Source organism: Zonotrichia leucophrys, chromosome 7 (assembly GCF_028769735.1).
Source record: "Zonotrichia leucophrys gambelii isolate GWCS_2022_RI chromosome 7, RI_Zleu_2.0, whole genome shotgun sequence".
NCBI lineage: Eukaryota > Metazoa > Chordata > Aves > Passeriformes > Passerellidae > Zonotrichia > Zonotrichia leucophrys.
In genome coordinates this window covers 30,945,111-31,077,351 of record NC_088177.1, presented here as the reverse complement: position 1 = coordinate 31,077,351, position 132,241 = coordinate 30,945,111, and the positions used below count along the sequence as shown (strand labels likewise).

Sequence of the window (132,241 nt, the reverse complement as noted above, 5' to 3'; positions counted from 1 at the left end):
AGGATGTGAGACGATCTTTTTGACCTGGATTGTGTGGTCCTACCTGCATCCTGTGGGATGGGCTGTGCTCGCAGATCCCCTGGGCTTCTTGTGTCGTGGTACCCCGGCGTGCTCCTCGGCAGAGTCGTTCTGTGTGGGTGAATCTTCGAGGCTGCCAGTGCCATTTCCCCGAAGTGAGGCGGGCGGGAGGAGGGAGGGATGCGCTGGCAATGCTGCGAGCGGCCAGCGGGCGCCACTGCCGCTCTGCTGCGCGGCCGCTGCATCCCCGGCCCCGCTGCATCCCCGGCCCCGCTGCATCCCCCGGCCCCGCTGCATCCCCCGGCTCCGCTGCATCCCCGGCTCCGCCGCCTCCCCTGGCTCCACTGCATCCCGCCCGGCAGTGGCTTCGCGCACCTGGGCTCCGGCCACAGCTGCAAAGCTCAGAGGCCAAAACACACCATGGCACTCTTTTCGATTGTCTGTGACAAAAGGCATCGGGAGGTTAAAATAGGAAAGGGCAGGTTGGACATGAGGATTTTGTAGTCATTTGTCACCTCTAGCAAAGCTGAATTTGTGTCAGTGCTTGTCACAGACATGTTTTATAAAAAATCCTTTCCTTAGGATTTTTCCTCCTGAGAAGCTGAGAGGCCTCAGGAACAAAATGTAAACAATGGTTATCTGCTGCTGTGGAATGCAACAGGTGGATCTGTGATTAGTCTCATGTGGTTGGTTGTAATTAATGGCCAATCACAGTCAGCTGGCTTGGACATAGAGCCTGAGCCACAAGCCTTTGTTATCATTCTTGACTATTCTGTTCTTAGCTAGCCTTCTGATGAACCCTTTTCTTCTATTATTTTAGTATAGTTTTAATGTAATATATATAATAAAATAATAAATCAAGCGTTCTAAAACATGGAGTCAGATCCTCATCTCTTCCCTCATCCAAGAACCCCTGTGAACACCATCACAAGTTCTCAATCCAAATGCTGTGTATATACTAGGAGAAAATTATATTGACAACTATGTGATTCAGCCCAGTGACCCTCCAAATTTAGTGTTCCCTCTGGGAATCTAGGGTGAAACCAGGAATTCTAAACAATATTGCTTACTGCTTTCAGTACATTCGCTGTTAAACCTTAGCCAGGAACTTGGGTAGAGTTGTCTTAGATGCTGTAACAGCAGAGAGCTGATACCTGTCCTGGAAGGTGTGAGCTTATGGCAATGCCAGACCCATCTGGATTACAACAGCTCTGGGAACTGGAGAAGGGTTTGATGGAAACTGAGACTTTCAGTCTGGCTGAATGTTCTGTAGATGTGGCTGTGCAGGTTAGTTTATCTTGGTTACTTTTGAAGAGCAAGTGAGAAGGGGACCTCTTTCTCAGAGCAATCTATCAGTCCCATGGGATTTTTCTTTCAGGATCAAGGATATAACCTAAGGGGATGGTAGCTGTAATCAGCATGGCATTTCAGGTACCAAAAGGTGTTTAGGAGCCCAAAGGAACTTGGAAATAAAAAAACTGAACAAGCTCGGGGCAGCTTTCCTCATTCTGATTTCTGTTAAGTATTTCTTTGTTTCCAAAACAAAATAATTGCTTTGGTTTTTCCCCTTTTGTGCTTCCTGCCCCCTCTTGGTGACCAACACCCTGTTTGGTCTGTAGGGGATCACAATGCTAAGCCTTGGGGGCACCACTGGAGTTGTGCCCCATATTAAAGACTGGGAGTTTAGGGCTTACAGCATGAGAAACCACAGCCACAGAGGTTGGTTGGTCAGCCCTTTCTGCTTGTCCTGGCGTAAGGGTGGTGTGAACTCAGCCTCTGTGCAGGTGCTCCCTCGTGGCTTGGTGTCTTAGGAATCTGACTGTAACACAGCCTGGCAGTTATAAGCAATGGGCACCAAGTTTTAAGGAGCGTATTCCAATGTGATTTCTAACTTTCATGGCCACCAAATGTTTTGTTGTATGGCCAGCTGCTTTCCTCCTTGAGCACAACCAAGGGTTGCTCATGGCCTTCCTAAGCTCCTTCCTCCATGCTGCATCCCTTGGAGATTTCAATGGCACTTCAGAAACAAGAGTGACTGATGCAGGTAAGTCACCTTCCTAGTGCAGACTAACCCTGTTTTGGGACTATCTTCCAGGTCTCTCCCTAGAAAGAAAGGAGATTTAGTGAGGAATTTTATTGCTGGCTTTGCATGCAGCTCAGAACGCTGGACAACAAGAGAAGCAGCCAATTTTAGAGAATGATGTGAGCGCCACTTTACTGGGCTGCAAGTCACCATCTGATTTTATGTATTATCCTAGCTTCCACATGCTGCTCATCCTACCTGGATTTTCAGCAGCTCCACTTGGGGGACGATTGCATCACAGAGCTGGCCCAGCTCCTATGGATGAAGCAGGCGGGTGACATCTCTCTGCTACCCCGTTATGCAGCAGGGCTCCCAGCTTTCCTTGGAAAAATGGCTCCTTAAAGGATGCTACAAAATGATTTGCAGTGGCATGAGATTGTGTATTTCCAACGGCTTGAGGTGCCTGCTTGAAGCTGGCCCCAGTTGCTCTGGAAATGGGCAGTTGCCACCGGTAACACATCCTTGCTCCGAGTATTTGATCTCAGCGGATGTCTTTTGAGCCATGGAGTGTGGCAGAGTTGTGGATATGCCTCAGGTGCCCTTATTAGATGCCTGGAAGCATTTTGAAAATGGCTGCTTAGAAAATGTCTAATTGCTATTCCACATATTCAAAAAGGTTTTTTTTTTTCTCTTGTCAAGGCTTTGGCATGCCTTGGATTGCTAAATATACTTTCCTCTTGCAAATTCTTGGCAGGAATCTGTGTAAGGAATCATGCCAAGCAGTCTCTTCAAATGTTAACAAGCTCATCGGTGTGGCTTTCCCAGTGCAGGGTTTGTGCTCTTTTTTTTTTCCACCTTCCTTCCCAAAAAACCCCAACCCTTCTTTTTGTACACTGTTGCTCTAAGCACATGAACTATGGCAGCTCTGCAAGAAAGGATTTTTCTAACCAGAGCCAAAAAAAAGTGCTTGATTCGTGTTCAACAGTTTGGTGTCACAGCCCTGCTCAACCTCCCGGGCTCCTGTTGAGTAGGAAGCATGGATTTCGGGGTGCTTGTAGAAAACCTAATCCATTTCCTCTCCTCCTTTGCCATTCTTGCTTTTCCTCTGTTCTTAGCAAGCTGGACTGTGTCCTTGCATGGTAATTGTAGATTTGATGTCTTTCTTCCAGTAGCCTATTAGCAAGTGAATGAGGCTGTCATGCTCCCCTTTTGTTCCCTCCCCAGCGCTTATCCGGGTGCAGCAGCAGCCCTGGAGGTGGTGCCTGCAGCCGGGCAGGACCCGAGATTAGAGCTTCAGACCGGGCTGCTCCTCTCCCTCTGCCCCAGGCAAAGAGCAGTGCTGCTCTGGCATCCGGAATTTACAAAGCAAAGAAAGCAGTGAGAAGCCAGAGCAGCACCTCTGGAAACCTCAATGTCTCCCTGAAGGACGCCTTACGCTAGGACAGTCTGCATTCATCAATCAGTATGAGGTTACACACCTCTCTTTGGCTTCACTGCAGACAATCCTGCCTGAGCATTTGGAGAGCTTTGCCCCTGACTTGCTCTCCTGGCCTTCAGTCATCTGATGGACACACCTTGGGAGCAAGCCTTTGTGTTCAGGTTGGGGCGTTGGATTCCACTCCCTGTACTCAGTCCTACCTCCTCTTCATGGAGAGGATGCTCCGTGTGGGATGCAGGGAAGGTGATCCAGAGGAATTTAGTTATGGGGCCAGAGCCTGAGTGCATCACACTGCAGCCTGGAATGAGCAGTGGGTGTTATTGAAGGGACCTCTGCTCACACTGAGGAATATTTATTTATAACTCATGAGTTTAATTTCAGGAATTTGCTCTGTGACCCTTCTCCACTTCTTTGATTAAACCTCCTATTGTAAGAGGAGAGTTTTATTTTGCAGTCCTTCCCCACCCTGAGACAAATGTCCTGCAAGTCACAGCTTTGCTCTGCCCTTCAGGCAATTCTGGAACAGCTTCAGCTCTCTGCAAGTGTGCAGAGAGGACCTGATTCCTTCAAGTAAATATACTTGATGCTAAGTGATGGGCCAAGAGGGCACTTGCCTTTTTCACTGAATATACTTCTTCCAAGTTGCCACCCGCTACTGGGCCTCACCTTTGAAGGAAGAAGTTCTGATGCAAAGAAGGTGACTCTAATATCCCAGCTGTGAGGGCAAGTTGATTGCTTGAAGATAGGATCTTGGGCTCTATCAGTCATGTCTTCTTCCATTCAAGTGGTTGCATTTGAAACTGTCCCTACTATTACTATGATGGATTAGATTTGAGATTAAAAGGCAAATCTGTAAAGGGAACATTAAAAAAATCCTTAAATGAAAACTAGACCCAAGTCATGCAAGGAAAGAAGAGGAACAAATAAATAATCTAGGCATTAAACAATTAATTTTTAACCTTAGTCAGCTGAAGATGTATTTTTCTTTTTGCATGAGGAATATGAAACAAAGAACTGTGAGTTCCTGTAGCAAGCAGGAGATGCTGGCTCCAAAGTAGGTCCACCTCTGACAAAAATGCTGTCTGTGTTTGCTGTGGTGCTCCTTGGGGTCCTCAGGTGAAGACTGTGCTGGTACCGGTCAAAACAAAGAACAAAACACTCCAAGGAAAAGATAGAAGGTGATAAAACAATCAAACAGATATGGAAGATTCACAGCCCTAAAAACAGGCTTTTTATCTGAGCCCATCAGCAGCCTGGCCATCACTTTGGTTTGGACTATTATTACTGCACCAGTGCTTAGTGGGGGAAGACAGTGATGGTTTTACAATAATACTTTAATCACTGATAAGTCATTTCACATTGCTCTTTTGGAGAATCTGAGGCATAAGAAATGGTGATAGAGCTGCTGGTGGTGTTACTTTTTTGCTCTCAGAGGGCAGAGGGTGATTGTACATGGTAATCAAGCTGCTTTGTTTGGTCAATGTACTTTCCAGCCCTTTCCCACTTCTTCCCTTCCTTCTTTGGTGTGTTCTCACCTTACATGGACCCTTCCCATGTTGTGAGGCCCTTAAAGCATGGAATATCCTCTTGTTTTGCCCACTGGGGCAAGCTGAGCACAGAGGCTCCTGCATGCTGCCTGTTACCTCTGCTCATCTGGAGCATGGAGTTCACCCAAGCCTTTGAGAACACATTTCAGGAGCACTCCCTGCCATCACAGCAGGAACTGGTACCTTTGTCAAAGGGAAAACTTGCCATCACTTGAAGAAAAAGGGGTTGCAGAGAAATGAGACAGACTCTGACTTGTGGTTTTGTTCTAAATCAGCTGCATTTTTAACATTCAGAAGCCAACAAAGATGAAAGACTCCTGGTCAACTTCTCTACTCCCTTGGGGAAAAAAGTAAAAAGAGTTGATAAATATTTTGCATTAATAAATTCCATTTGTCTTATAAAACAAAGTTTGCCAGCTACCAAAGCAGGAAAAATATTTTACATAACTCTGAGTGCAACGTCTAAAAGGTTGCTATGAGCCTGGTTTGAGCAACTCTTTCCAAATCCCAGAATGTGCAGGAATGCTAATCTTCACCCAAGCTAGGACCAAGCTTGCTGCATGTGTCTGTGTGGTGGTCCAGCTCTGGCTGGCTGCCAGGTGCCCACCAAAGCTGCTTGACTTGACTTGGGGAAATTAATTTAATTTATTGCCAATCAAATCAATGTGGGGTAATGAAAAAATGAAAACCAAACTCTTAAAACACCTTCCTCCCACCCCTTGCTTCTTTCCCAGGCACAATTTCACTCCTGATTTTCTCTCCCTCCTCTATGGCCTCAGGGGCACCACTGCCTCACCATGTTCTTCCCCATGTGCTGCAGGGGAATCTCAGCTCCAGCACCTGGAGCACCTCCTGCCCTTCCTTCTTCACTGAGCTGGGTGTCTGTTCCTCTCATTCCTCCCTCTGGCAGCAGCTGCTGTTGTGCAGTAACTTCTTTCCTTTCCCTTCCTAAATCCCTTATCCCAGAGGTGCTGCCACCACTGGGATGGGCTCAGCCTTGGCCAGCCGTGTGTCCATCTTGGAGCCAGCGACATTGGCTCTGCTGGACACAGGGGAAGCTTCTGGAAGCTCATCACAGAAGCCACCTCTGCTATCAAAACCTTGCCATGCCAATCCATGTACTTTTCTGCCAGACAGATTTATTGCAGGCTGGTCCAGCGGGTGAGAGGTAAGCCATGGAAAAAGAGATAAAGATGTGTAAATGTCCCAGAAGCTGTTTGTGAACCCAAAACAATGTCCCTCATTGTGCTGTGGGAACGTTACTATAAAAGGCAGGAAAAGCACAGCTGCCTACTATTATTATTTTGTTATTAATTTTTAAGTGCAATGTTGATTAATCAGTGGAGCAGATTCCCCTGGGATGTTTCTTGGTCTGGACTACCAAGTTTCTGATTCTCAGGGCAAGAATTAAGCACTGGCTGTTCCTGCTGATCCTGACAGGGTCTATGTGATGGTTTGCATCACCCTGCTGTGGTTTCATGTCAGGCTGTGGAGTGTCAGACATCAGCCACAGCATCTTGGGGAGCTGCAGAAGGCTTTGCAAGCCCGCACCCTCAGTCTTGGTTAGCACTTCCTGACACACAGAAATACAAATTGTTATGAGTGGTAGAAGAAGGAGACATCCAAGCCTGAGTCAAGCAGGGTGCAGCTGAGATCTGCCTTCAAATAACAGTCTCAAGACCACTTCAGGTTTGGCACTCGGAGCATTCCAAGCCAAGGGTGCTTTTTTGGCGTTGCAGGATGCAGATAATCACAGCTGACCAACCTCCCTCCATCCTTCCCATCAGTTTTCCCTAGGTATCAGCTTGGCTTGCAGGAGCTGAGGGTGTTTCTCTACTCAGTTTAGTCCATCTCTACTCAGTTTCTCTACTCAGTTTTAGGTCACCCCTGCCTGCCTCCTTGAAGATGAACTGGCTGCAGCTTTTTATATGCTTACACTTCCCTTTGAGCCTCCCTTTGCCTTGGGCCATCTGCCACCAGATGATCTTTTGGAGGGAGGAGGTGACCAAAGGCTCAGAAGTCTCCGTCAATGTCAAGGCCAGGAAATTCTGTGAGTTGAAACACAAAGAAAATGAGGGATGCAGCAGCTCTGGGGGTACAAGAATTGTTTGGAGATTGTCTCTACAAGCATTAAAGCCCCCCAGCCCCACTGCCAGAGATGTGCATGCCAGGAAGATATGCCATGGTGAGCCACTGGGATATGACCATTCTCTCTTGGGAATGTATTCGAAATGGTTGACTAAAGATTTATCCTGATTTGGGGTGAAAATTTATTTGTAAATCCCAAACAATGTCTCTTGTGGAGCTGTGGGAATGTTGCTATAAAAGTCACGAAAGGCCCAGCTGTCTACGATTATTGTTTTGTTGTTAATTTTTAACAATAAGGGCAATTACCCACTGGAGCAGATCCCCCCTGGGATGTTTGTTGGTCTTCAGTATTTAAACTATGAGGTTCTGTGAGCAGAGACGTGTCTAGGGCAAAGTGTATGTACAGCACCAAAAACCTCAGTGCCTTCAGCCACAGCTTGTGCAAACCCACTCTCAGTTGTGTTGCAGCAGTTCAGGAGGGCACATGTGGCCAGACATGCTGTCTCAGCAGAGGGGTGTCTGCTCTCTTACTGGGGTGGCAATACGTCTTAGGAAAACTCAGAGACCTGAGTAGCCCTGAGCACCTGAAGTCGTTCCCAGTTTTATCAGATTGATATTTCACAGCAGAATGGCCTGTTCAGGCTATAAATAGCCAGCCCCTAGCTGAGAACAATTCGTATTTGTTGTAACAGAAACTGAGGCTCTTTGGAAAGAGTTTCAACAGCTAAAGGATCAGTCCTTGGTCACCAAGGGCGGGGTGTTGTTTTGGTTTTATCCTCCCCCTCTCCCCCTCAGCAGACCGTGCAAGTGCCTCCTCTTTTAGGAATCAGTTCTGGAACAAATGGAGACTCACCACTAAATTATATCTCTGGGCAGAAAAGCAGTGCCAAGGCAGTCGGTTGGTTTTGTAATGTAGGACAGAGCCCCCCTTGCCCTGCGTGCAGTCATGTACAGACTCCTTGGCAGCTAATTAATAATTTGCAGTTTAGCAGCGGCTGCTCCCTTGCATCATTTCAACGCGGTTGCTAAGTGGAAAATTGAAAAGCAAGAGAGAGCCAGAGAGAGGATGACAATGACACAACAACAACAACAGCAACAACAACAAAGGTTTAAAGTTCTAGGAAATTTCACTATGTGAGGTCAAAATTCCTTGTGTGTTTAGGGGCTGGGCTGTTGGCTGGCAGGCACCTCTAGTTAACATGGTAAGGCCCTTTCTTTTCAAAGTCCTGTTGTCCTCAAGCACCTCCTGTTTCAGAGGAATTTCTTGGCCCTAAAATGCACATGTTTGGGGAGGGGGAGGATGTGGGGACTACACAGGGCAGGTTGAAGAGAAATCCAGTGAGGGTTTTTCTCATGGTTGGGAAAGTAACAAGTGCTCTGGGGGATAGGGACAGGCAAGGAGGGATGGTGAAGCACACCTCCCAGGACAGGACTGGGAAGAGGATGGGGGTGATGCCACAAAGGAATTTGCAGAGCAGGGGATACCCAAGCATGGGCTTACAGCCAAAGGAAACCTGGTCCTAGTTTTTGTGGATCCTGAGGAGCACATCTTGCCAGGAGTGTCTCTCCTCCCACTTTGCTGGTCGGCAGTTGGTCTCTGTTCGGCCTGTTCATGACACTAAAGGGCTCTCCTCTGGGTGGAGGGTTTTTTAGCATGGTCCAGTTAGATAACAGTAACAGTATGGTCTCATGAAGTTAGGTTTTCCACTCTTTTATGATGTTAGCCCTGGGGAAAAGCTGGAACATGAAACATTGGCACAGCGAGAAGCACAACAGCTGAACTGAGCACGTGGAGTTTTCACACATCTTCATGCTTGAGGTTGTCAGAGATGTGAGGAGAAGGGAGCCAAGGGAAGACTGGTATTCAGAGCATCTGATGAGCTGTTTCTGCTTTGCCAGCCTTTCTTCTGTTTCTCCTCTCCATGGAGGAAGCCATGGAGGCATCTGATGCTTCCCAGCTACAGTCACAGTAGTCTTCATGAGGTTGGCAGCTCCAGGATCTGTGTGGCTGGAGATTGGCAATTATTTGTGGGAAGTAGCATAAAGGATCATCAGTCCAAACACATGACCTATGAGGAAAGGCCAAAGAATCTAAAGAAGGAGAGCCTTTTTGAAAACATTTGGTTTTAAATACACAAGATATTTTGCTGTAAGGTGAAATGGCCTCATTGGTTCTCTGTATTCACTGCAGACCTGACAAGAAATGACTGAAACTCCAGCAGCGGGTTGAGTGTTGGTTGGACATCTTCTGGCCATGTAGATCTGATTGGCCTTGCTTTGAGTTAGGGTTGAAACAGAGACTTCCAGAGGTCCTTTCCAGCAATAAAATTCTAAAATTCTGTGATAGGAACAATTTCCCTGCAATAAGGATGGCCACACCGTGATGAAGTGAGGTCATAGTAATGTCACGTCTGGGAAGTTCCAAGTTGGAGATTAGGCAAGCATTTGTCAGAAGTGGCTTGGGGAGAGCTGTCAGTGTTCAAAGGAGGGAAAGCAGAATGTCCTTCTGATGTCTCTTCTGTTTTTGACTTTAAAAACCATCAGCTCTTCACTCTCAAGCACTGACATCTGAGGGTATCAGGCTATGCATACTCCACTTGTGCTTGGAGGATATTGAGGCTCACAGATAACTGGCATGAGAAAGGATGGGGGAATCTGGGAGGCCAACTGGTTCCATTCAGAAAACTGTTGTTCTCCCATGTTCACCCTCTTGGTTTGGGGGCTTTCTGGAGAGGGAAGGAACCAATGGTGTAGATGAGATGACTCATGGCCCTTTTCTAAGAAGCTCAGTAAGGCTGTGTTGAATCACTGAGCAAACAGGCAGAGCTGCAAATACCCAGAAGTCTTGGACTCCTTCTGCTGCTCACATTTCATGATTTCATTACTAAATCTGAACCTGGGGCTCACAGTTCCTTCTAGGGAGGTGTGTTTAACAGCACACACATATCATCAGCCACATCTCTTCCTCTTTGCCCTGAGCCTTTGTACACAAAGCAGTGATGGGGGGCTTGTAGCTTCTTGCAGTTTCTTGCTTCTGTGGGATTCCTGTGGGCTGAGCATGACTGAATGGCTGTGGTCCTGTGGATGAGAAATGCCTCACACCCTGCTGGCACCGAGGAGGGATTACTGTTCCCTGGTTAATGTGCTTGTTTAATGCCCATTCCGTGAGGCTGTTTCTCAGGCTGTTTTCCTTGCAGGATATGTCTCTGTGTGTGCAATTAGCTAAGAGACATTAGCTTAATGACTTGTGCGTGTCTGAGTTAGGCCTGGCCCAGTCTCGGATGGCTGCCTTTCTCCTGTCTGGAGACTTAATTCTCTGCAGCACAAACTGCTCTGTCATGCTCATCCCAGGGGCTGGATGCAGACAGTGTCTCTTGCTGGTGCCCAGCCAAAGGAACCCTGCTATCACACATAATTACCTCCTTGACTCATCGTGACTTTTATTGCTCCCACCCCCCCCTTTTTTGTTTTGTTTTATAAGTTTGATTTGTTCTTTCGAGCTATTGTTTCCATCCTTGTATTCCCAGTGGCTCCAGAGGACTGCAGTGTATTCATGCAGGAATTACTGGGGCGGGCTCTGTGGTCTGTTTTGTGTAAGAGTTCAGACTGAGTGATTGTTCTAGTCTCTTCTGGCTGGTTTCTGAGCTTATGGGTTAGGCAGAGCGAGAGCAATACCTGGACAATGCAAGCTGCATTGCTCAGGAGCCTGGTGCTGAATCAGAGTCCCTCACCAAAATGTAGATGACCATTTCTTTTTAATGGACTGATTGTCTTGGTCATCTCAAGTGGTCCACTGCAGCTGGCTGAGCAGTGGCTCAGGTAAGATGAAGGGGACACTGGTGATCCAGTCTTCTGAACAGTTCCAGAGCCAGAATTTTTCAGGACTGTAAGAGCAGATCTCATAAGGAATCTCTTCTCCCCCTCCATCTTTTGTCCTCAGTCATTTTCTTTCCCATGTACTTCAGCCTCAGCTTCAAAACTCAGCCCAACAAATGTGTCTGGTGAAAGACAGGTTCATCTTTCTTTGTTCCTGGCTGCACTGAAACTTCTGCTGGCTCAACTGGATGACTTCTCTAGGCAAAAACAGATTAAGTTTCCAGAGCCACCACTGTGAAACTATTTGCTGTGATGGGACCTGAACAACAACATTTATGGGAAGAAAGGCAAGCAGATAGGGGTATCCTGTGAGCTTGCTGATAGGTAAAGGCATGGTCAGATAGTTTTTTTTAACCAGACATTGTCTGCCTAGTGCTACCTCTGGTCCTTTCCTGAAAAGTGAGGGCAGGAGTGCTGTACATTTTGGATAGCAGTAAGTCAGTTTATCTGCCCCTCTGGCCTTGTGAGAGGTTTCATTGGGCCTCCAGGCACCTCCATGTCCTTTCCAGTTCCTCCCTCCTTGTGCTACTACCCATGGGTAAGGTCCTTGAAGCCATCACCTGCAGCTCACTCTCAGGAGAGCCCTGTACTTGTTCCTTGGTGGAAGCTGAGAAAAAATGAGTGCTTGGGTGGACCATGTTGGAAGACTTCCTTCAAGGATTTCTCTGTGGGTAGGATGTGTGTGCCACAGAGGCAGCTGTTTTGGAGTAGGTGGTTTGAAATACTGTCTGGAGCAACAGGAAAACAAGTGACAAGTTCATATCTCTCATTGCTTTTCCTCACCAATTTGCACTTCTATAGTAGATTTGGCAAGGCATCAGCTTCAGACTTGGCACTGGAAGGAACAATCTGAATTAATTTACCTTATCTCTGCTTTAAAAACTCCAAGATCTATCAGTTTATTGTCATCCTGGAAAGGACTGTGACATTCCTCTTATTGCTGAATACATTGTTCATGTTAGAAAGTGTCACTCATGTTGTTTCTTGACGTAGATGGATATAATCTGCATTAAATCAAATACATTCCTTTCATTGATGTAATTAATGAGCAGAAGGCATGGGGCAATTGTTAAACTGTTGAATACTGCAAATGAAGGCCTTCAAGAACAACAACGAATCCGTGCCTGTAATGGAAAGAGCAAAGACATGTCAATCTTGTTTAGTTACCTGGTTATAGGATTCAAGATCCTTTACTGACAGTTTCAGAAAGAGTGCGACAGGGTAAGAATATAAGAATACCAGATCCAGTAGCTCCTATTGAGCCAAACCCATATGAACTCTCTCATTAGATATGTTTCTTATTTTCTTACATAAATTGTTTTCCTATTATGAAAACCAGTCCTTTTTGTGAAACTAAGTATTTCAACAGGATACATCTCTCTCTGAGGACTTTTCCCATAGATTTTTCATGGGAAACTGACCAAATAACCCAACTCTGAGGTTATTTTCTTTTAAATCATATTTATGGGCCTTTGCTGTAAACCTTGTAGGTTTTATTTCTTCATGTTAAACCTGAGAAACATTTTAAAAAGAGGTCAAGGATAATGACATTTTTTAGCAGCAAAAAGCAACATTTTAACAACCTTTCTTTCTGAACAGCTTTGCTAATTGTTCATTAAAACACTGTTAAAAGCCTTGAAGAGGAACAAAACCTCCATGCATCATCTCCATCTGTCCTGAGAGATGGGCAAGGAAACCACCAGGAGCTCATGGAACAGGGACTGTACTGGACAGGGAGCAGGTTCTTGGCTGCTCTGTGCATCTTCCACAGAAGGCACTGAAGGTCATCATCATGCCCATTCCTCAGGGCTTGGTTTTCATTAATTGCATGGGTTTGGGTTTACTATCTCTGGCTCCACACACAGGCTCTTCCTGAGTGGACCTCCTGGGCCAAGATATTTCTGCAAAGAAAAGTCCAGAAGAATATTGTGAAAAGGACTTTCCCTTTTAGATGTTGAAGACAAAGCTCCATTTGGGCCTATGGCCATCTTTAAATAGAGTTGTGTCAAAAGATGAGTCTGTCCCTTCATTTATCAAACAAAACAATTTATCTCTCTTTTATTCATGTGTTGCACTAAAGCTCTACAAGTATTGGATAAGGCTGGCTGAGCCACGTTCTGCCTGGCCTCACTGCTACCATGATGTTTTGAGGTTATCCATGAAGAAGTGAGAACATTGGATACAGATGGATGTGCACAGGTAATTCCCGCTCCTGCTTCCACCACAATTCCTCCAGTGGGCTCAGAAGAATGGAAAGGGTAAAAGGCTGCAGCAAGCCAGGCATGGAAGCCAGCTGTCCCATGCACAGGTCTCCAGGGCCTTAACCTCCAGACCACAGCGCTCAGCTTCTTCTGAAAAAGGGCAAGGCTGTACAGCAGAACTGTGGAACTGGAAGGCTTGTGGGCTGAAATGAGTCCAAAAGACATATTAACAGGCATGAGAGGCCTGTGATGAAATAGCTAAGGTATTAATGCAGCCAGAGGCTGGTAATGAATATAAAAAATGCCCACATTTACCCAAGAGGTCCCAAAGGTCTTTTGTCCAGAACATTGTGATCCTTAGAGAAATCTCTTAAGAAAGTTAAACCACAGGGTTAGGGCTCCAGGACAAAATCTGGGCTAGTGTGGTCTCTAAGCTGTTCTGAGAGACCTGTGACCTGATGAGACCTTATTTGCAGTGTTGTTAAAGAACATGGATATCATCCTCTGGGACTTGTGCCCTGTCAGGTGAGGGTGCCCTCCTGCCCCTACGGATGGTGTGAGTCTCCCACTGGGCCCTGTGACTGTGCTGCAGGTAGCAAGGTTAGGTCACATATTTGCAGATGAGATTCTGTCCCCTGGTGACAGGGGAAATCCTGAATGCTCAGGTACTACCAAGGATATACAAAATGCTCTTCTGATACTTAGCTCTCCATCTCTCAGCTGCTGAAGAAAACCTCTGAGGTGCAGGGCACAGGATAAAGTGCCACCATCACAATCTGACCTTCACCACTTCTTGTTTCCTCAGCCCGTTCATTTTTTAATGCATGGAGAACCTTGGTCCTTGGTGCTTGAACCATGGGCTCTTGGTGCTGAGCAGAACTTGGTTGCAAGGAGAAAATGGGCCCTGGAGGCTGATGAAAGCAGAGAGTTGGATGGCTGAACATCCATGGTGCTGGATAAAGTGCAAACATCACAGAAATAAGGAAACAAAAGCAGGTTTGATGGATCTTCCTCTAAAGTAAATTCTAAACCAACGCCCATCTCACCTGCTTTTTGGAGTGGATGAACCCACTTTTTAGGACTCATGTACTGCAGTCAGGCACCTTTTGGACGCGCCCAAAGGTGTGGCAGGCCCTGACTGTCCTCAAGGCTGTATCCACACTGCTCACCCTATGTCTGTGTGTCCTTTAGCCTCTCCATCCTTCAGAATTTTTTCTTTTGTACATATGATTTCCCATTCAGAGTGCCCCAATGAGGAAGGGCTGCTGAGTGGAGGCATTGCTGTATGGCACTGGCATGTCCCTTGGCACGAAAATACCAGCAATGCTGTGATTATTTTATGCACCTGATGTGAGAGTCCGTACAGCCATTCTTTGCTTTGACCATTAACAAGGCCTGATTTTAGTCCAAAACAAGCTTTCTTGAAACCAAATAGTCATTTTCCAGTCTTCCTGTGGAAGCCAAAAGTATTTTAAGTTGGACTGGGCTGGCCTAAACACAGGGTGGGGAAGGAGTCGGTAGGTTTGGGACATTTTAATAATGAAGAGAAGAATGTGAAAGGAAGGATTAAACATGGTGTTTTATGTGTATTTATTGAGTCAATTTATAAGGTGCCTTTTGCAAAATATCTTGAGCACTGCATGGAAAACCACAATGCAAAATATTTGAAAAATCTGAACACAAAGCCAGCGTGTCCCAGCATACAGCCAGGAAACAAAGGAGAAGCTGGCACTGGGAACAGTTCTCTAATCACCAGGCCCCAGCAAAAGGAGATCTGTGTCTGCAGGACTAGGTGAGCCATCATGGGAAGGATCTGTTCCCTGTGCTCTAGACAGCCCCAGGTAGGTCTCTGTGGGCAGCCTGGAAGACAAATGGCTCAGCCCATCGGATCTCCTCCAGGAGAGACCTGGGCTGACAGACCTCAGTGGAGATAGGGTGACCCTGGCTGAGCTAGGAGGCCTGAAGGTGGCCCAGCGCAAGCCCAACTGGTGAACACATAGGAGCAGGACTGCCTGGATGGGAACACTTTGAGGAACACAACCACTGCTCCATCTGTACTGCACAATCCCTAGGACTGTGCCCCTGGACCGTTTTCAGGGAGAGGCCAATTAGAACCCCATTTCACCTGGCCAAGGCAAGAGCACAGATGTTTATGGCACTGTTTCTGCTATGGGATTTTCTTGCTTGGAACTGAAGCATGAATTTTTGGCACACTGCTGTGCTGATGGCTTTTTCCTGTGAGATGGCCAGAGCTGCCCCTCCAGCTGTGCGGCTCTGCTTAACCCTGCAGAGGGGCTGCCAAGTGCTCCCCAAAATCCTTGTGAAGTCCATGGGACACCTGTGTGGTGAGGAACACTATAAAGGATGCACTTCACAAGAGTGCTTTGAAGTCATGGGTACTGCAAAAATGTTCTGTGGAGGATTTAACTGAATTAAAGAAGAGGTAAAGACCTCAAGGCAAAATTGCCACACCTCTATTATACAACTTCAATCATTTTCAAGGGTGGCAAGGAAGTGAAAATGGGTAGAGTAGAAAAATGACCATACTGATTGCTTTGAGCCATACAAGGTGTATTTTTTAGCATCTGTAGAACACTTAATTTCCTTATACATATATTATTTTTCCTAAAAATAATTTGCTATAATAAAAATGAAGGAATACCATGCCCATGGGACAGAGATTAATCTGCAGTACACAAGGACATATCTTCAGGGGAGGAATCATACCTACAAGAGGAGGTTTAATTGCAGGAAATACTGCTCATCAAATTGCTGAGCTGTCAGCATATTTGAAGAGATAATTTTGTTTTGCAAATCTAACCTGTGCAGTTTCTGCTGTGGCGGAGGCTGGGAGAGATGAGCGAGATCAACAAATGTTGTGAGTGGGGTGGCCCTCATCACTTTCTTCCCTTACAGTCAACCACTTGCCTCTTCCAATGAGAAGAGTTAAATACTTTAAAAAACCCGAAACAAAACAAGAAAACCAGCTCATAAAACTTCATCTGTTGGCAGTGAGGCCCAAGACAGGACTTCAGTCTGGTTTTAGCTCATCTGACTGAAGGTCAACCCACAAACTAGCCCTTTGGTTGGCTGGGACATTTACTACATATATTAAGGCTTTGGGCAATCTGTGTTGGGAAAGGGGTTTTGGACAGGTGTCCTTGAGAGTGGTCCAGGGTCTTTCAGTTATGAACTGCTTGTCCACCTGCCTGTCCCAGTTTTGGAAGAGAGGTGAGAACAAGAACTATGAGGGCCAAAGCTTCCATTTAGATCCTGAATGAGAAGCATGGACTGATGCATCTGCATCACCTGGCTTTCTGTCACATGGCTTTCAGGTATTATCTGGACATTGCCCTTACCTGGAGGACTTTATCAGCTAGGAGCAGAACTGATTTACAGCCTGATATTTTTCAGAAAAAAGAGTGTGCCTAAAGCAGAGAGGTGCTTGTATGGATGATGTTAGAATAGGGGTTGATACTTGGGAGTGCTGCAAAGCATTTCTGGAGGAGCTGGTTTGCATGTAGTAGAATTTGACCCTGAATTTTCTCCTGCAGTTCAGGCCAACATCCTCTACCCCCTAGGCCTGAAAAATGTTCCTCCCCCTTTCTTTAAAAATATATTTGTTATGTCTAATTTTTCTGGCCAGAGCACTGGTACAGACTCGTACCCACATTGCTATGTGGGTCAGGGGTGGGACGTGATGTGACATGTGAGTGACTTTAGCTGAGCTTACTGGAGTCCCCAGTGCAGTTACACCAGCACAACTGTTCTCTTCTGGGGACAGTTCACTGTCATTCCAGGGGTGGTGGCTTTATTATCTCAGTGAGAAGTACAGCTCTGTGAGTCTTCCTGGACTGACACTTGGCTGTGGCAGCCACAAGCTTGCTGTGACATCCATGCTGTCAGTTCCAGAGTGGGTTTGAAAGCAGACATAAGCTCTGACCTGCTCAAGGGACCTGCCAAGGGATTCTGGGTGTCTTAAAGCAGTGTCTCTGATGATCAAGAGCATGTGAGCTTGGATCTTGGCTGTGGATCTCCAGACCTTATGTGGGACATGTGTGGGTGTGCGAGTAATGTGACTAGCAGAAGAGTCCCATTGTGGGGACAAGCTCAGGTAGAAGAGTCATGTCCCCTGTGATCCCATGGGCTAGGCACAGAACAGGACATGGACTGGAGCAGGGATGGAACAGGTTTGTGTGCTCCAGCCATGGAGCTGCAGCCAGGCTGCCTGGTGCCCAGCCAGAGCACTGCAGCACCCAGGCCCAGCTCCAGAGTGGTTCTCCTTGGGATCACACACACAGCTTCCTCCAGCCCAGCTGCTGGGCAGAGTGGAGGCCACTGCCATGCTGCCAGGTGCGTGTGTGAGTCACAGAGCACAAAACCCCCACCCCCAAGTCAGTCTAGACACAGTGAAGTCCAGCTGCCTGCAAACACCCCATCCCATCAGCTTCCCAGCCAGGGCTCTCCTGGCTGGCTCGGGTAATTTGGAAGGACTCCAGCAGAGGATTTGGCAGGCTGATCTCTCACAGTTCTTCCCAGTTCAGACCAATGTGGTGAACTGGTTTACCAAACACTTCATACTGTTCACTGTGCTTTTGCCCTTCTTTGAGTAATGACTGTGTTTATTGGCACAGTGTCAACATTCATGAAGTGACACCCCTTGCCTTCATGTGAGAGGTTACTGTCATGCTAGAGTGGAAGCATCTACTTGCTTTTGTGGGAGAAAAGTGGGTATAGAGGGCAATGTGGTAATTTTACAAGCAGCAGTGTTGAGTATAGGAAGCCACATGGTTAAGTCCTGTCTGCCACACCAGAGAGCGATTCCAGTGAATTCCCAGCAGTGGGGGATCTTCAAGACTCCACCTGACTGGGAAGATGCAGGCAATATCTCAGTGAGAGCTAGCCCTCAAACCTCTCCAGGTGCTTATCACTGGCATTGATTTTTTGGACATAAATAGTTTGTGTAGAGAGGCTGACATTTTCCCACAGACCATGACTTAAACCTTGTGGGAGCTCATGTGCAGGCTGCTGGTGGTGTGGGTATACAGGAATCCTGGCTGGCTTCCATGCAGCTACCTGCCCTGACCTGTTCCATGAAATCAAGAGATGCAAAAGCTATTTCCTAGGAGATCTTTTGTGTTTATGCTCTGCTGGGTCAGGCTGGCCCACAAAAGCCATTGGGCTGGGGCTGTTTCTGTATTGGCTCAGTGGCTGGAGGAGTTTGAAAGCTGGACACCTTTTTATAACACCATGTGCCCCCATCTCCTCTCCATGGGGCAGGGCAGTCCTGCTTGGACAGAAGGCTGGCAGTATCCTCCTGAAAACCTCTTCCAGGCATATTGATGCAGCACTAGAAAGCAGTGGCAATGTCCTTCAGGGAGACAGCTGCACAAATCTTGAGAACCTAAGCTAGAAAAATCTTGTTTCATTGAGACATTGACCAATTAAAAAAAAAAAAAAAAACACAAGTGGCAAGAGATATTCTTCTGTCATTTTTAATTTTTTTAGCTTGCCTTCCATCATTTTCTGTATCCACTGCAGTTTCTAGCTCTCTCTTCAGCTTTTTCCTGCCCACTCCCATTGCATTCCCAGTGCATGCAGCCCTGCAGAAAGGCAGCACTGGACCGTAAAGAGCTGACTCTACCCAGGAGCTCCTGGTATCCGGCAGAGGGCAAGCGAGCAAAGACAGCGATCCCGTCCCTGCAATGCTCCCTGCTCAGGGAAGATCGTTGGGGATTGATCTGGGCTCTCAGCAGACAAAATCACAATATCAAACCCCTTTTTTCCCCTCTTCACCTGCGTGCATCTTTCCATTTCTCCTGGCCAGTAATACCAGATTTTATTTCTTTCTACACTGGTGTCCTGATAGGTAGTGGCATGATCTTCTAGTCAAAACTTTTAGCTATTTTTCAGTCTGACTGGATACAGGAAGTATTTTTTAATGCTTTTTTTGTTTCCTGAGTTTATTTCCTGCAGTTTCGGAAGATATCTTCCTCTTTTTTGGGTCCATTTTGGATCACAGGCCCTGGGGTCTTGAAAGCTGATTCCCCAGAGAAGCTGTTGTTTCACCAGCCTGCTAAAAGCAAGAAGCAGTTCTGTCCAACGTGTGCACAAACATGACTCAAAAGGCTCTTGCTGCTCCTTTACAGCTACAGTACATCCAGACATTCACGTTGTTACCTGTTACTGTTCCAGCTGGCAGCTTCACAGTCCCATGTGCTGCAGGACACAGTCTTTCTAATCAAGTCCTCTCCTTTCTGGGAATGTGCACTGTTCACCCTTACACCTGGCTGAGGGTAAGATTTAAGATTTAATCAGCAAATTAAAAAAATAAACAAAGCAAGTTTGAAGAGAAGCAGATATTCCTGTCCTTTATTTTGGGATGCTCTCTCTTTGTTCTCAGCACAAGTTAGTGTGTGTGCATCATCAAAGGGAATTAAAATGTGGTTCAACTCTCAAAAGACACTGCGGGAAACCAACACCAGTTGCTGTGAATTTGCTTCCTGTGAAAGGTCAGCACTGGGCTGTACTTGCTGTGAGAGTTAAAAATGCTGAAGGAAATCATATACTCATTTCTCTTTGAATGCTTGTAGTGCAAAGGCTCCTTGTTCTCTTAGGTTCTTCTGGAAAATCCCAGTAACGAAGGTAAGTAGGCTTTACTCCAGCTCACAGCTGTTCTGGTAGGTAAAAGAGTGAGTAACTGGTTTATTGCCTTAGACAAGGCTGTGTTTGCTCCTGACTGTGCCCTGTTCCTCCCTGCAGCCTCACCAGCAGTGCCCACTGGGACAGAGTGACAGGAGAGAGAGCTGGATGCTGTAGAAGGATGGATACAGCATGGATCCAGAAAATGGATTAGGTTCTGGCTGGGTGGATATCCCAAAAGCCAGGGTACTGCACAGGGCTTGGGGGGAGGTAGATTTGGACCCTCTGTTTTAGAGCTTGTGGGTGAGGGAGGAGAACCTGTGCTTGCAGAAAGCTCAATAGAAAACAGCTCTCTCTGATGGAGTGGGTTTCATCTGGAATCTGTGAGAGACAATAAACAGGATGTCCCACAATGACATTTTTATAGAGTTGCTTTGCAGAGTGGGGCTGTGTTTAAAACCCAAATTTAGTTTATTTGAGTGGGAGCGTCCTCAGCTTTAATGTCTGCTTGCTTTCAAAGCAACATGATAGAGCTTGGCTCATGCAGCTCAGATGTCCGGGCAAACCCGTGATCTGGATACCTCCTGCTATTTTCCTAAAAGCCCCCTGGCCTTCCATTGAGCTACACTGGTGCTCATGTGTTGAGATTTTACCTGTAATGATTTTGTGTGAAGGGTTAATTAGCAAGCTTTGCTCTGCAGCAGAGATTATTTCATTTTAAGGTTTAAGCATCTTTGTACATCAGGCCAGTAAAATATTCTTGGAACTAGACACAGAGCTATAAACCTAAAATCATGCTCTACTGCTGAATGAGATACAAGAATCTTTAATAAAAGGTCTGGTTAATTACTAGCATGTGATGGCAAGTGATGAAGAGAGGCTGTGGGCTGTGTTTGTTCAACATGGAGAAGAAAGGGCAAGAGCCAATTGCTGTATATGACTCTCCAAAGGGAGGGTTCAGATAGAATGGAGCAGGTCTCTTCCTCAGAGAGGCACCACAAATGGACAAGAAACAACAGGGGCAAGCTGCTGCGAGGGAAGTTCTGTCTCAATAAAAAGAAAATAATTTCAGAGGGAGAGTGGTTTAGCCCAGAGCGGCTGGAGATACTCAAAACTGGATCAGAACAGATGCTGAGGCAACCTTTTGCAGCTCTGAAAGGAAACTCTGTATGTCTCTAGCTGAACAACTTGCTCTGCACAGCATCTGTTTGCTTTAGGTGGGGGATTCCTGGAGGTATAGGTTTGTGGGGTTACTAGGGGACTTTTTCTTGGGATGGAAGGAATATACAGCCTTGGGCAGTGGTGGCCCAACTTTCTTACTTCAGTCATGCCTTTTCTTTGGCAGCGTGTCCACATCAGCAAGAAAGTGAAGAGTTTGTTAGTGCAGCTCCTCCTCTGTCACAGCGAGGGTTCGGAGAAGCAAGCCAGAAACCAGCAGTGATGCTTGGAGAGAATGGTGCAGAAGGGGTCTTGCTTGTGGGCTGCACGTCAGTGCTTGTGTTCTTAGGCTGGTACATATAAACATACTGAAGAAATGGAAAGACTCACTGCTGTAGGAGTGTCTCAGGCTGCCTGGCTGTCTCAGCAGGGCTGCACCAGTGCAGGAGGGCTCATTGTGCTACCCTGGGATGAGATCACCCAGATCATCCCCTCCCACACCTGTCTTGACAGGTAGTGTGCTTTAAAGCACATGATTAAATACTGTAAGTTGAGGCCCTGTGCTTTTCTGCTGGCCCCTGGACACTTTTCTACAGGGCTGGTTCCTCAGTCTTTCTCCTATGCTGTTGCTGAAGAGGGCAAGGAGTTCTGTCTGGAGGCAGAAGGGCAGAGTTGGTGTCGCCCCAAGGTCCTCTACAAGTGTTTCTGATACTGAGCAGGGTCAAAGGTGGGATAGAGTTTATCTAGGTCCTGGTGAGCTGTAGGATGAGGGCCTGTTCCTGCAAGATGCTCTGTCCCTTCTGTTCTTGGCTCCATCTTCTTCTGCCTTGGCCACATATCCAGAAGTGAGTCAGGAGAAGTGTAGATCCAGGGCCAGGGAAATGGGATGGGAGAAATTCTTGTTTAAGAAGTTGGTAGGGGGTTAAAGGCCCTGCAGTCCTGTGTGTTCCCTAGTCCTGGAGTAGCTCCTGTTCTTCAACAGCCAGAGGACTTTTAGTGCTGGGGTTTCCTTTGTGCTAGACATAAATGTCAGCATACCTTCAAACACTTCTCTTGCCCTAGGAGAGCTCTGTGCTCTGAGTCAAGATCTGAATGGCCTGTCTTGCCCCAGCCAAAACACGACTGTTCCCTGTGTTTCTTCCAGTACTTATTTTATTTGTCCCATGAGACGAATAAAGTTACTTCCCTGAGGAGGCTTTGACATAGGCAGCTAGAGACCAGCAGCTGGAGTCCTTTCTTAATATGTAGTCACACTACACTTTCCTTTCCTTCATCCTGTTCCATCCAAGCACTTTCTGTGGACTCATGTAAGCAATCCCTGCTCTCCCTGGGGCTGCAGCCCCTTTCCACTCCATTCCTGCATGCAATGTTGTTACTCAAAGCAGTATCCCAGCATGGTGCCTAGAAAAGAGCTGTTTTCTCTCCTGAGTAGGTTCTCCAAAGCTGTTATTACTTTTCCAACAGCAAATACAAAGCAAGTGGAAATGTTGGCTGATGCTGCTAACAAAATTCTTAAGCATCTATGTGTGCTTTGAAATGCTTTCATCCCGCTGCCCTGTTCAAGGGGTACTAGGCACTGATGGGAAATTTGTCAATGCAAATGTCAAAAGGATCTTTGGGTTCTTATATCTGTCAGGGGAATATTGTCCATTCGCTATTCCAGGGGCTGGGAGGCTGTCCCAGCCCTCTCTGAGAAGCTGGACCCTTTAGCATCTGGACTCACTGAAAGAAAGGGATTTTTAATCTAACTTTTATCTTGGGACCTAAATCCCCATGGAAACCATGGATCATTGGAAGACTCGGTGGGTGTATGGATTGTGGTGGCTCTTACACCCAGGCACGTGAGTCTTTGGAATCATTCCTCCTGCTACTGAAGGGAAATCATGGTGGAGTGGTCCAGAGAGGAAAGGTCTCTGAGGCCAAAAGAACAGGTCCTTAGGTAAGGGCTGTTAGTCACCAAATATGAACAGTACTAGTCCCCATTCCCTCTAAGTTACAGCTGGAATTTTGTGATTTCTGTAAAGCCACTGAGAATCTAGATCTTTGTAAACAAGTCACCTTCTGCTGATATCCTGAGAACTGCCACTGGGAAACTGTAATAAAGAAGCTGTGTACAGTACTAGGTCCTTTAGCCACCCAAGGCCCACTTCAAACAGATTTGTTTAATGTAGGAATATCTCTGCAAAGATGCACTGCTACCTTGGCTCTTCCTTGCCCTTCCTCAGCTATGTCTCCTTGCCAGGTCCTCTTCCAAGAGCAATTAGCCTGGTATCTGCAGAAATCAAGGACAGTTTCCACATAAATCCTCTCTGCTTTTTTTTATCATCCCTATAAGCCAAGTCACTGTGCCTGATCTGCCTGGGTCAATATTGAAACTTTTTTCCTTACCTCCTCCTGGTCAGCTGCTTGGTTTCAGTGTGTTTTAGACACCTGCAACTAATGAAGCCATCTTTGAGGGAAGCTTAGGGATGAGTGAGGAGTGACTATGGGGTGTCCAAGCCTCTGCTCTGTATGGCAACTGCAGACCAGACAAACTTGTGACACGCTGCCCCTCTGCCCTGCAGCCCTGCAGGAGAGCAGTGGTGCCTGGGACATGGGTAAGTACTGAGCACCTGGCCCCTTAGCATGAGACACCCATTGCTTTATGCCTGCCAGCTAATGGGTGGTTTCAGCTCTGCTAATCTCTAATCAGTGCTGGAGAAACCTAAACAAACTAGCCTGGACCATTCCTAAGCATTCATAATTACTGGATCAGACTCAAAGATAATGCATTTAGGGCTGCTCTAAAAACATTTCAGATAGGGTGAATGTAAATAAAGTGGCCTATAATTGACCCTTCTGCTGACATCTGAACCCTGGCTGTGCTGATGCACCTGGAGAAAACAATATAAGGATGGAGAGGGGTGCCTGGGGCATCAGGCAGGCCCAGACCTACCTCTGAGTGTGACCTGTGGAGCAGCAGAGCTATGGGTGTGGATCAGAGCTGCAGGAGCTTGTGGGGCACCTGAAACCCTTGCACGGGAGCCAAGCAGCCCCAGAGAACAAGTGCTGATGGAAGTGTGAAACATGCTGATGAGTTTTGGGGGAGAAGATGTGACACTGGGAACTCATTTCTGGGTCATTCCTTTTTTCCTTGAAAGCTTGTTGTTTACTGTGTGATTGCCTCGGGCAGCAGCTGTGGGCAGGATGGAACAAGAGGGTCTTGCCAGTGCCTCCCTCCTCCCTGCAGGGCTCTGCTGAGCTCACTGGCACCACCCCAATGCAAGGAGCAAAGCTACTGAACTGGGGTGGCTGAAGGCAGAACAAGACAGCATGGGGCTGGCATTGGGACCTACAGTCCTGGGGAGTGTGGAGAGAGGGACAGAGGGCCAATTCCATGGCTGGATCCAGCAGCCTGGATTAGTGCTCCTTTTGAGGGGGAGTAAAGGTCCCCCCTGCAGGGGCAGAGGGCAGGGCAGAGCTCCTTCTGCCCCTGCTACCGACTCAGGCCTTGGTCATGTTCCTCTGGCACCCCCTGGGAAGGAATGGGGATGAGGGAATGGGGATGTTGTTCCACTCTGATGTGTTTCACTGTGAGACAAAGGCAATTCCTACCTCCCAGTACCTTTTACTCATGGCCGAGCTTCACTGAATCTCCAGGGAGAAGGCAACATTCTTTTATGGCTCTGTCCTTTGTCAAGGATGAACTAGGAAAAATAAACTCACAAACAGAAAGTGGAGGTGCAAATATATCAATCCCAACCTTTCTCCTCACAGCCTCCCCTTTGTCATCACCTGCCCCTCACCATGCCAGCTCTGGCACTCAGGAGACTTTCTCCAGCACCTACCATAAAGCACTTTGTGTCAGTCTACTGAAATAGAGGACTTTAAAAATAATTAAAACACTGTTTTAATCTTCTTGACTTTTTTTTTCTTTCCCCCTCCCCCGTGCCCCATTACCCATGAAGAAAAAATGAGGGAAAGAAAAAGGCAGAAGGGCACTTTGTTTTCTCCCCCCACGCACTCAGAGCTGTAAATTACTTCTTAATCATTGGTAGCAAGAGGATCTCCGTGCTGGGCCTCCACTTTTTGTTTGTGAGTTTATTTTTCCTAATTCATCCCTGACAAAGGACAGAGCCATAAAAGAATCAACCAGCACGTCTGTGGGAAAAAACTGCCCTGAAAAGGGTCGGAGGAATACTGTAGCATTTCCAAACAATTCCAAGGGCTAAAGCCTGTGTGAGATGCAGCTTCAGCTATAACTTGCCTTTCTAGGAACAAGCCTACATCTGTTTGGCAATGCCATATTTTGTAGGGTAAAATAAACCCTTGAGAACAAACAGGCCAGCTTATCCAGAGGGGTAAATGCTTGGGAACAGAGCTCACTTGTTAATCCTAAAACTGTCAGCAAAGACCCACTGGAGAAATTATAGCTGGCCACGGGCACTCAAGCTGTTTCCCTCTGCCTCCCCGCCTCCCCCATCCCCATAACAGCTGTAAAATCTTCTTTATTGTTCTGCTAGAGTTGGAGAGCAGCACAGAGAGGTCTCCCAGCCCAGGGCTGCAGCAGCAGGGGCAGGAGGAACATCTGATCCATTGTATCTGCACCGGTGTTATTGCTTTAGTGGCAGACAAAGAAAATGACGGTGATAAAAGGAGAACAGCCCGAGCACCTACTAAAGAGGCATATGAACAGGAAATCCTGGCTCGTTCCCACATCTGAACTAAGTACGGTTTCTTTCCCTACAGGATCATTATGTTTAATGTCCTTCTGCAATTCAGGCAGCTGAGCCAGCCGAGCCCCTTCCCTCCCCCTCCTTTCCACCTTCCCTTCTCTCATCAGATTTCGAGCCCTCCCTGTGGAAAAATGATTTGTGCACAAGCAGCCTACACAACGGCGCTTAGAAGGAATTTGCCCCTGCCAGGAGTTATTAATGGCACCCCAGTAAATGCCCCCAGCAAAATGGGCCGCTGCAAGCATCAAGTGCGTGTTGAAAAATCGGGTTTAAATCGTCCCTTGGGCAATGACCTATTGGCCACCTAAAAAACACAGGATTGGTTTGCTGTATAATTAAGTTCAGGCCAATTCTTGTGCTTACACATGCAGAAACCCAGATGTCAGCTTGGTGCGAGTCAAAGTTCTGGGCTCTTTTAAAGCACCAGAAGACAGACTGTGAGGGCATAACATTTACCACTGGAAGAAAACCTACTTTGAATACTTGGAATATTTAACTGACTGCAACAGATAATTAGCCAAACCCTCTTACGCCTCCAAATATAGATTCATTAGTCATATGAAAATATCTCATTGGAACCAAATGTGAGTCATTAGTGAAGTCAACAGCAGAACATAAAAAAGGTACCGAGAGCCTCCTTCCCGCTATCCCCGAGAAGTTGTAAGTGTGCAGTGAAAATAATTTGCTCCATTTTCTATTGAACATCTGCTGGGAAATCTGTTTAAAAGGGAGGCTTTTGAAGGGCTGCTGGTATGCTGGGCTGTGCATCCCATTTTCCCACTTCGAGATTTGTGGGAGTAACAATTGCAAATCCTCTGCTGGGCATTTTCACGGCATTTATTTTTCTTTTTGTCTTCTGGAAGGGACATTCTCAAGTCACCCAGGCTAAAATTTGGGTTCTGTAATATAAAATGATATTTTGTAACATAAAGTAGAATAAAAATCTCTCCATTATTTGCTTGTAATTTCAGGGGAATATGTTGGTTGGCTTGGAATTTCAGAGTCCCCTGCACTCAGAGCAATAAGTGCTGCTGCCACAGGGACCCCAAAACCAACTGGATACTTTCCAAAGGGAAATGGAGCTGGTTAACATCATTGTCCAGCTTAAGCAAGGTGCAAACAAGCAACGGTGTGCTTTAAAAACTAAAGCAAGTGCATAGCTCTTCTATGGCAAGCTATCTGCAGCAGGATGGGCAGACAGAGAAATTGACCATGCTTGATTAAACTCTTGTAAAACCTGAGTTATTGTTTGGGAAGACGCAGGGACTGGGTTGAGACTGCATACTCAGTTCCAGGACATATCACAGATTTCACAGAGCATGCTGAACGCTGCAGTCCATCAACCAACCCTGCAGTCATCAATCTCACAAACAAACATGTTGTTGTATAACTCCAGAGCCGCGAGTAATCCTGTGCCAAAAGTTGTGTTGTGCGAGTTGTCAACAGCAGCATTCTGTATTTTTCTTAATTTGAAAAAAAAAAATAAAACCAGAACAACAAGAAATTATACCACCAAATTTTAAATGCTCCAAAGCTGTCATTTTTCCCGTGGCTGAGGGAACTCAGGCTGCCTCAGTGCCTGACTTTAACCATATACCCCACAAAGATATTAACAGAGTTTTCCAGTTTCATTAGCTCAGTTGCATTCCCTTGACTTTGTTGTTACTGTTTTTTTTATTACAGAAAAAAATGTCACCTCTGTGTAACACCCCTTGTAGTTAAAATCTTCTGTGTAGCTTGTGGCAGTTGGGCAGCAGGAAAAAGAGTGTGATAGGGTTTAAAATGGACATTTCATACCAAAACGCCCAAACCTCTGTTTTTGTGCCTCTGGTTGTACCCCACTTTTGGTTACCCTTGTGAGGCAGTTCCACATGGAAGTGCTGAGTCAGCTGTAATTTGATCAGGAGGCAAAATACCCTGTGGGCAGCCAGGCTGAAGACTTGGGGCATCCCTATGGGCATGGAGCACTGGGTGTCCAAGAGGTCTCCCAACTGCAGGGTCCTGTTTCTGTGGAGGCATGGTGGCTCCCAGGACCAACATTTGGTGAGCAACTGGGTGTTGGGACTGTCCCTGAGTCCAGGTGTTGGCCTGCATGCCCATGGGGGCACCTGGACTGAAATGAGGCCGCTTGTGCCAGGCCTGGCCCTTTTGTGGCAGCAGGGTGAGAGCGGGCCCTTGCTTAACCCCCCAGCTCCCCTCGCTGTTGGGGGTGTGGAGATCACCAGTTCCCCCTCTCGGAGCACTGGGTGTTGCTGTGAGGAACGTCCCCAGCCCTCTGGTGGAGTTGGAACTCCATCCCTCCCTTTTCCAAGTGTCTCTGTGAAGCGGGTCTTGGTTCCCTTCGTGTTTAGCCCCCCCGTATTCAGCGGGCAGACCCCCATCCCCAGAGGGATGTGTCTCCCACTACAGTAGGCCCTCGCCCCGTGTCGGTCAGATTCCCCAGTCCCTCTCTGGGTCATCCCCAATCCCGTGTGCGGCTGGCCCCAGCCCACTCTGGATCTGATCGCCGCTCCCCACCGGGAGGGACAGCCCCGACCCCCGCAGGGGAACGGGGGCGGGCGCGGGGGCGGCTCTAGGACCCAGCGGCGGCGCGGCGCGCTCGGCCCCGCTCAGCTCCGCTCAGCTCCTCTCAGCCCGACACCGCGCCGAGCCGATCCGAGCTGAGCCGTGCCCTGCCGTGCTGTGCTGTACCGTGCCGTGCCTCGCCGAGCCGTGCCTCGCCGGGCCGTGCCACGCCGCCTGGTTCCGCTCCGCTCCTCTCCTCTCCGCCCCGCGCCGCCCCGCCGGGGGGCCGAGCGGCGCGTCCACCTGCCGGCCCCGCCGCCCGTCAGTCCCGCCATGGCGCTCGGCGGGGTCGGGCGCGGCGCGGCGCGGGCCGCCTGGCCGCGGCTGCTGCTGGCGGCGGCGGCGGCGGCGCTGGCGCTGGCGGGGCCGGCGCTGCCCGAGGTGCTGTTCCGCTGCCCGCCCTGCACGGCGGAGCGCCTGGCCGCCTGCCCCCCGGCCGCCCGCCCGCCCTGCCCCGAGCTGGTGCGGGAGCCGGGCTGCGGCTGCTGCCCGGTGTGCGCCCGCCTGGAGGCCGAGGCGTGCGGTGTCTACACGCCGCGCTGCGCCGCCGGCTTGCGCTGCTACCCCGACCCCGGCGCCGAGCTGCCCCTGCAAGCCCTGGTGCAGGGACAGGGCACCTGCGCCCGCCGCCGCGACACGGCCGAGTACGGCGCCAGCGCCGAGCGCCCCGCAGGTGAGCAGCGCCCGGCCCCGGCCTCCGTGGGTCCGGCACGGCGCGCCGGGAGCCGCGCACCGGGGACGGGGCACCGAGCGCTCTGCGCGGCGCGCCAGGCACCGGGCACTGCGCCCCGGGGACCTGGGACTGGGCACCGCCGTCTGGGCTTCGGGCACTGGGGACAGTGCACCGTGCATCGCTCACCGGGTACCGGGCGCTGGGGACAGGTGGGCGCTGGACACCGCGCACTCGGGAACGTGTGCCGGGCCAGCACCGGGGTGGCGGAACGTCCAGGGGACAAAGGAATCCTAAAGGGGAATCAAGGGGTTCCTCCCGGGGCAGAGCGACCCCGCGGGAGGGCAGACATGAGGGATCCCAGCGGGAGAGGAGCGAGAGTAAGTCCAGGGAAGCACAAAGAGGGAGGGAATGAAAGAGGCTGGAGGGGGGAAAAAGCATGAGAGCATCCCTGAGGTGGGCATAATGGGTGTTTGGGGGTGCAGTTACTTCGGGCTTAGAGAGGTTTGCTTGGTATGGGGCAAGAACGCCAGGGGTGGAAGGTAACGACGGGGGCGAGGGGGAATGCAGGGACTGCTTCAGGGGGCAGTATGGAGGTTGGGGTCTTTTTGGGGAAAAAAACCCACCATGGGAGCAGATACGGGTGAACTTTGTGGAGATGCAGCTGAGAGATAGGGAGGGTCCTTTGGGGAGCAGAGAGAAGTGAGCGTTCAGATTTGTGTTTGGTGGAAGAATAAAACCACCCTGAAGGGTGGCGGATGCCCCATAGATAAGGAGAGAGGTGGTCTTGGAGGACCATGTGCTGCCTGGTGGGAAGGGGAAGCTGAGGGACTGCTATATGAGGAACCTGTTTCCTATGGCCACCCTTCCAGCAGAGTCTACCTTGGAGATGAGGTGACCTCTGCCAGCTCCCGTGGGGGTCCTGGCCCCCTGAGGCTCCCCTGCTGCGGGAACTGAGTGCAGGGACAAGAGGAATGCCTCCCGGGGACACAGCCCCGGGCACAGGGACACCAACAGGCTCCTGACCTGTTGCTGTGATTGCCGTGGGAGGGAGCGCTCTTCGGGTTGCCGGTACAGCAGTGCTGGGATTTATTAATGCCTCCTCTCCCGTGCAATCGACTGAATTGATAAATCAGCTCTGGAAATTAACACTAGCACTTTCTCCTTTGTAATCACTCCTCCTTGACTTCTGCCTCCTTGCTGGTTTTGCTCCTCTAGCTGTAACTTGGGTTCTTGACCCTGTTTGCATAACTAGTTCAGCAGCACGACTTTGAACTCCCTCCCTTCCCTCTTTAGGCTTGATTTAAAAGCGCTCTGGACCGGGCTGTACCTCTTGGCTTTCCTCTCTGTGAGGATGGGAATGCAGCCAGGTACCTGTGCATGCTCCTCAGGGTACCTGTGCATGCTGCTCCGCTCGAGGAGGAGAGATGGAGAGAGCGGAGTAAAGGAAAAAGAGCAGCACGGAGAACTTTGCACGTTTCAAGCTGCTGCTTCGCACAGCCAGGCTGTGTCTGCTGCTGTCCCCACTCCTGTCCCCTCTCCTGTCCTTGCCCCCTTGCCCAGCTGTGAAGGGCTGTGGAGAGCCAGGACTCTGGAGAACAACGTTAATGCAAAATCTTCCTTGACTACAGAATATAAGTAGTAAAGTATAAGTAAAATTCATTCAAGGGAATGAATTTTAGACTCTCCAGAAGAAGCGAAGGGCATTTAGATTTAAGGAATTTGGCACTGACTTCCAGGCTTATGCCTTTACAAAAAGCTGGGGTGGGTGGAGGGCATTGCAGTGATGGGCTGAGAGGTGATTTTCTGAGTTAGTGCTTCTTTTTTGTTCTTTTACAGACTTTAATTCAGAATTATGTTAACTTCACTCAGCATTTTGTTTGATTGGAATATCTTTATTCCTTTACAATGAGTGTGATTTGTTTGATTGTATCTCTGTGGATAATACACACACACACAAATAGCACACTGTAAGAACCCTATAATGTATGTGGTGTTCTGCAATATCCATAGGGGGTGAATAATCAAAATACTGGCACATCCTTAACCAGCGTGATGTGAAACATGCAGCTGTAATATTCACAGTTGAGCATGTCTTGGCAGAGGAGCTTGGACGTCCAGAAAAGGGTTTGTGCTCTTCTGATTACAAAACTTTTAACAGGTTATTGTAGCCGTGAGGAAAAAAATCTCAACCAAAACTACAACAAAAACAAAATCCGAATCTGCCAGCTTCACTTGGTACTGTTCCCTTTAGACTGTCATCTTTGATCCCATCTGCACTTGCTTGCTAAACATATATGAGGGAGCTGAGTTTGCTTTTAGTTTTAAGCAGTGAGAGGGAAAGCACTCTGGCACCCAAAAGAGCAGGGACTGGAATTTGCTTTCAAATGCTGATGTTAAGCCAGTTTCAAGAGTGCCCCAAGAGCAAGTTTTTGCCTGCAAAAAGCAGGTGTTGAGGGCTTTTTGGTGTGGTTGGTTTTGTGGTGCCTTTTTTTTTTCCTTTTAAAATGTGCTTAAAGGTATTTACCCTTTTTCCCCTTTCCAGCTTGAAAAGGCTCCTTTGGCTGATTCAGGACTGGAATGCAGAGCTCGTGCTATTCCTAAATTAAGAGGTTGGCAAGTTTTTTTGTCCCTGATGAGAGGCAGAAGGATTGCCGAAATGAAACAAGGAATAAAACTCTGCAAATTCTCCTGCTATGGCTCCAGCATTGTTTAGTCTTCCACTAAGGTCTGTAAAGCCAATCCTGAAATGGTTGTAGGCGGAAAGTAACATAAACCACCATGTAGCTAAGGAGCAAGGGATGTTGCTCATTGCACAAGAGGCTTTGGGTATTTTGGAGATGTTGGGAATGTTGGAACAAAACAGCAGCAGTCTGTGGAAATCAGTCTGAGAACTTCTCCCCTCCCAGGGGAGGCGAGTGCATCAACCCCCATCAGTGGTGGGAGTGTGGTGGAGACTCAGCATCTACAGGGATCAGGCCCTTTTAGGTAGTTCTGGTGCCTCTGGACCTCGTTCTGTTGCTGTTTGTTTTGGGTCATGCTGTAACAAATTCCTGTACTTCTGACTGGAACCGCCTGACTTGGGGACAGAATTGTTACTGTGTGTGCAGAGCTGGTCTTGAGTGTGCTTATTCTCTCAGCACCTCAGCAAGATTATCACAGTGTTTTGCAGATGGGTCTTTCAAACCCTCCAATCTCAGCCAGAGGGTGGGGATCCTGCCTTCTGTTTTAGCCATGATGAACTGGAATCAGGGGCTTGTGTGATGTTGTCCAACTCTCAGCTCCCATGTCCCTTACCCTTTCTTCTGCTTGTTCAGCTCTCACCTTATGTCAGAGCAGGCTGGTTCAGGAGATAGTCCTGGTGCAAGGTAGCCCTAAAAAACAAGTGTCAGGTCAATGACCTGAACTGGCTTAAGGTGCAGCAGGGTGCCCAGCAGGATGCCAAGTGCTGTTTCCAGGTGGGAACTTATGCTAAGAGGTGGAGCAGGGCAGATCTCAATGATGTCAGCAAATGCCCTAGATTGTTTTACCCAAGCTATGAGAATAGTTGAAGAACATATTTTCTCCTAATGGAGACAAGATCCTTGGAATAAAACTTGTTCCACTCTTAAAAAATGTTTCTTGAGCCACTGTTCAAAGCTGACCAGTTGAAAGAATTTTTTTTCCCTTTGCCAATTCAGTTCAATTGTGTTTGTAGCATTACTTTGTTGTTGGGATACTTGTACTAATTTAGTGGGATATGTCTCAGAGCCCACTGCTAGCTAATGAGTCCTGCTTTGGAATCTCACTTACTTATTAAAACTAATGTGTTTTTTCAGTCCATGCCAGTGCAAAGTAACCTTTCCAAAGGGAAAGAGGGCTGTGAAAAGAATGTGGCTGCAAGCAAACTTGAACTTAAAGGTCTGGAGTTGCCTCACTCACCTGACCAGAGTCTCCACTTTGAACTCCCATGACACGAAAACAGTGTCAAAATAGTTAACTGTTAAAAATACAGCTTGTTTTAGCATCCAGCTAAAATCCTTATTTGGGTAGCTCCAAATGCCACACATCCTTCCTTACAGGTCAGATGTCAAAACCTTCATTTCCCCTTGGCAGGCAGCTGCTAAAAGACAGTTTAATGTATTGCTGGAAAACACAGAAGACTCTGAGGTTGGAGGTAGCATAATGTAACTGGAATTTTAACAGCAACTTGAAAACCATGCCAGTAATGCTATGAATGCATTTTTCATTTCTACTGAATTGCCAGGAAGACTTCTGCTTTTCTCTTGCTTTTATAAGGAAATGAAGCATCCGTCATGATCTGCATGTGCATGTGTGTATCTGTCCTTCCGCCCCCACAACTTCTGACCCTGTCAGTCAAGCTGGTGGGTCCAGTGCAGCAGTGGATGTCCTAAAAGTACTGCATTGCTAAAACATGGGTGAGGAGCAGAGGAGAGCCAGGCTGTGAGTGCCCCCTCATCCTGTGCTGGAAGCACACGAGCAAGAGGGAAGTTAGTTATAGGCACAGCAATCAGGCTTTCAGCCTGATTTGTGCAAGCTTGGGCATTACCACACACCAGGGAAGCTGACTACCAGACCCAGATCCACAGGGGTGTGTTAGTATGTCTATAGCCACTGCAGCGGCTCTGCCCAGGATTAGCTTAACATCTGCACAGCTCCTTGCCTTGGAAGAAATTATTAAAAGTCAAATGCAATTAGGAACAGCTGTAGGGATTATAGGTGAATGAGAAAACCACACAGTTCATCTGTCCTCATTGCCTCTGGGGCTTTGCCAGTAGGTGGACCAGGGCTTCACGCTCATCTGTGGCAGCTGTGTCTGGTCAAGAGCTAACCTGGTCATCTTTTAAGTATTAAGACAATAAATAACACCTTTTTGAAGCAGCTTATTGAAAATAATGCTACCCCCTTCCACAGTCCCACTGGAGTCTGCCATGGTGAGAGTGCTGCTGGTGTGAAAATGGTGGTTTGGAGGGAGAGGGAAGCCTGGGAAGATTTCAAGGCTCTGACCCAAAGCAGAAATGTGTTTTCATGCTGTCCCTTGGCAAATGATCTGTTTCCTTCTTGCCCTTTGCAGTTGTTTCCTTTCCTCTGGATTTCAGGCTTATACTCACTGAGTATGGTATTTGTCAAGGGAACAGCAAGAAGCCCCGTCTGTGAGAAAGTCCATGTCGTTTGTTTTATCCACATCCAGGAATTGAGCTGAGATAAACAATTCAGGAGGCAAAACAGTGAAAACTGGAATGTGAGAGGTGTCTTTGTGTATGGCTCTGTACTAGACCTGGCTGCAGTATCATCTGGGTCTAATTTATCTGCCCAATGGGCAGCTGTCGCTGTTATCCACAAACACAGCTGGATTTGTGAAGGCAGGATTTCATCCCAGCAGCTAGCAGCATTCCTGTACCTGCTTTTCCTGGTCATGTGTTCTGAGCTATGGAGCTAGGAGAAACAGTAGTTTCCTTGATGGATTTTTTAAATTTCTATTTGGATTAGACAATTCTAAGCTTTCTGAACATGGTGACATCTGCCTTTCCTGCTGGGACTCCTTCAGGGAGGATCTTTTGCTCTAAGCAGACAGAATAAGAGGAAGGCCAAGGTAGAATGTAAAGATGCTGTATAAAGCATATCTGTTACAGGAGGAAGGCTGAGTTTGGTGGTGTATTGCATTTTCAGGCGTAAGAATTCCTGTTTTCTTTCCTTAAATTGGGGTGAGATATGTAACTGTGATTAAGTGTCTGCTTAGCAGACCCTTTCTGTACTAGAGAGATGCAAATCCATTGCCATTGCTTGCACTTCCACTATCACTTCCACCCATCTTCATCCTGGCTCTCCCCTGGGGAGGTGCTGCTGGAATCACTGTCCCTATGGAATCAGTGTCCCTGTGAGGGTGGCCTTTAGCAGCACATATTGAACATGTTGTGCTTTCCAGTTTGTTCTCTCTGACTGTTTCTGCCTGCCAGGAGGGGCAGGTTAGTCCTGAGGCCTGCATTAGTGTCTTCCCGTGGGAGGGAGCTGTAGTACATGTGTGCAACAACGTGGTGCCTCAGGGGTGCTGAGTGTGCTGTGGGACTGAGGGGCTGACCATGCTGCATGGCCCTGCTGTGGACTTGGGAGAGAAGGAAAAATCCTTGCTAGCGGATTCTATTGTGCAGATCATTCTGCTGAGCTGATGTCGTGGCAGCCTTGTGCCACTTTATTCTCCGTGCACATTTCTCGTGCTCTGTCATACAGGTCTTGGTTTTTGTTTGGATCCGCAGAGCCATGATAAGAAATTTACCCAACCAAATCTTCACTTTTCTGGAAGGATGAGTTTTCTGCCAATTTATCAGATTTCAAATCTAGTCTTATTATTCTTTCTACAAAGACAAATTACCTTCAGTAGACCAAATCTGACTGAAACATCTCTGCCTACTTTCAGAAGTCACTGCCAGCAAGCTGGAAGGTGTTTCTCATTCACAAACTGGCCAAGCGTGACCTCATTAAAGGTTGAGTTGACACCCAATTACAAGAACACGTGATGTGATGGCTATCCTAGGTAAAGGCTGAGGAAAAAAGGGTTAGTGAACAGTTATCAGAGCTTTGCTGCAGCCCAGCATTTGACTGCTCTTTGTAATTGCATTATTGATTGATTTTTGCTCAGTGCTTTGCCAGACATGTCATTTAGTGAGAAAGATGAAGTCTCTTGTTGCATCAGCTTATGGTAGAAATAAATTGTTTAAGAAAGGAAAGGATCAGGAATTACATGCTTTTGTTATGGACTGAAATTCTGGGAGACATCAGGTCACTTTTATAAGCCTTGAACTGTCCTCTGACATTGCAGCTTTTATTCTGAAGAAAGCTGCACTGTGCCTCTTGGCTGGTGAGGGAACAAGTTCACTGCCTGGTGCTCTCTGTAGTCAAAGATCCCATTAATTCTGCCGGCTGCAAGGAATGATTTCTTGGTATTTCATTCTGGACTGTAATTGAGAGTGACACAAAGCACTGGTGGGAATTGGACTGTGTTGAAATCCCTGCTTTTTCTGTTTTCTGCAGATAAACCAGCTCAGGTGGGATGAGGGTATTTCCAATGCTCTGCCCTTGAAATTTATAATATTTTCAAGACCTTACTGGCTGGAGGCTATTTTACAGAGGTGTCTTTGAGCCTCCTTGCAGCTTGTCCTTCTGCTGCAGGATGTCTACAACATTGACACACAGTGCACTGCACTCACTTGCATAACAACATGTGTGGGATTACATGTCCTGTAATATAATGAAAATTCATAAAGCTTTGCCCAGTATTTTTGCTCCAGACTACAGCGAGATTTCCCGGTATGATGTTGCTGGTCAGGCTTCAGCCAGAAGTCTGCTCTCAGCTCTCCTGGCTCGTTGTAGAAGGCTTAGTCTGAGCTGATGAATTTCTCTTGGCTTGGTGAGGAGATTGAAGCCTTCCTTCCCTTGTTTTCTCCTTGCTGTTTTCTAACTAGAAAAGGGTGAGCATCTGACATCTGTTTCTTCAAGAGTGCTTGCTGCTCAGTCTGAGGTGACTGGTGAGTTGTTGACTGGTAGGGTTCCTCTTTTTTTGGCCATAGTGAACAGGACTGCTTCTATGGCTTCTGCAGGGGTGGTTTGGGTAGGATTTTGTTTAGGCAGAAATCCAGGTTGTGTTAGACTATTACAGAGATCATTGGAGCAGAAGATCTGGTTTTCTAGTGGTGTTTAGGGAATATTGCCATTCCTGGGACAGGATGCTGGGTCAGCAGTACAGGTACTAATTAGAGGCTAACCCACCAATTTATCACTGAATTTAAAGAGCAGTCTGGGACTGGGAGAGAAAAGTGAGACTAGAGCAAAATGTTGCCTTCTTACAGGCCAGCTCACTGTGGGAATTCTGAATCATTTTGTTATTGTTGATTTTGGTAACTAAAATCAGTGTATTCTCTCCTTTTTTTCCTTGCCAGACTCCACACACCCTGTCACCCCAAGCTTTCAGATTCCATTAATTCTTGTGCACCAAGGGATTTTGGTTGATTAGATTCTTTCTCTGCAGAGGAGCCCAGCTTTCCACTGCCTGCAGATGGGACCTGTGAAGCTCAGCTGCCTCACACACCCAGCTGGGTGGTGGGAATACAGCTTCAGATGTCTTCAGGACAAACTTGGTGCCCTGTTCCTTTCAGAGCACCTGTTGCTGAGAGCATGGCCAAGACCGGGCAGGTGGAAAGCAACTGGTCTACTGAGCTTTGAATAAAGCCAAAATGCCTGGTTTGGGCTAGGAAGGTCTAGATCTCTCTGTACATAACTGAGGCATGGTTGGTCTGTGGGCATGGGGAGGAATTTGGCATGAAGCCCTCTGAAGCAACTGTCTTGTCTAGTAAAACTCGGGCTGTGGGAGTCGGTGTGAGGAAATCACAACATCCACTTTGGTTTCTGCAGGCTCTGTCCCGGGGGCTGGTTGGGTGTTGCAGGAGGCCACAGGAATCCTGCTTGTGACCACAGCCAGATTAATGGCCACTTGGGCAACTTTTCAGAAGTGAGGAATTTGTCCACTTTCACAATAGTGGCTAGAAATTCCACATGAATTAATTAGTCTTATTACAGGACTTGTCCTTCCTGCTCCTCCAGGGCTGCCTGAAACACTGAACTCATTACATGAAGAAATGGAAATAGTACTAAAAATAAGCACTGGTATTCCAAACCTTTGTGAGGAAACACACCGAGTATACTGACATCCTCCACCACATTTGCTTCCCAAGCTGTGGCTTTTGGCCAGATGAGATCTAAACCCGAGTTTTAGATCAATTGCAGCCACTTAAACACCCCTGCCTGCTCCACCACTCGGTCTTCTCTCATCCTCTCATTCCCTGCTCAGTTTAGAGCTGTTCATCTAGGCTTTGTAATTACTCACACAATTTCAGTTTGATGCTGTGTTCAGATCTGACCCTTGGATGTTGCACAGTGAAGGCTGTGCATTTCAGCCTCCTCTCCCCATTAGAATGGGTTTCCTACCTTGCAAGGACACTGTTGGCTTTTATGGCAGTGAAGTGCTTGGAAAAGTACCCTTGTGAAAGGGTGCTCTGCACTTGAGTTGTGGTGGCATGGGACTTTGGAAATATTTGATTGAGTGTAGTCAGAGTAATGTTAGACTGAGTAAATATTTTGGGAACCCAGAGCCAATAATTTTCCCTTGCTTAGGTTTGTGGGGGGTCAGCCTGCAGAAATTTACCACCTCTCACATGGTTTTTAAACAAACGTTGTGCGTGGACTCAGTGTGCTTTTATTTTAATCTCTTTTCAGAAGTGCTGATGTTGTCTTGAGATTTGCCCTGCTGGTAAGGGCATGTGTACTGCTTGCTGGTCATTCCAGTGTTTGCTTTATGAACATTGCTTGAGATACTGTGGTTGGACAGACTCATTTTGAGTCTGACCCCTCCTTTCTGCTCAGCCCCACCTTTGTGACCCAGGCTTGGCTTGTGCATTTTGGATGAAGGGAGTTCAACATGAGAAGGCTGACCAGTGAGGTGGTAAAGTTCCTGCAGGTCCCACGGCACAGAGTGGTATGGTTTCTGATCAGCCCTCTTGAGAATTGTGACCCTCATCCTGGACTATTGCCAAATGAGCTAACAAGGACTGAAACACAGAATTTCCAGCATTAACAAAATGTGCCTGTACAAAGAGTAAAAAATGCAGATGCAGACATAGTTTCTTCTAATCTCAGATGAGTGGAAAGCTTCTGTTGTTCTAATAATGTTTGTTGTAGATTTCAGTCACTGCTTTCCTTCATTTTTCTGCTTATTCTGTTTATCACGCTGGTTTCAAGGATTTCTTACCTTACTTACCTTACTCTTAGTCTGCTCCTGCACATCTGAAACTGACCTTTGCCAATTCAGACTGCACTGAAGGTATGACAGGGCAGTAGGTGTTCCTGGCTGAATGTCTGTCACATTAGTAACCTGGCTTTGGGTGACAGCCAGTGATGCACAAATTGGGGATTCACAAAAAGAGTTTGGAGTGAGCCTTGAGAGGTGGGAACAGTGCTATGGAAACCCATCATGCTGCTGATACTGCTCAGCCCACGATTTCAGGGATTTCCGAAGCACAGCCTGGTCTGCTGGCTGCTCACAGAGGTGTCTTCATTATTTGGTGAGCTGCCCTGACTTCCAGCAGGGCAGACAAACCCACAGTGATGTCTGTGTACATCAGTCCTGTGTCTTGAGGCTTCAGCTGTGGTGAGAAGGGAGGTCCCATCTCTTGGGCTGTGCCCAGTGGAAGAACAGCCCTGCCCAGATCTGTTTTTATCCTTAGCTACAGGGTGTGCTAAGAGGGTTGAGCCTCTGGCTTGTCGTTGTCAGCAGTATCCTGTCCCCTGGAGCTGATCTGCCCTAGCAGAACTAAAATGTCTCAGCTGACCTAAAAAACTGCTTGTAATTGAAATGCAGTGGCCCCCATAAATATTTTACTGTGTGTTTTGCTGTGCATTTTTTTTCCAGTTCTTCTCTTTTGCTTTTCCCTGCCTGTGTGTGGATAATCAACTGAATGCACATTCCCTCCATGGCAGCCTGTGATGAAATGGCATTTTTGGCAGTTAAGTGATGCATCTTGCTTGTCTTCCATCATCATCATGTTTAAGATGGATATCAAGCTCAGTGTTGAGTGTATGAATGCTCCTGTGGGAATGTTTACACTCCACTACAGGCTGCCCACTGCCATGCAAACCACATCCTGACAACCAGTGTGCAGCCTACATTATGATTTTGCAACTCTGCTGTTGAAGCAGTGGACTCCCATCAGATGAGGGAAGTTAACAAAGTTTTGCCCAAGAAATAGCTGTGGATGGATTGGACTTCAGGTTGTGAGGCAGAAGGAGCCTGCAATGCAAGGCTGGAATTAGTGCAGTCAGACAGTAACAAAGGTATCTCTGTGAGCAGCCAGCACACTGGGCTGAGCTTTGGAAATCCCTGAAATCGTGACCTGAGCTGGGCTGACTGCCTGACACCAGTACCTTGTGCAAGGTGTGTGGCCTGCCCTGTAGTGGAGTCACCCCAGCTGGGATGCTCTCCTTTCTCCAGCTGTGGAAGCATGCCCTATGCCTGAAGGACATGTAGCCAGAGCCTGGCAGGGACTAGGACAGTGCAGATCAGACTGCTCCTGTGGTGGAGTTAGGCTGGGTGTGCTGCAAAGCCTTTGGAAAGGGTCACCCATAATCACAGCTTAACCCGGAGCAAATGTGATTTCCCATTGTGACAGAATTAACGGCTGCATTTCAGAGCTGGAGTGGAGAGGTGTTGGTTCCCCTCTGATCTGAGCCCCGTGCAGATGCAAGGGCAGTGCTGCCATCCTGTCCTGGCTGACATGTCCTGGAGAGAGTGGAGCTGTGCTGTTCTCAGCTGAGGTCAGACCCTGGGCCAGAATTGCAGGTTTGCCCTTTTCCCAGACAGACACATGCATCTGTTTAAGCCAGCCAAGGCACAGGGAGAGTGAGACTGAATCTCCCCAAAACCGCCCCTATATCCCAAGGACCTGACGTGGGGGGCCACAGGAGTGGGATTAGACACCAGAATTTGAGGACACACATGTTGCAATGCTGCCTGGAGGGTGCTTCTGTCCAGGGGCTTTTCTGTGGAGAGACATAGCCAGGGAAGCAGAAATAGCAAGTGACTAAATGTCACGGTTACATTCCTGCCATCTGAAAAGAATTCCCTATTTTCTTTTGGCTGCAAAAATTAACTTCCCTTTTCTCCTCTCTGAGCGGGCAAGCTGGCTCCCGGTGGCTGTGCCCTCGTGGCGGATGCACAGGACGGTCCAGGTCAGACTGAAAGGAAAACTCTCCTACTGGGGGCTTTTCACTGTTGTGCTCCTTTCTAAAGAAAATGTGCAGGGCTTTTCTTGGCCCTTGTGAAGGCCAAGATGCAGGTCTGTAGCTGGAATAGGATAAGACTGGCCTCATTTGGGAGCTCTTCTGGGTTTTGAGCTGCTTGCTTCCCTTCTGCATCCTGCTGAGCTGTGGGAGGGGGGGGGGGCTGGTGGCTGGCATCCGGCTTTTTGTTATTCATGTAATTAATCTCATTCCTCCCAGACTGTGGTTCTGCAGCCCCCAGGCACTGACTGGCTGTTTAGCCTCTGCTGCACAGTAAGAGCTCCACCTGGGAGTCAAGGAAACTGAGGCAGGTACAGCTGAGTGTGTTGTTCTTGGGCGTGTGTATCCTTTGGTCCTGCTGGAAGATTCAGTAATGTACCTTAGGAGAGTCAGTTCCTTGGACTGAACAGCTTGCTAGTTGCTCCAGTGATGAGCACTACAGAAAGGATGATGGTGCCACGTGTTGCCTAGTTTAAAAATGCCAGGGAGGGGAAAACACAGAGAAGGCTCCAGTGCAAAATTCCCCGTGATTTAAAAAATTTCTTTTGATACTCTTTGCAATAGCAGAAGTCTGGACTTTTGTGGGATGAGAGCCTGATGGGTAAGGAATGACTCAGCAGCTGCTCCACCTGGGAGTAGTCAAGAGCTTGGTCCTTTGACTTGCAAAATCTTTTGTGAGCCCTCTGGGATCCCGTTAGTGCCAAGAAGAAAATATGCATCATTATACCCATGCTGACCATGTGCATTCAGGCCAGCATGCTCATCCCAGTCTCCCTTGCCTTTTTCCTTTGCTGCTTTTTTTTTTTTTCTTTTCTCTGGAGCCCCCTGTAGTTTTTTCCCATTGCATTTTTTTTTGGTCAACAAGTTTATTATTTTCCTGCTATGAGGTGCTGTGCTTTCTTTCTTCCTCTTGTGTTCTTGCTGCTTTTCTGCCAGCCTCATCTTCTCTCCCCAGGCTTGGTCTCATATTTGCTTCACATATTTTCAGCAGGGTGCTAGCAGGATTATTGTGACCTGTCTGGCTCAGTGAAGACCTGCTGCAACCTGCCATTCATTGATCCAGTGGGAAGAGCCGTGAAGGAGCGCTCCTGCCAGGTTGGGAGGGTCGGGCAGAGCTCTGCACAAGCATGCCTGGGAGCTGTGCAGGTGACACTCTGGGTTTGGAGTATGATGGAAGCCACGTGTTGGTTCCTGCTTGGGACTGATCCTTTTGGTTTGGCTGCCAAACCATTTGAAAGAAAACAAAAGGTAAAACTAAGGTTTTATTCTGGTAACTTTGCAATATTGACATTTCTCCTTGGAAACACAAAGGAACCTCAAAACAAGCTTGCAGAGATATTTAGGGAGACCAGCAGCTAAAGAAGTTCACCACTTGAGCATCTTTACAGAAAGAAAAGGGAATGAACATCTACACTCTAAAAAGCAATTCCAAAGAACATGCCACCGGTGATCCAGGGGTTGTGAAAAGTCATCCCAAATTCTTCCCATGCCTGAGAGGTGAACCCAGGCTATCTGGGCTCCCACAATGTAACACATGGGTTTTGCAAAACTCTGACATTTCAGCTGGCAAAAGCAGCTGGTGGTGTTTAGGGGAGAGCCTGGAGGAGCACAGTGATCCCTCTGGGCCTGATGAACCTCCTGAGCAGCAACTGCAGGAACCAGCGGGATCTCTGGTTCAGTGGGTGTGGAAGACTTTAGTCCCAAATGGCCAAACTCTTGGTGGCTTCTGTTGTCATTGCTCCTCCAGTTTTTGCTGAAATTGGGCCATAAACATACCTCCTTGGTGGAGCTGCTGGCACACAGGCTCCCTCCACCCAACTGGCCCCAGAACTGACCACAATCTTCTATTTCTTTTCCTTCTAAAAGGACCAAAAAGAAGCATTGGGTTTGACCATAAGCCAGCCTTTTTGACTTGATTGCTGTTACTGCTGTGATTAAACCCAAACAAAACCAAAACCTGGAATGTTTTCTGTATGTCCAGTTTTAGTTCCTTTTTTTTTCCAGGTCATCAGCCAAACTAAACAGCTCCAAACAGACCCCAGGTGTTTGCACTGTCCTGCTTTTCATGAAAATGCACAGTTCCTTTATAAAAATGTATGCAAGAATTTGGGGTTTTCCTACTTGCTCTCTTTCTTAAGGGCATTCAAAGAGAGATCCTCTTAGTTATAGCTGTACAGAGATGTCTTTATCCTGGCACTGTCTCTCTCCAAGGCAGGACAAGGAGAAGCCATCAGGAAGCTGTGGAAAGAGCAGTGTGACTGAGAACCAAAGTGAACTTAGGAGCAGAGCCCTCCAGTGAAGTTTTCCTAGGGGTGGTGTCGACCCTCTGGATGGGTTAAATGTCTGCATCTATAGCCACCCCCTTTTCTCCCCTCCTGCAAACTGAGCAGAGCTTTGCTGGAAGCCCATCCCAAACCTGAGGCTGGTGGCTTGCAAAGTGGTGCCAATCCAGTGCCTGGACTGCACTTGGACCAGTGCCCATTCTCTTTCCAGAGAGTGGGGGGGCCAAGTCCACAAGGAAGGTTTTCCCAGGTTTCAGTGAGTCAAGTGACCACTATGGCATGTGGGCTGAGACATTTGTGGACCTTTATGTCTTGGCTCTTCTTCTCCAATTACCTGAGGTGCTGTCTGTAGTCTCAGCATGTAATTCCTCCCTGCTTTGCATCATAATTCCAGCGGGTGCAAATCGCTCTCCTCCTCCGCTGATATCCGTTCTCTGACTTAGCATTTCTGCTGCTGCTGAGTTCTGGCCTTCCCCCTTTGGGGGCTGGCACCCACCAAACCCAGCTGAGAATGTGGCCCTTTGTGCTGGAGCTGCTTGCAGGAGCTGGGGAGCTTTGCCTTCCCTGCTGCGAGCCTTTTTGGCTGGAGAACGCGTGCCCTTTCCTGGTGGGGAGGGATTTAGGGGTGAGGGGGAGGTGAGAGTGCTCCTTGTGCTGGAAGAAAAATGATGAATGACTCTCTTGTGCTTCTGAACAAAACCAGGAAATGGGGGGGGTAAGCAAAAAAAAAGAGGAAATGAGAAACAGTAAAGAGGCCTCCCCCGCCTTCATATAAGCAATCACTCCACAGCATCTGGAGCCCAGCAAAAGGGCTGTTCCCAGGAGACCTGACACTCAACAGCCACACAGATCTCCTTTATTGCAGACTCTTGGGGATTGCACCCTCACCCACCTCCCCTGTGCTGATCCTGCACCCCAAACCAGCCTAACAAGGGCGAACTGAAGCTCAGTTTCCATGACCATGAGCACCAGAGATGCTCGAGTGTGGCTCAGCTGGCAGGGCATGGATCCACCCCAAGGATGTGGTTGTGATGCTGTCGAAGCAGCTGGAGCACCTGCATGCTGTTTGTGCTGGCATGCTGCCTGGCAGCACCAGGGCACTGACAATTGTGGTACTCTTATCTGGTGTGAGATCTGCTGGAGTGCAGTCACCCCTCCTGCTCCCTCCCCCAAAACTGTTTTGGATGCATTAGATGCGGTAGGGAAGAGCAGAGTGGGTCACTGCCCATTGTGGTGTTGGATTTTAAGCACCCTCCTTTGTTATTTGTTAAAAACCACATCTGGTAGGAGCCTCAGTAGGTTAAGCTCTTTCTTACTGTAACCTTGTTGGCATTGCTGGTTTAGCCATTGTGGAAGGGGTCTTGTTGGCATTAGAAAAACTGGTCCTGAGTGCAGCTTTAAAATCATAGTGCAGGTTTCAGAAACAGAGACCCTGAGAGGGGAGTGGTTCCCATCCATTTCCAGATGGAGGTGATCACAGTTAAGCACTAAGCATCTTTATGATCCCAGCCAAAACACTGGGTACTAATGTAGTTGTAGCTCTTACTCCTCTGTTGTGTTCATCAAGTCCCAATTGAATTTATATGTTAGGTGGGAAGGGATTTGGTTGTTATTTTCTCCGTCCTGAGCTGAGAGGAACTCTCCTTGTCCTGGATGTAAGTCAGTGAGCTGTTGTCTTCTAGTCTGGACATGGGGAGTGTTTCTGATGTGGCATTTGGGTCTTCCCTGGGAACTTTTGGTGTTCAGTGTTCTGTAGCAGAATTGTTTGTTGCATAGGTAATGGAGATAGTGGGCAGCCTCTGTGGTGATGGATGTTTTTGATGCTTATATCCAGAGATTATACTTTCACCAGGCTTTATTTCAGTGCTTATTCACCTGCTTGTGTGACCCCATTTTCATTCATACAAATCTGGAGGATTGAATGCATTATCTGAAGAATACATTATCTCTTTTTGTGGGCATGGGAAGAGAAAGTTTTCTATTGTGAAAAGTTAAATCACCGCTTTGGATATTTGCAGCTGTTCTTGAAATCCCCTCTTATCCCTTTGTCAGCACAAGGGAATCCTTATCCTGTTTCACAAATGCAGTGTCCCTGACACATATCTCTGCCTGGCATGCTCCCAAAGGAGCTTCTTCTTGAGGGGCTGAGGAGAGGGATGGCTGGGCTCACACAGGTGCTGACATGGAGGAAAGGCAGATATTGCAGAAAAGTCACAGACACCCCACTGTTTTGTGGAGAGACAGCAGTTATGTGACCAGTCCTTGAAGGGGGGCAGCTTATGATTCACCCCATTCTTCCTTTTGCCTTTACATGAGCAATGCTTTTAAAGCAGGGGTCTTGATGGCTGGGGAGGGGAGTGTGCTGACTCAGCAGCTGTTGCTGAGATCAGACCCTGATGGGGGGTGTGAATGGGGATGCCTCAGGCCATTGCAGCCTTCTCTGCTGGCTGCCCCTGTGTGAGGGGGGACCTTGTGCTCTCCTTAGTGCACACCAGCAGCATTTGAGCCTGGTAAATTTACTTTCTCTGGATGTCAGTTGACTGGGTGACTGCTGCATTTTGGTCCTGCGCTCTTCAGAGTTAGATGGGCCCACTCAAAGGGAGAGAAATCTTAGGAATTGTCTTCCTTGGGAAAAGCTCCTGAGGGAAGTCTGACTCCTCTGTGGTTTCCATAACAGCATGCTGAGGTGTCTGCATGTCCTAATGTCTTACTAATTTGCCAGTGATGATTTTTTTTGAGTTATTTTAAACAGGCGCATTGTGCAACTAATGGGCTTTTTATTGGTGGTAAACAAGCCGAGCTAGACAGGAATGCTGCCGAGGCTGGACTGGCAGGCTTGCCTCTCAGTGCTGTAGAAATAACTTGTTCCTTTTTTTCCCTTGAAGAGGGAGGGAGAACCTGTGGCTCTTCTGCAGCCTGATGCTCCTTCCCCATGGAAGCACTGGCAGAGCAGCTGAGGTGCATGCTCTGTACCTCACAGGATGATTTTTGGGGTATAAAACTGCTTTCTGCATTGGCTTAAGGGACTGTAACCTTTGGTGGGAAGCCAGTGGCTTTGCCCATATACCATGGCTGGATGGTGCAGGGCCCAATCCTCTCCTGGCCAGAGAGGCAGTGCCTGGGATGCTCAGGGCTGAATGCATGGAGCTGGTGCGTCTCCATAGGGGCCATGGAAAACACAGTCTCTTATCACACCTCTTGCTTGATGGGGTCAAAACTGAGCACACAGAGCATTTCCTCACTGCTGTGGGGCGGTGAGGGCAGCTTGGATCAGCTCCAGTCGGGAATGCAGGTAGAGTGTGTGGGCACTGTGGTGCCTGGCAGTGCTCGGGCAGCGCTCACTGCGGGGCCGTGCCTGGCCTCAGCCTCTGTCCCTGCAGTGTGTGTGCCACCACCGGCCAGGATAACCTCAAGTGAAAAGTATCAGACTTCAGTGGCCAAGAAAAGAGTGCTGACCTATTTTGGACACTTATTTATATTCAAGTTGCTTCTCTCTGTCTCTGTGAAAAAACTGTAGTGACTCCAATACTTTTAAAAAGTTTTTTCCCCTCCCTTAGCTTTTGTTTGTAACCGGATATGATCTAGGACTAACATCTGTATTTTTCAGTAGCCAGAATAAATGTCTTATTATCTTTTATTTTTCTTGCTGAAACAACACTTTTACAGAGCAAAGCCAGTTTTGTAATACAGCTAAGCATGTAGTTGCATTGTGTCTCAATTTTTACAGGTTCTCCTTTTATTAAAAGTCTTTACTATAATTCCCAGTTTTCAGACCAAAATGGAAAAAAAGTTGGAAGTGTGTCACTGCTGTTTCTGACTGTGAGCACAAAAAGTCATCTAATGTAAAGTCACAAAACTTCTGGAAAACTGTTTTTTGCGTTTCTTTTTTAGTACAGCTTCCTTCTCTCACTTATTGGCTATTTGAATTTGCTGGAATCTTGATTTTCTGAAGGATCTTACTGGTGAAATTGTTTTGGGTGTGGTTTTTTTGGGTGGTTTTTATTTTTTTCTTGTTTTGACAGCTATTTGCTAACTTGTACTGCAGTTCACAGTTAATTTCTTATGTTTTTTAAAATTGAAGCTGTAGTTTCTCTTGACAAAATTCTGCTATTAGAATAATCATGAAACCTAAGCAGCTTGGTCAGGGTAGCTGTGTGCACTAGCCGTAGGTGGATATTTGTAGTCCTGTAGGTTTTAGGATTTGCAGTTCTGTCAACAGTAAGAATCTAAGTTAGATACTTAATCAGCAAGGAAAACAAAGGCAAATGCTATGAATATTCATAGTTCATCCACATAAATGATGGTTGTATCCATAATACTGTATTTCATAATTTTTTCTGCTTTAAGGTAGGAGGGTTTTATTGTGTATTTTTTTTCATTAGTGTTGTGGTTGGATTTTTGTTTGTTGGCTTTTTTTTCCTTTCTGTGTGTCTTTAAGACCTGAAAGAGCAAGGGTGAAAAAGCTTGCTTTATGGAAATTGCAAATCCTTTGGCTTCGCTAGCTGAGCTTGCAAACTCACTGAACAGTGCCAACCATGCACTGAACTAGCTGTGCCCTGTGCAAGTGCATATACGTGAAGATCCTGTGCAGCTCCCAGAAAACCAGTGGGAGCCTTTCCATAATCCTTGCCTGCAGCTGGATTTGACCCAAAGTATATCTGAGAAAGATTATGGCATTTTCTTTGTTGAACAGAGTTTTGGTGGCTGTTGTGCTATCACATCTGTGTTCTGTCTTTAGCAGCTGACATGAAATTACAGTTTGCATGCCCAGACAGACGCACAGCCACTTGTGCCCCCTGTGTGCAGTGAAATGTCTGTGTGCATGGATGTGGCTGCATGAGATGATCCCATTGCACCGTGGCAGAAGGGCTGTGCTGGCTCCCTGGGCCGATGGCTCTGTGGCATCAAGTAAAGCTGCTCCTTCAGTGTGGTCAGGCTGCAGCTGTTGCTGCTGGTGAGGTTGGTCCTGTGCAGGGTTTTGGAGAGAAGGAGTACAAATTTTCCTATTCCTAAACTACAGTTTTCCTATTCTGGACATACATGGAAATGACTGTTAAATTTTCCTTGACTCCATCAAGGATTAGTCCCTTTGCACTTTGGCCTCATTATCTTCATGACTGGTGGTAGTCTTGTGCATGTTTGGCTTCACACCATACACACCAGAATGCCAGCATTAGGACAAATTTTTTATAAAGTTACTGGGGAAAACTTATGGTTCCATGTTGTTAGTTTCTTGGAGACATTTGGATCCAAAGCTGAGGCTTGAGTGTTCTTTCGTTGTGTTGCTGCCACCATATTTGTCTCTAAGCAGGAACACAGATTAAATTACAGTGCACCTCTGATAATGTGCACATATGGCAACTCTCTGAAGTTTCATATTAATTTTTATTTTTCATGTGGTGAATAATCATGCTCACACATCCAGAGGGTTGAGGAAAGAACAGGACACAGTAATTGCTGGATATGAATTTCAAAATTCCCTGTGGAAGACTGTCTAATTAGATTTAATGAGCTGGCTGGTGAGCATGCGTGTGCATGTGTGCTTTCACCAGCTCTCTTGAGCCAACTGGATCAGAAGTGCTTATGTGTGTCCGAGGTGAACTGGAGGAGTATGTGGAAGAGATATTTTTACACTTGGAGAGTGCAGGTTTGAAGCAGACTTCTACCTGCTTTTCTCGTGTGTGTGCTGTAAAGAGGGACTTCCACCATGGAGGTGAAGCATTTGATATTGCAGGTGGTAAATTGGAAGTGACTTCACTGTGGTTTCAGCTGTTTAGGTGAGGAGAGATGGGAGCAGAGTATCTGTGTCTGTATCTGTGCAGTTGGTGTCCCTTCCTCTGTAATGTACTCCTCAGAGCTGCTGGTGCAGGGGGAAGCAGAGCTACAGCAGGTCACAGGATCTTGCCACCGAGCTGCCAGGAGAAGGTTTTGAATTAGCTGGAGGCAAATGGTCAGTGGGGCTGGGATTTCTGTGAGTAAGGTGGATTACAGCCGTCAGGTTTGAACATTGCTGTGTCTCTGATCTGCTCTGCTGGCTGGTTTCCCACCCGTCCATCACTGGAGACAGCCCTGAGGTGATTGTGTGCAGTTTGGCTTTTTTGCAGGGGTCATTGCCATGGGTCAGTGCTCTGTTTCCAAGAAGGACCAGAGTGAGTAGAGAGCTGTGCTGAGAGGGTGGCCATTTTAATGAGGGGGCTTCTGTGTGGTTTTTTGTTTCTTTTTTTTTTTTTTTTTAATATTAATTAACCTTTGTTTTCTGTCAAGAAAGTTGTCCTGAAGCATGACTTAGCAAGGCAAACATGCCTGGACAAAGGAAGCATTAAGCCTGCACAGAGGGAGGGGAGAGGGTTACACCTCTAATTACTTTGTGTGCGTGTAATTTTTTTTCCCCTCTGGTGACTGATGGGTCTTGAAAGGACTTGCTGGGGTTGGTGTGTGATTCAGCAGGGCAGAGCGTGTTCTGGGCTGAGGCTGCTGGCTGTCTGGCCCTGGATGCCAAGGGCAGGCGATGCCCTTGTGCCGGTGTTGCTCACGCCTGAGTCAGCACTTGTGCAGCACAGCTGCTGCCCAGCTGGGGGCCAGCCGTGGGATTCAGTGCTCACACGCCAGCCCAGCTGGACAGGAGGATGCAGAGGCTTGGCTCTGCCACGTGAGCACTGTCTGGAGTGGGCTGGGGTGAGGGCATGTGGAGCAACATCTCCTGGTAGCAATGTGGGTGCTCAGAACACTGGGTGTGAATGTGGGTGTGAAGGACAGAGCTGCCAAAGTGCTGATGCCAATAGAGGGGCTGGAGAGGGAGGCAATCCTGAACCCCTTTCACATATCCCTATCCCCAAACAGGGAAAAAGGGATCAGTGCTCTCCCACTCTCCCAACAAACATCAGCCTACAAACTAACTTGCCACCCTGTCGTTTTCTCTGGTCTTCCTGCTGGTCCTGGAGCCCATGGGTAGATACATAGCTCTCCTGAAAAATATGGGACCTGAGATTGGCTAGGTAGGGAGTTAGAGCTCATGATGTGGGAATCAAGAAGAGGGAAGAGGGCAACTGAGGTGAAGGAGAAAAATGGGTAATAAGCAGTTGTGGGAGTGGTGTTCAGGGAAGAGGAGGAGAAGCTGGGGCTGCACAGAGGAAAGGAGGAACTTGTGGAGTGGGCTGCAGTCCTAGCCTCAAAACTGATGGATTAGAAGGGCTTGGCAGAGAGTTGGGGATCTGGTTTTAGGCAAATAGTGTAAAATATGTGGAATTCAAGGAGGGAGCTCCAAAGCCAGTGGGCTTGGCTCCTAAAGATCCCACAGGACCGAATGGATTTTAGTCGGCTTTCTGTAAAGGTTTTCTCTATCCCACTAGTTTTTGGATCCATTGACCTGCTGGTGGGGCGGTGCAGAGGTCTGACCAATGATTTTCATCTTCAAAGTTTGGTAAAAATAAATGACCAGATAGAGGAGGAAAAGCCCTCTTAGTGTCCACTTGGAGAGGAAGGCTGCAGGATGGGCTCAACTGGAATATTAGACATCAGGACAGCTGTGTGGGTGCTTAAGGGCAAAGATGCACTCTTTGGCAATACTGCTCCTGAGATGCCTGGCTGTCTTTGGGAAATGGTGCTCTTTATGCATCAGAATCATGGAATCATTTAGGTTGGAAAAGGCCATTGAGTTCAACTATAAACCCAAAACTGCCAAGTTCTCCACTGAACCATGTCCCTAAGTTCCATATCTTTAAAATACCTTCAGTGGCGACACCACCCCTTCCCTGGGCAGTCCATTCCAATGTTTGGTAACCCTTTCTATGAAGAAATTTTCCCTGATATCCAATCTAAACCTGCCCTGCTACAGCTTAAGGGTATTTCCTCTTGTCCTGCTTCTTGTTGCAAGAAGGGCCTGAAGACATTATTGCAGAATTCTGTTTGGCATATGGAAAAAGCCTAACCCTTCCATGGCACTTGGGAGATGCAGAGGATGGGACCCTTCCTGAGCTGGGTGGTTCCAGATTTGAATCCTGTAATTTTAGATGTGGGGCTTCCCTGCTTCTGGGAATGAAACTCAGTAACTTAAGTATATCTTACTGTTGGAACTTTTTTTCCAGTCCCTTTCTTTTATTCACCAATTCCTCTTTCCTGATGCTTTCATAAGTCTCAGTGATGCCTTGTGAAGGTTGACCTAGAAGAGACGCTAGACAGAGTTATAGAATAAAGTAGGTATTTATTAGAAGGCCTCAATGGATACACCTTAGGCAGTACAAGAGCCCAGCCAGGGCTACACCCAAGATGAACCAAAATGGTCACAAAATGGACGAGCAGTCATGGTGTCTCTCACTTGTGTAAGTTCTGGTCCATTTGCATATTGGAGTTAATTGTCCAATTATAGCTTTGGGTTATGAAGTCCCATTTTTCTTGTTTTTCTCACTTCATTCTGCTGTGTTTATGCTCTTGGGCCTGAGATTTGGATCAGTTGTGCTTGGTCCTCAGCTAGAGAAGGAATTGTTTTGTCTCCCCACTCTGTGAAGAGAACTTACCATCCCCTATTACGAAGCTCAGAACTACACACTAAAGCAGTACAGAATCTGAAAAACATAAAAGCTAAAACCTGAGGCATCATCAGTGGCTTAGAGAAAATATTTTTCATATCTTCCTTCCTCCCCCCCGACAATCATCTCTTCTGTTGTTTTCATGAGTGAAAAATTGTCTCTAGCAAAAGAGAATGAGAATTTTTGCCATTTTGAGCAAATTCTTGTCCTGCCAGGGTGGGGAAACCTATCAGTGTCACCTGTTTGGTTCCATCAGTTCTTCTCTGCTGATAGAAGATCAGCTGCATCTTGCAATTGAGTTTGGTTTTGGGTGTGGTTTTATTTTTGTTAAACCAAAAAACCCCACCAAAAAAAACCAAATATCCAAACCACCCAGGTCTGGATATCTGGGAGTGCTTTCATTAAATGGAGCTGAGGGACCTGCAGCAAGCTACCTCTTCTGCAGGAATCTCTTTTGACTTGAAAGGAATTATTCATGCAGTTACGCAATTCACGATGAATTTTCAATTTGTCACAGTTTTTCTCTGCCTCCTCCCTTTTGTCCACCAGCCTAACTAGGTTCCTGCTGAGTCTCTTCACTGACTGACATGCTTTAGCAAGAGTTCTAATGTGTAGGTGCAGTCCTGATCCAGCAGCCCTCCAGGGAGTGAGGGGTTGCAGTGCACAGTGAGGTCCTAGATTCTTCCCAGTTTAAGGTCGCACCTTCTGAGAGGAAAAGCCATCATTTTTCATCATGAATTCTTTTCTGAGAGCCTGTGGTTGCTTGGTGTCTTGGCTTTCCTCCCTTCATCTGTGTGGGAAAGTCAAGTGGTTCACATTCTTGCAGGAAGAAATCTTGGAAGCGGAGGACTGTGTGATCCTCAGCAGTCCCAACCTGAAGTGTGACTGAAGTGCACAGGTATGGGGGAAAATCTCAGAGCCTTCACTTCCTGAGTATCTGCTCAGATGGGTGGTAGCTGAGCTAGTGTTTCATTTTTCTCAAACAATTTCATATGTGGGATGGAGGTGTTGACTGCTCATCCTGATGTAGGAAGCTCTGCCACCTGCAACAGGAACATGAGCTGCTGCTGGCACCAGTTAAATTTTAGAGAGGAGCCTGTGTGTGCTGCACATCTGTGGTGGGTTGGTCCTGGCTGGATGCCAGGTGCCCACTAAAGCTGCTCCATGGCTCCCCTCCTCAGCTGGATGGGGGAGAGAAAATAGAAATAAAGGTTTGTGGTTTGAGATAAGAGTAGGGAACAATCTTACACCACTGCTGCTCTCAGATCAGGGAATTCATGCATGTGCACCCAGGTGGGATGGCAGGGAAGGCTCCTCCTGTCCCCTCACTGTCCCTGCAGACCCTGGTGTTTGCAGAGGATCTGCAACAGGATGGGCTTGTCCTGCAAAAATGGTGAGTGTGGCTGCTGAGGTCTCACACTCACTGGCACATGTTGCCCCCTCCTCTCTCCCCAGGAGTGAATGGGTCAATGGGGTGATCTTGTGCTGAAGGAGCCATGCAATGGGAGATGCCTGAGCAGCACCAGCACGTTTAGTGAAGCAAATATTTGTGGGATGCGGATTTTCGTTTTACTCCTCCCATCCATAATATTCTGATCAGCAGTAGGAATTACAGCTGATAAAGCTAGCTGTTGCCATTTACAAAGGCATTTTCTTCCAAATCCCTAAGAGCTCCAGCAGAGAAAATAATAAAAATTCACTTGCTTGTTCTTGTTTCCAGGGTGTTCATGCCTTGGAGATGCACCAAGATGGAATAAGAAGATCTAAGGGAGGGTAAACTCTCTTAGGACTATGATCAGGAGTATGAAGATCTATTCACAAAAAATAAAAAACAAAATAGAACAAACCCAACCAACACTACACTTCCCTAAAGACCACTTTTGCTGCTCTCCCTTGGTGCAGCCCTGTGTTGAACCTGACACCCCCATCCTTCTCTGTGCTGATTTCTGTTACTAATTCCTCTAGCTGCAACAAGTGCTAAATCCCAGCTGCTAGCAGCAGGTCTGGGCTGTGTTTCAGCCCCTTCCTCTTTCCCAGGAGCTGTTGATGTGCCTGTGCTTGCACCCTTCATGCTGTGTCCTCCATCCTGACACAGCTTTTTTCCTTCCTCTCCCTCTCTCACATTTTGAAGGGTTCAGGTTGGGACTGTATGTGTGTGGTGGGGATTTTAAGGGATGTATCTGTCTTGACAATATTCCTTGAAAGCCGGCCCAACCTGGGCAGAGCAGAAAACTTATGGGATATTTGAATTACTAACTGGTTCAATGGTCTCTTGGGTCATGGGGCACAAGGGCAAATGCTGCTATTGGCAGACCTGGAGTTGGAAGGAATTCTTTGCTGCAGAAAGTACCCCTGAATTCCTCAGCTGTGGTGAGGCCAGCCCAGCCAGGCAGAAGGGTCCCCTGGGCCTGCTGTATTTCATATGTGTCCTAAAATCCTGCTTGATCCAGCCCTCCCCCTGGGTTTCCTCCATGTGTGATGTGCTGGAGTCATGAGATGGGGGAACACCTTCAGGTCTGGATGGTGTCTGGAGCAGAACCCCTATTGCTGTGTGGGGCTGCTGTGGATGCTGCGCTGAGCGCGCAGGGCCCATCCCCTGGCTCCCCTTGTGCAGCAGCTGGGGGCAGGCGCTGAGCAAGCCTTGCCCGCAGGCTGTGCGAGGTGAGCAACTGGCCCTGTGCTTCCCTGCGGGCTGCTCCGGAACGAGTCTGTCCTTGCTCGTTCGTGGCGCCGCCCGAGCCCCAGGGATGGGGCGGGCAGGATCCCCTGCTCCGCTCCGGGACCTGGCACCGCAGGGCTCCACGTCCCCGCTTGGTGCAGGCGAGTGCGTGCATGTGTTTTACGAGGCTGAGTTCACTGTGCCCCTTAAAACTTCCTTTTTGTTTTTTTTTTTTTAATCCCATCATATGAATGCATACTTCATGCTTCCAGAGCATCTCAAGTGCTCACTGTGGAGTCAAAGTGCAGCTCTCTCCCCTTTAACGCCTCTACAGTGTGCCATGCCATATTAACTCTGTTGAGAGGGCATCTGGGCAATAAAGTGTAAACATGGTCCTTGTTTGGCCCTTGCACTCGGTAGAGACTTCTCTTTCTTGCTTTAAAGCAAGGCACTGGCTGTCCCATTCTGAGCCTGGCTTTCTTCCAAACGAGCCTGTGTGTGGGCACGTGTGGATTATCTTTGTCTCTATGGCTACCCTGAAAACTTTTGAACCGGAAAATTCAGTTGAGGGATTGAGCTCTAAGATACTGGTTTCCTATGGCTTTTATGGAAATAGTTGCTGGGTGGTAGGACTGTACCTTGTTCATGTCTCCTTAGGGGTTGAAACGGAAATTCAGCCAGTATTAGACATCAGAGAACCAGCAATGTACTCACAAGCACACTCTCAGGAAAGATACATAGAACTCCTTAAAAATCAATCTTTGTTAGTTATATCACTCAAGTGTATTAATATTAATTAGGTCATTTAACTAATTACCTGTTCATCTGCATGTAAGGGGCAATTGATAGCTTGTTGATGGGTCCCATCTGGAAACTGTAGAGCATGAGAAACAGACCTTGAGAGTCACGTGTGGGCAAGAGGGGGTTGATTATCACTTCCAAGTGCTCTTGTTTGCTAGGGCTTTAAATCATTTTGGCAATTTCTGAGGTTTCATGTGGAATGGAGAAGTGCTGTCTCTGATGAGGGTTAAACACATGCTTTTTAAGAGAGAATTAGTGCATGTAAGCTATTCACTGGTGCGTGCTTGCTAAGAGATGCTTGTCAACATTTTGAGTCGATAAGAAGTAACAGCACTTGCACATATCATCATCATCCTTATGTTTTGTCTCTTCAGTCACCTCCCCAGCTGGGGATTTAAAGATGTTTCTAATTAGTCACTGTTTCAAGATGTGGGAGATGAGAGTTGCTGAGGCTCCTTAGCAGAGATGTCTCTATTCTGTCCCTCCCTGGATCTTATTCTGGGATGAGCATTGTCTGTGCTCCCCTCGTGAAGGTCACACACTCTACAGTGAGCGTGAGGAGATAAAGCGGGGAGGGGACAGTGGAAGGGGAACCTTGTGTTTGATGTTTCCTTTGGGCTTTATGTCTCCTAGAAGAGAGACAATCACTGAAGACCTACTGGCTAGTCCTGCACCATCACTAGGATGTGCCAAGTGCTTTTTCTTCCTCTGCCTTGTCCAGCTGCAGTGGCACACAGATGCTGCCTGGCACCAGTAGGTTTTCCAGCCCAACTGTGTCTCTGGGTATTTCCATGCTAGGCTGGACAAGATTTGGCAGTGAGCAAATGTGTAGTCACTTGTCAGTCTCTCTAGACTGACTGTGGGAGTCATGTCCTATGGGTAATTTTTTCAGTGTGTTTTTTTTAAACATAAGTGGTGACATTTCCCATGTTTCAGTCATCTCATGCCTGGTATAATAATCTTTGGAGCCATTCAAACTATTTGTTACTCATTTAATGAAAATTGGCAGAGAGGCTTTTAATTTTTGAACTTAAAATACTACAAATTTGATGTTGGAAAGCCAAATGGAAAGAATTCATCCATGCCAGTCCTCTGAACTGACAGCCTCCTTGTTCTGCTCCCTGGAGAATCCTCCAGTCCATTGTCATTTTGGGCAGAAGAGATGTTAAAGCTGGCCTCATCCTCCCCCAGTTCAATTCAATTGGTTGAAATCTCGACATTTTAATGCAATTGTTACTTTCTGGCTTTCAAGCCATTCCTATTGTTTGCAACCTCCTGAAAGCTGTTGCTTACACCCTTGCTGATGGCAGGTTGATGTCTGTCAGACTTTCCTGATTCCTTCCCCAGCTCCCTGAGCCCAGTTCCCTTTCTCCAAGTGTTTCTTGATAATTGCGCACAACACAAGCCTCGAGTTCAGATTAAGCTGCCACAGGAAGTGCAGTCCCCAGAAGTTCCATGTGAGAATTTTGATGGTGGAATGGGTTTGAACTACTGCTTGTGTTCCATCAGAGTGTAAGGAAGATCAGGGTCTGTCAGAAGTTAATACTGCTCTCAGAAGATACAATGAAGGCTTGGTCTGAGATGGGGAAACAAAGAGGGGGAAGTGTGTCCTTACCTGCAACAAAAGCTGCTGTTGCTCAAAGCAAGGAGTGAAATAACATGAAATATAAGTGATGATGTGGCTTAAGTGGTGGAGACAGGCAAGGAGGCAGCTGCCTCTGGACATCTGCACATGAACAAACGGCTGTCTTGGGAAGAAATTCATTTGCCCTGGGAAGAAACTACTCTGGATGGGAACTGGTTAGGGCAGGTTTACTTCAGTACAAGGTTGCATCATGCAGCCTTTTTTCCTTCCCCTTGGGCCATCTGGGGATTTCCTGGCTGATCCAGTTCATGCTGCTTTCTCTGGGTGCTTGAGAGGTCTCTAATAGGTGCTTGTGAACAGCTGTGGGGGATGAGGATCAGGCTGGCCTAGCTCATTACGGGAAAATGGGTTCAGAGCAGCTGAGGTGATCTGGGGGCATTAAATGGTGGAAGAGGAGGACAGGATTTTTCCTTTTCATCGCAGCAGCGTTCCAAAGGCATGCTGGGATCTGGGGAGATAGGTAAATGGCAGCTGTATTCATGGAAGCACCGAAATAAGATTCTCACTGCTCTTGGCAAGGGTCCTTTGCCCTGCTGTGTTGCCTCAGCAAGGCACACTCATCTTCCAGTCATTAGTCATTCGCTTGTTATTTCATTTTGTGGAGAGATTACAACCAGCTGAGGTGATATGGCAATGTGAGAAACCAGGCTGCTGTCTTAAACTGCTGTATTGTCCCTTTGTTTTGCTTTGTCCTCCTTCCAAACCCATGGCCATCCAGCCCATACAATGGAGAGCAGGCAAGAGCATTCCTTAGGGTGGGAGGAGCAGACAGTCTGGATTTTTGCAAGTTAAGTTGCCCAACACTGGAGTTATGTTATTCACTGTGGAGCAAACAAGGGCTAAGCATTGTGATGGTGCAGTGTTGATTTCAGAGAATTTATAAACTCTGATGAATTTATGGAGGGCAAATGCTCAGGGCTGGAGGACTTCATAATGTGGCTGCTTATTGCAGTCTTGGAATCAGCCAGGCCTCAGGATGTTCTGTTCAGCAGGAGCAGGTGGATTTGAGGGAGCTCAGCTTCAACTTCTGGACCTGAAGATCCATATTACCTCATCCAGTCATGAAGCAGTGAGATTAAGGATGCTCATCCTTTCCCTTGGAGCCCGAGTGTTGTTCTTTGATGAAAAAGTCTTTAGGAGACAAGATTATCTCTAAATTAGGCTGTTGAGCAAATTGTATACTGGGACTCAGTTGTCCTGGAGAGACGTCAGGTCAACACACTGATTTTAAGTTGTAACACTAGCATTTGATCAAGTGGCTCAGGTGAAGAGCTAGATTTATCACTTCTGGGAGTCTGACCTTTGCTCCCAGAGTCTTACAGTTCCTTCAGGACCAAATCTTGGCCCTTCTGAAGCTGTTCGCTGCCTGGGAGCAGCACTCTGAATGTATAGCTTATTACTGCCTGACGTTTCTCAAGGGCAAGTTGCAGACTGCTGTTGCCTCTTACATGCCTAGGCTCACATGTGTTTTGGCACGTACACCTCTTTGATATGAAAAATGATTGGGTAGAGAAAATGTAAATCACTTCTGCAAAATTGCTGATTCTTGTTATATGAAGGAGGAAGGAAAAAAAAAAAAGATGCACCCAAATCTTTCCTGAAATTTCCAAGTTTGAGGAGTGTTTAACGTCAGCCAGGCTTGGTAATCACCTGTGCTTGATGCCAAGCAACAATAGGAATTTTTCAGCAGGTAAGAAGGTAACAGTGAGGTCAGTTGTGTTTGGTGCTGTGGGGGAACATCTGTGTTTCCCCCACCCACCCTGCTGTGTGATCCAGACTGGGGGCTGTGTTAGGGTGAGTATTCAGAGGCAGTTGTCTGTATCTCCTGGGTTTCTGCATAGGGTCAGTTTTGCTTAATCTGTATAGCGTGAGGAAAAAAAAAAAAAAACAGGTCAAATGTACAGCTCAGGATTATTATCAAGAGTTGTCTTAGTTTGTGGAGCTGCAGTGCATGAGGTTTTTTGTGAGAGGCAATTTTTGGAGCAAGGCAGGTGAGGTAATTACCACAATCCTTTTTTTAGATTTTGCTGAACGCCTCCAGCCTTTGCAGGGCTAAAGAGAGAAGGGAATCAAAGTTTCCCCCAATCCTCCGCCCCTTTTTACTTTAACCTGTATGTTCAGTGATAATAGCATGACAAAATAAAGGGGAATTATTTATGTGGCACTAAAAGCACAGTCAGTGTCAGAGTAAGGGACTTGCACCTAAATTATCTATTCATTTTAGCTATGTGGCTGTCCTTGCCATAGTTACAAGAATTTTTCCTATCTGCTAGCTTGATATTAACAGTCATTCTGTCAAGGATGGGATTTTTATGGTCCCTTTTTTATAGATGTGTACTGCTGTATAGAATGATAGAATTAATTCCTCAAGGTCTCTGAAGGATCAAGAAGCAGGGTAGGAGGGCTCAAATCCAATTCTCTTGAATCGTAGTTCATGAACTTGGCTCTGAAACTGTTTATGGGACCTTCCTGGTGTCAGGATTGACTTCCCTGAAGTCAGCTGTATTGTACCACCATAAATTACCTTAAGCAGATTATGGCCAGGGCCACATTAGTTGCTTTCAAGGACCTCACTGTGAAACAGAGCACACAAAAAATGGAGTAGGATCAGGAATGAAGAAAGTACTGAAAACAAAACTCTTTGGTCCCACAGTCAGTAACAGAATGGACACTGAGACTTTCTTAGTCTACCAGAATCCATTTTTGTTTTAGTCTAATTCATCCTCTTTCATTTGCATTTCCTCTTTTTTGGCTCACACTGCTTTTGATGAAGAAATGTGCCAGGCCCTGTGACATCCATGACAAGTCCATTCACAGTCCCTCATGTTGAGCCAACACTACTGACTCCCATCTCAAACAGACCAAAGATGAGGCCACAATTAGCAGACTTAAATGTTCTGCAGTGACAGGGTTTTGTGGTGGTGTTTTTCTGTGATGGTGTGTTTTGTTTTCTTTTATAGTATCCTCAGAAATGAGGAAGGTCTGGGTGTCTGTGATCAGAAGTCAAGGACCCAGAATTGGTGATACTAGAAGCACTGGCATGTAGCCTATATGGACTGGTGGTGATGCTGTCCTTGCTATAGCAGTGTAAAGATGAGAAAGGCAGCCTTTGTGGGGAAGGTGGAATTAAAAATGAAAATTAGGAAAATTAAGAAAATGAACGAAATCCTATGGGGTGGTAGTGATTGTGTGGATAAATGTCTCTGTAATGTTTTTGGAAAGATAAAAGTTTCCAAAATAATATTTCTGTGGGAACTTAGGAATGTATCTTAATATCTAGGAATACACATTAACAAACATGTTTTATTAATAAGGCAAAACATAGATATGCCTGGATGTGGTAGCCCAGACTTTTTCATTAAATAGAGCACCAGCAAATGGAGGTGCTATTTTAGGTTTTGTTTTGGTAACTAGTGTTGATGTTAAGAGAGCCTGATTGTACAGAGGAATCTCAGACCTAGTGCTCATAAAATGGATTCCTTTTAAATTAAATAGAAACCTAAACAAAAGTAGATCTGGAACTAGGATACTTGTCTTTGAAAGGGCAAACTTTGAAAAATGAAAAAACCCAGTGAGTGAAGTCATCTGGGCAGAGAATGGTGAATGCAGAATGCAGAGGATACAGAGCCTCTAATTCAGAGGTGCAGAAACTGTCTGGACCAGGGGTCCTAGGCAGAGAAGGAGAACAGGGCAGGAAAGGGCTCCTTGCTGAAAGCTGGTGAATAGCCACCTTAAAAAGGATAGCTGGGATTAAATAGAGTCTGTAAGGAATGGAAAAAAAGACTAATTGGCAAAAAAAGCAATGTCTTAGAGGTCAGGAAGGGTAGGGATAAAATGAGAATTGCCAAAAGTCATGCTGCGTTAGGTCTGGCAAAAGAAATTAAAACAAATAGCAACAGGTTTCTCAGCTACATAAATAAAATCAGACTTGAAGCTGCTGTGCAGCAAGGACCAACTGGAAGATCAAAGATGATGTAGGTATGAATCCAGTATTAAACAAATTTTGCTTTGTTGTTAAATACAGTCGGAGGGGATGAGGACATGGAAATCTTGGAAACTGAGGGTAAGAACTGAAAGTCAAAAAATCAAATTGATTGAAATTAGTCAGAGGGTAGGAGCACAACCTCTGGTGGAAACTGTAGGTGTGAAGATGTTGAATACATGTGATTGCACTGTTAGGCTCATTGCTATGAAGAGAGAAAGCCCAGAAAAACTCTTTAGGATAAATGATGTGGATGGTTGAGAGTCAGGAGTGAGATAAAGCTGAATAGAACAGAGTGCTGGGATGGGCAGTGAAAGACCAGACTGAAGACTTTGATGAATGGGACTTCTGCTCGTGAAACCTGCCATGGACGGCTAAAACCTGCACGTGTTAATTGATCCCAGGGGGAAAGGGGGCTTCCATCCTGCTTTGGAGAAACCACCCAGGCTCACCCTGTATCCACAGAGAAGTGTCCCACAGGGAGGGAAGCATTGGCCCCCTGGAAAGCAGCTGGCGAGCCCTCGGCAGCAGTCATGAGCGTGAGAAATGGATGTAGGCAGGCACAGGTGCAGGGAAGAGCTCCAGGGGAGTGGGAGCTTGTGCCACGGGGAGGACTTGGCTGCTGTGACGAGTTACAGGAGGAAAACAAAGACAGGGAGGGGAAAGAGCACTGTGAGCGAGAAAATAGTCTTGGCATGAGGATGTCATGCCATAACTCAGCCCTAATAATATCCTAGATATTAATGTCTAGAAAATATGGCATCTCATACCTCAAGGGCAGGGCAGATACTTCTCTGCTCCCAGGGAGGTTGCTGTGATGTGGCTTGTGGCAAGTGTCATGTCCAGTGGTTCAGGAGGCCTTTGCACTAATCTCATAGAGGATTTTTTTCCTGAAAAGAAGAATTTTCTAAAATGTTTTAGTTCTCTTCATGAGCCCACCAGGTTTTGTCAATACATAGGACACAGTGCTGACCTGCCATAGTAATGCTCCTTCAGCTTGGCCAGAGGCAGGTTTTGTCATGGGAGAGTGATTATTAAAGATCAGTGTGACTAAATGATGATCAAGACCAAATTCAAAATAAAATTGTGCTCAGAAGAGTTTGGGGTTTCATTTACAGTACGGGTGGATTGAGGCTGAAGCAGTATTCCTGTTTCTCAAAATGTTTTACTGCATGGAATTTTCAAAGGGAATGGAGAGATCATTTTGCTGTTGTTGTTAATACTGTTTTTTAGGTGAGGGTCCCTGGTCTGCCTGTTTAAGTTAATTTTATTTTAAATTATAGCAAAGCAAGTGGCATGACATTCTCTGACTTAAAGGGAGTTTCCATCTATTTATTTATTTACTGAGATTTTATTGCTCAGCATTTCAGAGTAGCAGAAGTGTCCTATGTGTTTGTTTTCTTTAGGCTCTAGAGTTTACTCTGCAGCCAAGCCAAACTACTCCAGCTTTGGGGGGAGCTGAAACGAGGAAATGTGTACTTTGTGACCTTACACTTTAAGTGAAAAGGGATTTGGGAAATGGAGCAAGTGATCAGAAATTGAGTATTTGACACGGGTAAGCAGGGGGAAGGCTTTAAAACAAAGCCTTTATTCAATGCCAGTGACCAGATAATGTGGTAAAGTTGGGAACAGAGATAGAGAATCGGTTGCTCAAGAGGAGGTATCAGGTATGTTGTCTGAGGCCCTGACAGAAACAGGGAAAAGGATAGCTGGCAGCTCTGATACTTTAATTGCAAATGAAACAAAAGCTGGTAGGGGAGAAACTGAGAAGTGTCACATGCCTGTAAGGCCTCCAGAAGGCTCTTCCCCAGCTTACAGTGGGCCTTTCTAGACTGATTTATTCCTGTGACTCAGTGAGGGTTAGACTTTAAACATTTGCTTCTCTCCACTTCCAAGCTCCCCCCAGCATGGCCATGCTGCCTTTGGGGCAAAGGAGCAGGACGCACTCCAGACTGTTTATGGCTCATTGTACAGTTTCATTCTGGGAACATCCCGGGGAGGCTCATGGCTGTTTTGATGCAAAATATTCATCAGCCTTCTGCCATTTTCCAAGTTAATTTGTCTGGATGACTTCTCTGATGACTTCTCACATTTTCCACCAGCTGATGCTCTATTAAGGGTTTGTTCCTTTGTCTGTCTTTGGGGCTGTTTCATTGTATGGGTGCTTCTCCATTTTCTGTCCAGTTTAAGGATTCAGGCTGATCTTGTGAATTCTGGCAACTGATCGAAGCCACTTTTGTAAGGAATCATCATTTGGAGACCTCCATCCCAGCTCCACTGCAGTAGGTGTGATCTGAGCACTGCCCTTTTCTTTGGTGGAGGTGCTTGGTTTAGGGATCATTCCACACAGTGCAGGTCATCTCTCAGGGCATCCATTTGTGATGCTCCCAGGTTAATTTTTCACACTTCTACAGCCAGAAGGACACTGTCCCATTCTCAAGCCTGCTTCCTGGTCCAGTTCAGACCACAGATTTTTGATACGTGAACCACTGTTTTGATTAGAACACTACAAAAAACGTTTGGTCTTGACTTTAAAATCACTTATAACATGATACACTATCACAACCCTTTTGTAAACTATACCAGTGACTAATTATTTGGATTTTCCATGTTTCTCTAATCCAGTAAATTTTCATCTCAGTAAAAGCTGCATATTTATAAGAGTTCTTTTGGTTTTCCTAGACTTAACAATATGTGTAGTCAAATTTTCCCTGGTTGCTCTTTTCCTTTCTAGTATCTTATCTGACCAATCTGCCCTACTTTCTTCTGTGGTGCTCCATTATCTATTTTAGGTACAAGAAAGATGCTTGTGTGGAATTATCTCCACAGGTTTTATTCACTTTTGCTTTTCATTATTCATAAGTTTCCATTCTCCTCTTCTCTTACACCTCCTTAACAATAAATATTTATGTTGCCCCATCAGTTTACAAAGTACTCTGCAGATCCCAAAAGAGGCAAAGTCGTGCCCACCGATTTCTTGTCTTTCCATGCACCTTCCATGCTGCTGTGCAGGCACTAGAAGCAGAGATGATACAGCTTTGCAGGGAAGGACTCACATACTGCAGAGGCTGGGTGTATTTTGTTCCTCTGGAGCTCACTGGGGATGGAAGGCCTTCCTAATTCCCTTTCAAAGAGAGGATGACATAGCAGCTGGTGGTATTACACATGGAGAGAGTGTGAAAGTGCCCTGAAACTGGACATGCCCATTCTACCTTCTCTGGTTCTGTAACAAATCCTGCCTTTGAATGCAAAATTCGCATTACTCCTCCTGTGATGTGTTAAATGCCACCAGTAACTCTTCCCTGCTCACTGCAAACCCCTCCCTCCAGCATTATCTGTTTGCTGCTCCTCCAGGCACGCTTTCTATGTGATGTAGGAGGGAGTAGTGAAATGAGGTTTTAACTCAGCCCTTGTGGCATTAGGGATCTCTTTGGTCTGGAGGAACTTGATGATGAAGAGATCTGTGGCTGTGTAGGGATCAGCCAAATAAAGCTGGTAGAAATGAGATCAACCCAGGGCTTTTCTTACTCTGATATTCTTCCTACTGGTATTCAGTAGGAGGACTCAAATGTAAATATGATGATTGCAAGCACATGTGGCTGTGGCTGTCCATCTTGAGACCTGTTCAGTGAAAACTGGATTTATCTGTTTGCCAAGAGCAACTTGCTTTTCCCTTTAACCCTCTGGAAACCTTACAGCTTTAGTCTGGCTGACACCACCATAGTTTATTTAGCAAGGCAAAGCATGGTGAGGCTGAGGGAGGGGTGTGAGAGGCCACAGCTGGGCTTTGTGAGACACTGGAATAGGGCAAGGGAGAAAACAATCAGGAAAATAGCAAGTGTTCTGGTGCAGAGTTTGAGTGGGAACTTGTAATGTTCAGTGGTAAATAGCTGGTTAATCAATGCCAGATTGTCTCTTGGAAGTTGTCTTAATTACTTTAGCCTGTGCCAGACACTGATATCCTTGAAACCTGAAAAATCCCATTAGAAGGTGCTTTCATTGGTCCTCAGCCAGCATGTTTCACTGTGTGACAAGAGGCAGTGCTGATGGGCTGGGGGCAGCACTGGGGGTGGCACTGGAGGGGTCTCTGTGTGTCAGGGCGCTCTGTGCAGCTCATCAGGAGCTTGCAGTGAGTTCCTTGCTCTGGGGTGGTGTCCCAGCTCTCCACTTAGGCAGCAGTAAGAACTGCTGCTGCTGTTTTCCATGTGCTTTGGCTTTGTTCCTGTGCCCTTAGCTCATGCCAAGGCCTTCTGTAGTTGCAAAAAGGCTGGGCATTTTTCTTTCTTTTTACAGAAGAGGTGTCCTGGCTCCCAGCCCCTCACCAGGGCTGTGGTTGATTTTGGAGGCATGCATGGCACACAGCAGGTGCACTTAGCATTCTGAAGGTCACCCCTTGGCTAAGGGGTCTTCAAAGCCTGTCTCAACAGAGTATAAAGGCTGGCACTGTGGTGTTTAGGTCTTTCTGCTGACTTGTTCCTGTGGGCTGAGGGAAAGCTATGAAGCAGGAACAAGAAGATCACTATTTTTCAGTTTCATTTGGCATTCCATGAAAAGATCAAGCAGGGCACAGAGCTGAACTATGAAGGTCGCTCCTGTAAGAAGTTGGAAATGGCCTTGATGTATAAGTGGCATCTAAAAGGAAGTACAGAAATTGATAGATATTTGGCTGGCTAAGAAATGTGATGATCCATGTGCAGGCTCTGGCTTGGAAAGTTCCTTTGTCACTGGTTTCCAGAAGCAGAGGAGATGATCAGTCATTACAGCCCTCCTGATGTCAGCTGCTGGTCACAGAGGAGCAGCTCATTCCCTGACTGCTCCCTGTTTCCCTGGGAAGCAGTGCTGCAGAAGCCACCATCTGATCTGCTGTCCCCTCTCTGTCATGGTTGAAGGGGGTGTCAGTGTGGGTTGTACACCAGTACCTAAATTCTCTGCCTTCCCTAACTGTAGAAGATGGGGTGTCCTTTGGAGGATAACTTGAACTGGTGTTCCCAAAGGTAGAGAGCCCAGTTGGGTTCAGCTGTGAAGCCTAAAGAGGGATGTTTTTCATAGGAAAGATGTCTCTGCTTTGTGCTTATGAGCTGTGCTGGCAGAAGAGAGCAGGGCAGGGAGAGGTTTGAAGACTGTAATTTGCTCACTGCCTTCCTCCCAAGGAATCCAGAAGTTTGTTTTGTTAAAGACAGGTCTGTTTTCCTCTCTAGTGAAACAAGAGTGCCTGAGTAATCATCAAACACACAGGAACATCCATTGCCAGTTTGGGATAGGAAGTGCATAGTTTAATTACATTTTGACTCTCTTTCACTTCACTATTCAGATATTTCTTTTCCTGGGTTTGAAGTCTTGTTGGACTGGGACAGGAAGGAGCAGGGGAGCTCATTCAGCTCCTGCTAGTATGCCTTGCTTTTTGCTCGCTTCAAGGGTGGCTTTTGTGTTTAGATACTGAGAAAAGATACCAGGCAGCAGGGATAAAGGATGGCTGGACTCAGCACTGCAGCATGAAATCAAACTGGAACACAGCACTGGGAGAGCTGACAGTGCTTTGAATATCTTATTCTCATTGGAGGGGGTCAGGCAGGACATTGATGCCTGCTTCCATTGGAAAGGTTGAAAGCCACAGAGGTCACAAGGTGTGACACTGGCTGAAGAGGGGGATTCTCTTGTACGTGGCAGGCAGGAGAACAAGGAGCTGAGGTCAGGGCAGGGCACTGGGGAGATGACTGGTAGGGGTGGGGAGCATTTCTGCTGGGCACAAAAAGCAAGTGGTGGTGTAACCGAGGAGCTTCCTTCTGGGTGCCTGAAACAGATTGTGGGGATTGCTGCATCACAGCCATGACGTGTGCTGGTGTGATGAAACATGACTTCAGCCACTTACCCTGAAGCTGCAATACTCCTGATTTCAGCAGGTATGGAGCTCCAAGGCTGCTTGTGTGGGTTGCATTATGTGTTAGTATTAAGCAGCATAATGTATTTGTGTGCATTTGGTGACAGTCAAGCAGCCAGCTGAGCAGTCTCAGCCTCTGTCTGCAAGGAGAAAAATACTGTCTGGGATGGTGCCCATCCCACATCATGGCCTGAAAGCTGTGGAAGGATGCTGGGCATGAGCCCTTGTGAGAATGCCACTGACCAGCAAAGGTGCCCAAACTCCTTGCCCCAGGAGGCATCAAAACTTTTCCCAGTGACTGAAAAGTACTTGGGGTGGCTAAGTGGGAGAACAGCTAACTTTACAGCCAGTGCTCCTCTATGTTGCCAGCTGCTGTGTGCCTGGCTTCTGGTTTCACAGGGAAACAGGCAAATAGGAGCTGGCAAAGGGCATTTCAGGTAACCTCTCCTCAGTCTAGGGGCTTGAAGGACCCTTGTGCTTTCTGGAAGGGATTCAAGCACTGCATGCATCAAATGCAGGCTTCCTGAGCTGGTCCCTTCTGTTGTTCAGGCCACCTGGAAGAATGTGCCAGAGAAGTCTCACAGTGTGATTGTTTGTGAGCAGTAGCTGGCACTGGCACAGCCTGCACTGGGTGGTTGAAGGGGTACATGGGGGCTGTGTTTTGATTCTGCTTTTCCTGTTTGTTGTAACTTGGCAGAGGCAAAGTTTCAGAGACAGCAGGGGCAGCAAGATCCTTTTTCTTTCTTCCTGACATGTACTACACCACCTTCTGCCACTAATTCTGATTTTTTGCTGGGGAAACAGTGGGAAGGGAGGATTGGTGAGGTTTAAGTCTGCAGCTTTGAAGCACATAAACCAGAATATTTAGCATGGAGTTTATTGTCTAGAGAGGAGACTTTCCTAAAAGCAGCCCCAGAGATTGTGAGCAGCTGTCACAGTATCTTTTGTTCCTGTTTCAGGTGGGAATTTAGTGGGGAAAAAACTTTAAAAAGGAAGAATGAAGAAAGAAAGATGCAAACTTCAGCCACACAAAGCCCTTTCTCCAAGGTCTGTTCAGAAAATGGAGATAAAGCAGCAATAAAGTCAAGTGCTCAATTAAGCCAGATGTATGTGCTTTAAAACACTAACAGATGTGGCAACAGTGGCTCCAATGAAGTGGAGCTTTATGGACCAAGTGTGGTGGAGGTTGGTGTTTGGTGCCTGTTGCTTCCTGATGGGGAATAGTGCAGCAGTGCTTTTGTTCTGGGACTGATGAAAGGGGGTGTGTAGCTGCTGGGGACTGTTCCCCACTGTCTGCTTGGCTCCTGCCCCCTTTCCTCTGGCCTGGCTGTGGGTACAGTGCTTTCCAGTTGAGTTGGTCTGAGGGCAGAGCAAGTTACAGCACTCTGGGGCAATCTACCCACTGATAGCCTCACACCTTAGGGCTTCTGGGATGGTTTGGTGCCTCCCTTGGTGAGCTCCTTCCCCAGAGCCTGTGCTTGCGGACTTACATGCCCTTAAATGACTAATGCATTTTGCTTTGAAAATTTGGGGGTTCCAAAATACCATAAGTACAGGCCACGTAAATGCTGTACAACATGAGCAGAGTACAGTGTGAGCTGTACTTGCTGCAGAGCAGCTGTCTGGGCTGTGGCTGGGGAGGCTGACCCATGTCAGGTGTGCATCATGTTCAGGGCTGGTTTGGAGTTGGGATGTAAACATCCATGTGCTACAAGCCAGCTTATGGTGTTTGGCATTTTGGGGGGAGTTCCATGGGAACACCAGTTCTTCTTGAAGCTCAGGAATTCCCTGCACTTCCTTGCAGAAGCTCAGTGTTTCACTGTTTGGATTGTTTACAAAGGCAGGGGTGGTTTTCTCTAATTTGGGGGCCATCCCACCCAGTGTATCATAAGATCCCACTTTTCATGTGTTCTTTGCCACATGCCTGGATCTTTTCCAGGGCTTTAAGTAGTATCCAAATCATCTGGCCAAGAAAGGGGTGCTGTATAGATCAGGTGTAAAGCAAACACACCAGGGTGCTTGGTGCCGGGTGTACTGGCAGACTGTACACAAAATGCTTTCCGGAGCTGTTTAAATGGAAAGCTGACTGATGTGCATCCCAGCTTCTGTTCCAGTGCTTCAGCTGGGTTATCACGTTTGTCTCAGTCACTGTGTTCTGTGGTGGTCTGTTTCTTAAGCTTTGCAATGCCTCCATCCTCCTTGGGAATGCAGCTACTGATGTTCCCCTGTCTTTTCTTCCTTCCTCTGCCACAGTTTTATGACTCTCTCTTCCTGCCTTTTGCTCAGCAGGAGTCTACAAACTCCTGAGGTTTGAATTTGGGCAGCTTCATGGGTGGCCCAAAATAGAGAGTCTTTTCCAACAAAATGAGATCCAGCCCTTTATAGAAAAAAGGCAAGAGACTAAAGCAATATCATCAGAATGAAGGAGCAGGCTGTCTGGCACTGCTTCCCTCACACCTGTGGGGAGGAATCTTCCCCTTCTGAAGGCCAGGTGGCGTGGATGTGGCCATGCTGTAGGCTCTGGAGGTTGGAGGTCACTGAGGTGACTTCCATTACTTGACTGAAGGTGCCTTGCATTATTTGACTGTGCATTCATTGTTATTTCAGTAGCAGTGCTGTGTCAGTGAAGATTTTATCCTTAGAGAGTGGCAGTTGCCTTGTTTCAGTAAATGCACATACTAAGATAAATAGTAAATGTGCATAACAAATACACATGCAAGACCTGGTTCAGTCCTTTCTCATAGAGTGCTTGAACACGAGGGTTCAAATTCAGCTCTGCCTCCAGCTGGGAGAAGGGTAAAACAAGGGTTAAAGAAATTGAGCAAAGTGACTGCAAAACTGAGTGAAATACTGCCCCAAGAACAGATGGCCAAAGTGTTTTGACATAACCTGAAACAATTGTAGTGTTGCTTAGCTTGGATGTCAAATGAGAAAAAAACACAATCTGGGAACAGTTCAACTTGTGGCTTAAATGTGGGATATAGCAACTAAGTAATAGCCCTCATGAGGAGGGAAGATAATGACTGTGAGTGCTGGAGGCAGCTGGGAGATGCTCGTGGGCAAAAAAGGCTCAACTAAATTGCAGCAGATACTCCCTCTTCTGCCTGCAGTGCAGAGCTCTGGTTTTATTTGGAGGCACTGTGCTTTGTGCCTGGGGAACAGGCAGGTTTCTGGGGAAAAAGCAAACAGGGTTGGCTTTAAGGGCTCAGGGGCTGCATGGGGACAGTGGGTCCAGCAGACCTTAAGGTGACACTGGTGGTATTGGCTGTTGGGCTCTGGCAGAGTTTCTGAGAAGTTAGGAAGAAATTACTGTAATAATAGTGTGTTTTGAAAAAGGCAGACTTTTAGGAAATGTGCAGTGAGATTTGGGTGGGTGGTGAGGAGAGCCCTGGCCTCAGCTGCTGTCTGGAAAATTGACTTTGGAAAAGTGAGATGTTATTTAAAAACTAGTAATACAAATGACTGAAGTTCATTCCATTTGTGTGCATAATAACTGGAGAAGGCAATGTGGCTGAGAAGGGAGCAGAGCAATACCAGAGATAGGTGAGAGATGGCTCTTACAGGCAGGATTAAGCACCTTTTTGCATTTTAAGTGTTTTTTTTTTTTACTTTCTTTGTGGTGTTTTTTTGTTTGTTTGTTTGTTTTTTTTTGTTTGTTTTGTTTTGTTTTTTGCTTGATTGGTGGTTTTTATTCCTAGTTTTGAGGAATTTTCCACTTTTTTTGAGGGTCCAAGGTCAGATTTCTGGCTGTGCTGTACACAGCCTTCCCAGATGGTGCAGTCCTCTGCCACAGGCTGCTCTGCTCCTGCTGTGTCCAGAGCCACTTCCCCACCAGCCACTGATGCTGATGGGTTTGTGAACAGGCACCAAGTGTTTACTCACAAATCAGTGAATTGCAGTTGGGCTTCCAGAGCCAGAGGACATCTTTTTGGTGAGCTTTTGTCTATCCTTGAGGAACCAGAACAGGCTAAGTGCATTTTCAGAGACTATCTCCCTTAGCTGCTTATATGAAAGAACCCACAAAATTTTCTTCAGCCACCTCTCCTTGAAGCAAGATGTCTTGTGTTTGGCTAAAGCACCCTATCCAAGAGACAGGGACAGATGTGAGTACTTCCTCTAGTAGTCCATCTCTCTGCAGGTTCAAACTGATTTTTGGCAGTCTGTCTCCAGCTAGCATGGTGTTTGCTTGTTTCTGCCTGCACCTGTAAAGGTAATAATTTAAAAATAGGAGAATTGTCTGGAAAGGTCCTCTATACTATAATTTTTCCCAAAATAGGTGATGAAGCAGAAACATTTAGTATGATTTTGAGGAGTTTCTTGTTTGTGATTGTGTCCATCAGATCATAAGTCCTTCATCAGTCCTTCCTGGCAGGCTGCAGAGTGCATACCTGGGAATCAGCCTTGTTGAGATTCACAGCTCCTGTCATGCTGGCAGCATCTGGCTCTCCTGCAGGAAAGAGAGGAGCAGCAGCCCAATGCCAGACAGACATCATCTAGATAGTAATGAACATGCAGGCACCCTCATGGAGGCTGTGGTAAGGAGAACTGTCCTGTGCTTGCATACTCTGGACTGTGGGGTGCAAAACCCCTGACAGATTTGGACTTGGGGTTAGAGACGAGCCCATGTTTCCATTGTGGAAATACAGGTAATTCAAACACAGCAGCTAAACCTACAGGAAATTAATAAGGTAGTTTTGTGATTCACTTTTAATCTGGAAATTCATAGGGACCAAGGATTTAGGTGCTGATCTTATACTAGAAATTGGTTCAGGCTTTTTGGGGTGCCTGAAGACCACACAGATGCATGTGAGTGAGCGGGGAAGGAGAGCAGAGACTTGGTCTGGTAGGATTAATGGCTTCTTTCATTCAGGCAGAAGCCCCTAATGACTAAGTAGTAACAACTCTGGGGATTTTACAGACGGGGTCAATGTCAAATTGGGAAGCTGCAGTGCAATTAATTTAAGCTGGGAAGTGTTTTCAAGTTAATTCATTTGGTTCTGCTGGGAAGGTTGGAGCTTTGCAGAGGGCTAATTGCAGAACAGTGTTGAAAAGGCTGAGATACGGTTCACTAACAAGGGGGAATGCTCTTATGGTGGCAGGGAGCTTGCAGAGCCTCACTCAGCAAAACCTTCCAAATGCATTAAAGGTCTTTCCCCTGAGCATGCTGCCTTCACACACATTGAGGTTAAGTACCTGCACAAAAGCACTGTCATCAGCCATGGGATGAGACCCTCTGGCTGCTCAGCCTCAGCTTGTAGCTAAGTCCAGTGTCTCTGCTGTAGGTGTGCACTGGGATGCACAGTAGCTTCGTGCTTGGGAGAAGCTGTGAAAGAAAAGCAGGACTGTAAGTGGAAGCTTGGTAAATGAAGGGACTTGAAGCATTCTCCTGCATTTTTGAGGGTCCTGAACAGCATTCTCACCATTCTTGGCACACAGTGAACAGCTGGTGCGGGAGAGAGCAGGATGTTGCAAATAATACGTGCAGGCTCACTGCTGGCAAAAGGAGGGCTGGAGCAGACCTTCCCCAGCAGTGGTTTGTGCTTTGCTGGGTCTGCACAGAGTGGGCTGGTAATGTGCTACACAGCCCTTCAGTAAAATAATTTGGAAAGAAAACTAACAAAACAAACCCTCCTATTTTGTCTCTCTTGAGCCTGGTTGCACATTTCCATGAAATGGTGGAAACTTACTATTTTTGTGAATTGTGTTCCTGTTTGAGATGCAGTTGGCATTTGCTGACGTGTTTGTAGATATATTGAGAGGTAGAGGGGGAGGAGATCTAATAGGGAGACAGGCAGTCATACAAACATACATGCAGAAACACAGAGGTAGGCTGTGTAATTGCACAAGTCCTGTATCCTTGGGATACCAGTCTACAAACATGGTTAAAAAAAAAGAAAAAAAAGGCTGTTTGAAGTAAAGGCTGGGGGAAGGGACATCTTGGTCCCTCTTCTATCCTCATCTGACATCAGCTTCATGTCAGCATTGCTTGTCCCATGGTCCTGGAGGGCTTTGTGTGCGGAGGTGCAGGGGTGTGCTACAGGGCACTGCGCAGTGGTAAGAGGTGTTCCTCTGGCTCTGGGTGGAGCCAGGTGGATGGAGGAGGGAAAGTTGAGCTCTCCAGCCACCAGGAATAGGCAGAGAAAAGAGAGCAAAGCAAGCTGCTGAAAGCTGTGCTGCCCGGAGTCAGTGTCCCTGGCACTTTGGAGGAGCATAAAGCATTTCCTGTAGGATGCCAGAGTCAAAGGAAAGCACTGGGTGCCCCTTGGATCACCCCTCAGTGCCAGCTGCTCAGGGTAGGGAGAGGAGCTTGCTAAGCAACCCCTGGCCAGAACATGCCGTTCCCTGTTCCCTCCCCAGTCCTGCCTTCCCCGCTAGTAGAGATGGGCTGAAAAGATCTCATGGCAAAAAAAAAAAAAAAAGGTGTTTGCAGAGCCCTCAGGGCTTTTGGCCCTAGGAGATGTGTGAGTGCTTTGTGGACAGCTTATCAGAGAGGTAAAGCAAGGTCTTGGAGACTAATGTGGGAATTTTCTGGCTGTGGTGTGCAATTCCTCACTGATACTGAGCAAGTTGGTGTGATGAAATAACCCTGGGAGTGCAGGCAGGCAGAGGCAGAGAGTCCTGGGAACTCTTCAGCAGATGGAGAGATGCTCTGAAGTGATCCATGTCCCATGATGGTAGCCTGTGTTTCTGAGAGATTGGGATGCTGATGTTCAGGCCAGTCCTCGCAAGGCTGGGTGGCACAGACACCTCTGGAAGTCCTTTGGAACCAAATCAACAGCTTTAAACATGACATGTTCCCTGTGCAGAACTGGATGAGGCTAAGCAGAACAGGCTGCTGGCTGAGGAGAGGGGACAGCAAGCAATATGGGGGTGTCCCTGTACTTGAATCCAGAAAGGATCATGCACAGCTTTTCCCTCTTAGGTCTGTCAATGGCTGCTAAACCTAGGCTAGATGAAATAACTTTGGTTTCTGAGCTGCCAATGGCCAGGAGGAGAGCAGAGGAAGAATTGCTCTGTAATCGTCTTTTTTTCTGCCCCTCCCCTGAGCATCCATGGTTGCCCTCTGTGAGAGATGCTGTTCCAGGGCAGGTGATGCTGCTTCTGTGATGTGTGCCCTTCTCCCGTTGCTCCCTGTCCTACACAGCCCATTGCTTATGCTCTCTCTCTGGCATTTCCAGATGCACTTTTGTGCAAAGTGAAGAGTGAAACTTGAGTGGATGCTTTGGTTTCATCTGCCTCTGGACAGCTGCATCCAGACTGGCTGGATGATGATGGGGCCAGACCATGTACCAGTGCTCCCACATTTTCCCTCTGCTGCCAGCTGAGTGTGGATGGATGCTGTGCCACGGCTCAGTGCTTTACAGGTTGGCAGTGCTGATCAGCAAACTCTGGGTTCTTTTTGGGGGTAGGGTGTGGGCCAGAGGTCCTGGGCGTAGGTGTGGGCTTTGTTCTTGGCAGCTCCTGCTGTGAGGAAATCGCAATGCCAGTATAATCCTTGTTGGCAAAGTTTTTCTGAGGTTTCTGAGTTCCAAGTCATAACACACACACCAGAGCTGTTGCACCTTTGCCCAGGGCTCTTCTTGAAGTACTTTGCATATTGATGAGGCAGAGGTCACTGGGGCTGTGGTTGGGGTTTGTCTGCTCCTTACTTACCTTCCTACAAGTAATTCTTCCATTGGGGCTGTTGTGTGTACGAAAGGTCAGGCTTAAAGGCTCTGTCTGCTCTCAGGCTGCACAGGACAAGCACTGGCTTTCTTGGCAGCCTGGGACAGGCAGCTCTGCACCTTAAAATAAAAAGTGCAAGCAATAAGGCATTTAAATGATCCTGAAATGATAGAACTTGCAGACACAAAAAGCTAAAAGATCCTCCCAAACCTAGATAAGATAGATTACACTTGCTCAGGGTGGAAAACCTCTTCATGGATGCTGCATTCCCGCAATCCCAAGTGTGCTTACTCTTGTACATGGTGCCAGGCCAGGACTTGAGCTTTTGGATTTGCCCATATATTCCATACATGACTTTGGGCAGCATTCTTAAATATTTCTGTGCCTTTTTTTTGTTTTCTTTAGCCATGTGCAATTCAGGATGAACACCTTTCTGTCTTCAGGGTAATTAATGAACTGCAAAGCTCTCAGACATCTTCAGAAGGAAAGTGCTGGCCGATGGAGGCTGTGATTGCTGCGGGAGGGAGATGTAAGCCCTGTCCAGCCCAGGACACAGCTGGGACCCCCAGATAGTGGGGTTTCTGGCAGAGTGTTGAAGGCTACTTGGGTGAAACTTTCTGTGGGTCTGGGACCTTAATCAGCATTTAAACACTGTACAAACACTCTGGGCAGATAAGCAAATGCATGTAAAACCCTCTGGGCAAGCTGTTGATGAAGGAAAGCAAGTGCAGAGAGAGCAGGAGCGGCACTGGCGAGGGCGGCTGCGGTCCTTGGCATGGTGTGTGCTCCCCGTGATAGAGCCTGGCTCTCCTGTGCTAAGTGAGTGCTACTGGCTCCATCCTGTTCTGCTGCCCAGATACGCTTCAGGGCTCTTCAAAGGGATAAAAATATATTTTTAACCTGAGGCAGCTGCCTTTTTTTGTGTGGTACATTTTTTCTCGTACCTCTGGAAGTGACAGGTTGTTTTTCAGTCCCTCTGTTTCTCAGCTGTCTCGGCAAAGGTGCCTAGAGGTCTCAAACCAGATTCCCGAAAATTTTAGCACTGGAAATTGGTAGTTGCTTTTGAGAATGTTGGCGAGACGGTGCAGCTTCCTACAGACATTAACTGATGGCCATTTGAACAGGCTTTTTCCTCAGCCAAGTCCTCGCCCCATTGAAGCAAATGGGAATTTTCCTTGAAAAAGGCCATAAAGAAATCATTTTCTTGGCAAGTAAAGAGGTGTTTCATGGACTCTGCATCAGCATTCAGGAGAACTTCAGCTATCTGCTTAGATTCCTGCCACACTTGTCCCACCCTGCACAAAGCTCTCTACCTTTTGATCTGAAATAACACAGGAGATGTTTTCCACATGCCGTAAGAAAGAACTATAAAACAATTGTTTTGGAGTTTGGCACCACTCCCTTACAGATATATTTAGTGTGAATTGAAATTGGTCAGCAAAAAGGCATTGGTCAGGATGACAGACAGATTAGGGCTCTGTGTCTTGGGGCTATCACATACCTGCCCATCCTGGGCTAGTAGGGGCGGTAGGTGGCTTCATTAGTTCATGGATTGTAATAAACAAGCATGATTTGCAGCTTTTAGGCAGCATTAGGAAGCATTTTATCTATCTGTAAGAGGGGTTATTTGGCTTGTGTCATGCTCTGTGGTGTCCAGACCCAGAGTCTTTATCTTTCCACTCTTCTTGTTGCTCCCCAGCCCTTTTGCTCTTTCAAATGTGGTCCACCACCCCTGGTGCTCAGCCTTCTCCTGTGCATCAGCTTGTCGTGAAAGAAATGCTGGTGCTCTGCACATGGGGCCAAACTCTTCTGTCTCTCCCTTCTGTGATGAAGCCACCTCTGGAAGCTCCAAGTCAGGATAGTTTCTCTTAAGAGCAGCACAGATATGGGAGAGGGAAAAGCTGTGATGGGGCTCTGCCATCAGCCCCAGGTGGACCAATCCAGCTTGGCAGCAGGGTCAAAGGCATGGCTCACCGTGGCTGACTTGGCCTCAGAGAGGAAAGCTTACAGTCAATAGCAGCTAGACCTTCCTGGCTGCTGATCCAGTCTTGCTCCTGTGATGGTGCCTGGGGAGCCAAGACCAATCTCTCCTGTCTCTGGGTGTGTTCACGCACATTGACTTGCACACTCCACTCCCATCAGTGGTTTTCTTTGGGCTGATACTTGTTAGCATTGGAAAGTGAGAAAAATGAACAAAAATATTATCAGAAGCAGGTTTTGTGAATGAATCAGCCGACGAGAGGCTTACCAGCTCGCCTGCATTTACTAGCACAGTGCTTATTTGGGCAGATGTCTATGTGTTTTAGTTGGAGGCAGGAAGGGAGTGAGAATGGATGGGGGAAGACATCACTTCCAGTTTGCTGCTTTTCTGTCAGTTTGTACCTTCTTTTTCTGAATGAAGCAGAGGACTGCAGTGTGTCTGAGAATCTGCCCTGCTGCTGCCCTTGTTCTGCTGTTGTTGACAACATGGGGGGCACCAAGCAGAGGAGCACAAAAGAGGTCAGAAGGCTAAAACTCTCCTAAGCCAGCCTTGCCTCTTCAGCCTTGCCCATCTCTTCATGGTGCTTTTGTAGTTGATTCTCTCTAAAGGCGGCCTCATGGCCTTGTCTCTTCTCACTATGTGTTTCTAATTAATGGGGAGACTGGTGTATAAACAGAATATTCCTGCTCAAAATATTGCTTGTCTGACTCCTAGGATGATGGCCAGATGGCAATCACCAGACAGCAGCCTAGACTTTGAGCTTGCCCATCTGGCTATCAAACCTGGGTCTCAATTCTCATCTGGAACCAGAACTGAGGAAACTAATGGGCTTTGCCAGATTGGTTTTGCCCCATGTTTGCTTTTCAGTTACTACCTAAGCAGCTAAAAACATGCAGACCAAATGCATTTAGTATTTCTGGAAATCATGAAGAAGTTCAAAAAGATACTGGACAAATCCACTGAGGGTTGAGTCTTTTGGTGACTTTTCAATCCTGTGGATCAGATGCAGTCTTCAGCCATGAAAGTGCTCTTACTGCTGGTCTGCAGCACAGACTGGGAATGGTCCTTCTGCTCCCAACAGCTGCTGATGGTCTCTCATGAATGGCAGGCTGGGCTGGATGGCTCCTTGGTCCAGCCCACCTGGGCCATCCTGGCATCAGGCGGCTGCATGTTTGCTGAGTGAATTCAGACGAAACTCTTCTCGCAGTTTCTTCTTGTGAGCTTGGGGTTGTAATACCTGAAAAGAGCCTAGAAAGCTATGTTAGAAATAAAACACTTTCTATTATATTTTTTCACTCTGTCATGACAGTAGGGCTGTGCTGACAGTAGGGATAAACAACATCATGCAGATTCTGAAAAAAGGAACTGCTAACATCTGTAAGTGCTCTGTATGCTTGGTCCTCTGAGAAGCAGGAGAGATCTATAAATTAAGCACTGTTATGTGAGCTAAAACACTGCTTGCCCTGCATCATGCACAGTTTGATATGATTTCTTTACATCTAGATAAGTGCCTGAGTTCCATAATGCTGGAAAGCTGAAATTGGAGGGGCCAGAGAGAGCTCTGATGCTGAATTTGGGTGCTACAGTTCTTCCTTGGCAATACTGAAAGACACTTCCTGTTTGTCACCACCACCAGAACAGCCTGGTCTGTCCCCTGGTATAATACCTATGGAGCTGCTGAAGAGGTTTTGTGCAGAAGACATACATACAAAGCCTGGCCTGGGTTATTGCACTGGGAAGTGATGTGCATATGTGGGTTCAATCCTAATTTGGGCTGGAAGGGACCTCTGGAGGTCTTGCTTCAAGTCCCAGCTTAATTCAGGCTCAGCTTCAATATTATATTTAGCTATAGTATTAGATTGTGCTTTCTCAGCCAGATTAGAGCAGGGAAAAAGGAGTGATCAGCTATCACCTCCTAGGTGTTAGAAGCAACCAGGAGGAATTGAGATCTCTCCTCATTGCCACTGCAAAGTCCAAAGAGACTGGTGGCTGCAGCATTGTGACCATCATGTCCTGCTGTGGCAAGGTTTGCTCTCACAAATTCCTGGTAAATTGGGAAAATGCATAAATAACAGAGCAGAGGAGATGGAAAAAGTCCAGAAATCCCCAGATTTCCCCTAACTGATTTTGAAATGGCTGTACTAGCTGGGATCTTGTGGCATTCACCAGTGGCAGAGTTGTGACTGTTCCACTGTCAGCAAATGCAGTAGTAGGTAGAAGCTAAATGAGTAACACAGTATATGAGAGACAATGGGAAAGATGGTATGGCAAGGATGATGGTCTCTGAAATAACAGGATCTCCAGAGGATGTTAGGGTGGCCACATGGCCTCAGTACAGAGATGAGGTATTTTTGAAAGCAGAGCTGAGAATTTATTTTAGCACATGAATGTTGAGTAAGAATTCCTGGAGATACTCTGGGGGATGACAGATGGACTCAAGGTATTGTTACTAATCACTGTGGTTTTAAGTGCTGGATCTGAAGTACACTTGGCATCTCTAATCCAACTGGACTTCTAATGGGAAAATTGCATTCTTGGGAAGTAATTTAGAAGGTCACAGAAAAGCCAGAAAGAACTTCTCCAGCAGCGATTTCCCCTGCTCTCTAAACTGTCTTTTAGAGTTGTAATAACTCCAGAATGAAAGAATCTATTCTCACCTTCCAGATGAAAGGGATAATGCAATTTAAAATTTTTGCATGCAAAGATTTTATGGCTTGGTAACCAGCCACGTCTGAAAATGATCCAGGGCAGGATGAACATGTGAGGCAGCGCCTGACTGAGCTGGACACTTTCCTTGTCTGCCCCGTCTCCTGCAGATAATGGTGATGACCGCTCTGAGAGCATTCTCGCTGAGAACCACGTGGATGGCACCGTGGGGATCCTGAGTGGAGCTGGAGGGAGGAAGCCCATGAAGACAGGCATGAAGGAGCTGGCAGTGATGAGGGAGAAGGTGAACGAGCAGCAGCGGCAGATGGGCAAAGTCAGCAAGGCCCATCACAACCACGAGGACTCCAAAAAGTCACGGCTGTCGACGGGCAGGGTGAGAGGGCAGGGCTGTGGGGAGCTAAGGGGGGCAGCTGTGGGCTTACTGGGAAATGCTGAATTCAGATCCTAAATGGCATCTGCAATAAGCTGTCTTAAAAACAGAAAAAGTAAATTGAAAGAAAAAAGTGGGGAGAAGCAGAAGAGGAGTAGCAAACATTTTTGCTCTGATGCTGGGCCTGAACACACTATCTGATGAACTTTGATATGCTGGTCAGGAGGCATTATTTTCATTCAATTTACCTCTGGAAGGGAGGCTTCTGCTGGCTCAACATCCACCTTTGAAGAAGTGCAGGCATGCCCTTTGCCCATGGACTGGCTTTCTCACATCCTTTTTCCCTAAGTAGGCATGGCCCAAGGGGATTTGAGGGGCTAGAAGCAGGTCTGTCTGCCTGCTGCAGGGTAGCCCCAGTCCAAGTTAAAGAAGGCCACAAGCCCCGAGGATGACCTGTGTGACTGTCCTGTAGCAGGGAGAGTGCTCTAAGACCTCCCATTCTACTTTTCTGTCCCTGTCTGTTATCCAGTTCTTGGCCGTGGCTTCCCTCTAGTGGGAAGCTTGATCAAGGCAACTAGATGGGATAGGAGTGGAGATGGAGATTGAAACCCACCCCAAAGGGTCCACTATATAATCCCTGTAAACATACAGAATATTAATATCTGGGGAGCACAGGGACAGAAAGGAGCTTTAAAAGAGTCCTCATGCCTTCCAAAGACTTGGCAAAACAGAAGTTTGAAATAAAATGCAGGCACCATCAGCTTTGAGAGTTCACACACTGCTGCTGCTCCTTTGCAAAGAAAACCTCATGCACTGCAAAAGCAGAGAGGTGTGGATGTAGTTTGTCTCACATCAGGCTTATTTCAACCACACTGCCTTGGGTGGAAGCCCTGTCTGGGAGCTGCTGTGGAGCAAGAAGGATGCCTCCAGAGGCTGGCTTGGGGTACTCCCATTCCCAGGTCTCCCTCTCCACTCTCATGGAGTCTCACATGCTTTTGATTTGTACTTCTGGGCCAAAACTGCATCACAGGTGTGTGCTCTGGGCTATGCTCATGGAAACCCTCCTGATCTATCCGGACTAGCCCTGCTTCATGTCACTTGCCACCACCAGTGGGAGCCATGGTACCCTCTGAGGTTTCTCCCCTGTATCCAGGACTTGGGATCTGGTATTATGTTGGCTGTTGTACCAGTCAGCTACATGGGAGATTTGCCAGTCTATGCACAACTCTGATTTTGGGTGACTGGAGGTGAACTCTGGAGCAGGACCTGGGGCAAACCTGTGTCTTTAGGGATGCTCATGTGTTCACCCCTGCTGGTGTTACCATTGTCCACAGTGTTGATGCTGAGTGGTACCATTGTCCTGAAAATAATTTTTTTTCCTGTTTTCTGGGTTGTTTTCAGACCCCTTGTCAGCAGGAGCTGGATCAGGTCCTGGAACGCATCTCCACCATGCGGCTGCCAGATGAGCGAGGGCCCCTGGAGCACCTCTACTCCCTTCACATCCCCAACTGTGACAAGCATGGCTTGTACAATCTCAAACAGGTAAGAGGTGGGGCTCTGGGGCTGTCTGTGTTTCCAGCAGCATCTCTTGGCTCAGTGTCTGTCCCCATCATGTGCAGACACAGAACATGCATAGTTCAGGGCTGGGCTGATACCCTGTGCATGATGTGAGGTGTGGGGTAAATAGAAAATGCTGCACGTGGCATGGACCGGTTTAGTTACACCCCTGTACATCTGCAGCCACTAGTTTGCAAGTGGAGATGAAATGCACATCCACACATGGCCGTGGGCAGCCCAGAGATGGAGAATCAGTTTAGTTTTCCCCATAAGAGCTGCTTATCTGTTCAGGTCTATTTTTTTTAACTTTGAGCCAGATCTTGTACTGTCTGGGCCCTGCTGCAGGAAAAAAGCAGAGAGGGACTGAATACTGACCAGTCTTGCAGACAAAGCAGAAGGTGCTTCTGGGAGTCAGGAAGGTTTCTACTGTACTTCACTGGTTTTCTTCCACAAGTCAAGGCTAGTCCCTCAGATCCAGGAGGGATTCCTTCCAGGCAGGGTGGGGGTTGGAGTGCAGCATGCTTCTGAAGGTATTTATGGGACCCGAAAGAACTCAGAAAACTTGTGTGTCTGAATTCTGACTTTCTGGCTTCATTCATGCTAAACCAGCAGGTGTCAGTGGCTGAGGAATGGGGAAAAACTGCTGGAAAAAACAGCAGGAGCAACAGCTGGTGCAGGGTTGACTGAAGTAATCTGTGAATAGTACCTGCATATGAGGATTCCTTATAGCTGAGCCTTTGGAGGGGATCCATCCTCTTTTCATGGCTAGGCCTTCTGCTCAGGGCTACTTCTATCCCTTCATCAGAAGCATTAAAAAAAAATAGGATGCTCTGAGAGAATCTCCCTCTGTCCATTCTCCTGTCTTTGTCCCACTTGGGCCCTCACCCATCCACCCCTGAAGAGCCCCATGGGCTGGCTGGATCCCTCAGCATGAGCACACTTGGAAGGACTGGATGGAGCAGAGATGGCAGATTGCCTGTAAGATGAGCCATGTCTGGGGAATGAGCCCGGACACTGTGGTGATGCTTTGTGTCCTACAGAAGGAAAAATAGCCTCTGCTGCTCCTTGTGCCTGAGGAACAAGTCAGCCTGCACTGGCCTGCTTGGAGTAACCTCTGCATCTCCCACTATAACCTGTTCAGAAATGTATCTGCTGGGGCTGGAGGGATGAACATCAGGTTCATAGTGCCTGCAGCACTGCAGGCCAGGAGGAGGAGAACTATTAGACAAGAAACTTTTCTCTAACAAGACTGGGAGGACAGAGGCCAGGTCCAGATGCACCATGGTCCCTGCCTCTGTTCTGGGATAAGTGAATCTCTGTTTGGTCTGGCTGTGGGAGCCTTGATCTGATGTTTGTTTAGCCTAATCTGCAGGTGAGAAGAATCTTACACAGATCCTCTGTCAGTCTGTCTCATCCCTCTTTCCCAAGGGATCTTTGTCTTTTTGGATGCTTTTCATCCACAGTTGGCAAAGGGTGATGCGTTTCCGGGACAATTGTCCTTCTGGTTCATTAGAATTAGCTTCTTGGTCCCTGGCACAGCCCCTGGGGAAAGAGGTTCAGCCCTCATCCTGGACTGCTGGAGTAACGCTGCTGGTGCAGCACAGGCCCTGGGGGGTTTGAGTACAGCATCCCATGGATTTTGCCTGAATCTAAACTAATGCCAGATCACCAGAGAAACCCCAGCTCTGCCAGTGCTGGGGCTTTGGGCTGGGTGACCTGGGAAGTGGTTTGTCCTGTCCTTCTCTTGACTCTGACACGTGTCCTGTCCCTCTCCATGCAGTGCAAGATGTCGGTGAATGGGCAGCGTGGCGAGTGCTGGTGCGTGGACCCCATCCATGGGAAGGTGATCCAGGGTGCGCCCACCATCCGCGGGGACCCCGAGTGCCACCTCTTCTACACAGCCCACGAGCAGGAGGACCGGGGAGCACACGCCCTGCGGAGCCTGTAGACAGATGTGATCTTGCTGGCTGGAGGTGGCTCACTGTAGCCCCAGTGCTGGATTTTACATGGGTTTCAGCGTGTCTCTTTAGGCTCTGGAAGAGACTGGGTGCTGCCCTCCTTCCTCAGCTGCCTGGTTCCTGGGGAGGGGAGGGATAAGGGGAGGGGAAGGTGGTGGGGGGTTTGCAAGGAGAAGGGACTGCTTTCTTAGTCTTTCACCCAACACAAACCAGAGAACTGGTCTTTTTTGCTCCTCGCCCTGCAGCCCTGCCCTCCCTGCTGCTTTGCGGCATCTTTCTGCACCCTCCAGCACAGAGTGCCATGTGCTCCCTGACCCCTCCCTGGGGACAGAACCCCTTGCTATGAGTGGGAGAGGGTAAAAAACCTGAAAGAGCCCAGCCTTTTCCCCTCTTTTTCTCTCTTCCCCAAGACCAAAGACTGTAAATACTGTCACCTGCCTCTTGTGTCCTGCCAGTCAGTCTCTTGTGCCCCAGCCCAGCCATCAGTCCTGGCATGGGATGTGGTGTGGGAGGGAGGAAAGGAAGAAAGACCCTGGATTCCCAGCTTGAACGTATCACCATAGTTGGGATGTGTTCCCCAAGGAAGCAGCAGTGAGGGAAAGGGCTAAAGATGAGACAGCTGCCACCGTGTCCCCTAACAACACTCTTGGGTGCTTCCTTTGCTTGTGCTGGGGCACAGACAACTCCACAGGGGCCCAGCGTCAGCCACTGGTGTGGGAGCATGGGGTCTTTGGGTGATAGCAAAGCTAAATGCTTGTTTTTCCAAGGGATTTGAAGGGCTTTTGCACAGTATTTCTTAGGATCAGCTTATGCCGAGGGAGCTAAAATGAACTTGCTGAGGCTGGGTGGAAGGATGTGTGTGTAGATTTAGGATAACAAGCCAGGGAGTGTCTCTCTTTCTCTCATTCATTTTTTCTTTATTTCTAGATAGGAAAAAACAAAACAAAACATCTAAAACCTGCGTTCCCAAGCAGCTGCCCTTGTCCCTCCATTTTTGCTTGGGACTGAAGTGAGCATCTGTTATTCAGCACATAACTTTTTCTTTTTGTAAGTAAATTACAATATATATCTTGCTTTGTAAAGGCCCTCATACACACACAGACACACACACACAAACACACACTCATACACTCTCACACTCCTCTGCCCACATACACATTTGTATAGATGAAATCCAAGCGATTCCAGGTGCTCTGAGAGGTTTTGTGCTGGACGTACTGGGGAGAGATGTGTCTCTGCTGTTAATTCACCTGTTGATTTCTTTCTGTACAGAACACAGTGATGCTGAGAATAAATAACTTCCCCATTGCCTAAGCAAGGAGGTTTTATTATTTTCTTCCTTTTTTTTTCAATTAAATATGGATGTCCTTGTTAGGGCAATTGCAAAAACCCTCTCCCTGGAGTAAATGTCTTGGGCTTTTCTTAAATGGTTTGTTGTTTCTTGTCCCCCTTCTTGGACCCACATTTCAGATCTGAAGTGTGAAGGGCACAGGTGGGCTTTGTTAAATTAGGGCCCTCGTGCCTTTGCAGGGGTCTGTACCTGGCAGTGGAGTAGACTGGGGAAGAACCCCCTTTGGAAAGTTGGGGATGGGCATATGTGGATGTGTATGAATGGGAGCAAATGAAAGAAGAAAACACACCTCCGTGCAAAGCCAAGTGACTGTAAAAATGATGCTGTTTTCTGTTAACATCTGAGGGTGTTCTGCTTTTTCATATAAAACTTGCACATGCTGGCTCTCATCTGCAGTTTGTACTTTGTTTTGTTTAGGAATAGGGAAGTTTTCTTATTTGTTTGCCTTCTTCCCTTTTAAGAAAGCCGAGCTACATAAAGTTGGAATAAATTAAATAGGATGCCACAAAACTGTTGTCTTTCCCCTCCACACTGCTCACAGGGCCTTTCTTTGCCTGATGCATCACACACAGGTTTGTCCCTGTTCATCCTTGGTCCGTGGCCGACAGGCAATAACGGGAGCTGAGCTTTTATTGTTACTGGCTCTGGTTATGTGGGCAGGGAGCAACTGGTGTCACTCCTCCTTTGCCTGGCTATATTCCTGCTGTACACATGGGTCCTTGTGACTCTGTTGGGAAGTGCAGGGAGGCCTGCACACACAGTCTCTGTGTGTTACCAGAGCTGCTTCACTCACACAGCTGTGGAGAGAGGTCCTGCACATTCTCCCAAGGTAAAAAGTGCTGCCAAAGGGAGTGTGACAGCAGAGCTTGGTGTTTGGGCATCACAGAGAGGCAAATAATAATAAAAATAAAAAAAAACCCCATCCCACAGTACATTCAGTTGAAATTGCAGCATTGAAGAAGAGGCTCTTTGCTGGCCCTAACATCCTGCATCCAGCAGACTGTTGTTTTCCCTTTGGACTCCCCAAAGGAAGGCAGCACCACTGGGCTTCTTCCCCTTCTGTTTTCTTCTACCCCCTGCTCCGAGTTTCACACTGACACATGTTGAGGAGCTTGCCAGTGCTGAGGAGCACCAGGATACTCTGTGTGGGCAGGAGGCAGTGAGTGCAGAGGGCTGCAGGGGAGGGGAAAGAGGACTGGCATGATGGGGGGTGGGATGTAGGCTGAAGAACATGGGAAAAGTAGCAAAATTACTTTTTACTCCTGTTCTGTGCCTCTGGGGTGAGCTGGAGGTGGCTCAGGTGATGCCATGGGGGGAATGCTGAGTAGCGGGGTGGGACACGAGGGTGCTCCAAGCCAGGTGCTGCCCAGAGAGGGCTGGAGGTGACAGAGGTGCCCAGAGCCCAGCAGTGCCTGGGGCCACCCTCCCATTCAGGGGCTTGAGGGAAACAAACATGAGCTGTGTGTGACAGTGTGACACCTTCCACTAGACCAGGCTGCTCCAGGCCCCAGCCAACCTGGCCTTGGACACTCCCACAGCTGGGCTATCCACAACTTCTCTGCCCAACCTGTTCCAGTGCCTCATCATCCTCACAGTGAAGAATTTCTTCCTAGTATTTTCAGTATAAAACCCTGTACAATAGTACAATATAAACGATGATATTTAATATGAAGAACATCCTTAGTGTAAAACTGTATGTTGCATAGCTGTAGCTACTTATACACGTGCATACAGCTCCAGCTGTCCTTAGGGATGTGATTTATCAGCCCCTAGCTGAAGGCAGCCATAACTTTTTGCACGGAAAGCTCCATTTCAGGGCCTCTGCGGCTGCAAGCGGCAGCAGCGCGGCCGGGCCTGGCCGGGCCCTGAGGGTAACGCGGGCGGGCCGTGGCGCCGCCTGGTGGCGGCAGGGTGGCTGTGCCAGCTCCATGTGCCGCAAGATGGCTGCGGGATGCAGTTAGCGCAGCCCTGGCAACCCGCGGTCCTCAGTGCAGGGGCAAAGGGGATGATTTCGCCTCCGGCCCCACTCTGGGCGCACGGGGGATGCTGGCAGGTGAATGGAGGGGAAGAGGGGCACAGGAACAGGGAGATCGCGGGGAGCGGGAGAATGAAGGGTGATGGTTGCCTGGGCGGTGGGGCAGGGTCAGATCCAGCACCGGGGAGGACAGTGGGATGAGCCACCAAGAGCTACCGCAGAGTGTTTGAGGACACGGCCTGGCTGGGCTGAGCAGCTCCAGGGATGTTCCTGCCGCTGGGACATTGGGGCAAATCTTCCAGCGATCCGGAGAGGTCTGAGACTCAATGAGCACGTCTGCTCCCAAGCTGTGGAGCTCAGTTTGAGATGGCATTTAGGGGCTTAACGTCACTGGTTGCTAGGTACTTTGCCCTGGTAAACTGCTTGAATGTGTGTGCTGTGCCCCACTTCTACATCCATGCAAAGAAAATTCTAAAAAAACCCCCGAAAGATAAAAAATTGTAGCTCTGCTTGCAGGAAGCTGTAAAGTTAAGCTTGCAACTTTTACCAGTCACCTAGCAGATTGTTCTAGTATCAAAAGCTCCCCTAAAGCATTGCCACCGTTTTACCCCATGGCCTGTACCTCCCTGAGCACCCTTGTGGAGCTGGCTGAGCCCCCCAAGGGACCCAACACAGGCGGCCGTGGGATGCTCGGGGCTGGAGCAGCTCACTGGCAGGCCCTGGCACACAGATGCTCCACGAGGGTCAGGCACGAGCTAACTGAATGCATAACTTTATTAAATAAATGCTTTGTCATGAGAAAAGACAAAGATCAAAGAGTAACATAAATTATAAGTTGAATAAATAGTATACAGCAATCTTCACTTTTTAATAAAATGTGAGATTTTTTTTTTAAGTACAAAATGCTAAACAGAGCATTAAGCTCTTCTTCCATTGTCAGTTTTTCACAAACTGCTTTTTTTTTTTCCCACCAGTAAGATTATGAGTATTTCTTGTTTACTGGAAAAAAAAACAAAACAAAACAACAAAACCAAAACGAAACAACAGAGCTACCGTATGTATGTAAAGCTATAAAAAGCTACCGTAAAATGTGTAGTGAGTATTGCTTAAAGATAAAAACCAGGCAGGAAACTCGGAATCTGGTGTGTTTTAACAACTGTGTTACAACGGTGGGTAACGTGCGTGGTGACGTCTGTCCCGGTGGCAGTGGCGGTGGCTGGTGGGGCTGGGGAGGGGGCCACAGCAGGCAGGGATCCTGGCCAGGGCCAGGACAGCGGTCTGGAAGCGAGGTGAACTGACAGTTCTTTAAATATACAATGCTCCATTTGGGGGGAAAAAAAATCAACAATGACAACAAAACAAAACCAAAAAAAAAAAAAAAAGAAAACTAAACCAACAGCAAAGAATTTTCATGGGGAAGGTGGAGAAAAGGGGAAGGGGGGAGAGAGCGGAGAAATAGTGCAAAATGCTCTTGTACTAGTGGTTTTCGAAGTCCACTGCAGTACAGACAAGGGGTAGCCCAGCCACTGAGCGCTGCTCCCTGGGCAGATGTGGTGGAAGGGCTGTCCTGAGCCATCCTTGTCCTCTCCTTCCCAGCTCCCATCCTAGATACCAACGTGGGCTCAGCACAAATACCGTAGCCAGAGACCCCTGAGCCTCATGACCCCCCGATGCACAAATTGCCAGCATCTCCTGGTGTGCCTCAACCCTCCCCAGCTTCCAAATCTGCCCCTTCTGGTTCTCTCATCCTAAATGCAGAGGGGTGCTGCTGGGTGCTGAGAATGGGAGCACCTCATCACTGCCACCCCAGAGGGTGACCAAGCCCTCCTGAAGTCACTCTCAATCCCAGGCTCCAACCCCGGTCCTAAATATTAGTGCAGCTTGTAAACAGCCTCGTCCTGCTGGGGATCCTTAAGGGAGTGGGCAGCTGGGGGGGTCACTTGGTGCCCCATCCTGGGAGCCGAGGTGATCTGGGGGGTGAGGGCGGTGCACCCCAAATGTCCCCAGGTTCGTGGGGACAGGACAGGCAATGCCATCCCAGCATGGGGTGTGCAGGCGTGAGGGAGGCTGTGTGGGATGGATTTTGGTACTCTGGGCTCCAAGGGCCACATAGACTTGCTTGGTAGGGAGAGGACAGAGCACTGCCCTGTATCCCTTCCCAGTGTCTGTGGTGGCCTCTTTGTGACACCACCTGGGGGCATCCTGGCCAAAAGGCAAGGTCCATGGGGGTCTGATGCCCTTCCCATCCCACCCCGGGGGCACATCTCCTTTCTCTGCAGCCAAAGGCTTTCAAGTTTTGGGAAATTAAACAAAAAAACAAACAAACAAATTGGAAAAAAAAAAAAGCAAGAAAGAGGAAGAGAGAAGGAAGGAAGGAAGGGTCCTGGGAAAGGTGGTACTGGCCTATGACAGTCAGGAGGGTTTGCACAGGGATCAGCAAGCGGACAGTGTCAACAATGGTGTCCAGTGGCCCTTGGGGCCCTCCTCTTCCTCCCGCTTTCTTCACCCCATTCTTTACTCCACTTGCACCCCAGCATTAATCCACCACTCTGGTTAAACCAACCCTGCTCCATCAGCCCTGCAGAGCCTGGAGGGGTCCCTCTCTCAGTCCCCACCATGCTCCCCTCCAACAACATGGAATTACCCCACTTCAACAGGCTTTTTTGGGGGCACATCTACACTGGAAGCACACTTCCTTGTTTTCAAGGTGGGAAGGTGCTTTGTCCCCAGGACAAAATGTGTTCTGCTGCGTCTCCGTGGAAGTCCATAGGCAAAACTCACTCCTGCTGTCATTTGGAGGGAAATAGCCACAGGTGTCCAGTCCTGCCCTCCATCAGGGTAACGTCCTGGTGGGGAGCCCACGGGATGCTTAGGGGAGCAAGATCATCTCACGAGAGGCTATGAGGGCTCCCAACCTGTGATGGCAAGAAGCCTTCACCAGAACCCCCTTGTCCCATCCCCACTGGTGGGGCTCCAGTGGTGCTGTGGACCTCCATTTTTCTCTGCCCAGGTCCAGGAAGCTGAAAGGGATATGGGGGTTCAGGAACCTTCCACCTGAGGTCAGCTGTGTCCTTTGGCCAGTGCTGGCTGCCACCTCCAGCCGTGGCAGTAGGATGTGGTTCCCAGCGGGTGTGTTTCCCCACCACAGCACCCAGACCCCACAGCTTCCTTTCTTTTCTTTCCTTCCATTCGCTGCAGGATCTCCTCCCAGCACCAACATCGTGGAGACCCTTGTCAGGGATAAGCAAGAGGCGAGAGTCCCAAAATCAAATGTAAATGTTATGAACAAGAAATGAGTTAGGAAGGCAGCCGAGGGCTGTCCCAGCATGCAAGGCAGTGGGTCTCCATGGTGCAGTGGCTGCTGTCACTCAACAAGGAGCTGGGCCCCAGGTTAAAGGCAAGGGCCCATCTCAGGATCTTACTGCAGGATCGTGGGAATCAGCCGTGGCAACATGAGCGGTATCCTCAATGCAAAAGGATGGCGTTTTCCTACCCATGGGGAAAACTATAAACCAGCCTTAACAAAAAACCAAGATGAAACAAAGTGGAGGTTTCGGGGTTTTTTCCCCCTGGAGCAAACCACACTTTCGGCTGTGTAAAAAAACAATAAAAAATCTCCATAGTTGGTCATCTTTGTGGTGGCAAAGGGTGGTGAAGAGTTTTGGCTCTGATTCCCCTGTCCCCATGTAGGGATACTTCAGTCTGAACAGTGATGCAGTCCTCAGTGTTGATGAGGCCCTGATTCCACAGGCACCGATGCTCCTCCATAACTCTGCTTCTGTGCTTAATCCAGCAGGTCATTATTTGTTTTTGGGAGGGGCAGCATATCCCCCAATTGCATATTACATTGAAACCTCCAGATTTCAAGGTGAAGCATTGCAAGGAGGGAAAGCCACATCAACGCACACACAAGTGCATGCAGGTGACGAACACTTTCACACCTGGATGGACAAAGGTCAGTCCTGCTTGTCCAAGAAAATTTCTGACCTTCTAATCAAGATGAACTAGACAGGGGAGACTGTATTTCCTTTTGTGATAATTTTTTTTGAAGTCCACAGATACTTTGTGGGGGTATTTGTGCTGTTGCAGGATCTGTGTTTCCCTCCCCAGCTTATTTCCATACACAAAGTGAACAGTCCCACGTCTCCTCCCTTGCTGAAATCTGCCTGGATTGGGGGGCAGTCATTTGAGATGGAAACCAACTCAAGTGAGTCCCAGCAACATGGGGAGGACACTCTGGGGGACTGCAAGGGGAACGCTGGTGGCCACAAGATTTTCTCTCAAGACCCTTCAGAAATCAACTAGCTAACACGAAAAAAATATAAAAATAAAAATGAACCTGCCCAAAACCCGTACTGGAGAATCAGCAACTTGGAGAGCTTCCTACATCAGGGTGACCTCTGCTTGTGGCAGAGAGGTGCAGGCAGCGTTGGGGAGAGGTGCAGGATGGCAGAGTGGCCATGGCTGGTTTGTCTCTGGCTCTATCCTTTCCTTGCTGAGTCCTTGTTGTCAAAAGGCTGTTGTAGATTCCGAGTCCTCAGTTTCTTCAGGGTTTATTTCTCTCTCTTCTCTTTTTTTCCTTTTCTCTTCTTTCTTTTCTCTTTTCTTCTCTTTTTTAATTTTCTTTTTTCTTTTCTCTTTTTTCTTTCTTTTCTCTCTTTTTACTTTTCCTTTCCTTACTTCTCTCCTTTCTTTCTTTCTTTCCTTCTTTCCCTTTCTGTTTTTTTCATTTTTCTTCCTTTCTCTTTTTTCTTTTCCTTTCTTTTTTCGTCTTACATGAGATGAAAGGAATCGGAGTCCCGGGGCGTGGGGAGGTGTGGAGGGGAGGGTGGAAGGGAGTCTGGATAGATAGTGATGGGGCGGAGGGAAGGGATGTGGCTTCACTCCACATTGCTGCTGTCGAACGCGTGGCACTGCAGGTCTCCGCTCAGGAAGTCAGTCCCCGGCAGCTTCATGCCATACTTGTCCACACACCAACACAGCCCACGCTTCCGGCCCCGGGAGGGCTTGCACTGGGGAGACACCCAAGGGCAGAGATCAGAAACAAGCCACCAGACGCTGTGTGGCTCCCTCCCTGGGGACCAGGCCTATCACACCAGCAATGCAATCCCCATGGTAGGATCTGGCTCCTGCTCTCTGCTTTCAGCACTACCCCAGCCCAGGTCTCTGACTTTCCCCGCTCCCTCACCAGCTCCTTCAGGATGCTTGCTTCAAGCCAGATGGCACCTGGAGCCATCAGCAAGGCCACCCACCACCAAATGTGTCTGGAGATGCTTGCAGCAGCATCCAGACTAACCCAGCCAAGGAAAAACCTGCATCCCTCCCACCCAGGGCAGTGGCAGAGAGAAGCCCTCCTGGGTGGGGAACATCTTACCTGCTTCCTCTTGTAGAAGCCCTTGCGGTCACAGTTGGGGAGGTGGACAGCGCGGGGGACCATCCGCTGGCTGCTCTTCAGCTCCTGCAGGGACGCCTCCATGTGCCTGCGGCATGGGCCCTGCACGCAGGGAGATCAAATGTGAGAAGGGGAGCACCTCACAGATTCTTCCAGCTGCAAAAGCCCCCAGGTCCCCCCTGACTAGTACCCATTTCCCAAGGGTAAAAGCCCTCCACAGTCACCTTCCCATGGGAGCCTCAGGGAGGCAAGGTGAAGGCACCCACCAGCTCAAACTCCTGCCGGAGCTCGGGGATGACCACGCGAGGGTGAGCCGTGTTCTCAGCCATGCCCACAAACTTCGCCAGGGTCAGCTTCTTCCGGCGGTCCTTCTTCAGGGCTTCAGCCTTGAGCTCAGAGAGGCGCCCGTGCTTGGGCCGGTAGGCCTTGGGCGGGTAGGTCTCCTCCGTCATCTCCGATGTGGTCGGCTCCTCGTGCTCCCGGGACTCCCGCTCTGCAAGGGATGGGGTACCAAACTGTCATGTCTCTGTGAGATGAGTGGGGCTTGCTTTTGCACAGAGACCCTCCTGCCCAACACAGAAAAGAGCTTTGGAGCAGGCAGGATGAAAACAAATAACTGAAGGAATCCCTTTCCCAGCTGCTGCCTACAGCCCTGGCTTTATCCCACTGTGTGGGACTTCACAAGGTTTTTTTGTGACCTCTGAGCTTGGGACAGGAAGCTGTCTAGAGAGCATGGAGGAGTCAGAGGTCTAGGATGCACTTCTACATACAAGGGCCATCATTGTTTCTGTGGAAAAAGACCAGCATGAGGGTCATCCTAACTCCAGGGCCAGGTGACACATAAATGAGGCAGAGAAGCCCCTGTTTATCCATGCTTAGAGGATTAAGTGACAAGTTCATACTCCACCCTGCTTTAAGAAGGCAAGAGCACAAGCCAGGAATGCTTGAAGATGAGACAATTCCAAAGCCAAGGTCAATCACACAGCACAGCCACCACGTGGCTGGGCAGACATTTCAGCAGTGATACCAAAGATGTGGCTGACAAGTGTTGGGATCTCCAGGGTCCTCAGCTTGCAGCCCCACTCATGGGATCAAACCAGCTCCCATCTGCTGACACACACCCAGCAGCCTGCAGAGCCAAGGGTAACACTGCCAAGTAATGCTGCCTGACTGCCACTGATGGGACTGACAGCAAAGGGGGAACATGTTTAGGTTCTGTCCATGGCACCCATCTTCCTGTAGATCCCCCAGCACAACCTCTGCTGGCAGGATGCAGGCAGGAGCCCTGAGCAGTTATATATAGGAGCAAGCTGGTGACAGTCTAAACTTAGATGACTTGTGACATTTAGTACAACCACCAGAGTGAAAAAGGGTTATTTCTCGACTAAATTTGAATATAGTTTAAAGGTCCTGAGGCTCCTGGTCTCCTGACCCCTGGGTCCCCAGCTGTCTGGTGTTGATGACAAGTCTGTGCTGGGACCAGCAAGTGACCATGAAGAAACTCACTGCAGCAGAAGGAAAGCATCAGAGTAGCTGAAATCTGTCCCTGAACAGCATCTCTTGCAATTTCTATGCCAGTGAACCCAGATCATCCCCTCCTACGGGAGGGAAAAGGCTCAGGATTAAAATAAAAGCAGATATACGCCCCCAACAAGGCAAGCAGGATTCTTTCTGCAAAGCAACTGCTTCTTGGAGCCCAGATGCAGCACCAGGAGGGAGAAAGGTGAAGAGGATGCCACTGCTGCCCAGGGATGCCTGAGGATGCCCAGTGGGGGGGACAGACGAGATGCTTAGTGGCAGATGGCAGTGCCAGACTGTCACACACACCTCAGCCGGGGGGTTTGGAGGTGACCGAGTGTCACTGGGTCACTGGGTGCCCAAGCCATCCACAGGTACAAGTCTTCTATTCCTCCTTGCCAAGGGGACCTTGCACTCTCCCAGCAAAAAACTGAAAATTTCTCATGGCCACTTATTTATTAAAGTGGCCCTTTGTTTTTTTTTTTGTTTCCACAAGAACAGCACTGGATGAGCATCCCCAACCCTACACCCTCCTAACTGCCAAGAGCAATGTAACAATCCCCTGTATCATCCCCAGGACTCATGTGGCTTCCCAGGATGGGATAATTTTGCCATTTTACCCCATGATGCTTATATGCTTGGTGTTTTTTCCCTTGCTGCAGGACTCACCTGCCTGCACAGATCAGGGCTCCTCTACTCTAAGAGGATGACAGACAGGGGATAGAGAAGAAACTGAGTAACCTGGAAATTACTCCCCAGAAAATGAAACAACACAAGGTGCAGCTGAAGTGCTTCCTTTGCCTCAAAAGATATTCTGGCAACTCAAGGTCTGAAAGAAGAACAGAGGCATCTGCAGTGACTAAGCCCTTCTCATAGCAGTGAAACATGCAGTGTTCTGTCCCAGGAATCCCCTCTGGCACCCACATCCAGGGCTGGTGCTGCCAGAGTACCTCCCTGGGCTGCCCTACAGTAATAAAGGGAAGTTTCACATTGGTGCTGGCAAAACCCCAGTAACACAGGAGAGGCACAACTCATTACCTCAGCAATAACAAATAAGTGAGGCACAGCTAAGTTCTTAGGGCAATCCTAACAAATAAAAACAAGTAACAAATAAAGGATACAAGGCAGTGAGGATTCAGTCAGAGAAACAGTACAGGGTGTCCAGTCCCCAGAACTCAGCATGCAATGGGTGTCTGCAGCAGCTCAGACTGCTCACATGGTCAGCAGCTTTACCCCCTTGCAAGCACTTTATCCCTCCTCTCCCTGCAAGCTGCCAGCAAGCCAGAGTGAGCTGGGGACTAATGTGGAGCTCTTTCAGCAAGGATAGATGGCAGCCACAGGAGCCCTGTGCTCCTGTAACTGATGTGCATTAAAAGCTGCCCAGACCCCAATCCAAGTCTGGTGTTTTCTGCAGGGCTGAAAAAGCACCTGGTACTGACCCCCTTCGCTCTCCCTGGCATGCATGTGCTCCCCCTCAAGTGGGAACATATGCTTGGGATGTCATACAACAAGGATTAGAAGTGATGGGACTCCATCTGTGACTCAGCAGTGGTGTCTAGTTTGGGTTTTTATATCCCAGTGATAACTCCATGGATGCCTTGAAGGGATCCCTTTCTTCAATCCTCTTATGTTTTTTATAGCCTAATTTCCTTCAACAAGGCTGATGCGACCCCTTCTTCTAACAAGCCAATTTTGGCAAACTGAAGGGCAGAGGACTCTCACAGAAACACCTAACAAGCTCTGGGCAGCTTATTAGAGGGGCCTTCCCAGGGCGAAGAGGAGAGGGAAAGGCAGAGCTGGCACATGCAGCACCCATGCAGCCCCTCCCTTCTCTTCCTGGCTGGCCCATCCACCTTCACCTGCAGCTGCCCACTGCTGCCAGACCAGACACTCACATCAGCATCCCCAGAGCTCCTGCACCCACCTGCCCATTCATTACCCTCTGTCTGCCCCCCGGCTGGCTCATGGCAGGCAGCATTTGGCAATGCTGTGCCTCCGTGCCTGAGGAGATGCTGGCAGGAGCAACACCCAGTTTCACCAAAGGAGCCCAACTTCTGTGGAAGACTCAGGAAGAAGTTCAGGCTGGAGTTCCTCCTCCCTCACTGTCAGGTTCTGGCCTGCCACACAGCCCCTTCCCGCCTACCCCCATCTGCCTGCCAGCCTGGTGCCACCTGCAGAGGCACAGCTGCCTGTCTGGGGACACAAGGCCTGGCAAAGCACACTACATCCCTGTGGGCTTAGGGCATGGGCAGGCAGGCCCTACTCACGGTGTCCCCAGATAAGGGACAGTGGGAAACAGAAGGTGGGTGGCTTACACAGCTCCATTCCTTCTCCCCACAACACAGGAGGGGACCACCTCCCACCAGAGGTCCCAAGCTTACTGGCACAGAAAATAACACAAAAGAATGACATAGCTAGCCAAGCTGAGGATGCCTGGCTAGCTTGGAGGTGATACATGGGCTGAAGCCACCTCAAAGGGATGCTGACCCTACAGACAAGGCAGCAGACTGAACTCAGCTCAGAGCCACTCCATGGCTTCATGTCTGGTCTGATCCATTGCTGCGCAGGGAAAGAGGGGCAAGCATCTGGAAAGGCTCTTGACCCAGGCCAAAAGGACTGTGCTGTTGATGAGCCCTGGGACACAGAAAATACCCACAGCAGAGCACGGGATGTCCTATGCCCTGCGCTGAGGCACAGTGTCTTCCCCCCACTCCAGCCTAGCCAGTGGAAACTCCCTAACAGGAACCATTTCCAACTGTTCCCTGCAGAAGGGAAGGGGAGTAGCAAAATACTGGGCACTGTTTCTGGGAAGCCACAAATTGCTCCTGTCTGGCTGCCTGCTGTCCCTAAGAGATACCACCCAGAGCAGACTACCCATGATTCTGCCCTGCATTAAAATCCAGCCTGGTGCTCCTGGGCTTTAGATGCTTTGGGCCCATGTGACCCATAAGGTGGCGGGTGCACTCACATGGTGGAGCAGAGTGTATGGGAACACTGCAACCCTGCCTGCTGACATTACAGAGTGGAACACAAAACTTTTTCCAAATGGCTGGGAGGCTCAAATTTTTGTAACACATTTTCGTTGGTTTCTGGCAGAACTGCTGCTCTTAATGAACCGTGCTTGTTACAGCCACAGCCCACTGCTAGAGGACTTGCTGTCCTGTTCAACACCACCCCCAAAAGCCACATGCACCGAAGAAGTACATGCACAACCACAGCACAACCCTGCTAAACAGCCCTCTTGATTATTATAATGATCATTATTATTTACAGCATAGGCACTAACATAATACACCACTTAAACAGGAAGGTGCTGGAGAACGACTTAATGGGGATCTCAGTTAAAACTCTAGCATAGGAACAACAAAAATGTCACTTGTGGAGACTCTGAGAATTTGTCCAGTCCTTCCTCTGCCCCAAACTCAGCCATCCCTGTTCAGAGATGCTCATTGCATATGGGGCTTATACAGGAATTCCGTTCTTAGATACCTGGCTGGAAAAAACCCTGAGGATTTTCCCCAGCGGCCTTCCCCATTTGTTGCCCACTCTGGAGGAGGGGACATGCTTGACCTACATCAAAACTTCCTGGTACTGACAAGCAAATTCGTCCCTGACCTGAACTAGCACCTGTGGCCATGATGGGAAAATAAAAATTCCCCCTTCCTGGTCAGCACACAGAGACAGCCACTGTGTTTGCATTCTCAAGATGCAGGCAGGGAAGGGAGAATGCAGGCAGGGAAGAGATGCAAAGAGAGGAAAGTCATCTCATCTTGCACCCTTTGGCAGCTGGAGAGTACAACTGAGCAAAAGCATTCCGGAGCTCCCCAGAGGCCACCGGACTCAGCCCAGGCAGAAGCCCAGGAGCTCTCACCCGCCTAATGAAGAACAGCTTGCTGACATTCCCGTCCCAGGCACAGCCCCCAGCGTGGTGGTGACCGGCCCCCAGCCCTGCTGGGGTGGTCAGAGAGCGGCCCACGCGCTGTGCCTGTGCTGGGGTCACTGCTGAGACCACCGCCCTGGTGAGGTCAGGCAGTGAGCTCAGGCAGCCCAGCCCGAGGCCATCTGGCACCCACTGGAGCCGGAGCAGCCAGGGCTGAGGATGGAGGCTACAGCCAGTTCCTCCACTAGCCCAGGGTGTTGTCTGCTGGAGAGCCAGCTGCAATGTGCCTTGGACTTTGAACGAACTTTTGTACTTTGGTGGGGTCTTGGCATCAAGCCGGTGCAGCCTCTCTGGCAGGGACTGGCGAGGAAGCGTGCTGGTAATGCAGGTGATGAGAGGCTCAAATGAGACACCACACACCAAGAAGGACAGAATAACAGCAGCCCTGCTGGGACTGCCACCCCACCTCTCACAAGTCTCAGCAACGAGCAAGACACTTAAATCTATGTCACATAACACCCAAATGCTAACACTGAGGTGTTCTGGATGGCCAAACTCCATGTGTAAGTCATTGCAGAGATGCTGCACCCTCCAAATTGTGACCAGTCCCATAATCTGGCTTGGGTTATGATTTAAGGGTGCAACAAAAGTCCCGTCTCCTCTCCTGAGACTCCAGTGATCACACTTAGGCCTCCAAAGGTCTGAAGTTAAGAGAGGTATCTCCCACCACCTCTTCAGTCTTGGTCCCCTTGAAGCCTGTGATGTAGTTCCCATGGGCCATGCCATTTTACAGACACAGGAGCAGTAGTAGGAAAACGCACGCCTGGGAATTAGGAACTTCAAAACCTGCCAAAGGCAGCAAAACACTGTTGTGATTTGCAGAGTGTGGAAGGAAGTGTTTAGCAGTCAAAGCACTGTGAAGTGCTCCCAGAAACACCCACTCTGCCCCACCACACCCAGTCACCTACCAAAGACAGATGATCAGAATCCAATCAGTCCATGGCTCAAAAGCCACACAAGCTTTTGGAAGAGGGGCTCCAGGGTATTCCAGTATCCTATACCCCTGTGACAACATGGTGGAAGTTGATGAGACCTCACTGCCTTGTTCCACTGAGACACCTTTTAAGGGAAGGATATGGATCAGTAAGGCCAAGCTCAGAGAAGATAATGGAAAAGCATTCAGAGAGTTGGCTTGGAAGGCTAGGCCTTATCTCCATTTCCTTAAGCCAAGAGCCAGGAGGATGCTTGGGAACAGCTCAAGAATATCTGAAGAGCCTCAGAACAAGCACTGATGGCAGAGGGATGTGCTATTCTGTGGCATTTATTTTTTTTTTTTTTTTTAAGTAATTGTTTGGGCTTTGCTGAACTACTCTGGAAGACCAGCTCTTTCTCAGGTGATTAATGTCTCCTCAGCAGAAACCTGTGGATACAGATTCTGCTGTATCAGCCAGGGCTCACCTGCAGAGCGTGAATATCAGGTGCTTGGGCTGCCCCCAGGTTCACACAGGATTCATGGGAAAGGAAGATCATCATCCTGATGACCTCTGTGTCCTCATACAGTTCTGGATGGGGGAGAAATGCAGCTCAGCATGTGGGAAAGGAGCTCTCAAGGGAACCAGCTCATGTTTTGGTCTGTTCTGGAAGTGCAGGAGCTATCTGTAGGAGTGGATCTCTGGGTCAGCATGACTTTGCAGTGCCAGCAAATGCCACGGAGGCGGGAGAGGTACAGCTATGGGAACTGGAAGCTTAAGGAAGGATCTGTGTTGCCATGTGCACATGGTACTTTCCTGAGTTGTCCTTTACTGTAGTCACAAAACTGCGAGTAACTCAGTAGAGCAAGGAGAAAAGCAGGTTTGGATATGGGGAGCTTCATCATGGAAGCTCCTTCCCTACACATTGCTAGCTGTTAGTCCAGCAGTCTCCAAGCACCCATGCTGTGCTGGAGGAGCCAAGCTTGGGCACCAGCTGGTGGGCCAGACTGGTGCTGCCTTGAGATGTAACAATAAAGACTGTGGCTGAACAGGTGTTGTCTTTGTCTCTTTCCAAGAACTTCCCAAATTCTGTTTACAGTCAGTTCTCCATGCAGGTGTGGGAGTTTGCAATGCACATACAAGACACACCAAGACCTGGTGATGGTCTGAGTCAACAGGCAAAACAGCCAGAGATTCTGGCTACTCATGACAATGATTTCTGCCCAAGAGAGAGCCCAAAATGTCTAACCAATAAAAGAATTGGGAAACTTTCCAGAGTTTCACCCTCCAGTAAGATGATGAGCAAACGTCCATCCATTTCAATTAAATGATGCTGATGTGCACCATCTTGCAAAACTGCAGACACTCTGTTGCTAGATAGCTTCTTATATCAGCCTGACATTTCCTGAACAAAGTTATCTTCCAGAGAACTGAACTGGCAAGTGGAGAGGAAGGAAGTATTGCAGGACTAGATTTATATCAAGAAGCTCCTGTTGCTGATGCACTGATGATAGGAAGATAAAACGTATTTCCTTCACATCATCTGGAGACTGCAGATGTTCACCATTACATATGTTGAAACTGCAGAAGAAGCTGAGAGCTGAATTATGACCCACAGAAACCTAAATAAATCATCTTTCAATATCAGAGTGACCAAGACATATTCTTCCTTCCTGAAAAGGATGAAGTAATTCAGACTTTCTTAGTCTCACATCTTTTCCAATAAATCCACCCAAGCAGCAGATTTCATTGGTTGCAATAAAGGAGGCAAAACCCATACAAAGCTGCCAAGAAACTAAGAGCAGGAAAGATTAAAAAAGAAAAACTCAGAGGAGACTGCATGACAGTCTCTGCCTAACTAAGGGTGAGGAAAATCTGGTTTAGCTCCTGCAAGGCATCACTGAATTGTTTACCAGCAGCTTCTCCATGGGGCTTATTTGTGACAAAAAGATGAGAACACACATGCTTTAAGGTTTTCTGAATGAAAACAAGAAGTTGTTTGATCATCTGACCCCCTGAGATGACTTGGAAAAAATCTTCTTGTGCCCACAGAAATGAAGGAGGTGTGATGTGTCCATCAGCTGTCATTACTGCATGAAAAAGAAGCAGGCAGGGGGACTTTTTGGATGCAGGTAGCTCAATATCAGCAGTGGAGGAAGTGTAATCAGGGAGGAGTATGTAATTTGCCCTCCTGGACTCCATGGGGCTTATCTTTAAAACTCAGGTGAGCAGTGGTACCAATCTACATGAGACATCAAGAAATGTGGACTTAAAAGCAGGTGCTGCCAGGATGCTTGCCCCTTGCTCACCACAAAGAGACAGGAAAAGGCCCATCAAGGTGGAGTGTGGAGATGCACCTGTGTGAGGTGTTGGATAAGAACTGTTACAACACCAAAAGCATTTCAGATGTGCAGCTGTGATTGCAAGTTCCAGCCTAGCCTGGATTAACTTCTAGGCCTTCAGCCTCACTTTCACAGTTTTGCCTTAAACCAGATGGAAAAGCTGTATGAGATCATCCATTGCTCATCTCTGTGTCAGCACCAGATGACACATCATCACATGTACCGTCCATCCTGACTATTACCACCTCTGAGGGATGAAATTTCCAACCTCTGCCCTCAGGACTCCTTTCTTAATGGCTCCCTCTCTCAGAAAGCCTTTGCCTGCAGTAGGCCTGGATGTTATTTAATCTCTCAGTCCACCTAAGCAGGACCACAAAAAAGTACCAGAAGCTAGACATTCACACTCAGACAATACGGATAAGGAGAAATTTCCCCAAGCTTGATCCTAATGGGCGACTCTTGCCTCTCTTGGCCATTTTCCACCCTGTACTCCTGCATACATTAGCAATTTCTTTTGGTCCAACACAATGCAAAGATGCTTTTGAATGTTAAAAAATCCCCGCAGGTATCTTATCTTGATGGACAAAAGGGTATAGACCTCCATTTTGGAGTCTGAAATTCAATGAAAGATAACTGATCACCCCTTGCCACAGATCTAGAGCCTTTCTGGAATGATAAAATCCTTGTTGCACTTTGTTGTTTCTCCTGCAACCTCAGGCCACTGCTGCTTTTATAAAACCAAATAACTGGCCACTGAAATGGTTAAGAAAGATGCAGTAAAATTTCACCCACATCTACTATTTCATCAGGAAAGAAGGACACACAAGTAAGAGCAATGACTGTATGTCACTTTGTATTTAGATAAAATATCTTAAGACATGTAATAATATCTTTAGACATGTAGTTGCGGCAGCAGCATAATTGACTGCTGGACAGCTATAGGACAGGTATAAGACAATTCTTCTGCAATTCTTCCCTAGTAAAGCTTTTCTTCTTTTCCAGCATGTTCTTTAAATTAGGAAGTGAAAGCCAGGTTCCATAGTTTTCACTGGCTTATTTAATTACAGATTTTCATCACTAGTCTAACACATAACATCTGATTTCTTAAGCATGAAAAATAAATGACTCTTGATTTAATTGTTCTCTGATGAATCCCATCTGTATTTGGAAAAATAAAGTATTTCTACTGTTTTTCTACAAAAAAGAATTATGAATATTAGCCAACTTTGCCCCCAAAGTTACCTTTAAAAAACATTCCTTCTTCTGTTTAGCTAGGCAATCATTTCCCTAAGTATCTGTCAGGATTACTTTCTTGCCCTTAAATAGCAACCAGACAACTCATCTCCATCAACATAACAATTATCTCCATCACCAAGCCAGCTGTGTCCATCCAACAAGCAAACAAACCAAACTGCAACAACAGCCCTCCAGGCTCAAAGCTGCAAAGAAGCTTTGAGCCCTACCAGAGCCAACAGCCCTTGCTTTGGCCCCACAGTCCTTCGAGGACTGAAGCAGCTGGTTCCCAATGAGGGGAGAGGTGCCCAAAAGCCTTTGATTCTTTGGCCCTAGAGGAAAGGTGGTCAGCATCCTGCAGGATCAAGGTCTGCCAGGCTAACAGGGAACTGTGTGCCAGTTTGTTGGAGGAGATATTGACACCCCCATTCCCACATTCTGCATTTGAAGAGACGGTACCACCGGGGTGGTGTTACAATGAAAAATGATGGGAATAACAGAGGGGTCTGGAGAATAAGGGCAATAGTGAGAGCAAGGCCTTGTGCACGTGCACACTAGAAATGCCCACTGACTTCACAAGGATAAATTTAACATGCCTTTTCAAAGTTTAATCTGTTGACCAGAGTCTCTCTCTCACACATGTCCTGGAAACATCATAGACAGAAGACTTACCAAAACATGCTGAGAAATGGATTCCTTGAGAGCAAATTTGCTCACAGCAAATCACCAAGAGCCCCAAATTTCTGCAAACACATTATGCTGGCTCCCGCCGAGATGAACTTCAAGCAGTGGATTGACATGAACACTAAGGGGTCCTCTCAGATCACTAGCATCAAAGAGCCACCTCAAAAACATCTTGCTGAGAGTTGCCTTGGCTACACAGCTGAAGGAACACAGTGTCTGGTGGGGGTTGAGTGGAAAGGGGATGGGGGATGTCACCAGATATGATAGGACCCTTCCAGGATTACCTGAGGCATAAATCATGAACTGTGCCCAGTAAACTTAAAGGGGGAGCCCCAGGATCCAGGAGTGCTGGCACAACTGTTCCCCCACTCCATTTCCTTGCCCTGTGTATCACCCTGGGGAGACCCAGTGTGGAGGCTCATGCTCACTGGACCCAGTGGGCCAGGACTTAGGGGATTCCAGCATGGGGGTCAGGTTCTCTCCTTCTCACCAGCAAGCCTCCTCATACTTTTGGCTATTCCAGTCCTGATGATAAACAGACAGTATCTACTTTTTCCCTGTAAAAAGCCTCCTTTTTAACAACTGGGTGGTTATCAGGCTGGCTGCCAGTGAGTTCACACAGGCTGAAGATGACCTTTGGATCATATCTGACCTCTGCATGCATCATATCTTTGGGTCCTGCAGCTTCCTCTGCTCAGTGCTGAATGAAGGCTGTTTCTCCTGCCCTCAGTTGCTGCATTTCAGCAAATGTGCCATTTTTCCCCAATTCAGTTCTTCTTTCACACTTTCCTGAAGGCCAGTTGCTGCTGCCTGGCATGCAGAAGTTTGCAGGATCCCAGGGACCGCAGTACCCCTGGTCCCATCTCCTTCCACCTATGACACCAGCAACCACTGCTCTGGCAGGTGGACTGGCTGTCATTTGCAAGGCACAACTTCACACCTTCACTGGGAAGAATTTGCTTGTTTGACATGGGAAAATTTGCCCTCAAGAAATCTCTCAGTGTATTATCTTAGTCTAGCCAGAAAACACACGCCACCTCCAAACAGAGGGGGTGAGTTTGGATCCACACAGCTGGCTGAGAGGAGGATAGATCTTGCATCTATCTCCTTCCTCACCTCCCATTGTTTGATATGCTCACCTGGTGCATCTCATTTCGGAGCCCTCAGTGGGAGGAGAGGATAGGCTGATCTGTATGCCAGTATCTGATCTTCATGGCAAAATACGATGTGCCAGTCATAACCAGAACCCCTGCATCTAAAAGAGGTTTGTGTGTGCTGCCTGGAAACCATTCTGCCTCCAGAGACAAGAATGCTCTGTGTGTGTGCTTGCACACATTAAATGTTTATGCAGGCATGTGTGGGCGTGTGAACACGGGTACGTGTGTGCATCTGCTCACACGTATATCTGCCCTGTGCATATTAATACTGCTGCTCTGCAGCCCACATCGCGGGGCAGGTGTGCTCCAGACAAGTTCTCCACTTACGTCTGCCCTTGAATTTGCACTACTAAGTGCTTGGATTAAAAAAAAAATAAAAGGAAAAAAAAAAGTGTGGGGGGCAGGATTTGCTGTGCCATGGGCGCTTTTATCTGCCCTGTGAGTTAGCACAGCTAAACGAGCTACAACTGTTCTCAGCGGCTCACCCAGCTGAGAGGAGGACGGCAAGGCCCGGAGGGGATGAGGTTCCCGCCACCCTTCCCAGGCTGCTCCCAGGATTTTCAGTTTGCATGAAGAGTTGAGGGAAGCGCTGCTGCTGCATGTGCGGCTGCCGGGCCCGGCGAGCAGCGCTTCCAGCCGTCGTTAGGAGGAAGCAAAGCACCGCGCTCCGGGTGCGGCGCCTCTCCTCCTCTTCCTCCCCCTCTGCCCCGACACGTGTGACCAACTAAGCGACAGGAGACCCTGGGGGATGCCTTGAAGCTGGCACAGAAGGTACCCAGTCTTTCCTGCCCCCTTTTGTCAAGCCGGAGGGGGCGCCCCGCAGTGAAGCAAACGCTTCCAGTCGCACATGACTGTGCTCAAGCCACTGACGTGCCAAAGCCGCGACGATCATCTGGGCTCAGGATGCTGCTGCTGCTGCTTAAGTATGACACAAGGAGGCACAATGGCCTCCTCCAGCATCCCTCAAGTTTGCAGAGGCTCCCGTTTGAGAGCAGCCCCTGCTCTTCGCTGTGGTGGTGCAAGCTCTGGAGCACTCCCTGCACTGACCTGGAGCGGGTCCAGGGCTGTGTGGAAGCTCGGGGCCAGCTCTATCACTCATGCACGCACGCATGCACAGAGCCACGTCTTTTCTCCGGTGAACTCTGCTGGCACTCGGCAGGAATTTCATTTGGATCAACTACTTAATATTCTCTCTCCTTCCTTAGAAACCAGGCTGCTGAAAAATCCTTCCAGCCAAGGCCCCTCCTTTCCTGTTTGAACCACCCCATCCCTTCCTCCCCCGTACACACACACACCGCAGAAACCCAGCTCTCTTGCTGGCACCTGATGGATTTCACTCTCCGTCTATTTTTTTTTCTTAAATATATTGTTATTGAAACTCCAGATCAAAAGAAAAAATGGAGATTTTCCTGTTTTGTGTCTGAGGTTTTGCAGGCCTGTTGATACTAGCTTTCACCTTGACAGCTCGGAGCTGCTTTGCACAATGGACGTGCGGCCCACACCAGCCGGGTCCCTCCCGCAGCGACATGTGCACAAGGCAGCGCATCCCTGCTCCCATGACCCCTGCCCTCACCCTCACCCCGGAGCTCGGCATGGAGCTGCCCACCTGCTCCCCACATCCCCTCTGCTCACCCCTGAAGCCCCACATCCCCAAATGCAGAGCAAGGGAGTACGGGAAGGGGGAATGGGGTGGGGGAAAATATGTTGGGGAGCAACAAAGGACAGCACCAAACACAAGCTGCTGCAGGAAATCTGTGCTCGGCAGCACTCCTCCTCCTCCACCTTTCAGCTGACGCTGCAAAGATGATTTTCTTAGGGCTAATTCTGCAAACCCTCCCCTTTCCCCTCCTGGTTATCGTTGGCTCACGGTTTCATAAGGAAACTTGCCAAGTCTTGCTCGCTTTCTAGAAAGAGGGCAGGAATGAGAGAGAAGGAAATATTTGACAACCTTTGTTTTTCCATGAGCGTTTTTAGGGCAGCAGGCTCCAATCTGTGCCCTCCGCTCCCTGGTGCTCAGCCTGACCTTGCTGTCTCAGCAGGAGGAAGTCTGGCAGGAGCACAGGGGAGAAAAATGGAAAGACATGGTATATTTCAAAGGAAACCTAAACAAAACAGAGAAAACCCAGAATCCTGCAGCCTGTGCCATAAATGAAGCTCATTCATGTTTTTTTTACCAGGAACAGTCAATTGCAGACGTGATGTTTGGCTTTAAGTAAAGGACAGTGTCTGACTGTTGTGGGAGGAAGGACTACAGGGACCATCCTGTCAGTACCTACATATCCATCTACTTAAAACAAGTCCTACTAAGGCTCTTTAATCTCACACTTGCTTTCATTTCAGACCTCTGAACAAACCAGGAGGACATTCTGCTTGTTACCTCTGGCATTCCTCAGTACCACTGCCCAGCATACATATGAAGAAACTGAGGCATGGTACTGCAAGCATCTTGTCCCCAGGCAAGACATCTGCTCTACAGGAGAGCTAAGCCTGGCGTCCCAGGCTCTGGCTCTGGCAGCACTGCTCAATGCATTTCTACCTTGTCCATAAGGAGGAAAGCATCTGCGATTTTAAACTTGGCCAGCACAAGGGCAGAAATAGATAGAAATGCAGTTTGATCTAGTCCTCACCACTGTCACATAGTTTATTTTGCAGAGTGCTGATTTTTTCTCAGCAGTTCTCAGCTCAGGGCCAATTTTGGTCATTGATAGATGGCAGGGCCAGGCCAGCTTCCCCAGTGCACGATCCCTGTGCTGCTGGCCAAACTGGCAGAGGCCAGAAAGTTCAAGTCAAACTTAATTTCTTTTCTTGCCCTGTTGCTTAGAAACATGCCTATGAAAATATACTTTGTTCTCACACACTACCAGTCGAATGCCAAGTGACTTTTTTTTCCCCTCTCCCATCCTCAGGAATTCCTGATTTATTTTTTATTTCTATTTGCAATTGCATAAATCTCAAGAGGAGCCTGCTGGTCTCCTGTGGCTTCTTGCAGCAGCCTTTCCAATCCAGGCTCATCTGCTGTCTGCGAACAAAACCTGCCGAAAAGAGGCCCCTGCGGCACTTGGGGAGTCCAAACTGGAAGTGCAGGTAGTGCCACAGGGTTGGTTTGCACGACAAACCTGCCACCGCCTTCCTGTCCCTCTCCTTGCTCATTCAATGGGTGTTGAATCCCAAGAAAATCAAAAGCAGTGGAATTACAAGGGCCCCGGCTAAAAGTTTTCACACAAAGCACCTGCTAAAGGACCAGTTTCCTTGGGAGGTGCGAGGCAGGTGGAACGGAAGGACATTCATGCCGGGAGCCAAGCGCTAAAGCTTTTTCAGGTGCCTGAATGGGGCACCCTCAGCACAGGCACAGGGATGGGCCCTGCTCTCCTGCTGGGCTCCAGCTGCATGGCTTTGCCTTCCCAGCCACACTGCTGGCCCTGGCCACGCACACACACGTGCAGAGTAAATAAACACCAGGATGACGCACTCTGGGATACTTGGCTATCTCTGCTGACAGTGGTTACTGCCCAGCTTGCTGGGCTCCCCAGCAGGAACGTGGCTCCTGGCCTCACCCTCTGCTCCCTGTGCAGGTCAGCTCCCAACCCTCCTATCTGACAGCTGCCCTTCAAAAAAACAAGCTCAGCTTTGCTGTTTCTAGCTGATTAAAGGGAGTTTGGACATCTGATGTCATTCGAGGGAGGGGGGGAAGTTATTACACACAGAATTTGGTTTTGCTCTGAAGGATGGTGCGTAGCAACGCAACCACTGCCTGCAAGCAGCAAAGGGGAAAAATAATAAAAGCATCACAATTTATTAGGTGCTAGGAAGGAGAAACGGATTCCCGTTGCATGGGTCTAAGCAGACGCTTGCTAACAAGTAGAAATGACTGTTTCATGGACCAAAAAAGTGAGGGTTTCTAGTTGATGTTTTTTTTTTTTTTTGCCAAGTGGTCTCCTGGACATGCAGACACCCTCCCTACCTCCCTTCACACCATGGCAGAAATACATATGTACTTGGAAGAATACAGGGAATCTGTCCTCACATGAGCTACAGGATCCAGAAATGGGAGTGAAATGAGTGTCAAAATGAAGGAGCACTTTCTTTCATGCTTTTGTCATGTGCAAGGTACAAACATTTCAGAAGCTTGGCCTTGCACTGGTGCTGCCATGCTCGCCTTCATGCTTGCTTTTAACCTGTTCTTACCCATTATTAGCCACACCGCCGTTATTTTTGCAAACCCATATCCTGTCCCTAATGCACCTGCTCTCTTCATCTCCCTGAGCTAAAGCCCATCGCCCAACAAAGATGTCCAGCAGCTGGCAGACAGAAAGAACAGGCTGTAGTGAGATTCCAAGGAGGAAGTGTGAGGCAGAGCAACAAACCTGGGGGTGGCTGAGACTTTGGGAACGGGCTGCTGGTTGAAAGGAAATGCCCTGCTGCTCTCCTCTGTACTTCAATCTGCAAAGATCAGCTCGGGCCCCAGAGCAAGGTGAAGGATATGGTGATAGAAAGTTGTCAAGGAGAGGGCTGAAGACAGGGGTGCAGGAAAGATGTAAAGGATGCAACGGGGAAAGGACTGGGATGCAGTTGTGACTAAAAGGGTGCATCTGGGAAGTGGGGAAAGAAAACCCTTCCACTGGAGATGGGACAATCAAGAGGCGGTGATGGAAGGCAGTGTGGGGGCTGTGAGATGATGCAACAGGAGGTTTGACCAGAGCACAGATGGAAGGAAGGATGGGAAAAGTGGCAGGGGGCATGGAAGAACAGCTAGGGGGATGGAAAAGTACCCACAAAGACGGAAAAGCAACTGTGGGTGTGGGTGGAAGAACATCCAGAAAGATGTGAAAGTAGCTGGAAAGGTGGAAAAGCAATAGGGGGGATGAAAGAGCAGCGGGAAAAGTGGTGGTTGTGGAGAAGCAGACAGAAATGATGGAAAAGCAACCGGGGGCTTGGAAAAGTTGCTCGTGGAGGGGGTGGGGAGGAGAGAGAATGGAGAAATAGCTAGAGAGATGGAGCAGCAGCCAGGGTGTGTAATTGTGTGATAGAAAGAGAAAAGTCAGGCAGAAAGGCAGAAAAGTAGCCACAAAGATGGAAAAGCAGCTGGTGGTGGTGCAGGGGAATGGAGGAGCCGGGAAGGCGAAAAAGCACACGGCGGGGGAGGGGGGGAGGGGAGATGGAAAACCGGGCGGAAAGATGGAAAAGTAGCCGGGAAGGCGGCAGAGTAAGTGGGAGCATGGAAAAGCACCTGGGAAGATGGAAAAGCAGCCGGCGGGATGGGAAAGCAGTGGCGGGGGCAGGGAAGAGCAGCCAGTGGGAGGGAGCAGAAAAGCAAGCGGAAAGATGGAAAGGGAGCCGGAAAGACGGAAAAGCAAGCGGAGGGTCATGGAAGAGCACCCGGAACGAGGGAAAACGCAGCCGGGAGCCGGCGGTGGGGTGGAAAAAGCAGGCGGAAAGATGGAAAAGGAGCCGGCAGGGCGGATAAGCATCCGGGAGAGCTGCGGATGGAGGATCGGGGTCACTCACCGGCCTTGGCTTGCTCGCGGTAGCTCTTCTCGCTGAGGCAGACGGCGGTGCCGTGGAGCAGGGCGTGCAGCGGCTTCTCCTCGCCCTGGCGCGGCAAGCAGCGCAGCCCGCGGGCGCAGCGCTCCGTGTAGACGCCGCAGGGCTGCCCGGCGGGCAGGGCGCAGGTGAGGCAGCAGCCGCAGCCCGGCTCCTTCACCAGCTCGCAGCCCAGCGGTGACGGCGGGCAGAGCGACAGCGCCTTGGCATCGCAGGGCTCGCACTGCACGAAGGAGCCCAGGCACCGCGACAGCCCCGGGCAGGCGCCCAGCAGCACCAGGAGCCGCAGCAGCATCGCGGCGGGGATGCTGCGGGACGGGGCGCGGGGGGCTGCCGGCAGCGGGCGGCGCTGGCTTTCCGCTTGCCCCTTCGGGGACCAAAAAAAAGAGAAAAAAAGGAAAAAAAAAAAAAAAGGAAAAAATTCAAAGAAAAAAATTAAAGAATTTTAAAGAATAAAATTCAAAAAGGAAAGCGCAGCCCCTGCTTGCAGGCGCCCCACTCTGGGGGTTATTCTCGGGGTGCGAGACCCTCCTGCTTTTCTTTTGGCGCTGGGAGAGGGGGGACGTCTAGATTTCCTTTTTTTGTCTTTTTCTTTCTCCCCACCGTTTCTCCTTTCAGCTTTTTCTCGCCTAGAGAGGGGGAATTCGCACCGCGATCCGCGGGAGCGCAAAAAAGAGGGAGGGAAGGAGGGGGGAAAGAGAGCGAAGCCTGCAGGGGTTGCACAGCCTACAGGTTGCAGGGGGAGGCGTGGGGAAGCAGGGGTGTTTGGGGAGGTGGGACGGCGATTTCACACACTCGCTCACTCACGCGCGCACACTCACTCTTCCCAAAGGGCTGGGAGGAGGCAGGTTGGGAAGGGAGCAAAGTTCCTTGAAAACCAGTGTCCTGCTAATAATGCATCAAAACAGTCAAGAAGAGAAGGGGAAAAAAAAAAAAAAAGAAAACGCAGGAGAAGGAAGAGGGGATGCAAAGCTCCCCTCCCCTCCCTCTTCTTCTGCAGGAGGAAAAGTCTCTCCCGACGCAGCGAGCTGCTGGGAAGCTTGGTATGAAGCAAAGTTGTGTTTCGATCGGCTCTGTTCAACTCTCCCGCTTTCCTCTTCCAAGATTTGCAAAGAAAAAAAAAAAGACCAAAAGAGTAAAAAAAAAAAAGTTTTCTGCAAAGTTGGAGTGTTTTGTTGCAAAGTCGGCAGAGGAGCGGTAAAAAATCAGGGGGAAAGGAAAAAAAAAAGAGGAAAAAAAATCCACTTTGTAGATCTCCCAACACTTTTCCCCTGGAGAAGTTTCTAAAGAGACTGAATACTGCAGAACAGGCTGTCTTTTAAATAGACTGCCTCTGGCTGCCTGCCAGCCCCTCGCTGCAATTTGAGATCCCAATGACACCTCAGCTTGACTAGGTGCCAGCAGCGAGGGCCCTATCAGTGCGCGCTCGGGCCGTGGGGGTGGGGTGCGCAGCTCCTGACTTCTGGGCTTCAAACCCCGGGCAGTGATCAAGGATAATATTATGAGGAGAGACAAGGGGAGGAGGAGGGGGAAGGGGAAGCCGAGCACTGGAAGGCGGGGTGGGGGGGTGGGTGGGGGGAAAGTTCAGATCTTCACGGTTTAAGAAAAAAAAAAAAGGCAGCAAAGTGGTTGCCGTTGGGTTGCAGGGCAGCCTGGGCTGTAGGGAGTGTGGATGGGAGAGGTCAGGGCTCTGAGTTTGGGGAGCAGGAGGGAGGTTGATGGTGGGTGCTGTGCCCGGTGCTGGCGGGGTGCGGAGCCCGCGGCGGGCTGGGGGCCGCGCAGCACCCGTGCGCTCCGAAGGTGAGCAGCCGGAGATGGCTGGGTGCCTGCCAGGGAGCTCCTGTCGCCCTCCCGGGCCCAGCAAGGAGCCTTTGTGTGTGCAGGGTGCCCAGCCCTCCTCTCGTGTTCCCTCTGCCCCCGGGAGAGGTTGAAAACCGCAGCGAGGCTTTGCCCTGTGCCGGGGTGCGCCCCTGACACCCCCAAACAGCAAGGGTTAACGCGGCCGGACGGTGAGCAGAGGGAGGGCTGGGCTGCTTGTAAGCACTGTGTTAGATTCCTCTTTGGAAAAGTTCGCTGTTGCTTAGGGCATGCCAGAAAAGAAGGGGAATTTTGCCATGTGAAGTCCAATTTGCACGTTTTAGCTCATTCTTCTGCCTCTTGCCCTGCACAAAATGGGGAGGGAGAAGAAAGAGAAAAAAAAAAAAAGCGCTTTGCAGTGCTCATCCCCTGTCCTGGGCAAGCTTGGGGTTTGTTGTCTTTTGTTCCACCGCTGCATTCCTCAGGGTTACAGTTCTCCCGGCCCTGGTCCTTCTCACTTGCCTCCCTCAGTTCTCATTCATCTCTCGGAGCAAGGAAGCTGAAGCGTAGGAGAGGGAATCTCCAAACGCGGGTGTGCAGCCCCCGCAGCTGTGCTCAGGGGTTACACCTGGAGCAGGGGGTGAGCAGAACCCAGGGTGGGAGTCTGCTCAGAAGCTCAAGCTCGGGGGCATCTACCAGGGCACTGGGAAATTCAAAGGGATCAGCTAGTTCTGAGTGAGGTTTATGTGCGATTCAAGTCAACCCCCCTTCCACACAGGCACACACTCCTCCAAAGCTTCATATTGCCCAGGTTTCTTTTTAGATCAGTCATCTGTGCAGCTGCATTGCATGGATTTTGCCACTAGAATGCACCCTTATCTATGGTAAGAGGAGAGATGGTTGCTTAAAAGCATTAACTCCTTCTTCTCCAAAATTTCCAGTTTAAGGCTTTCTTTGCAACTCTCAGGTGTTCCTTATTTTACTGCTTTTCTACCCCATGTGCACTCAGTAGTAAAGATCAAATTCCTCCTGTTCTTACCCCTTGCCCTCTAAAAAAGAAAACAACATTGCTAAGCTTGGCTGTGTGGTTTTTTGCTTTTCTTTCAACCAAGAGTTTTTTCCAGAGGTTTTATTTATTACTACCTGAATCTCTGCTTAGATCACAGTTAACTGAAAAAAAAAAAAAAGTAAAAAATAAAAGCACCTTTAAGGTAAGAAAAGCACTCCCCAGGGGTTTTATCTTGAAATGCTTTAAAATGGTTTCTCCAGTTGACACTTAGGGCTTTTACAGCATATTAATTGCATCCTGCCACTGTTTTTTATGAGAATCTGCCACTGGTCTAAATGGGTGCTTTGCAGAAAATACCACCAGGCAGAGAGTGAGCACTGCTCACCTGGAGATCTGGAAACACTTTATGAGAGGGCTTAGAGCAGGAGAAAAATGGCTTTCCTCGTTCTCTCATCTGCCCTGTAAGAAGCAGAGTGCCCCGTATTAATGCCTGGTGCAGAGACAGTGAGAGTATCTGAGGGGTGGAGGAGAGGTTTCACTCCCACTCCTACCTGCGAGACACAAAATGGTGAGGCATGTAGAGAACTGCCTCCATCAAGCCCAGATGCAAGCCCTGGCATGGGAGGCTTGGGCACGGCTGGATTGCCACGGGGCAGAGATCCTGCGAGGGATCCCAGGGGAAGCTGCTCCAACTTGGGGCTGCCCGGGAAATTTCTCTTGGGCCAAAACCCAGGTCAGGTGAAGTTGTCTTGCAGCCAGCCTCGTTTCGCTCCTGTGCTGTCCTGTGAGGACACTCATCCACAAAATCTTGCCTGGAAACTGAGTTGTATCCTCAGCCAGAAAATGGTGATATTTTAGCCATGAGAGGTGCTCTCTTGGCAGGTTTTCCCCCGTTTTATGAAAGTAGTCTCAGCTATGGGGATCTTAGGGCTGCTACCTGTACTGGCCCACTGAGGCTAGCAGTTGGGATGGAGTTGCACATGACCCCTGGTCTGTGCTCTCTCCATGCTTTTCACAAGGTTTGTCTTTATGGCATCTTCTGCTGACACCAAAAAGCTCCCACTGTCCTGGCAACCTAAGACAGCCACAGGACAGTGTGCAGGGTATGGCTGGCCATGAGCTGTAGGAGAGCCTGCAGTTCACAAAGATCACATTTCTCCTGGCTTGTGCTCTTCCAGGGGAGATCACAATCATGTTTTATGTTTATAAGACGTGCTCTCTTATTTCGAGGGAGTGAACAGAGAGCGTTCAGAGGAAACCAGCATTTCTGTTAGTGTCTTCTAGTGCATTTCATTGCTATAGGCTCTATGTGTTACATATAGCTCTGCTGCAAAAAGAGAAATAATTATTTGGAAAGCAGTTAGTGTTCTTAACATATCAGATATGTTACACTTCATTATGATAATCTCAGTAATATGCAAAAGCACTGACTTTCCTGGGTATGATAAAGAGGATGGAACACATACTTTAATCAGTTTGGGCTAATCTGTGTGTTTTGGAAGCACTTAGAACATAAAAAAAAAGTTCAGGCTATCTAGAAAGATTAAGAGCTGAATGACAGATACAAAAGTAAGATACTTTTTTCTTCTCTCTCCAGAACCACTGTCCGATTTTTCTAGATCTGAAACTCATTAGCGAAATAATGCTTATACAGGAAAATGTATAATTTTTTTTTTCATGAGCAAGCATTAAAAAACACAGAATAGTTGTGAAATCAGGGGCCCGAAGCATTGTTCTGAAAAAAAAGAAAAAGCCAGTACTTCTGCAAAGCTTGGGGGGAAAAACGACAAGCACCAGGAGTAGAACTGATGGGACAAGTCTGAGACAGAAGCGCGGAAAGCAGAGATGAACACCAGCAGGAGGTGCAGATATCAGCACTGTATTTCACTTTGCATGGAGACTGCGTTGAGTGTCAAAAGTAAAATGTGATTTCTTCCCGAGATATTCGTTCTTCCCTTGGACAGTGCCTTCTTGCTTGCGATGATAACCCCAACAAGTGTTCACAGCTCCGTGCTGGGAGCCCCTTTCCAGCAGGGTCCCGCAGCCCATCCCGCAGCAGTGGCTGTAGTAGAGCTAGCGAGGGCTAGGTGGCATACTGGATACGTTGGAGAGTCACCTCTAAGGACTTCCTTCCACATCCAGCAAGGGCTAGGCTGAATGAAATTATCTCTTTGCAGGCAGCTTTCTGTGTCATTAAAAAAACAAAGCAACCGATGCTTCCAGTGAAGACAGCATCAATGTTTTGCTTTCTAACATGCCTCATGGGGGTATCAATTTTTAACCGCATGTAGAAATGGAGTCTCCCCCCACCAGATCAGCGCCTGGGTGTTCTGCGGGGCTGTGTTGGCTCTGTTTCACATTATCAGGGCTCAGCTGCCAAGATTTCCAGTGGTGATGGGTGACTGGGGTGCCTCCTCTTCCCGGTGGCCCACACGGGCCAGCTTGGGGTGCAAAGTGGGGGGATTCAGTAAGCGAGGGACATCAGATCCTGGGTGTCAGGAGGTCCTTCCTCAGAGACTTTCACAAGGACTGAAGCATAAATGCACTGGATGTTAAAATGATAGAGGCAGAAATAGCTCAGGGGACAAATTCCTCTTGCCTGAGCACAGACAAAATTAATTTCTTGTGCTAACAGGGAAAAGACAGATGTTTCATCATGAGCAGACAGCACAGGTTCCCCTTTGCACCTTCCTGGCCGGCCAGAGAGCAGAGGTCATTGTGTTGCTGGTGGCTCTCTCAAGGACCTGGGTGTGGGGTGAGCAGTTCAGTGCCCCTTGCAGCACCGTGCTGGCCCAGCAACAAGTGGGGCTGTGAGTTTCCTGCCCCACTGGCCATGCATGCCATGGCCATGGTGCCACACATGTACCTGCCTCCCTGGGGCATTGGAAAAGTGCAGTCTGCTCCATGACTGGGGATGAGTTGCAAAAGAAGCTTCAATTTCCCTTATCTGTGCAACAGGACCTATGAGGCTTTTGTGTCTCAGAGAGGACAGGATGAACTTAAAGGGCTGTCTTTGTAAGTGGCTGGAGATCTTGTCAAGGTGCTCTGCAAGCTGGAAATATCCATGTGATTCACTACTTTCCACCTCCACCTTCCCCCGCTTCTCGCTGCCCACATTGTTTTTTTGTTATTAATTGTTTTAGATTCAGACAATGCCTCTCCTTTGGCCTCAGGCAGACACACTGGCTGAATCACTAAAACACTTAAACACACATCTGCTGAGGCAGCAAAACTCAGTATCTCCTTCTCTCTTTTTCTGCCTCTCCAGTATCACAGTCAAAAGGTGACTGAGACACAAAGTAGATCTGAAATTGGCTGAAAAGGGAAAGTGCTCCCAGCTGAAGTGCAGAAAACACCTGCATCTAATAAAAACAAATGAGAAACATCATCAATAACCAGGAGAAAAAGTAGTGTAAATAAAGAAGGAGTATAAATTCAGATGGTCTCTGGGAAACTTGAACAGATGCCCTAGCCTGCTATCTTCTGGAGGTATTGGCTAATTATTTACCTTGTAGTGAAATAAAATACAGGGGCTTGCCTTGTCTCTCTGGCATAGACTCAGGTGCTCTAGAAACCTTGCTGTGCATGTGGGTGCCATGGTGATGGGTGACACAGAAATACAGTAGATTGTTGCTGTGGCAGGACAGGAGCCTCAGTTGTTCTAAGAAGGATACTCCTTTCTGCCTGTAGGTTTTACATGTTCTCAGTGCTTGGATAATGATTCAAGGTATAAAATGTGTTTGGAGTTGACTGAGAATCTTGAAGTCCCTTACAGGGTGTGCTGGGTGGAGGTGGGATGTCCTTTGCCTCTGTGGTCATGTCCCTGCTGCTGGCCCCATGAGCAGCAGTGAGGAGTACTTTACCTGGCGGAGATGACTCCTGACTGTGACCTCCCTCCAAGCCTGCTCTGTGCACGTTCATTCCTGAACCTTTGCATAGTGCCTGAGGAGCTGGCATGAAAATACCCTCTTGGAGCCCTGCTGATTTCATTTTTTCTTTTTTCATCTTTCAACCACTCTGGATTCCCTTCTGCTCTGTGCATAAGCCAAGATGGATATAGGCTTTTCATCTCTTTTTGTGATGCCATGTGCCTGAAAGTGTTCTTGCCTGAATCAATGTTACCACCAGGAACACACCAAAACCCCTGTCCAGGGACGTATAATTATCATGGTGAGTCTCATGGATGGGTGTCTGGCTGCACCATTGGTAGGAGTGGGTACGGATGGTTAGGAGACTTTCTAGGGATGAGGAAACATAATCCTTGTAGCCTGATTCTGAAGAGTTCTCAGAAACCCTCCTGTCTCTTTTGCTGAGGTGCTGCAGAAGTTTCCAGGGACATCCAAACTACTCTGGGATCTGTGGGTAGCAAATGCTGGCTGTTACCATTTATAGTCCTTTTAAATAGGGAGAACTCTCCTGCCTGTGACTATCACACCTTGAGTTCTTGCAGAGCTTTCTGCTGGTGGGTTGTCTGAGTGCAGCTGCCTTCATTAAATACCCACCGTGAGCAGTTGTATTATTCAAAGAACAATTAAGGTCCTCACCAAATTAATCCAGGCGTCAGCTCAGAGCCTCAGCTTCCCCAATGGGAAAGGAAAATATCCTGTCTCTGTCCCATCCCAGACACACGCATGGAGCCTCGTCCCTGAAGGTCTGCAGAGTGCTGTAGGATCAGAAATGCACGAAGCATTTCAGGGTCCTGCTGAGACTCTGGGGACAGCAGGTTCTGTGATGGGTGTGCGGGCTCATGCAGGACTGGATGGAGATGGTCCCAAACCAGAGAGGCCCTCAAACCCTGCTTGGATACATCCTCTTCTCAGCCACCAGTAACTGGCCTGGATGTGGGCTCATGATTATATCCCTGAAGTAATTCCCTGGACCTCTCCTTACCCCCACTCTATAATTATTCATAGTTATTTTCTAATGCCTGTCCTACCACTTGTTTTCTTTCTGGCTTTCTTTTTCTTCCGAGTAATGAAAACACATCAATGGCCTTTCTCCAAGAACAGTTATTAAAGCCATCACCCCTGCCTATCCCCCCTCCCCTCGTTTAAAGCCTATCAAGCTCCATTGGATTTGTGGTCAGAGTTTGCATCAAATTACTATTTTAGGGTTGCCAAAATAAGCACAACCAGAAAGTTTGGAAGGGGGGGGTGGGGAGGGAGAAAGAAGAATAGGGAGAGAAAGTTATAATCTTCCCAGATCACTATTAATTACATTTATAATAATTATACTTTTCCAGACGGTTACACTGCTGACAAGTAGGAGGATCAGCTCTTGCAGGGCAACCTGTGTGTGTATTTTGGCCTTTGCTTTTTCTCTACAACAAATCCTTTGTGACTTGCAGCTGCTGCTGGGACACCTCTGTCCCCAGTGTGATGGAGAGGACAATGTGCATGTGCAGGGAGGGTGGATGGCTTCACTCCCTCAATGACAGAGCTTGCTCCCACAAGCAGGTCCCAGCTTGGCTTGCCAATTTGCCACCTCCTCTGAGGCTGAATTTCAGTGCCTTGTTTTGTTAATCCTGATGGTCTGGAGCACAGCAGAGGTGGGGTGCAGGATGCAGGACTGGGGGTAATTGTCTAAAGCTGCTGCTCAAGGCAAAGTCGTGGCTCTGGACTGAGCCGTGCCTCCTTCTGAGCTCCTGGGAGCATGCTCTTGCTCGGGTGGATCTAGTGGATAAACAGAGCAATTTGGACTAGCTCTCACAAGTCAGACTGTTCCTCATGTATCTGGGGATATTTATTTATTTATTTAAAGGGGTGTAGCAGTTAGGGAAGAGAACAGAGATGTCAAAAGGCACTTGGCTTTTCTCCAACCAGATCCTTCTTCTGGTGCCTCTTTCTGAGGCCGCTGTCCTTCCCAGTCTCCTGCGGTGCTGAAATCCCTGACAAGTGTCTGCCTTGCACTGCAGCCGAGGTTATTCTCTGCTCTCATTGCCTTTGCTTGACATTTCCTGCTTGACACCCCCTCTCCTATCCAAAGTCAGAGGGGTGAGGACCCAAATACTCATCAGAAGCAAAACCTCAAAGGCATTAAACATATTTTGTCATTGACCCAGTTATCTTAATTTTCAGAGCTGTCTTACTTCAGACACGTCAAAACTTTGGATCCCACATATTCTCACCTGTAATGTGATACATTTTATTTCTTCTACCAAATACACTTCCTAAAACTGTGTATTACACAGGCCCTATTACTGGTAGGGAAACATTTTTATACAACATCCACTTTGCCTCCTGCCTGTGAATCCTGATCCTCAAGGGTCAGCTAAAATAATACTGACTCTTGAACTAAAATTCATAACTCTCCTGTCTGTGTCAAATCACAGCCTCAGCTAAAGATATTAATTTTATGGTATATTATAGCTTCCCCTGCAATTTACCTGTCCCCCAGGATTCTAAAGGCAATAATTTTCTGTCCGTCCATCCATCCGGGACCAGCAGCTTTTTTACCTTTCCTTTTCCATCTTCCTCCTCTGCTTTCCAGTTGCTGGCTCCCTTAAGATAGACAGGCATGGCCGTCAGAGCAGAGAGACACAGGTGGTGTTTGTGAGCCAGGGACAGATCTCCCTGGCACTGCTGACAGATGGCTTGCAGCGGTGGTCCCCTTGTTCTCTCACTTGTGCAGTAATTGCAAAAGTACACAGAGCAAGAGCTGAAGGGCCTCACTGCCAGCCTGCCACCTAACTCCCTTACCTCCTTGGTGAGGGGAGGCATTTTCACCCTTTGAACAACGCAACCTTTCCCCTTGTTTTCCCTAGGAAGCATCCTGACTCCCTCTTCTGCCCTGCTTGCTGCCTGGCACTGCTCGTGGATACCCCAAAAGAGTTCCTGCCACCATCTGATGAACAGCCATGGGACACACTGGTCCATGGGCTTGAGACTGGTGCTAAGGATTGTTTCACTCAATGTTAAAGGAAATAATAAGTGATATTAAACTAGATGCATAAAAAGTAGTATTAGAACACATGCCTAAAAAAGGCAGCTGAAATTAGAGCAGATGCAGCAATCCAGGAAGGAGTTGAGGGAAAGCAGAGTCTGTGCCCAGCACAGAAATAGTGAGGCCTTCAAGGTTCAAGTGTCTCTTGGCCTCCCAGACTCAGAGCACACATCAAAGGCCTGAACTTGGTCCAAGCCATCATTTCTATTCTTTCCCCCCTGCACTCCTCCCTTTTTCTTTTCTTGAGGAGGGAATCTCTACAGCCTCCTGTGAACCAAGTTTCACAACCTAGGGCATGTGGCTTTCTCTGCAGTCTTCCTATTTTCCTTTACAGCTGTGCTGAGAAGCACAGGTGGGCTAAGAGAGAGGGAGAAGGAAAGTCAGGGCCACTTATGCCTTGAATTGGCCTAACTCTCGAAGAGTCACTGTGAGGTTGAGAGAAGCACATGGGTCTCACAGCAGGAACCCTTGTGGATCTTTGCTGGGAAACAGCATATGAGCATATGAGTGTTGTGCTTTTGCAGCCTGAGGAAATGCTGTGACTCAACACACTCGTGCCAGTGGGTGACATCTTTGTGTTGGGATGCATGTGTTGGCATCAGGAATTAATTCAGCATTTCCCCTGCATATCAGGCTGACAGGAACTCGCTCAGACCGAAGGCATGCTCTGGCACATTGGCATTGTCTCTTTGAGGGCGATTCTCGCAGTGGTCCCAGGAAATGCCAGCCAACTCTGTGCTCTTTGGCAAGAGGACAGTGATGCCAACAGGGTAAGAAAGTACAGCCTTCCTACAAAAGAGAATTCCAGGAGAGCTGCTCCATAGTTGTGGGCTGCACATTCCACTGGGATCCGTGGACCTTTGGTCACCATCCCTCTGTCTGAAACAAGTCTGGTATAAATGATGCCTTGAAATATTTGCCTTCCTCTAGGGCAGTTAATTTTCATATTTCATTTGAGATTGAACCAGTGAGTGCAAAATGGGCAAAAGGTGGTTGAGGGCTCAAGTCAAATATAGACCAGCTTGACAGGGTAGACTCAGCAGACAGTGCCATGAAGAGCAGGCAATTTACAACAGTTAGGAAGAGGAGCAGGGATCTCCCTCTCCTGTCACATAAGGAAGCTGAAGAACCCTTTCTTGGTCACATTTGGAAGGACCACAGTTAACAAGCATTCTGGCAATGATGCCATCTCTGCCAGTATTCGTATACCAGAGTGATGGATTGTTCCTCAGGACAAGAAATTTATCTGTGAACAAAAGTCTCTGCGCAAGTTTCGGCCAAAGGAAAAAAATCATTCCTCCCACGTGCCTTCATTTTTATGGCCCATTTGCACTCTTTTTCCGGAGTTTTCAGCAGCCTCTTCAATCTTCCTGCAGAAATCCCTGAGGACAGTCTGATCCAACATAAACTTTACTGTAGCAGCTTTCCCAGGTGACTGGCTCCTGTAGCTATTCTCTGTGCTCTAGCTCTGCCTGAAGTCACTACTTGTTGCCAGATCCTTGATGCTTTTCTGAGGTCTCCCAGTCTGTGAATAGCCCACTGCCTGATTTCCCATCTCTTTCTTGATGTCCTTCTTGTCTGCCTCTTAAAATCTCGTCTTTCCAAAGCATGGCCAGAGTTTTCAGATCTTGTATGTCACACTCTCTGCTGAAACCTTCCAAAATCCAAACATATTTCAAGTCTAATGGTGGAAGATTTTGGAGGAGATCACAGAGTCGTATAAGACCTTCACCTCATCCTCAATTTTACTGACAATCATAGAGTCATAGCACAGTAAAATTTTTTGTGTTGAAAGAGGCATTAAAGGTTATCTAATTCCAACCTCCTGCCATGGGCAGGGATACCTTCCACTAGACCAGGTTGCTCAAAGCCCCGTCCCGGCCTTGAACACTTTCAGGTATGATGTAGCCACCACTTTTCTGGACAGCCTGTTCCAGTGCCTTGCCACCCTTGTGAAGAAATGAAAAGTATGAATGCAATAGCCTGTCCTTGCAGGCTCCATCCCATCTGTCCTTATATGTTTATAAGTTGGCTGTCTGGTTAAAAGTAGTTGTGGAGCTATTTCGTGGTTAAAGTTAGGTGTGGAAGATCTGAGATGTTCCCAGATAAGAGAGAGTTTTGGTGGATGTTGAGAAATCCTATCCTTTCCAGGGTCAGACCAAGTGGTGACTGCTTCAATGTTGGCAGCGTTCCTGTAAAACAGCCTGGCTTTTGTGCCTTGCAGTCCACAGCTTTTCCAGCAGGCTTGTGAACCTTTGGCTGATGGCTGCTCAGCTTCCAGGGCCCAGGCAGGAGCGGGTGACTGCAGCCACCCTGGTACAGCAGCAGCCTGCACGGGATGTCTTAGGCTCAGTCATGTCTGCATCTGCTCCAGCTGGTGGATGAACCAGAAGGGCCACTTCTAGCTGAAGAAGTTGCTGGAGAGTAGCCTTACATAAAGTTTGGACTTGGAAATTCTGTTCCTGGAGCTGCCTGGCAACAGTTTTAACCCAGCATGATGTGTGGCTACTGCATTACAATCACTAGTCTTTTTCCTCTCTGCCATAACCAGTTTCCATGAGCACTGAAAGGCAAGATCTACAAAAAAACTCAACAAAAGAAACCACCCAAAAAAACCTCTCTGCTGAGGGAAAAGGTTAGTTAAGAGACTACATTTCCTGTACATCAAATGGTTGAGGACATACAGGTTTCTCAGTTTCCAGGGCACCGGAAAATCAGACACAGTAGGAAGGGGGAATGAAATTAATGGGAAAAGTGTCATGGTCTGCTTTCAGCTAGAACAATCTCACCAAAAGTGATAGGACTCTGCCAGTGAAGGCATGAGCGGGATTCGGCCTTGCATCTGTTAAATGGGGACATTACCAGAGTACCAGATGACACAGCCTAGTTTTCTGAAACCAATTCTGCTAAAATAGAAAAGATTTGTTAGAAGGCTGCAAGGTCAGGAAAGCAAGATTATTGGTTTAGCAGCCTTCTGCTGTGCTGGGGACCCCAGGCAATAGCAAGCACAGCTCTGCCCAGTGTTTCACATCTTTGCTTTGTCATTTAAAGACTTGTAAAAAGGACAATGAGACATTCTCCTTTCTTTCTCTTCAATATTTGCACAGTTGGAGTAATTCTTACTCTGTCCTTTTTTTTTTCCTCCTCAGAAAACAAGTGCTTCAATGCCCTTATTTTCTAAATAAACCGAACATGCCCACACAAGTGCACCCACGAATGTGAGCAGCCCAGAGCGCATGACCACAACAACGAAGCATTTTGTAGCACAGTCTTCATGAATATCCTGTTCAGACCAGCCGAGGCCCCTGTTCATAAACAGCTCTATAGTTCCTATTAACCAGCAGCCCTCCAGTAATGATCCGTTCTGTTCAGCCCTGTACCCTTTGGTGACCTCCCAATAAAAGACCCTACTATTGCTGCGCAGCTTGGCCACAATTAATCAGCGCAGCTCTGGGCTTGCAAATTACTTTCACCCTTGCCAGCCATTACTTTCTAGTGACCCTACAATAACAAATCGAGATCCACTGCTGGCAAAGTAGTCAAGCTTGGCTTTTTTTCCCCCTCCAAATACCTCAAAACAGCTCTCTAAATAATTTTTCCCTATCCATTTCAGAAATTAAAAGGTTTAACCTGAGCATAAAGAAATAGTAATTTGGAAGAAAAGGCAGAGATCACTTTTAATGGGTTAATTGTCCAGTCAGGAAAAAGAAGGAACGCTCAGTGTCAGTCTGGAGGATCCAAGTCATAGATCACATCTATGGAACTGCAGAGTGTGTGTCCCCACCCCAGAAGAGGAGGATGTAACCCATCTTGTGCCTGGGCCTGTCTCTTGCCTGAGGTCCCTGTCCGAAGGCTGAGGAGATGCTGTGACAGCTGTGCTGGGGAGTGTGCTCACAGTTCCATGCCAGTGCTTGTGCCCCAGCCCTCTTTAGCTTCCTTGTGCAAGTGCAGCCACAAACCTCTGGTCTGTGCCTCCTGCACCCTCCCTGCTCTTTCTGGGTGGTTTGCTGGTGGCCAATGCTGTGAACGAGTCACTTTTTCCTATAGCCGGTAGTTAATCTCCAGCTCTCTTCTTTATCTGGTTGCCAGTTTTCAAGAAAACTGTAGAAATGTTGCATCTTGGAACACCCTGCAGTGCTGTCAGATTGAGTTGAAATGGGCCAGTGAGTTGAAAAGCTACTGTAAAGTCATGGGGACATGGAAATGCCCATATCCTTAAGCATAAATATGGCTGTGCACCATTCGGTCTGTGGTGTCTGGTGTCACAGCATTGTGGTGGCATTTTCACTGTGTCCTTCATAAGCTTCTGCCAAAGTCAGAGTCTGGAATTTGTCCTGTTTCACCTTGTTTTAGCACCTGGGGTTGAAATGAATTTTAAAAGCAGAGGGAAGCACAAAGAGCTGGCACACAGTGGGGTCCTGGCTCTGATCTCTCCAGAGCCACTGACTCACTCTGTGATCTTCGGCAAAGCTGTTGACCTGCTCGTGCTTTGTGCTACACAGCTGGAAAATTGAGTAAAGAAAAAAAAGTCAATGAGAACTTCACTCAAAGGAGCAGATGCACAAATTTTCTAGATAAACAAATCACCCAAGCCCTGCCACTCCAGTGTCCCCAATCCTTCCCTCTTCCTTGCATCTTATAGTTAAAGCAACAAGTTTAAAGTTGAAAATCTGGGGCTGTGTTTTCTCACACGTTCCGGATCCTCCTTTAACTGTGAAAATGTTCAAAGTGAAAACTTGACCTGGCAACAGTTTCTGAATGACCTCGCTCTGGCTGTGAAATCCACTTCAGCTTTGCAGGAGCAAATTTTTACAGTCTTCTCTGGTGGAGGAACAAAAAGATTTTTATTATTATTATTATTTTTCTTCAAGAGGAAACTTTATACAGACTGTGTGTTATGTTTTCTCCCAGCACTCAAGGTCAAATCCGCAGTTCTGGTCTCATTGTTCCCCACTCACTTTATATCACCCAAAAAAAATAAACCCCCTTCCCTGCTCTCACTGCAGACACCCCAGGGCAGCAGAGGGGAAGGACAGAAGCGCAAGCAAACAAATGTGACATTTCTGCCATGGCAGCCGCACACAGTAAAGACACGTCTGGGCAATGTGATCATGTAACTGGAAGTTGCTAATTATAATTGCTACCTTCTAATTCAGAGGAGCAGTGATTCATAGGAGCCCTGGCCTATCCAGGCCTCACAGATCCAAGTTCCTCAGACTACAAGCCACGAAACTGAAGATAAAGGCCTCCAGTGCATTAACTTCAAGCTGGAACTCAAAAGTGGCCAAAGACACCACTGGTGAAGATTTGATATCAACTTCTCTCCAGCTTGGTAGTGAGTGTAGGATCAGAAGCTGTGGCTGAACATCTGCAGCTCAGCGGGAGCCAGCTTGATCCTCCTCAAGCACACAGTGCCAGAAGCCCTCTGCTGAACACTGCAGTGATTTTCTACTGGTCACTTTTGCCAGGACACTGAATGCAGCACCAGCCATGCACTGGTTGAAAAAGAACATTTATGTTTGTTGGAAAGGCTTCCCCTGTGCGTGACGGTGGCTGTTTGCATGTGCAGCCAACACGCCTCACACCTCGTCAAGACTCACAAGTGCACACAGCACAGGACATTATTATGTATGTGCCTGCACACTCTCACAAAGCTGAGCCTTAGGTGACTACTAATTCTGAATGATGTGCTAAAAAACCTAACAGGTATAGAATAAGGACTAATCCTAACCTGAAAAAAACTACTTCTTTTTATCTCCTGGCATGGCCCCTGGACAGGAAAGCCTAGTCTCTGACGCTGACTTTCCCCACAGTCATAGACAAGTGTTAGCTTCAACTTCTTAGTCTTAGACACTAGGCATGATAAACATGTCCTTTTACTTGGCCAGCTCATACCTCTGTTTCTGAAGCTTGGCCTGGGGAATAGCATGTCTCATTCCCAGTAAGGATTCTGGAGGTGACTACCACAGGATGGAGGAGGGAAGGGAATTTAGTTATAAGCCAAGCTGGACTGACTTGTGCCAGGCAGACTCCAGAGTATGGTCCTTGATCTTTTAGTTACAAGGATATATGTGGCCTGCATTTCCAGAATTGTAAATGAGACACCACATCATCAGGGCTGAGAGAGTAACACACTGAGGAAAGGGAGTCAGGCCAAGAACATATTACAGTATTATCTTATTATTCCTTCACACTCTCTTTCAATCAAACTGTGTTCCCTGTTCAGCATTTTACACATGATTACAGACTCTCTGGGGGCAGAGGCCATCTCCTTGCTGCATTTGTGCAGCCGCTGGAACAGTTAGGTCATGTTCTTGATGAGGAGGAATTTCTGCACGCCAGGGATGCTGAAGATGCCAGGATGCTCACGGGAAGGGTGACGGAGCACTCTCCTGCTGAGATGCTATTCCACAGCAGAGCTGAAGGTTTGTTTGCTTGTCTCACTTATTCCAAGTTGTCAGGGGCTTGGTCATGGCCATCTAAGGAATATGTGCGTGAGATATTGCAACCAGACAGTTCATTCCTCTGCCCACAGAGGTGTTTCCACATTGGAAAATGCCTCACTTGCACAGGAATTGCCCCTGCCACCAGAAATAACTAAAAATGTAACTAAAATGTTACCTTACTAAAATGTAAGGTCTAAGGAATATTGTCAAAAGTCTCTTTAAGGTAATTTTTATTAGGTGTTGGATGTCCTAGTTGAGGGTTATTTTCCCCCATAAAGGCTAACGTAGGAAAGAATCACACCATCAGCTCAGGCCTCCCATGAACTGCCAGCAGACCACGTTCCCAAGGGGAATGGGGGCAGTGGGATGAGATTATAGAGTATGACCACATGTGCTGAGGAGTTTGTGAAGCCTGTTCTTTGCTGTGGGGCTAACGTGCATGAGGAGACTGCTCATCCTGTAGCTGATCCTCCTGTGGAGCTGGAGCTGGATGTTGCTTTGAAATCACCTTCTGCTCCCATCTCCACTGCTGTGGGAGGCACTGCTCCATCACTGTGACACTGATGGCTTTTGGGGCACTCTCTGTGCTCTCCCCACACTTCCAAGAAAGCTTTGCTAGTGCAGTGTCCACTCTTGGCATTCTGTCCATCTTGATGGTGTCCTTTAGGTTTTCCTGCTGCCCACTGTTTGCCCCATCTGTGGCCAAGGCTACCTCAGCCACAGAGGCTGAGTGGGGAGGGAGGGAAGCAGAGCAGTGAGACAGAAGTTGTAGTGGCTTGGAAAGGCTGTTCAAAGGCACCCAGAAGGGATCTGTGTGCACCATTCTGGCCCGTGCTCTACAGCCACAGGCAGGCAGTGATGGAAAAAGTGCCTGTATGGAGGATTAAGCTGCTCTGTGCTGAACTTTTCTTGTGCATCATCCCCAGCAGGGCAGAGTGGTGCCTGGATGTTAGATACCTCTGAGAAGGGCGGTGATAAAAATGGCTCATTATGCACTGGCTGGTGTCACATGCTGAGCTTATTCACCTGCTGTCCTCAGGGACTTGACAGAGCCAGTGAGCTGGTAGGAGGAACATAGCCATCCCTACTCTAAATCCACTTCCATCCTTGTCCTGGGGATTGGAAACTTGGGTCACATTTCTGTACATCCTGCTTAGCCTTGCTGCCTGGTGTAAACAGGACAAGATCCTTGAAGAGTGATGGGTGTGTTTGCACAGCTACAGATCACCCTGCAGGCCATGTAGACTGAGGCATTCCTGAAAACCTCATCCACCATCAGTTCTGCTGGTAACTTCTTACAAAACCCTCTGAAATCAAAGAGGAAGGAGTCAGGCAGTCCCTGCCCATGACAAGCCCCAGTGACCAGATGAAAAGGAACAATCCCTAATTAGCAGCCGGTGCAGAGCCATCTGTGCTTATACATAATCTGCTAGATGTATGCCACGTGAGGAGAGGAGAGCCTGGTGTCAGCTTCTTGTGAGACCTACTGTGATGGCAGCGCAGCAGGATAAACTTTTGGGATGCTTGTGGCAGGGTGAGAGTGGACAGTGTCATGAGAGTGACATCATGCACAGCTAAACAGCTGAGAAAGGACACAGTGGGGAAATTTAGATGATGTATTGGTGGGGATATGGAATATTTGCTAAGCTGAGACCTGAGAAGCTGTCACAGTTGTTGCATCACAGGTGAGAAGGACGGGAGAGAGGAGATTGGGAAATCCATTGAAACTATAGAAGACAGTAACTTGCAGGGTTTTATCCAGGAGGGAGCAGGTGGGTTAATCTCCATTGAGAAAAGTCTCACAGTTCATTGCGTCTCTTTTCCTTCCCCTGGAGGAAGGAAAACATGCTTGAAGAGGTCTTCAGTTTTGGAGAGAGTTGGGCATTTCACCTGCATTATCTAAACCAGTCCGCATTTTGTGGGTCTCAACCTGCAGCAACATTTCCACATCACTAATCACAATTTTGTTTTGGTTTTTGGTGTTGTTGCATAGATCTGAACTTCCCAGAGGGAGCAATAAATGACGAAGAATTGAGGTTTACACCGCATCCAGATGTGCCTGGTAGACATTTGTGCCGTGTGTTATGTTTCTGCTTTGCGTTATGTCTCAGGTTTTGACCCCAGGAGCAGAGCTCCTCAGCAAGCACTTAGTCACACAGAGAGCCAAAGAGAGGGACCAGCAGCCTTGGAAAATGGTCCTTTGCCCACCAGTTCCTGGCTGATTTGCACGAGACAGCCTAAGATTTTGATACTTTTTGTTTCTGGTGTCTCTTTGGAGTTTTGGCCTATTGCAGCCATTTGCACTCACTGATTTTGGTGCTAGCTCCAGGTCTTCCTTCCAGCAGTCAGATTCCCTCATGCCTGAGGTCGTGCTCAAGCCCAAGTGATAATACCACATTCACATGTTTTTCAAAGGCTGGATCAAGCTATGGAGGTGACTGAACCTAGGAACAAACGTCCTGTTGTGCACAGAAACAGTGTGGAGCTGATTTTTGATACACCCACTTAATGCAGCCGGGGTGCTGGCAGGCTGTGCGTGCTGGGCTGGTGCTTTATGGGGCTGCAGCAGGGAAGCTGTGGGATGTTGGGTTCCCTTGCTGAGAGCACTGTTTGTGATTAAAGCCCGTAAAGTGACCGCAGGTTGTCACCTCTCTTTGGCATGAGATACTCAACTAGCCAGGAAAAGGTAGTAACTGCTGACTTTGCCATTTTGCTGGTCTGTTTGCAGTCTTCCAGCTGGCTTTGAGCTCTCACAGTCATGTTGTTCTCCAAGCTGAGCTGTATTAATTGTCTCGAGAGACCCAGCATCGACTGCTTTATTGTAGCTCAAAGTTGTGACGAGTAATTCGTTTTCTCTTGCTGTAATTGCTGGTAGTAAAACATTATTTCCACTCATCAGAAGGTCACAGGGCAAGATGCAAGCAGTCTTTGTAGCAGTTGTGGCAGCCCATCAGAGAAGAACATAGTATTTGAGATTCAAGCTCCCCTGGATTTGAGGATGCTAAAACCAGCACATGATAACAAAGAAAGATGAGAGTTGACATCTGTCTAGCAAAGACTTTTAAGGAAATGGGCTAAGGCTCCTAGCTGAGGCAGTTTTGAATAGATTTCTAGCTGTAGAGGGGTCAGCTCCCCCAGACTGTCAGTCCTCTTTTTGTGTCCCACCTGACGTCCATTTCCTGTTGGGTTCCTCTGCTGTGCTTAGGTTTGGTGGGTTCCCTCAATCATGTGGAGCTGAGTGATTAAGATGGATGTTCATGTGGTTTGTAGTTTTTAAGCTGCAAGATTTGTAAGCTATTATAAACAGAAAGGCCCAGCCAAATCTTGCTGCCTGATGGAGCTATCAGCATCTCTAGATGTGTAGGAGAGGCCATCCTTCCCTCGTGTTTATTTGTAACACAAGGGAAAAAAGGGAAGCAGAGTAAAGCCTAGTACCACATAATTTACTGAAGAGTGACAGCTAATTTGCATTTTAGCTAAGACATCCAGCAGAAAAATGCAATTGCTTTCACACACACACACACTCCAGGATTCCTACTACATGATCTTGGACACATGGATTTGATGGACAATGAGTTTTGCTGAAGCCCATTACAAATAAGGAAGAAATGTGACGAGGCTCCAAGGAAGTGTTGAGTGTTTGTGTGAGAAGGTTTGCATTACTAAAGACTGAAAGGCATCCTCATGTGAGCTCAGCATCCCTCCACTGAAGGGTCTGTCTGTGCCTCTCCTGTGAGGTGGCCAGTTGAACAGTTCTGTAGGTGGGTGCTGAGAGGTGGACAGGAGGGAGCTTTCTGAGAAAAAGTCTCCTGAAGGAAGGACTTGACTGTGAGAAGAAGGATCAGGCAGTTGGGACTGGGCTCATTTTACTCAGATGTCCTTACTTAGAAATTCTCTACTTGTTGGTCATTTTAAATCTCACAAGTCAAACGAGAAGGTTTTAAAATTTGTTTTTCCATACTGTCTAGAGAAGCTGGTGTAGTACTTTCTACTTTTTATTTTTTCTGAGGACAAAAGGGTATCCTGACAGGGAGACCTATTTTTGGTGTGTTATCACATAAATATGACAGTGGAAACTCTATCTTGCATTATCTACTTTAGTCTCTGCTTCAAGGAGCAGAGTCTGATCTGAATGTGCTCTGCCAGACCAGGGGTCCCAGTGCCTCTGGTTGCCGGTAGCCAGTGTGACACCCAGCCATTACTCATGACAAATCCTTGGGCTGAGGTTCAGGCTCAAAATCCTTCTGCTGGAAAACTGCCCTGCATCTCATTCCAAAGAGCAACACTTTATTTTCCTCACCATCCGCTAACTAAATAAAATATCCTCATGTTTTGTTCCTCTGGGCTCTTTTGAGTGCTGGGTATGCAGCTCTGTGCCACCTCTCTGAAACTGCTCCAGCAGGGACACAGCCTGCCTTTCCTTCCCACATCTGAAAGCCAAGCCCTGCTCCTCTCTTTCACTCGTAATGTGGAGCAAAGTCAGGACTCACACAGCTCTTGCAGGGGCAGAGTGTCTCCTTTCAGCTGCCATTCCCAGGGGCTGTGGTGTCCAGGGTGTCTGTCCTGGCTGGAGGTGGAGGCACACCCTGCTGAGGACGCGATGGGACCAACCGGCCGCACCTGGGACCGTAACTCGTCACTGTTGGATGGGTTCCTGCTTTCAGACCAGCCTGCTCCAGCCAGCTACACACATCCTCCAGGCAATTTTAATGTTCCTGGAAAGTCCTCCCAAAAACAATCACATCATCCAGATCAGCTGAACATGTGGCCCACTGAACAGCTGCCAAAATCAAATCCATTCGCCTTTGAGAGGTGCTAGGGGAATTGCAGAGACCAAAAGGCATCACGTTAAACTCAGAGAGCGAGACACGCTGTCTTTGGACAAGTTTCTCGATGAGTCTGCCCTTGGCAGAAGCCACTGAGCCCGTTTGGAGAGGAGCACTGCTCTGTGGTGCAGGCAAGTGCCTTGGGCAGCTCCTCTGCCTGCTGGTTTTTACTTCTGTCTTCACTTTTTAGTACTGAGCCACTCGGAGAAATGTGGGCCACTCAAGTCCAGTCTCCCCAGAAGAGCACAAGCTCTGCTGAGACCACCCAGTGGTGGGGCTGGGTGTGATGGAGCCCCTCTCCTGCTGGGTTTGGTTACCAGAGCCCGTCTCATCCTCGTTCTGCTAACACAGTGCCGAGAACAATGGGACCTCAGTCCCTGCTTTGGGTCTTGAAGTAATGAATAACAGCATCCTCAGCTGAGGCAGTCAAGCCATATTTGGGGAGGATGCACTCTTGTCTTCCAGGAAATGAGTCTGTGGAGCAGGTTAGCCCCTGTCAGCACACTGGTTGTGAAACCTCTGTGACAGTAATTTGTTGAAGACCTTCATCTTCCCTCTGCACTACACCCCCTGCATTGCCCTTGACGCTTGTGAGAGGTTTTTTAATAACCAAGAACATCAGTGACCCTCAAGGATATTTTGGAGGATGTGACATTCTTACCTACTAATGAACAAAAACCCTAAATCCATGGTTTTCCCTAGTTTCTTTTCAGGCCAGTCTTTCCCTTCCTGATTCCTGGGAAATGTGCTTGTGTGTTGCCATTGAAGTCTTAAAAGAAATGAAAAACTGTGCCCTTGCAAAGAACTTATCTGATAACAATCTTCTCCCATCACTGGTTTATCAGACTTACAAGCCAAAGGAATGTTAGCAAAGGGGAGAAGGGACAAGATGTCAAATCTCCCCTGCCAACCTTCCTTTCCACCTAACATCTGCCAACACAGGGCTGGATGCAGAAAAAATAAAGGCTACGCCTGCCAGATGGCTGATGGATAATGGTACCATTGTAAAAATTGGCCAGAGCAGCTCAGCCAGCAGCCCTGCCACCCTTCACAGCGTGGGACAGGGGCTCAGATGGCTGTCATTCACCTCCAGCCATAAAGTGGGATGTCCCCTCCAAGACCCAAAAGACCTCATCCTGCCAGGTGCAAAGCTCTCTGCACTCTCCTGATATAAGTAGGAGGACTCCTTGGCACCACTCTGGAGCAAGCATTAATCTTTTGGATTTGTTTTTGTGGAGATTTCAGGAAAGGGATGGCTCTGAGCTGCTGGGGCAAGATGTTGCAGAGAGAGGCTGCTGAGATATCTTCTGTAGAACTTTCTCTGGGGCTGTCAGCCCTGATACATTCTTAGCTTTCTTATTTCTTTCCATCTCTTCTGCTCATTTGTGCTTTCTTGGATTGCTGTCACAGAGGAAGGTTTTTATATTCATTGAATTTATACCTCAGTGACTCAGCACTGGGCTCAACCAGAAACTCAGTTGCCCTGAGGAGATATGGATCGAAGAAACGATCGTGTATGTAAGTATTTGTTGGCAGGGGACAAGTTCTTCCCCAGCCCTAGCTATTCACACACTTTTGATTTAGGAAAGCCTGAAGAAAGCTTTCTTACTTCCTCCTGAGTGGTGCCGAGGAGAAGCAGGAGCAGACGTCATGCTCCGACATGCTGAGCCGTCTCCTTCCTTCACGCTCGTTGCCTTTCCCCCTGGTGCACTGGAGGGGAGCTCAGGGAGCAGCACTCCTGGCCAGTTTGCGACTTCCAAATGCGTCAGCTGATGGCTATCTTGTCTGAAATACCTGTCTGGTGCAGACCATGTGTGGAGTATTAACTCTGCAAAAGAGGGGCTGGAACGCTGGAGCAGGATGGACGAGGAGCTGAACTTTTAACTCTTTCACTGCACAGGCCCCTGCTCACTGGTCTCAGGTACCAAATGAGAGTGGTACTGGTGCAGGGGGATGCAGAGCTATCCATGAGGATGCAGGAGGACAGAGGGAAACACTTGTGAGGTGCACATCAAATGGGGCTGGGAGGGCCATGTCAGAATCAAAGTAGGCAGTTCCTCCTGTGGCGTGTAGTTGATCTGTCAGGTTGACATGGATGGAGATGAGCTTCCAGGGAACTCTGGATGAGTTAATGAAGAAGAAATTCTCTAGGGATTAATAAATTTGCAGACAGCAACATGTTTAGATAACATGGGGGAAACAGCATATTTTCTTATCCTGTTCTTACTTTCTCCAGGTTGCAGGGCCAGATGTGTTCAGACCCAGCCCAGCTGCCAAATGTTCTCATCTTCTCAATCTTCCAGCTCCTTGGCAGCTGCCTTAAGCTGAACAATGCCTGGGGTAGGCCACAGACCTTAAGTATGCCCTTCTTGGAACTGCCATGAGTGCTCATGGAGAATACCAAGTATTTCCCTCTTGGTTGCCGTTAACAGAGTGAGGA

At 48.0% G+C, this 132,241-nt stretch overlaps 2 protein-coding genes and 1 long non-coding RNA gene across 3 annotated transcripts; 1 reads left to right on the top strand and 2 right to left on the bottom strand.

Annotated features, from left to right (window-relative positions):
• The first annotated feature begins 28,529 nt into the window (after nucleotides 1–28,529).
• Nucleotides 28,530–84,477, top strand: IGFBP2 (insulin like growth factor binding protein 2). Its single transcript, XM_064717637.1, has 4 exons — nucleotides 28,530–28,944; nucleotides 79,002–79,225; nucleotides 80,624–80,764; nucleotides 82,560–84,477. The coding sequence occupies exons 1-4, from the start codon at nucleotides 28,545–28,547 to the stop codon at nucleotides 82,725–82,727; spliced, it is 933 nt and encodes a 310-aa protein (XP_064573707.1). The 5' UTR covers nucleotides 28,530–28,544; the 3' UTR covers nucleotides 82,728–84,477.
• Nucleotides 84,478–86,819: 2,342 nt separating this feature from the next.
• Nucleotides 86,820–110,006, bottom strand: IGFBP5 (insulin like growth factor binding protein 5). Its single transcript, XM_064717638.1, has 4 exons — nucleotides 108,746–110,006; nucleotides 91,722–91,948; nucleotides 91,438–91,557; nucleotides 86,820–91,075 (listed from the first exon to the last, which is right to left on the bottom strand). Exons 1-4 carry the CDS (start codon nucleotides 109,074–109,076, stop codon nucleotides 90,944–90,946), a joined length of 810 nt encoding a protein of 269 aa, XP_064573708.1. The 5' UTR covers nucleotides 109,077–110,006; the 3' UTR covers nucleotides 86,820–90,943.
• On the bottom strand, nucleotides 96,872–97,972 carry LOC135450629 (uncharacterized). The gene is made up of 2 exons (XR_010441120.1): nucleotides 97,822–97,972; nucleotides 96,872–97,699 (listed from the first exon to the last, which is right to left on the bottom strand). It is a non-coding gene; the product is annotated as an uncharacterized LOC135450629 (long non-coding RNA).
• Nucleotides 110,007–132,241: the final 22,235 nt, after the last annotated feature.

Bases quoted from the DNA above. Each gene is read 5' to 3' on its own strand.
- IGFBP2 (XM_064717637.1), top strand. From the start codon at position 28,545: ATGGCGCTCGGCGGGGTCGGGCGCGGCGCGGCGCGGGCCGCCTGGCCG. The intron at 28,945-79,001 runs GTGAGCAGCGCC...CGTCTCCTGCAG, and splicing joins CAGCGCCGAGCGCCCCGCAG to ATAATGGTGATGACCGCTCT. The intron at 79,226-80,623 runs GTGAGAGGGCAG...GGTTGTTTTCAG, and splicing joins CACGGCTGTCGACGGGCAGG to ACCCCTTGTCAGCAGGAGCT.
- IGFBP5 (XM_064717638.1), bottom strand. From the start codon at position 109,076: ATGCTGCTGCGGCTCCTGGTGCTGCTGGGCGCCTGCCCGGGGCTGTCG. The intron at 91,949-108,745 runs GTGAGTGACCCC...CATCCCTTGCAG, and splicing joins CCGCGAGCAAGCCAAGGCCG to AGCGGGAGTCCCGGGAGCAC. The intron at 91,076-91,437 runs GTAAGATGTTCC...GTGTCTCCCCAG, and splicing joins GCTTCTACAAGAGGAAGCAG to TGCAAGCCCTCCCGGGGCCG.